The sequence below is a fragment of the Vicia villosa genome, unplaced genomic scaffold, assembly GCF_029867415.1.
Source record: "Vicia villosa cultivar HV-30 ecotype Madison, WI unplaced genomic scaffold, Vvil1.0 ctg.000141F_1_1_1, whole genome shotgun sequence".
Taxonomy (NCBI): Eukaryota; Viridiplantae; Streptophyta; class Magnoliopsida; order Fabales; family Fabaceae; genus Vicia; species Vicia villosa.
Genome location: NW_026705032.1, coordinates 301512 through 445690, shown reverse-complemented (window position 1 = coordinate 445690; position 144179 = coordinate 301512). Strand labels below are relative to the sequence as shown.

Genomic DNA, 144179 nt, shown 5'->3' with positions numbered 1-144179 from the left:
CTCCATAAGTGACAAAACCCTTGGCCTTTAACCTTAGATCTGAAAATTGGTTTAAGTCACCCGTCATATGCTTTGAACAACCACTATCTAGATACCATAGGTTTGAAGTGGTCTTCAAGCATACCTACAAAACAAATTAAGTTTTGTTAGGTACCCAAATGGCTTTGGGTCCATCATAGTTAGTTCCTTTCTTTACCCATACATAATGTCCACTAGGAACACTAAAGTTCCTTACATAACAAGCATTGGGTGTGTGACCAATAATACCACAATAAAAACAAGTAGGTTCAAAGTTACTTCTATATCTAGGAGGATAAGATTTCTTCTTAACAAAGTTCTTCCTTTTAGGATAATGTTGCATTACTTTAGGCTTGATCACTTTCTCTTGAATTGGTTGGTTACTAGCCTTGACAAAGATAGTCTTGTTGGATGTTGGTTTATCAAATTTAGAGAAACCAAGTCCGCTCTTATCATTGGAGTATCTTTGTGTGCTAAGAACATTTTCCAATCCAATTTGCCCTTTTTCATATCTTTCTAAAACACGTTTTAATTGGACAATTTGGAAGGAAAGTGATTCACAATTCTTGCATGCAACATTATCTTCTTGAACACTAATCATTTTTTCTTTGTCATCTTTATGTTCTACTTCAATTATCTTAACCTTCTCTTCTAATGATGATATTATTTTCTTTTGAGATGAGATAGTTTTATAGAGAATTTTGCATTCTTTTAATAATTCTTCTATTGCACCTTGTGCACCATTATCAAAAAGAGAATCATCATAACTAACCTCGCCTTCTTCATCGTCGGAGTGGTGTGATGCCATTAGTGCTAGGTTTGCACTTTCGTCACTATCGGAGTCCGATGAGGAACTTACTTCATTATCTTCCCATGCTATGTAGGCCTTTTTATTTTTGAACTCCCTTTTGCCTTTGAATACATTCTTCTTTGAAAGCTTTGGACATTCCGGCTTTATGTGTCCTTGTTTTCCACATTCATAGCATGTAACTTCTTGTGATGAAGTGGATGCTTCTTTATCTTTATGCTTTGAGAATTTCTTTCTTTTGACATAGTTAGTATTATCAATATTATTTTTATTACCAAAAAATTTGCCTAACCTTTTTACAAGAAGCAAGAAGTTTTCATCTTCATCCGATGCATCTTTCATTTTGCTTTCTATTGAATCTACTTTTAATGCAATGCCTTTGGATTTCTTCTCTAAGTTCTCATGCTTTTCCAATCTTCCAAGTTCTGTCTCATATTCTTGAAGTTTTCCAAATAGTGTTGCGGAAGTAAGTTTTGATAAATTCTTCTTTTCGGATATCGCCGTCACTTTTGGTTGCCACTCCCTTGTCAAAGATCTGAGCACTTTAAGATTAAGTTCTTCGGTAGTAAGAGTCTTACCAAGTGCCTTCAAGTGATTTGTCAAATGTACGAATCGTTTTTGCAAATCGAGAATAGTTTCTCCGGGCTTCATTCTAAACAGTTCGTACTCTTGGCTTAAAGTATTCAACCTTGATCTTTTAACTTCGGCGGTACCTTCATGAGTTTCTACAAGAGTATCCCAAATTTCCTTTGATGTTGTACATGTTGATATTCGGAAGAATTCATCCATACTAAGAGCACCATGAAGAAGACTGATCGCCTTTTTGTCAGCAAGAACCCTTTTTCTATCATTATCATCCCATGACGCTTTAGGTTTCTCCGATCCAACACCATTAACGACCGTTGTAGGAACATGAGGACCTTGTAGGACAGCCTCCCAAACTTCTTCTCCTTGTGCTTCTAGATGAGCCTTCATTTGGATTTTCCAAAAGTCAAAATATTCACCACAAAACAATGGAGGCTTGTTGTTAGAACCACCATCTTTGAAAACCGGTCTTTGATTTGCGGAAGCCATTCTGGATCTTTAGGAACAAGTTACCTATAACTTGCTCTGATGCCAAATGTAAGTATCAGATATGCCTAAGAGGGGGGGTGAATTAGGTTTTCAAAAATTAATCGGTTTTATGAGAATGTCTTTACTAATTTTTGGTTAAGTGTTTGAAGGCTTTTGATGGTTTTTATCTTTTTCTTGGTAATGGTAATGAAAGCGGTAAAAGCGAAAAGATAAAGAACACAACGATATATACTGGTTCCCCTCACAATCCGAGAGTACTCCAGTCCCCTTTCAAACACGAAAGAGATTTCACTATAGTTAGAATTATTGTACAAGCCTATGCCTACTATCTAACCTATAGGGTGATCAAAGGTTCTTAACACCTTTAAGACCAAAACAACACTAATGTGAATGAAGAACAATCCTCTTCAAACACAACACTTACTTCCAACAATCCTGGATAGTAAGGAGAAATAATTTTTTTTGAATGATACAAGAATTTATGAAGATGAATAATATATCAATCTTGGATTGATCTTCCCTTTCAAGCATACAATTCTTTTTAATGATAAACAAGTGTTCAATGGATGTATGATATGAAACTTTGATATTTGAGTGAAAGTTGTATGAACAAAGTTTCAAATAAAAATGAAGTATGGACACTTGAATGATTTTTGTGAAAGATATGGACACTTGAATTGTTTGAATTATTTGAATGAAAGAGGTAAAGAATAAATTCTGAAAAAATCTGAAATATATAGCCTCTAAGACACCTTTACAAATGGTTATTTTGTATGGAAGGATGCAAGAATAAAAGATGAAGAGGTACCTTTTGAAAAATGAAAAGAATTCTGAATTTTCAAAAAAATTCACGTGGGAACCGGTTCCCTTAAAACAGAACCCGGGTTCCCTATATGCAACGTTAAAAAAATTTGAAAATTTGAACTGGGGAACCGGTTCCCAGAATGTGGAACTCGGTTCCTGGACATGATGAAGCGCAAATATGCTGGGCAGTGGGATCTGGGAACCGGTTCCTCCAAACTGGAACTCGGTTCCCACATGTAAAAGATGCCAAAAACTCATTTTTAATGACTTGAATGATTTTCTAATGACTTGCAAATATTATGGAACATGTATGAATGTTTGAGAACACTTGTTTATGCATCAAGAGAGTTTGTATATTATATACCTTAATATCTTTGATCAATGAAGTTTAAACTCTTTTGAAATACTTGAATCTTTATGCTTTCATATGAATTGATCCATTCCTTTTGCAATTGAGATCTTGTCTTCATCAAAACCAAATTGTAGAAAAAATTGTCTTCACATTCTCCCCCTTTTTGATGATGACAAAATACTTGAAATTGGTAGAATGGTGATGTTTCTTTAACATTTGGATCTTCTCCCCCTAAAACAAAGCTCCCCCTTAATATGATAATTGATGCTTTGCTTGAGTCCATTCTTTTATTGAAGATTTGCATATGATAATTGATGCTTTGCTTGAGTCCATTTTTTATTGAAGATTTGCTTGCTACAAATTGTTAGAGAAACATACAAACATACATGTGCACATATATAGTATATATATAATTCTTCTCCCCCTTTGTCATTAGCAAAAAGGAATGGGAAAGAAGATGAAAGATAGAAAATATCATGTATGATAATAGAAATAAAAGTTAACACATAGAAATAATGATTAAAAGAACACACCATAAGTCTTACAATATAGAAATTGAAACTTAATAAAACACAACATAGAAAATTAAACCATAGTACAAACTAGAAATGCATAAACGAAATAGGACATTAAACGGAAAATACATATAAATTGAAAGAAAACAAATTAGACACATAATGCTCATTCATCATCCATGCCATCAATCCCTTCATCATCTTGGCCTTGACCACCATTATCCTCTTGATTGGGTTGGTTATGGTATTGGAGGATTTGAGCAAATTGTTGGCGAAAGAAGGCATTTTCCGCTTGTTGTTCTTGATAGTGATTAGCAATGGTGGTTTCAATAGAACACAATTTGTTGAAGACTATATCCAAAGTAGCTCCTCCTTCCGGAATGGGTGGTGGAACATCATCATCCTTGTAAACAAAAGTTCCGTCCAAGGCTAAGACAATACCGGTATTCTTGAGAGCGGTTTTGTCATTGATCTCACATTCCCTTGGAGTCATAGGTAAAGAAGGTTGATTCTTAAGGTTCACACCGGCAGCTTTCATGATATGTGTAATGGGTCTACTATAAGGTAAACCACCACTCAAATGTTGAAGCCTATGCATGTGGAGCAACATTGTGACAGCCCAATTGATTTGAATGTTATTCTTGACACCATAAAGCACTTGAAGTTCTACCTCATTGACACGGGAGTGATTAGAATGTTTTGGGAGCAAAACATAGGCAATGATGAAGTGAAGCATTCTCTCATTAACCGGAAAGTTTGATCCAAACATATTAAACTTTGAGGATAGAGGGTTTTGTTGTGTTACGGAAGCGGTTTGGGATGGTCGGATCATATCTAAAAAGCTTTGTGTTTTGCTAAAGCCTTCCCACTCGGGTGTATAACCGGCAACCAAAACTTGGCCGGTAGTAGGGAGACCTAAGCAATTACCAAAAGAAGCAACATCCATCCTAATAGTTTTGTTACGAACCGAAGAAGTGAGCTTAATTTCTTCTAGGTTAGATAGATCATTACCAAACACAATAGTCAAATTATCATAGAACTCCTTAACCAAATCCGGATATATTTTTCCATAATCACTTACAAAATCATAAACCCCTTGATATCTTAGTTTTTCCGGAAATATAAAGCTATGAGAAGGAAAGGATTCAAGGTTACCATATTTTGAGATCAAGAGAGGCCTATTCCGAATGTTAAGCTTTGGATTCTTTGGAAGAGGTTGTTCATCGAAATCATTCCTTGCCTTTTTCTTTCCCTTTGATGCTCTTGATGAAGAAGCCATGGATGAAGCTTTTTGAAAGTTAGGGTTTGAGAAGGGGATTTTCGGATTTGAGTTTATGGAAAGTTTTGTGATATGAGTTTTGGATATGTGAGAGTATATATAGGAGATTGGATGAGTGGGTTTTAATTTTGGTGGAGTAAAGGCTTGATTTAGTGGGTTTTAATGGTAGTGGAGGAAGGTTGAAGAAGATGAGTAGTGTAGTCAAGAGTGAGATGAATGAGTTTGAATGAGTTTGAATGTGAAATAAAGTAGGTCAAAGTTAGGTTGAATGGAGTGAATGAGAATGAGTTATGAGAAAGAGTGAAATAAATTCAAAATAGGAGACAAGTTATGATACATAGAGAGAAGAGAAGGGGACAAGTTATGACATAGGAATAAAGACAAGGGAACATAAAAGAAAAGAGAATATGTCATATAGAAAGAAGAGAGAGTTATCACATGTAGCAAAAAAAAAGCAAAAAATAATAAAAAAGTTACGCAGGAACCGGTTCCCCCTTTTGGGAACCCGGGTTCCAGCCTTTAAGCATGCGTAAAAAACTGGCAGACTAGACTAGGAACCGGTTCCCCCTTTTGGGAACCCGGGTTCCTTAACTAAAAAAGCTAAAAAATGCATAGAAAGAAGCATTTTACACATAGAAAACCATAGACATTATTGCTAGTATATATATATAGATAAAATATTAATCATATGTGTACCTTTATTTTTACCAAATGAAGAATCATATATCTTTTTCATCTAAAATTCCAAGTTCTCGCCGAATTTTGTAAAAAGGTTCTTTTGCGAGTGGTTTGGTGAAGATATCCGCAAGTTGGTTATGAGTATCCACAAATGTTACTTCGACATCTCCTTGAAGGACATGGTCTCGGAGAAAATGATGTCGAATGTCTATGTGTTTGGTTCTAGAATGCATGACCGGATTTTTTGTAATATTAATTGCACTTGTGTTGTCGCATCGAAGAGGAATGCATCCGAGATCAAGTCCGTAGTCACGAAGTTGTTGCTTAAGCCAAAGAATTTGTGCACAACAACTACCCGCTGCTATGTATTCCGCTTCGGCCGTGCTAAGAGTAACACATGCTTGCTTTTTACAAGCCCATGATACTAATGCATTTCCAAGAATGTGACAGGTACCACTTGTGCTTTTACGATCAGTTTTACAACCTGCATAATCCGCGTCAGAATAACCAATTAAATTGCAAACACTACCTTTAGGATACCATAAGCCAACGTTGGTCGTTCCTTTGAGATACTTCATGATTCTTTTAACCGCCATAAGATGTGATTCCTTTGGATTTGCTTGAAAGCGAGCACAAAGACAAACACTAAACATTATGTCAGGACGGCTTGCCGTCAAATATAATAAAGAACCAATCATACCTCGATACTTGGTAATATCAATTGGAGTACCGGATTCATCTTGATCAACATATGTACCGGAGCCCATTGGAGTATTCATTGCTTTACAATTGTCCATATCAAACTTCTTCAATAGTTCTTTACAATATTTGGATTGATTGATAAAGATTCCATCTTTGAATTGCTTAATTTGTAGTCCAAGAAAGTAGTTCATCTTTCCCATCATAGACATCTCGAATTCTCCTTGCATCATCAATGAGAATTCCTCACACATTTCTTTGTTAGTCGATCCAAAAATGATATCATCAACATAGACTTGAACCAATAAAGTGTTACTCTTGATTTTTTTAGTGAACAAAGTTTTATCAACCTTACCCTTTTCGAAACCCTTTTCACACAAAAAATTGCTAAGTCTATCATACCATGCTCTAGGTGCTTGCTTTAATCCATAAAGAGCCTTTCTCAACTTAAAGACATGTGAAGGATTCTTGAAGTCTTCAAATCCCGGGGGTTGTTTGACATAGACTTCTTCATTGATGTAGCCATTTAAGAATGCGCTCTTGACGTCCATTTGATAAAGCTGAAAATTTAATGAACATGCATAAGCAAGTAAAAGACGAATAGCTTCTAACCTTGCAACCGGAGCAAATGTTTCTTCAAAGTCGATTCCTTCTTCTTGATTGTAACCTTGGGCCACCAATCTTGCTTTGTTTCGAACAATTATACCATTCTCATCAAGTTTGTTCTTAAACACCCATCGAGTACCTATGATATGTTTATTACTTGGTCTAGGAACAAGTTCCCAAACTTGATTTCTCTCGAATTGATTTAATTCTTCTTGCATTGCATTTATCCATTGATCGTCTCCTAAGGCTTCATCAACTTTGGAAGGTTCAATTTGAGAAACAAAAGCCATGTGTAAGCAAGCATCTTTGAGATTTAATCTTGTTGCAACTCCTTGACTAATATCACCAATAACTTTATCAATAGGATGATCTCTATGAGTTCTCCATTCTTTTGGTAGATCATTGGTGTTTGATTCTTGTTGTACACTTTCTTGTTGAACACTTTCTTGTTGTACTTCCGGTGCCTTCACAATTATATCATTTGAAGGTTCTTCCGGTGCCTTCTCAATTGTATCATTTGAAGGTTCTTCCGGGGGTAAATCTAAAGGATCATCATCATCACAAACAACTATTTCCTCTTTGGAAGTGTTAGTCTCATCAAAAGATACATGCATGGATTCTTCGATAGTTAAAGTTCTTTTATTATAAATTCTATATGCTTTACTAGAAAGAGAATAACCAAGAAATATACCTTCGTCGGATTTCTCATCAAACTTACCAAGATTGTCTTTGTCATTGTTGAGAACAAAGCACTTGCATCCAAAAATGTGAAAGTGAGCAATGTTTGGCTTTCTTCCTTTGAAGAGTTCATATGGAGTCTTCTTTAAGATAGGTCTAATGATTACTCGATTTCCAACATAACATGCCGTACTAACCGCATCCGCCCAAAAATATTTAGGAAGATTTGCATCACTAAGCATTGTTCTTGCAAGTTCCACTAGAAACCTATTTTTCCTTTCAACTACTCCATTTTGTTGTGGAGTTCTTGGTGCTGAAAAATTATGAGAGATACCATGTTCTTCACAAAATTCTTCAAACGATGCATTTTGAAACTCTCCACCATGATCACTTCTTATGGATACAATCTTTAATGATTTTTCATTTTGGATTTGTTTTGCATACTTCTTAAAGGCTCTAAAAGCATCACTTTTCTGCACAAGAAACAAAGTCCAAGAATATCTAGAATAATCATCAACAATAACTAAAGCGTATACATTACCTCCGAAGCTTCTTGTCCTTGATGGACCAAATAAATCCATATGCAACAATTGAAGTGGTCTTGTTGTAGTCACCACATTCTTTGGTTTGAAAGACGATTTGGTTTGCTTTCCCTTTTGACAAGCATCACATAGTTTATCTTTGACAAACTTTATCTTAGGTAAGCCAATAACAAGATCATGTTTGGTTAACTTATTTAAATGATCCATATGAATATGGGCTGCTCTTTTATGCCATAACCATGATTCATTATTGTTTACCAAAAGACATTTTACTTTCAAAGATAAATCATTTAAAGAAATCATAAAAATGTTATTAATTCTTGTACCTTTGAGTTTTACCTCATTGGTGACTTCATCGATGATCAAGCATTCTTCCTTAGTGAATTTGATCTTGAAGCCTTTGTCACAAAGTTGGCTAATGCTTAGAAGATTATGCTTTAGTCCTTCAACATAAAGAACATCTTCAATGGATGTGAAAGGTGGTGCACCAACTTTGCCTTTGCCAAGAATTCTTCCCTTATTGTTGTCTCCATAAGTGACAAAACCCTTGGCCTTTAACCTTAGATCTGAAAATTGGTTTAAGTCACCCGTCATATGCTTTGAACAACCACTATCTAGATACCATAGGTTTGAAGTGGTCTTCAAGCATACCTACAAAACAAATTAAGTTTTGTTAGGTACCCAAATGGCTTTGGGTCCATCATAGTTAGTTCCTTTCTTTACCCATACATAATGTCCACTAGGAACACTAAAGTTCCTTACATAACAAGCATTGGGTGTGTGACCAATAATACCACAATAAAAACAAGTAGGTTCAAAGTTACTTCTATATCTAGGAGGATAAGATTTCTTCTTAACAAAGTTCTTCCTTTTAGGATAATGTTGCATTACTTTAGGCTTGATCACTTTCTCTTGAATTGGTTGGTTACTAGCCTTGACAAAGATAGTCTTGTTGGATGTTGGTTTATCAAATTTAGAGAAACCAAGTCCGCTCTTATCATTGGAGTATCTTTGTGTGCTAAGAACATTTTCCAATCCAATTTGCCCTTTTTCATATCTTTCTAAAACACGTTTTAATTGGACAATTTGGAAGGAAAGTGATTCACAATTCTTGCATGCAACATTATCTTCTTGAACACTAATCATTTTTTCTTTGTCATCTTTATGTTCTACTTCAATTATCTTAACCTTCTCTTCTAATGATGATATTATTTTCTTTTGAGATGAGATAGTTTTATAGAGAATTTTGCATTCTTTTAATAATTCTTCTATTGCACCTTGTGCACCATTATCAAAAAGAGAATCATCATAACTAACCTCGCCTTCTTCATCGTCGGAGTGGTGTGATGCCATTAGTGCTAGGTTTGCACTTTCGTCACTATCGGAGTCCGATGAGGAACTTACTTCATTATCTTCCCATGCTATGTAGGCCTTTTTATTTTTGAACTCCCTTTTGCCTTTGAATACATTCTTCTTTGAAAGCTTTGGACATTCCGGCTTTATGTGTCCTTGTTTTCCACATTCATAGCATGTAACTTCTTGTGATGAAGTGGATGCTTCTTTATCTTTATGCTTTGAGAATTTCTTTCTTTTGACATAGTTAGTATTATCAATATTATTTTTATTACCAAAAAATTTGCCTAACCTTTTTACAAGAAGCAAGAAGTTTTCATCTTCATCCGATGCATCTTTCATTTTGCTTTCTATTGAATCTACTTTTAATGCAATGCCTTTGGATTTCTTCTCTAAGTTCTCATGCTTTTCCAATCTTCCAAGTTCTGTCTCATATTCTTGAAGTTTTCCAAATAGTGTTGCGGAAGTAAGTTTTGATAAATTCTTCTTTTCGGATATCGCCGTCACTTTTGGTTGCCACTCCCTTGTCAAAGATCTGAGCACTTTAAGATTAAGTTCTTCGGTAGTAAGAGTCTTACCAAGTGCCTTCAAGTGATTTGTCAAATGTACGAATCGTTTTTGCAAATCGAGAATAGTTTCTCCGGGCTTCATTCTAAACAGTTCGTACTCTTGGCTTAAAGTATTCAACCTTGATCTTTTAACTTCGGCGGTACCTTCATGAGTTTCTACAAGAGTATCCCAAATTTCCTTTGATGTTGTACATGTTGATATTCGGAAGAATTCATCCATACTAAGAGCACCATGAAGAAGACTGATCGCCTTTTTGTCAGCAAGAACCCTTTTTCTATCATTATCATCCCATGACGCTTTAGGTTTCTCCGATCCAACACCATTAACGACCGTTGTAGGAACATGAGGACCTTGTAGGACAGCCTCCCAAACTTCTTCTCCTTGTGCTTCTAGATGAGCCTTCATTTGGATTTTCCAAAAGTCAAAATATTCACCACAAAACAATGGAGGCTTGTTGTTAGAACCACCATCTTTGAAAACCGGTCTTTGATTTGCGGAAGCCATTCTGGATCTTTAGGAACAAGTTACCTATAACTTGCTCTGATGCCAAATGTAAGTATCAGATATGCCTAAGAGGGGGGGTGAATTAGGTTTTCAAAAATTAATCGGTTTTATGAGAATGTCTTTACTAATTTTTGGTTAAGTGTTTGAAGGCTTTTGATGGTTTTTATCTTTTTCTTGGTAATGGTAATGAAAGCGGTAAAAGCGAAAAGATAAAGAACACAACGATATATACTGGTTCCCCTCACAATCCGAGAGTACTCCAGTCCCCTTTCAAACACGAAAGAGATTTCACTATAGTTAGAATTATTGTACAAGCCTATGCCTACTATCTAACCTATAGGGTGATCAAAGGTTCTTAACACCTTTAAGACCAAAACAACACTAATGTGAATGAAGAACAATCCTCTTCAAACACAACACTTACTTCCAACAATCCTGGATAGTAAGGAGAAATAATTTTTTTTGAATGATACAAGAATTTATGAAGATGAATAATATATCAATCTTGGATTGATCTTCCCTTTCAAGCATACAATTCTTTTTAATGATAAACAAGTGTTCAATGGATGTATGATATGAAACTTTGATATTTGAGTGAAAGTTGTATGAACAAAGTTTCAAATAAAAATGAAGTATGGACACTTGAATGATTTTTGTGAAAGATATGGACACTTGAATTGTTTGAATTATTTGAATGAAAGAGGTAAAGAATAAATTCTGAAAAAATCTGAAATATATAGCCTCTAAGACACCTTTACAAATGGTTATTTTGTATGGAAGGATGCAAGAATAAAAGATGAAGAGGTACCTTTTGAAAAATGAAAAGAATTCTGAATTTTCAAAAAAATTCACGTGGGAACCGGTTCCCTTAAAACAGAACCCGGGTTCCCTATATGCAACGTTAAAAAAATTTGAAAATTTGAACTGGGGAACCGGTTCCCAGAATGTGGAACTCGGTTCCTGGACATGATGAAGCGCAAATATGCTGGGCAGTGGGATCTGGGAACCGGTTCCTCCAAACTGGAACTCGGTTCCCACATGTAAAAGATGCCAAAAACTCATTTTTAATGACTTGAATGATTTTCTAATGACTTGCAAATATTATGGAACATGTATGAATGTTTGAGAACACTTGTTTATGCATCAAGAGAGTTTGTATATTATATACCTTAATATCTTTGATCAATGAAGTTTAAACTCTTTTGAAATACTTGAATCTTTATGCTTTCATATGAATTGATCCATTCCTTTTGCAATTGAGATCTTGTCTTCATCAAAACCAAATTGTAGAAAAAATTGTCTTCACATATACTTTCTGGGATTCCGAATCTGTATATAATGTGTCTTTGAATAAACTCAATCACAGCCTCCTGATCCACATTTGCAAGTGGTATCGCTTCGACCCATTTTGTGAAGTAGTCTATTCCTACCAAGATATATCTCTGACCTTTAGAAGACTTGGGGTGAATTTCCCCAATTAAGTTTAGTGCCCAACCTCTAAAAGGCCATGGTTTTATTATTGAACTTAATTCATTTGCAGGAGCATGTTGAATACCTGCATGTTCTTGACATTCTTGACATCCTTTTGCAAATTCTATGCAATCTTTTAACATAGAGGGCCAATACATTCCATATCGAAACAAAAGCCATTTCATTTTGTGCCCCGCTTGGTGTGCACCGCATGCTCCGCTATGTACATTTGAGAGAGCCAAATATGCTTCCGCTTCACCCAGACACTTTAGCAAAACTCCTTCAGGAGTTTTCTTAAACAATTTGTTTCCTATCAGGAAGTATGATAAGGCTCGATCTTTACCTTTATATCCGTGTCTGTCGAAGGATCTTTTAAATAGTTCACAATTGGACTCCTCCAATCTGTGTCTGCTAAAGAGTCTATATTCAAAACTTCAAACTCCTTTTTGTTAGCGAAACCTAGTTGTGAGTTCTCTAGATCGCTTGGGGAAAGCTTGGTGGCCATTGCTTTGCCTCTTACTTCGATCAGTTCCTCTAGTTTTTCTTTTGATACCCTGTATCCTGAGGCTAACTGTGCCAAATCATTCGCTTCTTGATTATTCAACCTTGAAACGTGATTTAAATCCACGTACTCGAATTTTTTAAGCAGCCTATTTGCTATGACAAAATACATGATCAAATTTTCTTTGATACATTTGTATTATTTCGTCAGTTGCTTAATCACTAGTTGGGAGTTTCCTTTAATTTCGACTTTGGTTGCCCCCAATTCTAACAAAGCTTCAAGTTCAGCGATCAGTGCTTTGTATTCAGCTTCATTGTTGGAGCATAAGGGACCTTCAATCTTGTACTTGAGCTTTGTTGGAATTCTATCAGGAGAAATTATTAGTATTCCAACGCCGGTTCCTTCTTTATGGGTTGAACCATCGAAGTATAGCTTCCAATGCTTCAATTCTACATATTGTTGAGGGTTCTCAACCACTGCATGGTCCACAATGAAGTCTGATACGATCTGACCTTTCATTGCTTTAAGGGGTTGAAATATCAAAGAGTACTCAGTAAGGGCCAAAGCCCACTTGCCAATTCGACTATGCAATATTGGTTTTGATAGCATATGTTTAATAACATCGCAATGAGACGAAACATAAACTAGCTTTATATAATACTTGAGTTTGATACAAGAGAAATATAAACAAAGGCAGAGTTTTTCTATTGCGCTATACCTAGTCTCTGCATCATTGAGTACTCTACTTAAGTAATAAATGGCTCTTTCGATGCCATCGTCGTCTTCTTGAGCTAACATGCTACCTATTGTATTATCTGACGCCGAAATATACAGGCGCATGTGTTTCTTCCCATTTGGGGGAGATAATATTGGTGGATGCATCAAGTATTGCTTGATCTTTTCGAAAGCTTCCTGATGTTCCGCATGCCATTCAAACCTTCCTTGCTTGAGTCGAAGTAAGGGAGAAAAAGCTTGCGTGCGTCCACTCAAGTTAGAGATGAATCTTCTCAAGAAATTTATTTTTCCTAGTAAGTGTTGCACCCCAAAATTTGCCCACTTATTTATACCCAATTGGCTTTCATATCACATTCATGTGCATACCTCATGTAGGTCATTCATCTAATACATTCATCCATATCATAGTTACTGTTCAAGAAAATTGATAAGAAAAGAGCTTCTGCAGAAGAAATTCCTGATCAAAATGAGAGAAGATTTGAAGTCTGATTGCATGGCCTCATTTCCATTGACATACTCCTAAAATCAGGGTTTTATTCTCTCCGAGTCAAAGCTCAGGTTAAAAGATACAAATCTCATATTCATCGGGGCTTTCAAATTAGGGTTTTGGACCAAAGTCAACCCTGTTGACTTTCTGGTCAAGATTTAATCAGGAAATGATTGTGGACGCGAAATATGGCTGTCTTGAAGAAATATCATTCACTGGAGTTTATTTGGTTGGAAATTGATTGAGAATTGGTTTCGAAACGGAATAGTCGGGAAATTCATCTGGAATCAGAAAAATCAGAAAAGTCGACTTTTTGGCCAAAGTCAAAGTCAATTGTCGAATATTGACTTTTGGTGGAAGATTAGGCAAGAAAAGTCAAAGGAAACAAATAAAATCAGGAAATATTCAAAGTTGCCAAATATGGAAAGTTAGTTGAAATGTGAAGCTTCCATGAATGGAAAGTTCTATACTTAGAGAAATTTTTGAAGTTTTGGGAATGGTTGAGTAGCTCACTTCAGGTCTAGATTACATGTGTCAATTGGCAAAATTTTGAAACGAGTTCAACATGAAAGTTGTTAATCTCTTGGAGGCTAATAACTTTGTAGTTCGAATTTTTTTCAAAGGATGCCTAGATCAAAAGATATGGAGGTCCAAAGTCGGAAGATTATCACTGAGTCAGATCAAGTTTCCAGGCAGTTTTTTTGCTAGCGCAAGCAAATGATCGAACACGTGGCGCGCTGTTTTCAAATTGAGTTTCAGGGAATTACAAGGATCTTTTGAAGGCAAACCTAAGGCCTTTCTATTCTTTGACGTCTCCTCTATCCATTGATACCAAAAACAAGCCATTGGGATGCGCATGGAAGCAGTTACGAAGCATTAGAGTCGTACCCTAGTCAAGTTGTTACTGCGTGGCGAATCGGGCCAGATTCTTAGGGCACACGCGTGCATTGTGTCAAACACTTGGTGGGCCGATTTTGAAGTCAATGCTAGGGAATTTTGGAGAGTATTTTGAGCTGATCCTAAGGTGAATATGTTCTACTCCACGGCTTCTTTTGTTTGACACTAATTTCATAACTTTTGATGAGGTGGGGATTGAGATGTAGAACGTTAAAGTAGGTCGCTCGAAAAGGCACCTGAGCTAGACATAAGAGCAGACCAGTATGCGCGTACGATCAATGGGTCAAGGCCTCTTTTTCGGGGACATTTTTGAATGAGTTCCAGGCGGTATTTCTTGATAGTTCCAATATCAATTCTTCTCTATTACATGCCTCCTTCGCACTGACTACAAGCTTGAACCAATTAATGGTTTGAAAACGAAGTTATACATGCATGAAGTTGGTATCACAGTTGTTCCATGTGGCACGAGGTATTAATGTGTAAAGCTCTGCAACATGAGGCATGCACGAAAAAACTCACACGAGCTTTCCATATTAAGCCATGCATGTTGGCTACCCGTGAAAGTGAGTTGAGAAACTTGCCAGAAACGCATCTGCTTGTGCATTAAGTTTGTGGAAAGGATAGTGTGCAGCATACCACATCTTAACTTGCCACACACCCACCATATGTAAAAAAGAAAACTCTTCCCTACACACACATATTTTCTTCCGCTTCACTCACTCTCAAAAAGTTCTCTCTTTTCTCTCATCACTCTTCTCACTCACTCACTCTCATTCCCAACCATTTTCTCTCTCATCTTCACCAAACCATAACAAACCTTCACTCTTTCAACTCTCATCTTCAACAAATTCCACCATCAATCATCACTTTCCGCCTTCTTATTCAACAATCCAGAGCATCTTTCATAGACTTTCATCATCAAGATCATACACCTCAAGATCCATAATCACAATCATCATCCATGGATGTTTTGAGCAAGATCAGAATCCTTCTTCAACATGTGAGATACTGAGTTTATTTCTCATCCAATGCAGTGATTCTATGAAGCTTTTCATCATCACCATCATCATCACAAGCTCGGGTTAATAATACTCTCTTGCTCCTATCTTCGATTCAAGATCAAACAAGTAAGTGATCTCTTTTTCCTTTGCATTAGAAGCATGTATAAGTCTGGAGCTCCCATCATCAGGGAGTTGGGTTAGGACAATTAGAACCACCATGTTTTCGTCGTACGTGTTGCATTCTATGTAAAAGTTCTGGATCTTGAAGTTGTGATTTCTGTTTGTGCGAAATGATGCTGGTTTGAACGTTTAATCCATATATTTGAAGTCTACGCTTGACAATGATTGAATTGGTATGCACTTTGTTGATTTTGGTGAAGATAGCAAATGTTAGGGTTTTAGAAATGCCTTCGGTTTGCATGATAGAGATAAGATTAATAAAATCTAATGCCGGATCTGTAATCAGTGTGAAATTCCGAGGAGAAAGGCGTCAACTTTTTGCGTTTCTGGAAATTTTTATGAACCTCCACCGCGGGAGCCGCCGGAGAAGACGATCGGAGGTCTCTCCGGCACCGGCGTCTGTTTCCTTTTTGTTTTCATTCCATTTGCTTACGTGGCGATGAGTGGTTGGTCCGTTGTCCCAACTTTTAGTCCATTTTGTACTTATTTCAATCATTGGGTGTTGAAGTGTAGGCATGTGATTGGCCTCTGTGTTTTTTTTGTCCTATATGACTTAAATAAAACTTGCCCCATTGATATGAGTATCAGGTCACGTTTAACATAAAAACCATGTATACATAAAAACCATGCAGTATAAAAGTGAAATAAAAATGGAATAATAAAACAGTCTGGGCCACGTTTTGGGACAGGGCCTTACGCCACTTCTGATTCTCGCACCCCCTCTTAATTAGGCCCATATGCCATTTGTAAAGAATGCAGTTTATTGTTGTTTTGCTTTTACACCCCCAGTCAGGCAGATTTTGTTCTTTATTTCATTTTGTTTTACTCCTAAATTTGTCTCCTTAATTCCTTTTTTAAATGAAATAAAAAATCAATAAAAATTTGTTTTAGATAGTTTTATGTGTGTAAATAATTTTGGTATTTTTGGTAGATTTTTACAAATTGTTTTGCTATTTTTTAATAAATCACTTCCTCACATGTGTTCATTTTGCTTTTATGTTTAGTATGTTTTACAAAATAATTCGGTTGAAGGTCTTAGGAATAGAATCTAATTGTCATTTTCTGTGTGATATTAGTAGACTCATATACCATATTGTGTGTAAAAAAATAAAAGTCTAATTCTATGTTTTGGTTAGGTTTTCATTAGGTTTTCTATACCCGATTAATATGCGTTTCTAAAAGGATAATCATGTGAATTTGACCTATAATTTGCTTTGAATTTATGCAATAGCCTTAGATCCTTTATGTTCATATAATTAGGGATGTTTAGAGGTCCTAAGACCTGGAATTAGATTTTTAAATCGTTTCCTCTTATTTTACTTGAATTTCCTTTCTTACATGTAAATAACTTGCCTTTGGTTAACGATTGTATCAAAACTGGTTTAAATGACCTATAAGTTTGTATGAGACTTCTTGACATGATTTTATGGTAGTTTAGAAACATCTTAGAGGCCGTTCACTACTGACTTCTATTATATGTTCACATTTTTCTAACTTCATTCACAATTTGAAATCGTTTAGTTAGTTTGACCTAGTTTTGCCTAGTTTTTGTTAGAACTTTGTGTTACTTCAAGCTAATTGACTAACAAGGATTGGTGTAAGGTCTTAGACCTATAAATGCAATGATATGCTACTGACTTCAAGCTTAGGCCATGTGTTCATTTACTTTTTGTTTTGACTAATTGATGTTTGCTTGTTAATTGTTAGGTAACGATGCATGCGATACTTTGGTAACTTCTTGTGAATATTTTTGTGAGATGTTATGATGCTTTTGTGTTTGATTTAGGACACTCACTTCCTTGGTTTGATACTGCCCTAGGGCTTTCTTCTCCCATTCTCATGCTTTGCCTCTTCCTTCATACTTTGATTGTTGTTAGTTTGAGAGGCGACGATTGTTTGTTTTTCCTCCAAATTTTGTGGATTGTTTTCTCTTGGGATTCATTGTGTGTAGTCTCTCTTAGGAGTAGACATGGTTAGGGACTTCATTAAGTCACCTACTTTGCTTGTTGCTTTTGCTTATCTCTTACTATATGCTTACCATGTTCCCTTAGGGCGGTGACTTCAATCTTCATTAAGATTAGTCACATAGAACAACTTAGGTTGTAATCTATGCATGATAACATAGGTAGAGATCCCTTATCCTTGACCTTAGGGCCATTCTTATATGTTAGCATTAGGTTAGAAATGTATGTTCCCCTTTTGCATAACAAACAAAAATCAGTAAAACACCGTAAAACATTAATAAAGGTTGAAAAGTAATAAAATGGAATGGAAGCTCTTGTCCCTCTTGTTTAAGGGGGTCACTTGAGTGGAGATTCTTAAACTTAAAAAATACAAACCAAGAGTTTATTGAGTCTTCCTTGATTAAGGTTCACTCGAAACGCTCGACATACTTTTCTTTTGCTTTTAAGAGCATGTTACTTCCATTCCAATCCCAGCGTGAGTCTCCAAAGGTCGAGCGGCGGAGTGTGATGTAACTGTTCACTAAAAAATACCAACAAATAATAAAAAACATAGAAAATCTTGAGCAGAACTACGGTGCTCTGATTCTTCTTAAGAGGATACGTAGGCATAGAGGCAACTCTAGCGAGCACAATAATTATTAAAAAACTTTAGGTTTAATCATGCATTGCATTAGTGATATATACACCCTTTAGATAGAAACAAACATAGGTGGATACCATCGAGTATGATGGGCGTGAGGGGTGCTAGCACCTTCCCCTTGCGTAACCGACTCCCGTGCCCTTTTCTCTGGTCGTGAGACCGTTGTTTTGTTTTGTGGTTTGCTGGCATTCCCTTCCTTTTCAGGATAAATATGTTAGTGGCGACTCTGTTAATTTTTCGCGGTAGCGACAGTAAGAACTGTAGTTCTTTCTTCGTGGATGGAGGCTTTGTTTCCATAATAGCCTTTGTTTTATTCTGATTAATTTCTATTCCCTTTTTGTGGACTACGAAGCCCAGGAAATCTCCAGCCTGCACAAAGAAAGCACATTAAAGGGGATTCATCTTTAAGCCATGTTTTCTCATTCTCTCGAATGATTGGCTCAGATGGTCAAGATGATTGTAATCTGAAACAGACTTTACAACAATGTCATCTATGTATACTTGCATGAAAGTTTCTATAAAATCATGGAATATAGAATTCATTGCCCTTTGATAAGTTGCCCCAGCATTTTTCAGACCAAAAGGCATTACAACCCATTCGTAGGTGTCTATTGCCCCTGGGCAACGAAAAGCTGTTTTGGACACATCTTCTTCTGCAATGAAGATCTGGTTATACCCAGAATATCCATCCAACATACTTAGATATTCGAAGCCTGCGACTTAATCTACTAGCATTTCTGCCACAGGCATGGGATATTCATCCTTAGGCGTTGCTGCATTCAGATCACGACAGTCTATGCATACTCTTAATGAACCGTTCTTTTTAATAACCGATACAATATTAGCAATCCATTCAACAAACCTTGTAGTTCTGATGAACTTGCATCGTAGAAGTCTCTCGACCTCTGCTTTGATCTTCGAATGAATTTCTAGTGCGAACCTCCTAGGAGTTTGCTTGATGGGCTTTTTTCCTTCCTTTATGGGCAGTTTTAATTCGACCAAATCTCGCCCTAAACCAGGCATCTCATCGTAATCCCATGCAAAGCAATCTTTGTTTTCTTTTAATAACGTGATGACTCTTGATTTCAACATTGGCTATAATTTTGCACTGGCGTATGTTACCCTCTTCTGATCTCCGTCTCCAAGATTTACTTCTTCGAGTGGATCTTGGGCTAACATTTTTATATTTTCCGCCATTGGGTCTTTCTCGAATCCCAATGGTTCTTCATCGTAGATTGCGTCCAGCCTTTGACTCAACTCTTCACCTGAGATCTTTCCGGCTTGAACTGTATCTTCAAGGAATTGAGGCATCGAATGTGTCCCAGAATTCGTCGTTTCTTCCTTTCTTGGAATTGCATCAACAATCATGTTTGATAATTCGGCTTCGAGAGCCGTCTTTCTTTTGTTCTCGGCTACGTAAGCCAAAATCTTTTTGAAGAAGGAGGACTCAGACATCATCAACTTCGTCATCCCAGCCTGTTGGCTGTATTGTTGGGAAATGGTCTGCTGGTGTGGTATCTTCTGGACCGTCCATTATTTCTCTATTCCATTGGAATCCATTTGGGTGTAAAGACAAATAGTATAAAGCATTCTTGTTTGGAGTGTATATATCTTCAGCAGCATGGCAAGGTCCTATGTTCGCCAAGTTCCTGTCGAAACTAGTCTTATTGACTTGATTAACTTCGGCCATGTAGTAACTCTGATCCCCTTCAATATTCTCTACTATACCATCTTCCCTCCAAATTGTTAATCTTTGATGCATTGTCGAAGGCACTACAGCAACTCCATGGATCCACTCTCTTCCTAGCAAAAGATTGTAATCCGCCTTTGCTGGTATTACCATGAACATCGTTGGCCTTGTGACCGAACCCACAGTTAGATTCACTTGAATGACTCCTAAAGTTTGCCCTATTTTGCCTTCATAGTTAGACAAAACCATGTTATGTGGCCTTATATCAATATCGAACATATCAACTCTCTTCAACATGTATTGGGGCATTAGGTTCACCGCTGCCCCCCCATCTACTAGGACTTTGTTAATGCCAACATTTTCAATCTTGGCCCTTATGTAGAGTGGTTTTAGATGGTTTCTCATACCTTCATCAGGCCTTTCGAATAAAGCATTCTGCTCTTTGACTGCCCCATTGTTTAGCACATAATAACATACAGGTTTGTGTCTCGCCATCTCTTCCTCATCAGCTTCCTCACAATCTTCAGCTTCTGTTTCTTGATTAAACTCATGAGGGAGCACTGACACAATATTGCAATTGAGGTTTATAGACGATACTCCATCTGAGTCAAAATCATTTGTCATCCTATCGTCTTCTTTCCAAGGGCTGGAATGCATCTTTTCTTCTTCTTTCTCATTTTCAGAATCGAACAACTTGCGTTCCACTGGAGGTTTACTTGTCCTTGCCCCCTGCGTTGGGACTTGGTTGCTACTAGACTCTCCAATCTCCCTTGGTTTGTATTCCCTTTGGGCCTTCTTCATCCTCTGGTGCCTTCTCCATTGGGATCTAGACATAGGATTTTTGCCTTTGTAATTCTCCAACCTGTACATCTCTCGATTTGAGGTCTGAAATTGCTTCCTATATGCCATTGTAGTTCTTCCCCCTTGGTCCCAACTTCGCCATTTGTTGGTTCTCGCACCAGCTTGCATCCATCTATCCCTGGGTATGTCTGTAGGGACTTTGAATGTGACCCTTCAAGCTCTAGGGTGCGGGCTGTCAGACCTCTTCGATGGGGTCCAGTTATCGAACACATACATGTTGGGACGAAGTTCCTGAGTTTCTCGACCCATGTAGAAATATACCCTTTCGAATGATCGTGCTAGTAGTTCGTCATAGACTGCTCCACATCTGGGGCACAATGCAACCTCAGTGTTTTCTTTGTGGCATCTTACCAAGAATCCTACTAAAATTTCTTCAGTCCTTAGGTATACCTTTAGCAATAGGTTTCCTCCTCTCCAGGGTTGCTCCATTCTTTCTCGTAGGGCCCTTTCAAAATTAGCTTGAACCCTTCGATTCAGCATAATTGAACACCTTGGGCACATCAGCATTTTTCCACCATTTTTCTCATGACAATTCCAGAGATAATCTTTCAAATTTTCCCCTCTTGATGGGATTTCAATGTTTCCTTTCTCCCTTATCAGCCATTTTTCTAGTTCTTCTATTTCCGACAAAGGCCGCCTGACATTGACCATGTTAACAACTGCCGGAGGAGCTTCAGAAATCTGTATCTGCTGAAGTTTCGCCCTGAGGTCTTCAGTGGCCTCGCTAGTTTCTCCTTTCAGATCTTCAGTCATCTCTGCATCAAAGGATTCTTCAATATCAGTATTGAAGACTGTGTTGTCATTTAGGCTTTCAGTAGTCTGCTTTCCAGTTGAAATTATCTCCGATTCAGCAACATCGATTTCAGATACTTCCACCATGTTGACGTCAAGTGGTTCACACAGGTTAGTGTCAGCAACATTCAAAGGATCTGTGTCAACCTTCATATGACTCTTGGTTCTATCAGCGAATTTCAGACGTCCGTCCTTGATAGCATTTTGAATTAGATCCCTGAAAAGAAAACATTGTGAGGTTTTATAGCCTAAAAAACAATGATATTTGCAAAAGCCTCGCTTCTTCCGTTGTTCTAACGGAGGAATTTTGGAGTTCGGAGGCACTACCATCTGGCCATCTTTCACTAACAAGTCAAATATTTCGTCACATTTAGTGACGTCAAACGTATAAGTTTTCTTAGGAAATCTATCATTTTTATCATTGTCTACTAGATTTTTTCCATTGGCAGGGGTGAGCAATTTGCAAGAATAAGGCGGCGCTTCTTTTAATTCAGCTAGATCTATTTCGACCTCTTCCACGCTGTATGAATCTTCGAAAGATTCGCTGTCAATGTCTTCAGCCTCAACATATGCTACCCTCTCCTTCTTGTAACTTTTATTTGCTCTAGCCTTTTCTGCTTTTAGTCGTTCGACTTGTCGAACCCTGTCTGCCAATTGAGCCATATCCCTTAGGTATTGGGTATCTAGTTTCTTTCTGATTGAATAATCTAGACCGCCTGCAGCCATTTCGACTAATTCGTGTTCTGGGACAATCGTGAAGCATCTTGATTTCATCAAACGGAACCTGTTTAAGTAATCATCTATAGGCTCTGTGAATTTCCTCTTGATGCTAGCCAATTCTTTCAGACTTATCTTGGTTTGACCCATATAGAACTGTTCATGGAATAATCTCTCCAAGTGTGCCCATGCGTCTATTGAATTTGGGGGTAAGGTAGTGAACCAAACCAAAACATTTTTTGTTAGCAAACTAGGGAAGTATTTAATTCTTAAATCCTCGTTCCCCGCTAGATCCCCTGCTTCCATCAAATACCTGGCTATATGTTCCACCGTTGATTCACTAGTGTCCCCTGAAAACTTCGTAAATTTGGGAACCTTGGTACCTCTTGGTAATTCTGTTTGCATAATATATTCGGGTATGGGGGACGTGTAGTTTGGACGTCGAAGTCCAGTGTTAAGGCCATTGTTAGCCATTATTCTCTCTATCATGGCAGTGAGATTGTTTTCTGTTGCCAAATTGTCTCTCCTAACCCTATGCACAACTTCGTCAGGATGTTCGTCTCTTCCCACTACAACTACTCTAGGCTGTTGCTGGGGAATTTCTTGTCGAACAACGTTAGTCGTCTGATTTTGAGTTTCTAAATCTACCCCTTGATTTCATTCGACTGGCGTTGGCCTAGGTGGCGGAACTGCATTTCGAATTTGTTCTAAAACTGGGTCCCCTTCTTGATAGGTTGATTGGTTGTTTCTTCGCCTATTTTGTGGGACTCCTAAGAAATCCGCCATTCGCCCTATTTGTGACGATATTTTTTTATATGTTTCCACATTGTCTTGGTTAGTCCTGGCAATGTTTGTTACTAATGGATTAAAAATTGACCCCAATTCTCTAGCGAGGACGCCTAACATATCATGGTTACTTGCATCCATTTCCTGTCGAAATGCGGCTTGACTATTTGTGGTTAAAGGAGGTATTTGGGGCAGAGAAACCAGTGTTTTGTGCGCTTCGACCTATCGAACCGACATTAGGCGAAAACGCCGTTGGGTTAGTTATAGTGTATGTAGGCCCTGCTCCTCGTAATCCTGCCATGTATGTATATGGCATTCCATATGGATTGTTGGGTCTCCAACCATCGAACGCGGATGATGGTCCTGGGGTAAATAATTGACTTGCAGCGTTTGTCAAGAAAGGTGGTATCTCGCTTGCGTTTGTAAGTGGAGGCACGGTAGTCGAACTCGAGACTGGAACAGTCCCTGTTGTCCCTGAAGTATTCTCGGGTATAGCCTGGGAACTACTTAGGGGTCCAGATCCTGTCGAACCCGGTATATCCTGCGCCTCTTGAGTAGAAGTCGACTAAATTGATCCTAGGACATAGTCAAACAATTGTCTCTCGATATGATTTGATTCATGTTTGTTTGTTCTGACTTCAAGAAAACTTGTGATGTGATCGTATGAATATTCACTTAACAACAACACTTGTTATACATGTTAATATGACTTTCGACAAAGGAAACGTAAATAAAAGCGTGTAAACTGCAGGAATGTAAAGTGCAGAAATATAACGTACAATAATGTAAAATGCAGAAATGTAAAGTGCTTCGAAATGAAAGTTAAACGAAAAGGATAAAGGAATTGAAAAGATACTTGAATAAAGAAAGATACAAATGTATTTAAAATGGTGTTGGTGCCATACGTACATTTCTCAGCGAACTCGTTCTCCAAACACTTGATACTTGAGGGATTTGTGAGTGATTTGTACAAAATGAACACACGGAATCCTATCATTAAGACCCTTATTTATACTAATTTCGGCCCTAACGGTCCTACACTAATCTGACGCCACGTTGCCCACAAGAATCCATGGGATGCCATCTGTCCTTGTGCAGTTACACAGTCTACTTCGAAATTCAAATCCTCCCGCCTGAATCCTCTTTCGACGCATGGCAACGTGATCAGAACCGAGAATGTCACGAAAACACGTTAAGCCTCAGTACCTTACGTATTTCGCAAAACGTTTAAGTCTCAAAGATAATTCACTTCGAATTAGCTCCGATTCTAACCATCTTCACTCCAACTCAAACAACATTCTCGAAACATGGCCATCAGTAGCCATTTTTAATCTCCGAAATGGTCATCAGCAACCATCTGTCTTCGAATTCTAACTCTTCAAAGAATCTTCTTCCTAAACGAAATCTTCAGCCAACAGCGTTGCCAATGACTAAGTTAACAAGGAAAGGACAAGTATTTGTATGGGATTCAGAATGTGAAAAGGGTTTTCAAGAATTGAAGAAGAGATTGACAAGTGCTCAGATCTTAATTTTGTCTAATCCAGCGAAGTCTTTTAATGTGTACTATGATGCTTCACTGATGGGTTTAGGTGGTGTTTTAATGCAAGATAAGCAGGTAGTGGGTTATTCTTCAAGACAGTTTAAAATTCATGAAAGGAATTATCCGACTCATGATTTGGAATTGGCGGCTGTGGTATTTGTGTTGAAGTTATGGAGACATTATCTTTATGGTTCTCGATTTGAGGTATTCAGCGATCATAAGAGTCTGAAATATCTCTTCGATCAGAAAGAGCTTAATATGAGGCAGAGAAGATGGTTAGAATTTCTGAAGGACTATGATTTCGGTTTGAATTACCATCCTGGTAAAGCAAATGTTGTTGCTGGTGCATTGAGTAGGAAATACTTACATATGTCTATGCTAATGGTGCGAAAATTGGATTTAATTGAGCAATTCCGAGATTTGAGTTTAGTATGTGAAAGTACTTCTAATAGTGTTAAGTTGGGAATGCTGAGGTTGACTAATAGTATCCTTGAGGAAATTAGAAACGGACAGAAATTTGACGCTGGCTTGGTAGATAAGTTGACATTGATTAACCAAAGTCAAGGAGGTGAATTCCGAATTGACGAGAATGGCGTTATGAGGTTTGGAGACCGAGTGTGTGTACCCGATGTTGCTAAGATCATAAAGAGTATTCTGGAAGAAGGACACCGAAGTGGATTGAGTATTCATCCTGGTGCTACCAAGATGTATCATGATTTGAAGAAGTTGTTTTGGTGGCCTAGAATGAAGAAGGAAATTAACGAGTTTGTTTATGCTTGCTTAATTTGTCAAAAGTCGAAAATTGAGCATCAGAAACCATCTGGATTGATGGAACCGTTGTTTGTTCCGGATTGGAAGTGGGATGGAATTTCTATGGACTTTGTGTCTGGTTTACCTAGGACGGCCAAGAATTGTGATTCTGTCTGGGTTATTGTGGACATGTTTCCATTCTCCTTACTAACAACCTAGTACAACTTTCTAACCTCCACGTAACCAACTTTCAAACTTACCCTAACTAACTTTTCTTAAGTTTTTTCACTATAAGAATAACTAACAGCTCTATTACCAACTAACTTCTAACAACCTACTAACCAATCACCAACTGAATCCTATAACAGAAAAAAAAAAACATCCATAACTAACTTTGTAAACTTTTCCTAACCATAACTAATTCCTAACTGATCTGCAACCTATAACTAACTTCAAAACAGCATAACAGAAAAAGGGAAAAGAGTGGTAACTAACCTTGAAGCTCAGATTCTCAAACCTCCATCTCTATATAACTGATCCATCACATTCAGATTCACTCTCCACCATTCATTCTCAATCATCATCACTATTCATCTTCATCATCCTTCAGACCCCTTCTCTTTCTCCACGGTGAATCACTTCGTCACCTTCAATCATCTTCAACTCCCTCTGCAATCTCCACACTCTCATCACAAGCTTCTTCCTCCAAAATCTTCAACAGAACCTTTAAGCATCACTCTTCATTCAATCTTCATCATCTATCGTCAAGGATTCGGAAGCATCTCACAAACCTTCAAAACCAATTTCAACTCTCCACGAATTCGGTTCATTCATCACCGCAACAACAATCTTCATCGCGTTCCTACAACAACATCAGCAAGAACAGTCATCAGCATCGCATCACGTCCATCATCTTTGCGCATCGCAATCTCGCAACGCAATCGTACAAAAAGGAAATCGAAAGTCTAAAGAAAGAAGGACGAGAAGGAGTGAAGAGACAAATTCACGAAGCATTACCTGGAATGAGCGCTCGGAGATGGAGATTTCCTCCGGCGCTGATGACAATTAGCCGCGCCGTCGTAAGAGAGTCTCGTCGGAGAAGATTTCATCATAGGCGAAAGAAATTCGAGGGATTGAGATGAAGGAAGAGATCGTTTCGATCTTGGCTCACTGTGAAGATCGATGGAAGTTCGCCGGAGGGAGAGAGTGGCCGTCGTCGCCGTTCACGCAGATGAAGAGAAGGGAGATTCTGACTCCAAGACTCCAAAGGTCACAAATTGGTAACCCTAATTCCTCTTCTCGTTTTTTAATTTTCTTAGTTTTAATTTTTTTTATTTTTTTTATTGAAATAAAATCTGAAAGTGTTCATGATCATTGCATTGGGCCTGTTACAAAATGACTACCTCACCCACCCTCTAGGTCCATTATACCGTTATTTTTGGCCTAAACAGAATTGTTACAAAAAACCTCCCTTGGGCTATTGATTGGATCTGTGCCCAGAATTGCTGTATGCACTACTAATTTCAGTTTAACACCCCCCGACTCACACTTAATTGATAGATTTTAGGTCTTCTTACATAGTTTTTTACCATATTTTTAGATGATAAAAAGCATGTAAAAAAAATATAGTTTTGTTCTAATATTTTAGATAATAACAATACTTAGAATCATAATCTTTGTTTGATTTCTAGGTAATATAAAAATGACATAGAAAATAATCAATAAAAATGTTAGTTTAGGCTAATTCTTTTTGGTTAATTAGAATTCAATTTCCTTCATAAAAAACCATAAAAAATAGTAGATTTTTAGGTTAATTTTGACATTTAATTTCCTTCATAAAAAGGTCATAAAAGATAGTAGTTTTCTAGTTTAATTGGGCATTGATGCTTGAATTATTTTTGTGCTAGTTCCATGTTATTTTTGTATGATGCTTGTGTGATTTTATTGCTTGTATTTTTGGCCTTATTTTAGGCCTATTTCGTTTGTGCCATTTTTAGGTTCCTTTTGTACATAGATAGGAATTAGAACAACTTAGATTAGAATTTAGGATTAGTTCCCTATTTCATTCTTTTTTCTTTCGACTTTTTAAAATACTTAATAAAAGGAAGATGCGAATCACATTAAGAAAGTGATAGAGAAATGAGTGGGATTCATTCCCTAATCTATTTCTCAATCGCTTAGTGGCATAGAAACGAGTGGGATTCATTCCCTAATCTGTTTCTCGGTCACTACTTAATGGGAGAGAAATGAGTGGGATTCATTCCCTAATCTGTTTCTCAAACATTAATTAATGGGAGAGAAATGAGTGGGATTCATTCCCTAATCTGTTTCTCAAACATTACATAATGGGATGGAAGTGAGTAGGATTCATTCCTTAATCTGCTTCTCGATCATTATACATTTTATGTGATTCAAATCGCAAACAAACTCCCCTTAAAAAATACACAACCAAAAATACTTAAAACACCTAATAATGGTTCAAATTCAAAACAAAGTAGAGAAAGTGGTGAGTGGCCCGGTATTGGGAACTGTTCATCACTCATCTACCCTAAAAGACACAAACCAATCATCTCTTTTTCTTTTGCCTCGTGGGCACCTAAGGGCAATGTTATTTCTGCTCGTACGCGTCGTAGGTCGATCCCTTATGCAAGAGCGTGAACGTTAACTTCGCCCAACTAAAAAACACAAAAAAAACAAACAGAAAATCTTTAGCCGAGCTACGGTAACTCTGATTCCTGAAAAGGATACGTAGGCAGCGGGGTATGGCCCGTGCGAGTACAATTCTTTATTTTCCCTACATTTTGCATTCATTTCGCATTTAGTTTAGACATAGTTAGACACCCTTTAGATAGAAACAAACATAGGTGGATACCATCGAGTACGATGGGCGCGAGGGGTGCTAGCACCTTCCCTTCGCGTAACTGGCTCCCGTACCTAGATTCTCTGGTCGCAAGACCCTGTTCCTTCCTTTGTTAGGTTTTCTGATATTCCTTTCCCTTATGGGATAAATATATTGGTGGCAACTCTATTCATTTTTCGCGAGCGTGCGACAATCATGTATTCATGCGAGTTACTCCGATGACTGGCATTGGGAGAGCCTTGAAGTCGAAGAAGTTAATTTCGCGTTTCATTGGTCCATTGCAGATTACTAAGAAAATTGGGAAGGTTTGCTTATCAGATTGCTTTACTGGAGGCACTCACTAATTTGCATGATGTATTTCATGTATCCCAGTTGAGGAAATACATTGCAGACCCGTCTCATGAGATTCAGGTAGATGATATACAAGTGCGAGATAATCTGACTGTAGAGACATTACCTATGAGGGTTGAAGATCGTAAAGTGAAGCAGTTGCGAGGTAAAGAGATAGCAACGATGAAAGTGGTTTGGGGAGGACCAGCCGGTGGAAATGTTACATGGGAGTTAGAGATCCTGATGAAGGACTCTTACTCGGAACTTTTCGTCTAAGGTATGTTTTCGGGGACGAAAACTCTTTTAGTGGGGGAGAGTTGTAACACCCGTATTTTTAAATTATTAGATAAATTGAATTTTAGTTAATTATTTAATTAAAATTTAGTTTTATGAATATTTTTGAAAGTAATGGAATAAATGAATAAGAAGAGAAGATTGGACTTTTGGGGGTGTGAGGTGTAATTAGTGGGTGTATGGAGTAAAAAGCTCTACACTTAGTCCTAATTATATTATTATTTTATTATTGAGAAAAATAGAAAAGAGAGGAGCAAGAGAAGAGTTGGGAGAAAAAATTTTATCGTAGAAGTGAGAAGAGCAAAGGAAGGAGGAAAAACCCCAAAGTTCAAGGATCAATTCAAGAACCTCCATCAAGGTAAGGAGAGACTTTTCCTTTTAGTATCTCTTATGTGATCTTAAGTGATAGGTAGATTGATGTATGGTTTGGTTCAATTAGATATTGGGATTGTTAGGTTAGGGTGTTATAATTTAGATTGAATTAATGAAACTTGCATGAACTATTGGTTAATAATGAGTTTAATCGATGTTTGATGGTGTATGATTGGATGTATGATGATTGTATGTCTGTATCTAATGTCTGGAACTAATATGGGTTGATGGATGTGTGAAATCGCAGGTCTGTCGCAGACCTGAGATTCTGATAAATCGCGCGTCCGCTAAGCGGATCTAGGCTCGCTAAGCGGAGGCTGTGTGCGTTATTCACGCTCTCTAAGCGAAGCTAGTCCGCTAAGAGGCGGTCCAAGGTAGTTAGCTACTGGAATTTGCGCTAGAGGGTCGCTCAGCGGACCCTGTTATACAAAAATTTTCAAAATTTTGAAAAATCATAACTTTTGAACCGTGTATCCTTTCTTAGTGCCGTTTTGGGCGTTGTAAAGGTAATTAAATGTTTTATATGATGAAAGATGAATATGGGCAGTGGCCCGACTTTATTTTTAAAAAAAATCGATTTAATTACTTGGTGAGAATTAAGCATTGTGTGCATATGAAATAGGTGTGACAATGTATTTGATGTGGTTATGAAATGGATGTGATTATTATTATGATTGTGATGAATGCATGACTATTTGAATGATGTTGAAAACATGTATATACTTATTCGATGATGTGGTGTTGAGATGAGTTGTTCATCATGATCGGTGATGTTTTTAAGTATGTTATATGTGTTCATTCATTCATATTGATTCGGTGATGGATCCCGGTGATGTTTGGATCGATGGTGGACATAATTCCCATTGTGTGGAATTTGTGTCAGTGGGGCCGTATCTCGATGAGGTGTAGATCGGTCAGGTGGATTAATTCCCCAGTTTATTGGTAACACATGCATAGTGTCAGTTGAGTCATATGCATTTTGTCATAACGTGATTGAATGGATTTCAGTGTTATGTGGTGTAATCTATTGTTGTATGAATTGATGAATAATAGTTATGAATCTGAATATGTATGATTGGGTGAACAATATATTATGATGCTTGTTGCTTATGAATTGCATAATATTTACTAACTGAGAATTAGACTCACCCTTACATGTTTTCATTTTCAGATTGAGGACAGCGGCCTTACGACTTGGTGAGGATTACCTCATGAGTCAGTGTGTCTAGTTTAGCGTCAGGCGTCATGCTGTGATATTGTAACGCTGGGGACGCGAGTTTTGATCGTTCATGTCTTATGACTTTATTGCTTTATTTTGAGTTTTGATGGATATAGTTTCGAAGGTGTTGGACTCTTCCGTATAATTGTTTTTCCGTTGTGTTAACATGAGTTACTATGAATTATGATGAAACTCCTTAGTGTTTGCATGACAATGACCTATGATGTTTGTTTTAAAATTTGAAATTGTGACACCCTTGTTCCATGTTACTCTGATATAATTATTTAAATTGTCGCGGAGTTTAGAAGGGTGTTACACACTACCTTATTCTATCACCGATCATCTCTAGTTTTGATCTAGAATAATGGCGCCATTTCTGGAAATAAACCCCTAATTTCTACAAATTTCCACACTCAGATCCATCTAATTGAAGTCACGATTGTTATAACAATCTGCTAAGATGACGAAAGAAACTCTTAATCTTGCTTCCCTGAGTACTTTTTGTCTTTCTAAAGTCAATTTGTCTCCGATATTCATCTTCAATTCGGTTGGACAAAGGCTACTTAGAGAGAAAGAACCTTTTTCATAGAGGAGTATGCAGACCGAGACGTGACAAAAAGATAGACCAATGTCAGGGTTCCGAGTCCACACGGAGGTGGACGGAACTCCTAACGCAACACTTTTGCTAGTCATAATTATTCCCATAACCAATCTGTAATACGGTGGGAGAACTGACTTTTTTGAAATGTCGCGGTAAGCAAGAGTCGCCACCGACTTTTATTTTATCCAATTTATAGAAAGGCTAAAAGAACAGAAAAAAACCTTTTTAAAAGACTTTGAGTTCGGGGAGTAAGTTATACAAAGGGAAGGTGTAATCACCCTTTATATCCATGGTTATCCATGGGCTCTTAATTGCTTAGCTCATTTTTGTTTTCAAAATGTTTGAAGAGTGTCGTGTGTGAATAGTAAAGGCTTTGAAGAAGAACTTTAGCTTGTAAATAAGCGTAGTCTCTTGAATTTGATTTTGAAAAAGAGTGGGAAAAGATTTTGAATTTAGAGCAAGCAATTAGTATCAACTACCCTAAGTTTTAAATTTTGTTCTTTTAGCTTTTCAGGGCTATCCATACCATCGGAGGGTAGGAAGTCCTTTTATTGGATGTAAAGGGTCATCGGAGTTATTGTTCGCCATAAGAATGTCCCTGCCATAAAGAGGGCAGGTAGTCTAAGGGAAGGATATAATAGTCATTTAATCTTTTAGGCAGCAGGCGAGGATACCTTAGCAATTGGGACAATCATCGTGTTTTTCTGAGGCAGCATCGAGGGACTAGATCTCATATGATGATTTCAATAACTTTAAAGGCAACCTTTGCTTTAGGAATCCTCGGAATCGAGGGACTTGACTTTTTTCACAAATAAAGGCAACAGGCAACAAGAAGGGTTACCCTAAAGGTGTGTGAGTGCACAATCATGTGATTCAGTTCAGATATTTTATCTTGTAAAATAAAAAAACAAGATAAAAGGCAGAAAAATAAAATCCTACGCTATTACAATAAACACCTGTGGGCGAAAAATAAAAAGGCAGAATAAAAAAAGAATTAAAATAATCAGATGGCTTGAGTCTCCATCGATTCTTGGCAAACCCTGACAATTTAAGAATGAAGAAGAGAAAGGTTAGTGCATTAAAGATCTACAACCCTAATTTATCGGGGTAAATCAGGGTTAACAATTGGCTTAAAAATATGAAAAGTTAATATTTAAATATTTAAATAACCATTAAAGGATGAAAAAAATCGAAAGTTCGATAAAATGTAATAATTAAATAATTATTGGATTAAATCCTAATTATTTAATTGATTAAAAAGTATATATGGAAATTTAAATTTTAATATTTTAAAAAAACAATTATTGATAGAATTATGAAAAATCGAGTTTTCGATAAAAAATAAATAGTTATAAAATTATTACATAAAACTAATTTGTTAAAATAAGTAAAAACAAAAAAAAAAGAAGAGATTATAGTAAAAGAAAAAAAGAAAATAAATAAAAGGTATTCATGTAATTAAAAATAAATAAAAAATTGAAAAAAACTTAGCTCTGGATCCAATGTGGGCGCCTCCTGAAGGTGTTTCATAGGCATGCGCTTCCTGGGCTCTTGGATCAGGATACTGTGAAGATCTGATGGCTGGATATGAAGGCGTCTCGTGAACCTCCATGAGCTAGCAGCGTGGGACCTGTAAACGAATGGAAACAAAAAAATTGGTAAAATATATTGCATGACAGTGGGATCGAACCCAGGTCGTCATGTCACCAACACAAATCCCTTGCCACTGCGCCACTTCAAATTTGCTGATATCAATCCCAAAGAAAAAAACAAATATCGTATTTAAATGTTAATTGGGAAAAGTCAAATAAACTGAATTTGGGGCCCACTGCTGCAGACGCGGACCAATGGAAACTGGAGAGAGGGAAGAGTCTTGTTGACCAACGAATAGGAGGGGCACACGCGTGGTCAAGCTTTCAACCCTACTGTTCACTTTCTTCTTCAATTAACGTTCAGAATTGGCTACGGTTTTGCTTCATAGTTTGCTGCGATTTTGCCACAATTCTTCGTAGCTAATTCTGAAAAAAATAAAACTACATAATACACGTTAGAAAAACATGAAGAGAGCTCAGATCCACCATATCGAGCCTTCTGAGTCCGATGGTTGCATCGGTTTGGCCTGTAAATGACCGTAGCTATGGATACGAAGATGGAGCTTCGTTATGCCCTAACAATGGCATAACTCGTTCCAGACTCCAAAGCTTCGTGTAACCGGTTCATAGCTTCCCCAAATATCATCACAAACATGTTAACAATATCAAATCACAACAACATTCAATAATAAATGAGATACAAATTTTAAAAGTGAATGAATAGGATGATTATGATGCGTGAGTTTCAGGATGCTTTGGCCATGGCTATTGATCAATACTTACCCTCTTTTACCTCAGGAAGAGAGTGGAGTGATTAGTTTGGATTGATGAGGGCTGCAACTTGGAAAACGAAAGTTAGCACTTTTTTAGGAAAAGTTTGGAAACTAGAGGGGTGCTTCCGGCTAGGGTTTTTTCGTCCCCTTCTTTGTACATGGCATATAGTATTTATAAGGAAGTGATTAGGTCAAAGTTTGGGCTTGAATCTTCCTTGAATCAAAGATTGAAAATTTGATTGAAATTGATTTGTAAATATTTCCAAATTTGCTCAATCTCAATCTCTATCTTTCCACTCTTCTTTGCTGTCGCTACCGCGAAAATTAACAGAGTCGCCACTAACATATTTATCCTGAAAAGGAAGGGAATGCCAGCAAACCACAAAACAAAACAACGGTCTCACGACCAGAGAAAAAGGGTAAGGGAGTCGGTTACGCGAGGGGAAGGTGTTAGCACCCCTCGCGCCCATCGTACTCGATGGTATCCACGCTTATGTCTAAACCTATGGGTGTGTAAGCAAAATGCGCTAATCTGGACTAAAATGAATGCAGAATGTAGGGAAAAGAAAGGATTATGCTCGCACGGGCCCTACCCCGCTGCCTACGTATCTGTTTTGCAGAATCAGAGCTACCGTAGCTCGGCTAACTAATTTCTGTTTGTTTTGTATTTTTTAGGTGAACAGGTTACATTCACACTCCGCTGCTCGACCTTTGGAGACTTATGCTTGGGAATGGAGCGGAAATAACAAGCTCTTAAGAAAAGAAAATCAAAGAGTGTGGTTTGTGTTTTAAAGAATGCATGAGGAAGACCTAAGCTAAGGGGGAAAGCTTGCTACCTAATGTTATCATACAAAGGGTATCAGTCTAAACTAAACTAATCAACCTACGGGGAAAAAAGGGAAGCACACAATAAGCACACAAACGAGCATCCGCTCGTAAAGCAAACAAAACCAACGGTACTGACCGAATGGTAGAAAAGCGGTCCCGCCATAGCCAAGGGGAGCAGCTCAACCCAAGTCAACCAAGCATTAGACCTCGTGAAAATGATCGGGCCATAGACAAGAGGGCGGACCCCTCTCAGCAACCAAGCCGTCACGGATCGTAAAGGAAAACGGTGCGTGCGTACACCGAGCATCAACGTCGAGCGACGCGAGCTATAGGAAAGGCGGGGGTCCGGCTACATGAACCCTTTTCCTGACATACTCGATAACAAGATCTTGTGCAGGTTCAGAAGCGAGCAACGCGTAGCGTGCGCTTACTGAACAGACTCGATGAGACTAGGCGGGGGTTGATTGCTAACCCTTTCCGCATGCCTTCCATGAGGACTTAACGGAGTGCCATATAGGACTTATTACACCGTGACTCCCTGCCGCAAAGCACAAATGTAAACACACCAACAAAAACAGAGCCTCTTTCGAGGACTTGGCCAGATGCATGTCTAAGTCCTACTTCTCATGTTAAAGGATGATGCGAGAAAGCGATAAAGTGCAAGAGAACTAAAATGAAACGGGAGACAATACCGAACGGATAGCAAATCCGCAATGAGCTAGCAAGCGTAAGCAGAGAAGAAACTTCACGTAATCTAACATCCATCAAAGCCAGGAGTCCAGCATAAGCGTCAAAGCGATGCGGTGTGAAAATAAATCACAACCGCTATGTAGTGCGTATCAAACACAACCACATAAGCAACCTGCAAGAGAAACACAATCCAGACAATACAGGAATATACATCTCAATGAATGAGAGATCAGGTGACTCGCACTGGAAATAGGTTCGTGTCCCACAAATAAAGTGGAACACGACGCAAATCAATCGCACCGGAAGCGAACTCGTATCCCACAAGTAAAGTGGAACACGAAGCAAGTCGAATCGCAATCAAAGGCTCTCTCGAAGTACCTCGCACATCTCAACACCCAAATCAGTAATAACAAGGAGGCATGCACCCGCCATAGAAAATAATAGAAATTAAATTCTAAGTAAATTCTAAAACAAAATCTAAAAAGAGAAAATTGTTTTTATGGCGTTTTATCAAAGAATAAGAACAAAACTATGTAAAAAAGCAATTAAATTCTAACAAGAAAAATACATGTTTTTGATTATCTTTTTTATCATCTAAAACAAATATAGAAAACAAAATTATTTCTAACAAGAAAAAAACATGTTTTTATTCATATTTATCATGCAAAAATATAATAAAAAAAAATCAATTATTTTTATACATTTTCTTACCTAAAAGAAATAAGAAACAAACTAGTGAAAACGATTAAATCTAATATGAAAAAAATGCACACGGGGGGGGGTTAATGCTGAAAAACCATGGTGCAGTCAATAAATGGGGCGCAGGGCCCAACCAGAGTTAGTCCAAATGTGTTTTTGTACAGATTTTTGAATTAGCACCAAACACATGGGATGCATTGGGCTCAAAGGGAGGTGTAGCATGCAGCAATTAATTTCGTGTGGCCCAGCAGAGGTTGTTTTTGTTACATTCTAGCTTCAATAAAAAAACTAAGGTGCGTGGGCCTCCAATGGGGGTATACACATGAATCTTGCTGAAGGCCCAAGAGTATTGTTCAGATTCTCAGATTTTGTTCTCATCTTTTATCTAGATTAAACTTTAATCTCATTCAATTTTATTATTAAGTCTAATCAACATCCATTAATCAAATTAATACACACAAAGAGGAAATTAGGGCAAAATCAAATGTGGATAATGACCTGAATCGGACCTCTCTCCCTCACGAGTACAAACGGCGCGGTGAAGTTCTTCTCCGATCAACCCTCGGAGCACCCCGTGAACAAGAACGAAACAAACAGATCTCATCTCTCCGGCCAAGCTCTCTTCTCACGAACGCACATCTTTCTCGATCTCATCATCGTCCGTTTCGACCTCTCTCCAATCGATGGTAGACGCGGTGAATCAAACTTATGAAGAACAGTCACGTACATACCGCTTCGGATTCTGATGAAACAAAGAAACGGATCCGAGAGAAGGTTCAAGGATTTAGGTAATTATTCAGTGCGTTTCTGAATTGCGTTCATCTTCTTCCTCTACCTTTTCGTTGTTTCTTCTTGATTTTTACGTCTCTGACCCGGCGTTGCGATGATGAAGCTTTGCGATGTGTTGAACGTTATTGTTACGTTGAAATTGTGGCAAGTGTAATGTGTTTATCTGTGCTGATTATCTGTTGTCGTTGCAGTTGAAAGTGATGAAGATAAAGGTTCGGTGTTGATGCGATGAAGACGTTGTTGTAGGTTTGTTGAAGGTTAAGGTGATGAAGATTTTCTGGAGATTTTTCAAAGAAGGTAGTTGAAGATGAAGGTTGGAGAAGAGCAAGGTTACTGAATTGGAGAAGATGGATGGAGGACTTGAATCGATGAAGGTTCTTGGAGAAGGTTGAAGAATGTTCAGAATCGATCGAGGGAGAATAAAAGTCTGTTACGATTCAGTTATCCATTTTTTTTTCGATTTTTGCTGTTCTGAGTTTTTGTTATCTGTTGAAGATTGAATCCCTCCTTTTCTGTTGTTATATTTTTCTGGTTTTGTGGAACAAGTGCGGGGTTGTATTTGCGAAGGACCGGTTTTCTTCTACATGATTATGCGGGTGGATGTTGTAGATGAACCACGAGAACCGGTTGGGTTTATTTGTTAGCTACAAGTTACTACTGAGTTTTCTGATGCCAAAGTTAGTGAGTTCTCTTACCAATTCCCGCTTGAACCTCTTTCTTTTTCTCTGAATGGACCCCTTTTTCTTTTGAATCGGTTTATTTGCGGTTTTTATGATGCAGGGCTGAACCAAACTTGATTTAGAGGAGGTTCTGGATGTTAACGTGCAGCTCCCAGGGTGTAATGGTTTTGTAATAGGATCCTCTTGTAAAGATTTTTTTTGTATATTTATGATGTAATGGGCTTTGGACTTTAGGAATGGACATCTTGGAGAATTATATTTGTGATATTTTGATTTTGAATTTTGTAAAAATGTGCTTGTATGTTGAAATTGAACGTGAAATGAACAAACTTCCGGGAATGTAATATCTCTTTTTTTTAAGAAACGAGAGTTTCTCCTTTTCCTCCAACATATCTCAACCTTGAATATCTTGAATTCAACTGATAATTGCAACCACAATGATGAACTCCTAGCTTTAGTCTCAAATTACCTCACATCATAAGCAACAAGTCATAAACGACAGAGAGAACAAACAATTGTCTTGATCGCTACTTTATTTCTTTATGCCATGATTTGCATTTGAACTTCAATCCAACATAACAATAATGCCTTAAGGAATCCTTGAAGTAAAGAAGAGTTGAAACACTTAAGAACCTCTTAACATGAAATCCAATGAAACTCAGATAATAAACTCTTTATTATTTTTCTTTGATTTTTGAACGACGAAATAAACGCCATCCATAACTTATAGCACGGAGAAAGAGGGCAAATTTTGGGGTGCAACAGCTGCCCCTATTCAAACTTCTTTGAACTTGACGAGCGAGAAACGACAGTTTCGAACCGTTGAGGTGAAAGGAGATTGAATACCAGAATGAACTCGAAAATTTGCACTCTTGATCAATAGAAGATTCCATCTTGCAATAAGAAGGAATGTACCACCCCGCAGGCAGGGGGAAAAAACTTCAATTGACCTGGATAATAAATAAGCTCCAACTTGTAAAAAAGGAGGAACAGGCACCCACCGGCAGGGGAAACACTTCAAATGATCTGGTTATCAAGAGAAGGAACATCTCGAATGATCTGGGCATCAGACGTAGCAGATGTCTCCGAACTTGCATCGGGATAGATGTCTTAAGTCGATCTGGGAATCGAGGGAGATACATCGGTTGATCTGGACATCAACGGGTAATAGGTATCTCTGATCTGGGAATCATGATCTGGGAATCTGGGCAGACATCTCTTCTGATGCAATTAAATCATCAGGTAGATATTCCTACTAATCTGGGAATTAGCGGCTAGCTCCTTCGTAAGACCACGGGGATCCGGAGGCGGTTCCTTCAACTGAACTGGAAATTAGGATAGGAACAATATCTCTTCCGAACTGTGTACGCCGGGGAAACAATGCCTTTAAACTGATATGGACATGATGCCAGAAAATAAGTAGGACAATCTTCATCTGAATGAAAAAGTCAATCAGGCAAACATCTCCATCTGATCTGATGATATCAGTGGCTTGCTCCTTCGTAAGACCTTGGGAGATCCGGAGGCGGTTCCTTCAACTAATCTGAAACTGGATATTAGGATAGGAACAGATATCTCTTCCGAACTGTGTACGCCGGGTAAAGAAAGCGTCTTCAACTGATGGTTAGGCATCAGGACTGGGCAGGCGAGTTTCTTCTTCTGAACGAACTAAATCGTCAGGGAGTAGATATTTCCAACTGATCTGATGTATTAGAGGGCTTGCTCCTTCGGAAGATCTTGGGAGATCCGGAGGCGGTTCCTTCAACTGAGTTGGATATCAGGATAGGAACAAATATCTTCCACCGATCTGGGGGCATCGGGAATAGGAATGTCTTTGAACTGATCTGAGCTGCGTCAGAAAATAAGTAGAACAATCCTCTTCTGATTCAAAACATCAGGATAAGCGCCTATAATGACTAGGCGAATATTGCTCTCTAGGGAGCATTTGAATCTTCATAACTTTTCTGCAGAAAGAAACAGATATGATATGATTTATGCATGATGCATGTATGAATGTGTATGGAATAACGTTTCCGAGAAGGAAGACGCTACACGCTTAGAGAATGCAATGCGAATGATGCATGATTCGAATATTGCTTAGGGAAACAACGGATGAGCACTGAATTGCTGAAGAAGTCCTGGAGAGAGTATAGAACTCTGTGGGGAGGACAAGATGAGTGACTAGAAGTCACAAACTGCGAGTTGGCAAAGATGGATCAGAAATCTGCTGGAGACGATCAAATCTGGATGCCAGCTCTGTTTGGGGAATAAATCCTGCTTGGGGATACCCGGGCAACCTCATTGGAGAAGCAAGTTCTCAACACCCTGGGGATGTGAAGATAAGGGCAAGTCATGAAGACAACTCTGACGGGGAGTGACCACTTGCCGGTGTATGATGCATTCCGCTAGGGAAGTCCTTGAAGGGAATAGATCCTGCTGAGGATGCAAATGAATCTCTGTTGAGGAAAGAAGCTCAGTGGGGAAGATGAATACTTCTGCAAAGCGAGCGGCTGAGGAGATGAGAGATCCGCTGGGGATAAGGAACTTAGCATAAGAATCTTTTGTTAAGATCACTCCACTGGGGAATAAGATGACTCTCTTGGGGAAAACAGGTCAATCTGTTGGGGAGAGAAAGCCCTCTACTGGGGAAAATGAGGCATTCAGGCAAGGAACCTCATTAAGAGCTTGCTGGGGAATCGGATACCATTTTATCATGACTCAACTGGGGAGAAAGAATTCCGCCGGGAATAAGACTTCTGAAGCACGGGAATTGCATCGAAATATGCTTTACTAAGGATATGAGAATCTTGGAACAAAGAAAATCTCATCTGAATGTACTCAGCTGGGGAATGAGAATCTCTCACTCGGCTAGATCCGCCAATGTGTTGATATGATGCGCTCAAAAGGATGTACCCACAACGGGAAAATGCAAGAGCAAACAGATTGTCAGCCATCTTGGCTTTGAAACTTTCCATACAGGCAATGGATTCAATGAGCTGATAGGCAAGCCATGATTAGAACACCAAACAAGTATCGGCCAGAGCATCAAACAGGCATTAGTTCTTCAAGGGAACGCCACCAAGAAGTGGGGTTAATGGGTCAAGCAAGTGTTGACTTCAAAGGGACCAAACAGGCATTGGCTTTCATAGTGTTCTGCATATTCGTATTGATTTTAAAGATGCCAATCAAGTAATGGACTTTCAGTTTCTGACTGTTGAGGATGACGACCCTGACGGTTCTCAAGCTCATAACTTGTTTAGCTCACACCCGAACTTTAAACTGAACACCTCCTGATGAGGATAAAATGCCGATGCATAGTGTCTTGCCCCAGTATCATGAATTTTGGAACCATGCCCCTGATTGACCAGAGTTGTAGGTAGCTTCAAATGCATTTGGATGAATGCCCCTGATTGCTTAGCACTTAGAGAGATTCTTCGAATCTTGACCTGATTGCCTCAGATTGATTGAAAACTTACTCGATAGAGTAATCAAACGCTTTTGTGCCCCTGAGGGGATCAGACTTTGAAATATTCTTGCTTCAACTCAACGGAGTTCTGAAGACAACTTGTCCTTCGGGAGGAATAAACTTTTCATCTGAAGTTCATGATGGAAACTTTCTTGATGTTAAGCACTTGTTCATATGCAAAGAATGTTTATTATGAGAAATATAATTCTAATGCAAAGAGTATGTTTGTCTCGAAGTTTAAAGAAACTTTATGAAAGGATGTCGTAACATCGATTTTTTATGAAAGAAAGAAAAGATGGTGTGATACCAACTCAAGCGTTTAGCGGATCTCCTAGGAGTCAGCTTACCGTATTCTCGTGTATAAGCTGCTTTCGAATTAACCCATGCTTCAGTTAGGACTTTTAAGGGTTGTAACGTGGCCGGGTTCACGGTTTGAGAAAAAAGGATTTTTAGGCTCAAATTATTTGGTGCCCACCCCCTTCGTGATGTTCTCCAGTCCTAAGTTCAGTTAACTTGACATGAGCATTCGGCTTTCAAGAGGAGTTTGGAAATGACTGAGGAGTCAAAGAGGTCTTCTGGACACGGCCGTCACTTTACCTTTTGTTTTTGGTGTCTGATCACACGACTTTGTTCTTTTGATAAGGATTCTTATTTGTAATCCTTGTTTTTCGCTTTTGCTTTGTCTCTTTTTTTTTGTTTCCCTAACTTTTGCCTGGACAAATTCTTTTGAATTTTGAGTTGGATGTCCAGCGGGATGCCCTAACTTTTGCCTAAGTCACATGTTTTCAAGTTGTTGACTTAGCGGGCTCTTTTTCCTTTTTTCTTTTCTTTTTGATTGATTTTTTTTTGAACAAGTCGTGTGATCCTGAGTCTCTGATTTGTTGGAAGTGATTGTGACTGCTTGAGTCCTTGATTACTGAAGAACTACCATTGGGGTATCGCCATATCTTGACCTCCTGATGTGAGGGATAAACCACAATGGCTTTGATGTTGATCTCGACCTCCTGATGTGAGGGATAAAGCACAGCGGTTTGGACGTTGGTCTCGACCTCCTGATGTGAGGGATATATTTGATGTCTCGACCTCCTGAGGTGAGGGATAAATTTGATGTCTCGACCTCCTGAGGTGAGGGATTATCGTTGTGGATTTGGCTTTCCTCACTCTGTTGAAAGATAGCCATTGTTTTATCTTTAGATGTGTGCTCCTGATGAATTTTGAATGCTCGATCAGGTCAACTGAATACTACCCGCCCCTGGGTTGAATGTTAGGTTTTTTTTTATTTTGAGAAAAGAAACTCCTACTTCGAAGGCTCAGAGGGGTTAACAAGGGTTTCACTCCCTTATATCTCCAGTGTTTGGGAATTTGAAACAATGCATGTACATCATCAACAGGGTTTTACTCAAAAGCATACCATTTGAGGTTTTTAGTATTATGTTCATCATCCTCCCTTCGGAGTTATCATGCTTTATTAACAAGAGTTGAGTATAAAAAAAAACATAGAAAAACATATAAGAGCAAAAGCGAATAGATTTTTTCAAGACAAACATATCCAATGCATTATGATTATAGTTCAAAAACAAACAAGTTCTGCATACAAACAGTATTGAACAAAGCAAGAAAGCTTAAACATGAACATGCATGATGATTCAGCAGTTGCCAATGTTGAGGAGATCCTCTCCGTATGGACTTATTGCTTCAAAAGATCCGTTGAGTCAAAGGAGAACTTCAATTCTAGCCTTCAGGTGCAAATGTGATAGCCTTTGAGTCAATCAGGTTTTGAATCTTGTCTTTGAATGACTTACAGCCTTCAATCAGATAACCAAGTGCCTCTAGAGTGGAAAGCACACCCAGCACTACGTCAGAACACTTTAGATCACTTCCTAGAAGAAGAATTTGGCGAGGCCATATGAAAGTTGTAAGCGCTCAACTTTAGGGATTTAAGATGTGCCAGTGGTGCACAAACTCAAGATACAAGGCGTCTTGCTTATCCCTCGGTCGGGAGCCCCAAATATAGCGACTGGAGTTTGTAGAATTCTTTAGGGATTTGAGTTGCCAACGATGCGAACTCAAGAACACGGAGTCTTGTTTATCCCTCGGTCGGGAGCCCTAAATGTAGCTGCTGAAGCAGAGAACACCATCATGAATGGAGAAACATCGTATTTCTATTGGTGAACAACCATAACCTCTGCCGTCTAGCCATCAAAGTCGTTACTTGGAACACACAATGGTTGTTGGGAAGGAAGCCTCTGGAAGTATGGGTTTCAAGTGATTCTCACTAGTTACTCCTTGAGGAGAATAAACATTCTACTTGCAGCAGATGAAATGGGATTGACCAATAGAAACCATAAACTCAAACATCTATGTATAGAGCAAGTTCTGGACTCTTTGTACTTCAACACCTTGTAAGGCTTGACATTATGATCAGGTTCCCCCATAATGGAAAACACCAAGTATTGTCATCGAAATCAGGAGAGCTATCTGTGATGAGAAACACCCGAAGCATAAATCTTAACCAACTGAAATTCACGAATCTTAACCAACTGAGATTCCAACAAGCAGTGAAACAACTTGACATAAGGGCATGGGGATTACATCAACTTGCTTCTTACTCTTTCTGTCTCTCTGCTGACAAGCAAAGGTTGCTGAAAAGGAAACTCCATGAGGAGGAAGTGACTCTGGATATGAAACAGAACCTTGAGAATGAGAGGCGTCTATGTGAGCCACTTTGATTACGGTCTGGCAGAAAATTCTGGCGAAGTCACACGGAATTGGTAAGTGCTTTAGGGATTCGAGCAATGCAAATGGTGCAATACTCAAGATAGACAATGTCTTGCTTATCCCTCGTGCGGGAGCCCCAAGAAACTTCAAATACTTGCAAATACTAACATCATAACCAGGTGCCCCAAGATAGAACCCACACCTAGTGTCATCGTCATCAAGCAGAGAATTTGTAGACAACACCGTACGGAACTTAAACAGTTGCAAATAAAGCAAGCATGGAAGCAAATAGCAAATGAGCATAAGACACGTCTTCATAGATAACTCCAACCGAGCTTTCCTCTTGGTATAATCCCCACAAAGTTATTCCATGAATAATCTTTGATCCCACAATAAGAACAAATCAAGTTTTTGAGTCTGGTGAGAGTACCAAGTCTGAATAAGAGACCCTCGATCTTGAATACCTGTTATGCATGGAATGTATGAGATGCATGATATGAATGCAATGCCATGTTCATTCGATTTCCAAGGAATCCTCGTGTTTTGATTTTTGATAAGCAAGAGATGGAAAAGCTCGACACGAGACTTAAAGATATGATTCCTTGGAAATGGAAGGAACATGTATGCTAGTTATTTTTTGTACGTCATTTTTTGGAAAGTAAATATGCAATGATGCAAAGTGGTGGGAACCACAATACTGGATATATCTGATGATGCCGAGAAATCACACGGCACAAGTTCAAAGGTTCGGCACCAATTCGGAACTCCCCATAGATCACGGGACATAATCAATAGAAACAGAATTATAGTCACCATCACATGAACAAAACCACTCGAACAAGAACCAAAGTAACCCTCGAACAAGAACCACGGTAACCCTCGAACGAGGATAGCGGTAACCCACGAACGAGAACAGCGGTAACCCACGAACAAGAACAGCGGTAACCCACGAACAAGATCCGAAGTCACCATCAATGTACCTGTTAAGCAATGATTGATTCCCGCCCCACTCACGGGTAAATCTAGGCCAAGGTAGGTCAAAAAGCCAACAGAGGATCGAATGTAGGCGCTATCATACGATATTGCCTCATTCCACCAAGCTCTGCCCGTGGATACGTGATCAGATCAATCAGGCATACGCCTTCTGTCCGTCACGGCCACTCTAGTCCTAGTTCCTATGGTATCACTCATAGCCTGGGTATTGGGCCTTTTACCTCTTGAAACACCCACCCACAGATAGAAATCCAGACAGTCCAGAATATGATGCAGAAAAGTAAAAGCGCACATAGAATGCAATGCAAACAGATAATATGCAAAGCAGTAAAAACACCCAAAGATAAACACACAAGCGCTAGGATCGACTCGCTAAGTCCGGACCCGCAATAGGTCGAGACGTCCCCAGCAGAGTCGCCAGCTGTCGCTACCGCGAAAATTAACAGAGTCGCCACTAACATATTTATCCTGAAAAGGAAGGGAATGCCAGCAAACCACAAAACAAAACAACGGTCTCACGACCAGAGAAAAAGGGTAAGGGAGTCGGTTACGTGAGGGGAAGGTGTTAGCACCCCTCGCGCCCATCGTACTCGATGGTATCCACGCTTATGTCTAAACCTATGGGTGTGTAAGCAAAATGCGCTAATCTGGACTAAAATGAATGCAGAATGTAGGGAAAAGAAAGGATTATGCTCGCACGGGCCCTACCCCGCTGCCTACGTATCTGTTTTGCAGAATCAGAGCTACCGTAGCTCGGCTAACTAATTTCTGTTTGTTTTGTATTTTTTAGGTGAACAGGTTACATTCACACTCCGCTGCTCGACCTTTGGAGACTTATGCTTGGGAATGGAGCGGAAATAACAAGCTCTTAAGAAAAGAAAATCAAAGAGTGTGGTTTGTGTTTTAAAGAATGCATGAGGAAGACCTAAGCTAAGGGGGAAAGCTTGCTACCTAATGTTATCATACAAAGGGTATCAGTCTAAACTAAACTAATCAACCTACGGGGAAAAAAGGGAAGCACACAATAAGCACACAAACGAGCATCCGCTCGTAAAGCAAACAAAACCAACGGTACTGACCGAATGGTAGAAAAGCGGTCCCGCCATAGCCAAGGGGAGCAGCTCAACCCAAGTCAACCAAGCATTAGACCTCGTGAAAATGATCGGGCCATAGACAAGAGGGCGGACCCCTCTCAGCAACCAAGCCGTCACGGATCGTAAAGGAAAATGGTGCGTGCGTACACCGAGCATCAACGTCGAGCGACGCGAGCTATAGGAAAGGCGGGGGTCCGGCTACATGAACCCTTTTCCTGACATACTCGATAACAAGATCTTGTGCAGGTTCAGAAGCGAGCAACGCGTAGCGTGCGCTTACTGAACAGACTCGATGAGACTAGGCGGGGGTTGATTGCTAACCCTTTCCGCATGCCTTCCATGAGGACTTAACGGAGTGCCATATAGGACTTATTACACCGTGACTCCCTGCCGCAAAGCACAAATGTAAACACACCAACAAAAACAGAGCCTCTTTCGAGGACTTGGCCAGATGCATGTCTAAGTCCTACTTCTCATGTTAAAGGATGATGCGAGAAAGCGATAAAGTGCAAGAGAACTAAAATGAAACGGGAGACAATACCGAACGGATAGCAAATCCGCAATGAGCTAGCAAGCGTAAGCAGAGAAGAAACTTCACGTAATCTAACATCCATCAAAGCCAGGAGTCCAGCATAAGCGTCAAAGCGATGCGGTGTGAAAATAAATCACAACCGCTATGTAGTGCGTATCAAACACAACCACATAAGCAACCTGCAAGAGAAACACAATCCAGACAATACAGGAATATACATCTCAATGAATGAGAGATCAGGTGACTCGCACTGGAAATAGGTTCGTGTCCCACAAATAAAGTGGAACACGACGCAAATCAATCGCACCGGAAGCGAACTCGTATCCCACAAGTAAAGTGGAACACGAAGCAAGTCGAATCGCAATCAAAGGCTCTCTCGAAGTACCTCGCACATCTCAACACCCAAATCAGTAATAACAAGGAGGCATGCACCCGCCATAGAAAATAATAGAAATTAAATTCTAAGTAAATTCTAAAACAAAATCTAAAAAGAGAAAATTGTTTTTATGGCGTTTTATCAAAGAATAAGAACAAAACTATGTAAAAAAGCAATTAAATTCTAACAAGAAAAATACATGTTTTTGATTATCTTTTTTATCATCTAAAACAAATATAGAAAACAAAATTATTTCTAACAAGAAAAAAACATGTTTTTATTCATATTTATCATGCAAAAATCTAATAAAAAAAATCAATTATTTTTATACATTTTCTTACCTAAAAGAAATAAGAAACAAACTAGTGAAAACGATTAAATCTAATATGAAAAAAATGCACACGGGGGGGTTAATGCTGAAAAACCATGGTGCAGTCAATAAATGGGGCGCAGGGCCCAACCAGAGTTAGTCCAAATGTGTTTTTGTACAGATTTTTGAATTAGCACCAAACACATGGGATGCATTGGGCTCAAAGGGAGGTGTAGCATGCATTAATTAATTTCGTGTGGCCCAGCAGAGGTTGTTTTTGTTACATTCTAGCTTCAATAAAAAAAACTAAGGTGCGTGGGCCTCCAATGGGGGTATACATATGAATCTTGCTGAAGGCCCAAGAGTATTGTTCAGATTCTCAGATTTTGTTCTCATCTTTTATCTAGATTAAACTTTAATCTCATTCAATTTTATTATTAAGTCTAATCAACATCCATTAATCAAATTAATACAGACAAAGAGGAAATTAGGGCAAAATCAAATGTGGATAATGACCTGAATCGGACCTCTCTCCCTCACGAGTACAAACGGCGCGGTGAAGTTCTTCTCCGATCAACCCTCGGAGCACCCCGTGAACAAGAACGAAAGAAACAGATCTCATCTCTCCGGCCAAGCTCTCTTCTCACGAACGCACATCTTTCTCGATCTCATCATCGTCCGTTTCGACCTCTCTCCAATCGACGGTAGACGCGGTGAATCAAACTTATGAAGAACAGTCACGTACATACCGCTTCGGATTCTGATGAAACAAAGAAACGGATCCGAGAGAAGGTTCAAGGATTTAGGTAATTATTCAATGCGTTTCTGAATTGCGTTCTTCTTCTTCCTCTACCTTTTCGTTGTTTCTTCTTGATTTTTACGTCTCTGACCCGGCGTTGCGATGATGAAGCTTTGCGATGTGTTGAACGTTATTGTTACGTTGAAATTGTGGCAAGTGTAATGTGTTTATCTGTGCTGATTATCTGTTGTCGTTGCAGTTGAAAGTGATGAAGATAAAGGTTCGGTGTTGATGCGATGAAGACGTTGTTGTAGGTTTGTTGAAGGTTAAGGTGATGAAGATTTTCTGGAGATTTTTCAAAGAAGGTAGTTGAAGATGAAGGTTGGAGAAGAGCAAGGTTACTGAATTGGAGAAGATGGATGGAGGACTTGAATCGATGAAGGTTCTTGGAGAAGGTTGAAGAATGTTCAGAATCGATCGAGGGAGAATAAAAGTCTGTTACGATTCAGTTATCCATTTTTTTTTCGATTTTTGCTGTTCTGAGTTTTTGTTATCTGTTGAAGATTGAATCCCTCCTTTTCTGTTGTTATATTTTTCTGGTTTTGTGGAACAAGTGCGGGGTTGTATTTGCGAAGGACCGGTTTTCTTCTACATGATTATGCGGGTGGATGTTGTAGATGAACCACGAGAACCGGTTGGGTTTATTTGTTAGCTACAAGTTACTACTGAGTTTTCTGATGCCAAAGTTAGTGAGTTCTCTTACCAATTCCCGCTTGAACCTCTTTCTTTTTCTCTGAATGGACCCCTTTTTCTTTTGAATCGGTTTATTTGCGGTTTTTATGATGCAGGGCTGAACCAAACTTGATTTAGAGGAGGTTCTGGATGTTAACGTGCAGCTCCCAGGGTGTAATGGTTTTGTAATAGGATCCTCTTGTAAAGATTTTTTTTGTATATTTATGATGTAATGGGCTTTGGACTTTAGGAATGGACATCTTGGAGAATTATATTTGTGATATTTTGATTTTGAATTTTGTAAAAATGTGCTTGTATGTTGAAATTGAACGTGAAATGAACAAACTTCCGGGAATGTAATATCTCTTTTTTTTAAGAAACGAGAGTTTCTCCTTTTCCTCCAACATATCTCAACCTTGAATATCTTGAATTCAACTGATAATTGCAACCACAATGATGAACTCCTAGCTTTAGTCTCAAATTACCTCACATCATAAGCAACAAGTCATAAACGACAGAGAGAACAAACAATTGTCTTGATCGCTACTTTATTTCTTTATGCCATGATTTGCATTTGAACTTCAATCCAACATAACAATAATGCCTTAAGGAATCCTTGAAGTAAAGAAGAGTTGAAACACTTAAGAACCTCTTAACATGAAATCCAATGAAACTCAGATAATAAACTCTTTATTATTTTTCTTTGATTTTTGAACGACGAAATAAACGCCATCCATAACTTATAGCACGGAGAAAGAGGGCAAATTTTGGGGTGCAACATTTGCCACGAAATTTGGAGTATTTTGATGTTTGGAATTGACTGGAAGCCAAAGCAAAACAAATCTTTTGTATTTTCTCTTAATTATTTGATTTAAATTGAATTTTAAATGAATAAAACTCAATATAAAATCAAATGATCATCAAAAATTCGTGGCCTTTGGATTGGATCTCCTTAATGACTTGAGGAACAAGATTGGACTACAAAAGATTGGGCCTCTTTGCAAAAAAAATCCAATTTGAACCTCATTTGCTTCACACTTTTCACCCAAAATTGTCCAACTTTGACAAGGAATATCTCCCTCAATTTTTAAGATATGGAAGATTTTTAGGACTTTTTGGAAATTCCAAGATGTCTTCTATAATCCACTTTGGAACATATTTTTCATTTGGAGATTTTATCTTGATGATATGGGCTTTGACAAAAAACTGCTTTTGGTTGACTTTCAAAAAGGACCTATAATCTTTTGGTCCATACCTCTCAAATGAAGCATTTCTAGCCTTGGCATGTGAGAGACAAAGTTGTAAGGAATTCAATTTCCTTCAAAATGAGCTTTGATTGGGAAATCTTATGATATTCCATGTGAAAGTTATGGCTGGTCAAAGTTCAGTTGACTTTAGGTCAAAAAACCCTAATTTAGAAACTTTGAGCTTTGTTGATTTCTGAGCTTTTCTTGATGAATCATGATCAACCCTTGATCAAATGATGAATGTTACTTCAAAATAAGGATGTTGACCAAAAATCAGGAATTTTGACTGTACTTTGACCACAGTTGACTTTTAGTCAAATTAGTCGACTGTTGACCATTTGAGTTGTTTTGTGAATCAAAGCTTGAAATATAGTGGGCAAATTTTGGGGTATGACACAATCATTCACTGAAAGAGATGCTCAATGATAACATAAGCTATTGCTACCTCATGTATCTTAGAATCTTTAAGAGGTTAGGGTTACACATGCAAGATCTTAAGTCATGCAACGACAAAAGCCTCTTAGCATTCAACATCTCCTCAACCTGACCACGTGGAACACTAGATCTACCGATCCTTGAAGGTGCCAGACAACAGTGTGCATTCTAGGGTCTCAGTTGCTTAAATGATGGCTATTTATGTTTTGGTTTAGGGAACACATTCATAAGGATCATTATATTCACATGGAGGTTTAAATCCATCACGGATAAATGATTCCCATATCTCGTATGAGAGTGGTTAGGGATCCATCGTTTGCATCTCATATGGGGGATTGGGCTCTTATTAGTGTTGTCTGATATTGTGGACATTGTCCTCCAGTGTCTGAATTTAACGATGTAGTCTGCCTATGGTAGTGCACATATCCACCAGAGCGATGGCATCAATGCTACCACTGGTATCCTATGGCGTAGGTGTGGTGTCATTTTTTTACCTCCCCGTTTCACTTGGGAGGACGGCACGCTAGACCCTTCACGCGAAATTTGGAAGGAGAATACGCCCGTGGCGGGATGAATTTTGTTTCAGTTCTTCCTACGATATCACACGAACTTTTTAATTGTCCTAACGAGTAGGAGAGGGGAAAAAGATCTCAAATTAACCCTAGGAGTTTGCAAAGTGTGGGGATTCACCTAGACTAGAAATTCTGGAGTCCGGGGGGTCGGTTATCCATAGGGAAGAGTTTAAGCACCCTACATATCCGTAGTACTCTACGAGAACCTTCTCTGTGTCAATGTGATTGTGTTTGTTGCTTATTATTGGGAAAGTTTCTCCTTTGTGTTAGGAGAGAGAATTTGAATTGATTTTAAAAGACAGACAGACAGACAAACTGACTATTTTTGGTATTTTATTAGCTCGCTGAGATTCCTTGTGAACCTCGTGCCTACATATCCCTAATGGAAGTCAGAGCTTAATGTAGTTCGGGGAACTAATTAGGGATTTTAAAGATTTTTGGTGCCTTGCTTGAAGCTCAAGGTTGAAGCTTTAAATTAAATCTCTGTTTATGGTAAAGAGACATGAAATCATCTTTACAGAGAGGTATTTCTACTATTCCAACACAAACATTCTTAAAGTGACAGAAAAGCTAAAAAAAAGATGTTTCATTAAGAGGGGAGTCTACTTGGTTGATCAAGTATGACAGCCATCGTGCCTCTTAAATGAAAGATTCTCAACCAAATTAGGGAAAGGGTCGTACAAGTCTGGGTGTGTTGCCAGAGCATGCCTTTCACGAGTCCTAAATGGGAGAATGTTTGAAATGATGATTTGTTTGAAATGATTGTTTGAAGTGATTGTTTGTTTGTGGTGAGATAAGAGAAATATCTACCTATGAAGATGAGCTATGTCTATCTATTGTTTGAAAGATTTGATTTTTTAGCTGGCTTGAATGAGGCCCAAGCTTGAGGCTTTTGATTGATTTATTGTTTTGTTGAAAGATAACTCTACTGAGGAGAATTAAACTAAGGGGTTTTTGTGTTCTGTACAAAGCCCAGAATTGAGGCTGACTCTAGTTGGAGAGTGTTTATTTTATGGGTTTTATTTGGTGTTCTGTACAAAGCCCAGAATTGTGGCTGACTCTACTTAGGGAGACTCTATTTTTTGCCTTGTATGAAGCCCAAGGTTGTGGCTAACTGCTGAGGATACTGAATTTTGAAGACTATGGATGACTCTATTTGTGCCTTGTACAAAGCCCAAGGCTGTGGCTGACTTTTAACTAGGGAAGTTATTAATTTGTGCCTTGTATGAAGCCCAAGGTTGTGGCTACTCTGGCTAGGGAAAACATTATTTTCTGCCTTGTATAAAGCCCAAGGTTGTGGCGGACTCTTAAAGAAACTGAGTATGGATGACCCTATGGGGGAAAAGATCCTAGAGATTAGGAATCTTTGACACAGGAAATATGGTTTATCTGCCTTGTACAAAGCCCAAGGTTGTGGCTACTGAATAGTGAAGGACTCACTGGGAATTTTATTTTGCTAGAGGATTTATCTATTAAAAGACTGATTTTTTATGTTTTTGGAAGCTAACCCTTTCCAGGGGTTTTGACTCTTTTTATTGACTGTGATTTGGAGGCTGACCCTTTCCAGGGGTTTTTGTTAAAAATGAAGGAATGATTTTGAAGGCTAACCCTTTCCAGGGGTTTTTGTTAAAATGAAGGAATGAATTTTGAGGCTAACCCTTTCCAAGGGTTTTGGATTTAAAGGAGTGATTTTGGAGGCTAACCCTTTCCAGGGGTTTTTAAAGATGGCAGAAAGATTATCTAATTGAGACCTCTTGTTTTAAAGCCAAAGATTAAGGCTGACTCTTGCTGAGGATAAGCAAATATGGATCCTAGACTCTGCTAAGGAAGATTGATGAAGATAAGGGTGACAAAGACTGTCCATGTGTCTCATTCCAAAAGGTGTGCTCAATATGAGATTGAGACAAATTTAGCTTGTTTAAAGTCTGGTTTAAAGTGAAAGAAGCTCACCAGGATAGGCTAAAAGGTAACTAAAGACCTGTTCCTATGTTTATAAGAAACCTGATGGGTCCTTGTATACAAGCTCAAGAGGAAGCTGGAAATGCTTTTAAGAAGCCTGTGGGTCCTTGTACAAAGCCCAAGAGGAGGCTATTCGAGGGTCATCGAGGGTCCTTGTTATAGCACAAGAGAAAGCTATGTGGTTTTGAACTTATTTTGGCTCTAAGCAAATGGGTAAGAGGTTTCACCGGGAATAATTTCTCTTTGGGTGGATGTGTCCTAGTTTTTGTTCTAAGGCTTTTTTCAAGATGTTTCACCGGGAATAATTCATCATGAGGGTTTTAACTAAAGATTTCTAATTAGGAAAGAGCCTTCACCGGGAAGACATTCTCAATCCTAGGCCATATTCCTATAATATATATATATAGTTTAACTGTCCTAGGGTTTACACTCAAACGTAGTTCTAAACAATATATAAACAGTTCTATATTTGACAGTAATTTAAATAAAGACTGTAAATTGAAAGCTTGTAAAGCCTAACCTGGATGGAGTGGAGGCCTTTGAAGAAGTATGTACAAAGCCTTACCAGCAATTTTATTGATGACAGTTGAATATTTATGATAAACAGTTAAAGGTTTTTGAAAACAGAAGAAGTGAAGGTGGACAAAGGTCACATAGGTATCTGAAGAGTTTCACCGGGAATAATGCCCTTCAAATACCAGAAGAATGTTTTGAAAACAGAAAGAAGATTTTGTAAATACAGTTTTGAAAACAAACTAAGAAAAGAAAAAGGTGCTGGGACTTACACTCTAATAGAGGCCCGGTACTTTACAGTACTGGTTGACGGTTATGAAAACAGTTTAAATTATTTGACAAAAGTCAACTTAATTGAGATAATGACAAAGTCTATATCTAATTAAGACCTAAATGATTAGGGTTTTATCACTAAAAATATTTATGAGAAATTCAGTTTTGAAAATCAAAAGAAAGCTATTTTTAAAGTATTTTAAAATACTTAAAAAGTATGTTATTTTAAACCTAAAAAAATGTCAAGTAAATAATATTTTTTTGATTAATCATAAAATAGATATATTAAATGATAAGTGTGTGAAAAATGAAGTGAAAATGATTTAGTTTAATAGGTGAAATAATTGTGTGAAATTGTGAAGAAAATGAGTGAGAAAAGTGATAAAAATAAGGATTTGTCTCTACCAAGGCTTGAACACACGCCCTTTATGTTACCAGCCCAAAACAACACCACTGAGCCAACGCGCGCTTGGTGACAAGGTAATGGTTCCATTGCAATACATATGTTATTCAAGTGCATAGAAGCAAAAAAAAGAAATAAAATCAAAAGGTCTGGGGCGAGGGGGATTCGAACCCCAGACCTTGGGCACGCGCAACACACAAACACTCTTTACCACTGGGCTATAACGATTTAGTCGTTTATAAAACAACCATCATTCAAAATAAAATAAACTTCCACCCTAAATTTGAACTTTTGCGCGCCACCACCATTGTCATCTTCAACCTCAAGCTCTTATATTTTTGAAATTCTGAACTCTCTCAATTCTCAACCATTTGCAAATATGTAAATACCAAACTTGCTCTAAATTCTCTCACGATTTCAAATATGTAACTAACATGAATTTATATTAACTACATCTACTGAATTATCTAAAATACGTGAAGAACCCTAAAATTTGAATTTTAAATTAAATGGCCATACTGAAGTATAAATGACTGATGATAGAGGGTTTTTAATCCTCTGATGATGCTGAATGAAATGGTATCGAGCTTTAACCAAAAAGGTACACGAATTAAAGAGGTGGAGTTGAGAAACTTACCTCTGAAAATGGAGGTCGTGAGGACGATAGAGAACACCTGGGCTTGTATGAATGATCCTAAAAGCTTCCTTGGGACTCAGTGATTCTAACTGAATACTTATTGTGACTTGAATACCTCAGAATTACTCCACCCGACCCCTTCGATTTGAGCTTCAAGTGAACATGGAGGTTGATGAATTTGCAGTTACAGATGAGCTGCAACCATCTGGATAGCTTCACCACACCCTAAGGAACGTGTTTGAACACTTAGATTCGCTTGACACCTTCTGAATTACTCCATGGACCTCCAACTGCATAAGCTCCAAAACGAGAGCAACAATGGTGCTCCTCCACTTACAGAAGTGATCCAGGTGCTTGGATCACCTCAAATGAACCCCTTTGAGATGTTAGAATGCTTACTTTTCAAAGAAGAGCTCTGGTTTGAAGAAAGTGATTCTTCTTGCCAAAGAACTTTGAAAAACCATAAGCATGAGGGAGAGAAAGAGAAAGCAAGAATTGGAGTTTCTTTGGTGTCTAATACTGAGGAATGCACTTGTATTTATAGGCAAATGGATGCAGAGCAATTGGATGTAGTGAGCTTGCTTAATGAGGTTAACTTGGTACCTTAAGCATGAAGAAATTTCAAAGAATATCCAAGTGTGATCATTGCATTTTCGAGCTAGCTCCCTATCCATTGATTCCATCTGATCTTAGGGGACATTTCTGATGCAGAATGAGCTCTAATTGGTTGATGGGAAGATTCCTTTGATGATTCATCAATTTGCCATAAATTCCCAAATGTAATCATTACATAATCACATGTTCTTGTTTTGGGAATCTTCTTCAATCTTCATGCTATGGTGAAAGTGAATGCATGGCATGTTTGCAGATGTGTTATGGGTCGTGTAGCATCCATAAGTGAGGCTATATGCACAAAATTGCAAAGTTCCAAAATGATGCATGACCTAGAATTTTACTTCATGAGGCCAACTTTGAACAAGCATAAATCCTAGCTCAAAATGAATTTGGAGAAGGTTGAGCACAATTTGGAAAGCCCTAAACATCTACTTCAAATCATTAGTTTGGGGTTTCTTCAGAATACTTTGGGAAATTTGTGAAAAATGAGGCTAAAGTTGGAAGAAAACTAGGTCAAAACACTTAGAAAATTTTCTAAGTTTTTATGACCTAAAACTTCAAAATTCCCAAATCTCTTAAATGATTGATTTCTTGAAAAAAGTTGTTATGTAAGATGTTGTTTTATTTTGCAAGACCTACAAATTTCATGTTGGAAGTTTTTTGAGTTGTGTAGGTGAAATTTTGAGTTCCCACAATGCCCTTAAAAACCCTAATTCCCGACTTTTTGATCCTTGGTGAATTTTCTTGAATTTCTTTGGTCAAATGACTTTAATAATCATATATTGATGATATTGATCCTTAAAAGTCATGGTTTGACCAAAAACCTTAAAAGTCAAAGGTGGTCCTGTACAGTTGACTTTTTTCAGATGAAGTGGGATTTTGGACTTTTGTGATGAACCAAGTCCTCCTCCTCAAATGAATGATATGAATGGACTATGTTGAGGTAATAGAAGTTCTTGAACCATGTTTTGAGTTTTGGGTTCATGTCCTGATTAAAAGTCAACTATCCAGGTGAATTAGGTCAAAAACCCTAATTGTCGACCAGATGAAATTGATGAATGTGGTTCTTGAATTGAGGTGTAATGCCCAATGGATGTTGTTATATGGATCATTTGAGGATGATTGAAGCCTTTAATTGATGCCCTTGAGCTTTTTAGGGTTTCCCAAATGTGATCCCTTATTTTAGTCCTTGATGGGCTCAAAACCCTAGACTGGTGAAGTAAGCAACCCTGAGTCCAGGTGATGGGTATCTAATCAATCACAGGTGAATAGAATGAAGCTTTTGAGTCCCATGGTTGTGTTAGAAACCATCCATTTTACTGATTGATCCTTTGCCTGAGCTCTTTTGTTCCTGAACACCCCCGACTAAGTACCAGATGAATAAGTGACTGCTCTAAGTATCTGTTTTGACTTTGATGAAAAGTTTAAAGATATGACATCTCAGGGGGGGTCAAAATTAGGGTATGACAGTAGGGGATGAAGCTCTTCTGTTAACCATGACTGAGAAAGGCTAGGTATATGAGTGGAGGGTAATAGTGAGCATGGTGACTGTGACGAAGAAGGTGTGGCCCATGTTTATTTTATTTGGAGCCCACGGTGAGCGCCACTATACTGGTCAAAAATAATAAGTGTTCATGGTATCCTTACAAAGGTAGAGGATACCCAAAGGCCTTAATAGGTTTATAACAATTTTGAGTGGTTCGGGATTTCTTGCGGGGGTGAGAAGCCATGTAGGGTAGTTTTACAGTGGTTTTAGAGAACCTACTTACATGGAGTGAGAGGCTCTGTATATCAGCATTATGCTTTAGGTATTATGCGTCAATTATTATTTGTACTTTATCCCATTATAGGAGAAGTATATAGAGGGGATCTTTTGGCCTAAGGTTTAACAATTCTTCGAGGCAGTAACAACTTCCCCTTGACTATGAGAAATTGTTGACTACCTACTTTCCAAGGAGTCGTGGTATGACTTATTCTCATATGGATAATGGGAAGATAACAATACTATACATGTCACTTGTCCCAATGGCGAGCCCTTAAGTTCTGTGAAGATGTCTCTCAGGCGCTGTCACGCTAGGCGAGGACATTTGTGTCACCCTTGTTTGAGACTATCACAAATATAACACTACATATTCTCACAGACGACACCAACGTTCCGTTTAAGAAATAGAGATATGGGGTGAAGTGATGGAATGAAGTTCAGATATGATGGGCTAGTCTTCTGATGGGGTGGATCAAACTTTTGGTGTGGTGGAAAGGTGGTGGATCTACAAGGTTAGCACTACAAGTCCAAGTTAATGAATGAGCAAAAATTAGATTTATAGTGAGAATAGATTGAATACCTGAAATGACACAATTTGAGCTTTAAAGTATGGATGGTTAAAATCGTCGTCAGTGTGTGATTCAACAAGTTGTGCATGTTATCGTTCGATTAGATCCAATTGTGAGAGATGCGATGGTGAGAAAAATTGCGTGTGCTCATTAAAGATGAAAATGCACATGTTTTGCGCGTCTTTTTTCTCAATACTTGTTATTGATTTTTTTGTGGGCCTTGCGAGTAGTCCAAAACCATAACAGTTACCTATAATAGATTGGTGGTACAAACAAAAAAATTAGTCTCAGTCATTGTAGGGATAAGTAGGGGTGGCGAAACGGACCCGACCCATTAGACATGTTCATTTTGCATGCACTTTTTTTGCAACGCGGTTGAAAGATTTAAGCCAGCATCCTCTAATGTGTCAGCCGCGTCCACCCTATTTTTTTGCAAGCTTTTGCGGGCGCGAACATTAACATAAATTTTTGTATTTGTAGACTTAAAACATTCATTGCCCACGGGCTCAACCCCCACCCTAATTTTTTGTGTGGAACAAGGTTTTAAACTCGCACTTGTCTGCTCATCTCTCTTTTTTTGTCGGTTTTTAATATATTGTTTAAAATTTTAATCTTTAATTTAAAATTATAGATAAATTAATAAAAATTAAATATAATTAAATTATTAAACTAATTTTATTTTAAAATCTTATTAATAACATCTCATAAAAATATAAATTATTTAAAATGAATTTAATTGAAATACATCAATAATAAATTATAGACGTTAAACTTGTTTTAATCACATACTAGTAACAAACCCGTGCGTATGCACGGGTTCTGTTCGGTTACGCGAATTTGGATACATCATTGATTTAAAAAAAAAATGTTAAAAAAAAATTAGATTAATAATTGATTATTTCATATATAAAAATATTTAGATCAATAATATATTTTTTCCCGTATACCATTTTTGGATTAAAAATATTTAATCATAAATACCATTTCTCGTATATAAAAATATTTAAATCAATAATAGATTTTTTTCCCGTATAGAATTCATTTTTGTTTAGGTATCATTCACAAAAATATTTGGATCAATAGTAAATTTCGTATATAAGATTATTTAGATCAATAATAAATTTTTTCCCGTATACCATTTTAAAAAAAAAAATATTTAGATCAATAAGATATTTTTCGTATATTAAAATATTTAGATCAATAATATATTTTTTCCCGTATACCATTTTTTATCAAAAATATTTGATCATAAATACAATTTCTCGTATATAAAAATATTTAGGTCAATAATAGATTTTTTCCCGTATACAGACTTCATTTTTGTTTAGGTATCATTAACAAAAATAAGGGTATTTTGGACTTTTCTACAACCATTAATTTTCTTATATTATAGATTGATAGATTTTTTTTGGAAGAAAGAAATGAGAAAGTGATGAAAGAGAAAAAAAATAGAGAATAGAGAGAGATTTGATAAGTTTGATAAAATATAAAAGTTGTATTATTTTAATAATAAAATTAAGAACTTTATGGTACAAAGACAAAAAAACCACAATTTTAATGTGGTGGCAAAAAATCAAATAAGGGTATTTTGGACTTTTCCACAACAATTAATTTTCTTATTTTATAGATTGATAGATTTTTTTTGGAAGAAAGAAGTGAGAAAGTGATGAAAGAGAAAAAAAATAGAGAATAGAGAGAGATTTGATAAGTTTGATCGAATATAAGAGTTTTATTATTTTAATAATAAAATTAATAACTTTATGGTACAAAGACAAAAAACCACAATTTTAATGTGGTGGCAAAAAATCAAATAAAGATATTTTAGACTTTTCCACAACCATTAATTTTCTTATACTATAGAATGATAGAATTTTTTTGGAATAAAGAAGTGAGAAAGTGATGAAAGAGAAAAAAAAATAGAGAATAGAGAGATATTTGATAAGTTTGATAATATATAAGAGTTGTATTATTTTAATAATAAAATTAAGAACTTTATGGTACAAAGACCAAAAAACCACAATTTTAATGTGGTGGTAAATAATAAAATAAGGGTATTTTGAACATTTCTACAACCATTAATTTTCTTATATTATAGATTGATAGATTTTTTTTGGAAGAAAGAAGTGAGAAAGTGATGAAAGAGAAAAAAAATAGAGAATAGAGAGAGATTTGATAAGTTTGATAAAATATAAGAGTTGTATTATTTTAATAATAAAATTAAGAACTTTATGGTACAAAGACCAAAAAACCACAATTTTAATGTGGTGGCCAAAAATCGAATAAGGGTATTTTAGACTTTTTCACAACCATTAATTTTCTTATATTATAGATTAGAGATTGATAGTTTTTTTATTAGAAGAAAGAAGTGAGAAATTGATGAAAGAGAAAAAAATAGAGAATAGAGAGAGATTTGATAAGTTTGATAAAATATAAGAGTTGTATTATTTTAATAATAAAATTAAGAACTTTATGGTACAAAGACCAAAAAACCACAATTTTAATGTGGTGACAAAAAATCAAATAAGGGTATTTTAGACTTTTCCACAACCATTAATTTTCTTATATTATAGATTAGAGATTGATAGTTTTTTTTTTGGAAGAAAGAAGTGAGGAATTGATGAAAGAGAAAAAAAATAGAGAATAGAGAAAGATTTGATAAGTTTGATAAAATATAAGAGTTGTATTATTTTAATAATAAAATTAAGACCTTTATGGTACAAAGACCAAAAAACCACAATTTTAATGTGGTGGCAAAAAATCAAATAAGGGTATTTTAGACTTTTCCACAACCATTAATTTTCTTATATTATAGATTATATTATAGATTGATAGATTTTTTTTTGGAAAAAAGATGTGAGAAAGTGATGAAAGAGAAAAAAATAGAGAATAGAGAGAGATTTGATAAGTTTGATAAAATTAAGAACTTTATGGTACAAAGACCAAAAAACCACAATTTTAATGTGGTGACAAAAAATCAAATAAGGATATTTTAGACTTTTCCACAACCATTAATTTTCTTATATTATAGATTAGAGATTGATAGTTTTTTTTTGGAAGAAAGAAGTGAGAAAGTGATGAAAGAGAAAAAATAGAGAATAGAGAGAGATTTGATAAGTTTGATAAAATATAATAGTTGTATTATTTTAATAATAAAATTAAGAACTTTATGATACAAAGACCAAAAAACCACAATTTTAATGTGGTGGCAAAAAATCAAATAAGGGTATTTTAGACTTTTCCACAACCATTAATTTTCTTATATTATAGATTAGAGATTGATAGTTTTTTTTTTGGAAGAAAGAAGTGAGAAAGTGATGAAAGAGAAAAAATAGAGAATAGAGAAAGATTTGATAAGTTTGATAAAATATAAGAGTTGTATTATTTTAATAATAAAATTAAGAACTTTATGGTACAAAGACCAAAAAACCACAATTTTAATGTGGTGGCAAAAAATCAAATAAGGGTATTTTTGACTTTTGCACAACCATTAATTTTCTTATATTATAGATTGATAGTTTTTTTTTTTTGGAAAAAATAAGTGAGAAAGTGATGAAAGAGAAAAAAATAGAGAATAGAGAGAGATTTGATAAGTTTGATAAAATATAAGAGTTGTATTATTTTAATAATAAAAATAAGAACATTATGGTACAAAGACCAAAAAACCACAATTTTAATGTGGTGGCAAAAAATCAAATAAGGGTATTTTGGACTTTTCCACAACCATTAGTTTTCTTATATTATAGATTGATAGATTTTTTTTTGGAAGAAAGAAATGAGAAAGTGATGAAAGAGAGAAAAATAGAGAATAGAGAGAGATTTGATAAGTTTGATAAAATATAAGAGTTGTATTAATTTAAAATAAAATTAAGAACTTTATGGTACAAAGGCCAAAAAACCACAATTTTAATGTGGTGGCAAAAAATCAAATAAGGGTATTTTAGACTTTTCCACAACCATTAATTTTCTTATATTATAGATTAGAGATTGATAGTTTTTTTTTTGGAAGAAAGAAGTGAGAAAGTGATGAAAGAGAAAAAATAGAGAATAGAGAGAGATTTGATAAGTTTGATAAAATATAAGAGTTGTATTATTTTAATAATAAAATTAAGAACTTTATGGTACAAAGACCAAAAAACCACAATTTTAATGTGGTGGCAAAAAATCAAATAAGGGTATTTTAGACTTTTCCACAACCATTAATTTTCTTATATTATAGATATTATAATTTTTTTAAAGCTAAAACAAACTGACCCGTAATGATTGAATACCTAACAATTATTCTTATATCAAATATACAACCCAAACTTATTTAAAAAAAAAAAAAAAGAGAGATATTAAAAGTGGGTAGCAGAAAATTTATTGAACTAAAGTTTAAAACTGAGTTTGGTATTTAAAAAGAAAAAAAAAAACTAGTTTAGTTTCAGAGTTTTCTCCAAACCGAACGACACACAAATTCGCAATGGCCAGAGACAGTTGCCTCGCTCGTGTCGCAGCCGGTGCTGCCGTGGGAGGCGCTGTTGGCGGTGCCGTCGGTCAGTTACCCACTCCTTTTATAATCATTTTATTATTTGATTTTAGGGTCTTTCTTATTATTATTTGATTCTAACTGCATTTTGCGATATCAATTATTGTATTTCAAGTTCTAACTGCTATATAATGATGCTGTTATTCAAATGGAATCAATAGGGTTTATATTGAAATTGTCCACACTTTGTAAATTGAGTTAGGGTTTATTTGATTTTAGAAAACCCTTTTATTTTTTTTAATTTCAATTTCTTGTTTATAATTTTAAATCCAAAACTGCTGCATTGTAATAACCTAATATATTGGTGTATTTCCAGGTGCTGTTTATGGAACATATGAGGCTGTTAGATATAAGGTATGTCATATGTTCTTGTTTTAAACTTCAATAATGTGATTGTATAAACAAATTAATGGCTTTTGTAGAATATATTGTGAAATTTTGTAAGTATCTATAAATTAAGTGATTTGAGGAAAAACTAGTAGTATGTTTTATTGTTGGATTTGGTTAACATTTATGTAGTACCGACACACCTGAAGAAAGGTGCATATGTGTCAGTGTCGGTATCTGAAACCGACACCGTTACTTGTGATTTCTTTTAATTTAAACTTCAATAATGAGATTGTTTAAACAAATTAATGGCTTTTGTATAATATTGTAAAATTTTGTAAGTATCTATACATTGAGTGCTCCTAAAAAAGGTGCATTTGTCACTGTTGGTGACCGAAACCGATATTGACATTTGTGATTTCATTTAATTTATCCATTTTTTCAAATTATTATCGGTGTTGATGTGTCAGTGTCGTGTTTCTAGTGTCCGTGCCTCATAGATTAACATGGAAAAACAACAGCTCATAGTAAGATATAACAAATGGAAAATAAAAAAATGAAATACTCTTATCTACAAAATATAAGTTGCAAGTGCAGTGCTTTGTTTCTACAGAGACGGTGCAAGAATCTAGTTGCAGTGTCACTTACTAGACAAACTTTGGGGTTATTAATTCATGAACTCATCATAGATTTGTTCTCTAGTTAGATTTTTGAACCCGTGGTTGTTGTCAAATAGCGGCTATAGTGCAACAGAATGTGAACAAATTGTTATTTTTTCACAATACTCTAGTGTTGTCGAATAATGGCTATGGCATTGTAATGCAGCGGAATTGGAACAAACTGGTATTTTCTATACTCATGATTGGCAACATTGGTTAGAGACTTGAAGTAGTGGTGTCAAAGATTATCTATGAAGCATGGACACCAGACACGACACTGACATGTCAACACCGGCAATACTTTGAAAAAATTAATAAATTGAACGTCACAAGTGTCTGTGTCGTGTTAACACAGACATGTCTTTTTTCAGAGGTATCGGTGCTAAAGGGAAGTTTATTGATCTAACATGAATGTAGATTCTGTAACATTTTGAATTTTATGCATTGGAAGTAAACAAAATGAATGTATTATGTTAGAAATATTTAAGTCTTTCTATAGCAACCAGATACTGAAAATTTCTTGTTATTTCTCTATGTATGTAAAACAACAGTTTTAGCAGTTCAAAACTTGTTCATTTTCTATTCATAGACAAGTCCCCCTTAGTTTGTTCTGACAATCTATCCGTGGACTTTGAGTTCCATTATCTGGTTTACTATGCCTCTGTGATCGATTTGCTCATAATAATATTTTATATTGAAAAGCCATCAATCCCCATATGGAATGGTCTGTTATAAACAAGCATATAAGTAACTATATATGGATTTGTGGTTGAGAACTTACTATTGATTTTCTTACTGCATGTTTGTATTGGATGTGAATTTGGCATAATATCGGCATGTCACTGTTTTTTATTTGTAAAAACTACATTTTGGGCTTCAATAAAATCACAGTGCTGCCGTGACTGTAATCTCTTAGTTATGGATTTGCAAAATCTTGTCCGCAATTGACCACAGCACTTATCCACCTCGGCCAAAAATAAGAGATAATATTTACCGGCACTGTAAAAAAAAACACCATAAATAGTTTAAATTGATACTGAGTCATGTCATGTAATGTAATGTTAGATGTCAAAATGTTTTAATTCTGTCAGAGATTATATGTTGCAGCATTTAAATCAATTGATTCATTGAGATGCAGGTACCTGGACTTTTGAAAATTAGGCATATTGGACAAACTACACTTGGAAGTGCTGCTATTTTTGGTATATTCTTGGGTGCTGGAAGCTTGATTCACTGTGGGAAGTCATACTGAACTCATAATGATTTTTTATTTTCCTACTTGCAGAGGTTTTGCTTGCCGCCCTTGTAAATTAGAGAATGAATTTACCTTTTTTTTATAGAAATATTTTAAAAGTTTTCTGGATTTTTGAAATGGTTTGGTGGAAGTAGCTGTAGCACTGCTCTTTGTATGACATTTCTCATTTATTTATCCGTGGACAGTGGACAATACTGTTGAATCCATGCTGAAAAACCATTAAGGAGACATTTTTACTCTTAATGCATTAAGGAGAGGTAAAATTCATTTAATACATGCTTAAAAACCAAAGATTAAGGAAAGAGGTATTACTTATGTGTGTAACCAAAAAAACAAATATTATTATTGTATATCGGTCTCTTGGTATGTACTCGTTGAACTTTTTTTTTTTTACCGAAAGAAATTCAATTCATATCATTAATCAATAAAGTAGTAATACAAGGAGGAATCATATTAAACCAACTACGCCTAGTCCAAGAATCGGCCACTTTTGCTATAGAATGAGCAACCGAATTCGCTTGGTGTTTGACAAACTTAACCTCAAAGTTTGGAAAATTATTCAACAAAGTGCGGATAGAAGAAATTATAAAACTAAATTTGGACAAACCGGGTTGATATGAAAGAATCGCCTGGATAGTTCTTTGGGAATCACTTTCGAAGGAAACATTCTCCATATTTGAGTCTATAGCGCTAAGGATAGCCTCTTTGATTGCCAAAGCTTCCGCTTCAATAATTGAGAAGGATCCAAAATCCCAAGCTGCTCCTCCGTACAAAAAATTCCCCAAATGGTCTCTCATGCACCAACCCCTATTCGTAGTACCTCTAATAGTGTTAAAGCCTGCATCAACATTACATTTCAATCTCCCTTCCACCGGGGGACACCATCTAGTGATAGTTAGGGGGTATGCTCCCTAACTATGTGTGTTTGAGCCTTGAACCAATCTTGCCAATTACAAAGAGCATGAATGCCGAGAATAGTGTAAGCCTCATTTTCGTTATTCCAAATCATGTTATTACGATTTTTCCACATAGTATCAATCATAACCGCAACTCTCCCCGCCACCAATGTATCTTCCTTACAGCAAATATCAAAAATCAACGATCTGGCATCATGGAAATTATGCTTACGAGGATCCATAATATGGGCCAACCCTGCACTTTGCCAGCACCTATTCGTAACATCACAACCGAAGAACACATGCCACGAATCCTCCATATATAACTCACAAAACGGACAAATAGTCGGGCAAGGCACATGAAATTGTTGCAGCCTAACTCTTGTGGGGAGACAATCCATACAAATCCTCCAGAGAAGATGCTTCACTCTAAGTGGAGCCTTAATATTCCAAAGGCTACTCCAATCTCCAACCACCCCCGAAAAGGCGACCCTACCTCCTTTCTCCATAACCTGTATCCAGACCGGACACTATAACACCCAGTTTGCTCCTCTTTCCAATTCCACTTATCTTTAATCACATCATCAATTAAAGGAACTTGGAGAATAGCATTCCCAACGTCATAATCAAACAGCTCCCTGATTAAAGGGACATTCCAACATTTTCCAACAGGAGATAAGAGATCACTAACAGAAAGGCCATAAACATTTTGACGTTGAGGCCCATTCAACATACCCTCGATACGGCCCCGAAGCCAAGGAGAACCCATCACTGGAATATGCCTCCCATCACCAATACTCCACCTACAACCAAGAGAAAGAATCCTCCTAGCCTGCCAAATGCTACGCCAGACAAAACTAGGATTATTACCCAGGTTAGCCTCAAAAAAAGAAGAACGAGGAAAATACCTTGCTGTATAAATTCTTGCCACAAGAGAATGCGGCTTAGACAACAAATGCCAACCTCTCTTAGCGACCATGGCCAGATTAAACGACTTGAGGTCTCGGAATCCAAGCCCCCCTCATTCTTAGAACCTGTTAACTTATCCCACGCCATCCACTTAATACAACTTTGGTTACTACTACCTCCCCACCAGAATGCATTAAGCATTTTTTCAATATCATGAATAATGCCATCAGGAAGAACAAACAGACTCATAACATAAGATGGAATAGACTGCAGCACCGACTTTATCATCACTTCCTTTCCTGCTTTAGAAACCGGCCTGCCCCTCCACGAGTTGATCTTCTTCCAAATTTTGTCCTTCACATACCCAAAAATGACCTTCTTATTGCGACCAATAAGGGATGGGAGCCCCAGATAGGTTCCAGTGCCAAGAACATGACGCACTCCCATGATGTTAGCCAGATCCTTCTGAGCAGATATACTGATATTCCTGCTAAAGAACACCTCAGATTTGGACAAATTAATTTCTTGACCCGCGACATCAGCATATAATTTAAGGATCTCCATAATGTTATGAACCTCCGTGAGATTTGCCCTGCAAAAAAGAAAACAATCGTCAGCAAAAAGCAGATGAGACACACTAGGTGCCCCTCTGCAAATCTGAACCCCGTGGAGGTCCCCACGAGCCACCGCTCCTTTAACTAGAGTCGAAAGAGCCTCAGTAACAAGAATAAAGAGATAGGGGGAGAGAGGGTCCCCCTGTCTCAACCCTCTCCCTGGTTGAATAGGTCCAACACTATCCGTATTCACAAGCACAGAGTAATTCACTGACGAAACACACATCATCATCCACTGCACCCACCTCTCCGCAAAACCCAACCGATACAACATGCCCCTCAAAAAACCCCAATCCACACGGTCATACGCCTTACTAATATCAATCTTTAGATCCAGCTGGGCATTATTCCCCAAGGTCCTTCTTTTAAGAGCGTGAATGACTTCAAAGGCAATCATGGCATTATCAAGGATCGATCTTCCTTCAACGAAAGCTGACTGCTCCTCCCCAATACACTTGTCCAAGAACTTTTTTAATCTGTTGGCGAGGAGTTTAGAAAGAATTTTGTACACCACATTGCATAACGAAATCGGGCGCAAATCTGTCATACTAGAGGGATTCCCGTTTTTCGGAATAAGATAAATATTAGTGTTATTAATATCAGAAGGGAAAAAACCTCTTTCAAGCCAAAGCTTAGCTTCAGTAAAAATGTCATCACCACATATGTCCCAGAAGTTCTGATAAAAAGCCGGGTTAAACCCATCAGGGCCCGGAGACTTGTCGGGGTGCATCTGAGATAAAGCCATATAAAGTTCATCCTTAGATAAAGGTGCAGTGAGAGAATCATTATCTCTATTAGTAATAACAGGATGAATCAATGCCAACACCGGCTCATATGTTCCCGGCTTCGCTTTGAACAGATCCTCAAAATAACTTTTAGCAACCCCACATAACCCTTCTTGATCCCGAATCTCAACTTGCTCTTCATTCCGAAGCATACTAATTTGTTGGAAGCTCCGACGTACTGAGGCTGTACGATGAAAGAACTTAGTGTTTCGATCACTGTCCCGAAACCAATGCGTCTTGGCCCTTTGTTTCCAATAAGTATCCTCTCGAATAAGGACCTTGCTATAATCTTGCTGAGCCACCATATAATGAGAAGCATTAACCGGGTCCGTACTACCCCTATATATGTCCAGCTTAGCACGAAGAACATCTTTCTCCTCATTATTCTGCCGAACCCGCACCTTCTGCCACTGCTCCAAATCTAAAGCACACCTTGAGATCTTCTCCACGGCAGAATTGTGCGTTTCTGCCATCCAACTCTCCTTCACTACATCCAAGAGACCCTCCTCTTCTAGCCACCAATTTTCAAACCTAAACCTTCTTCTGCTATGCCGCTTTTGGATCGGATCACAACTCAGCAGGATCGGACTATGGTCCGAGTGTGAAGCTACAAGATTAGTTAGCTTAGCATAAGGAAAAGACTGCAACCAACTCACAGAACCCAGGGCCATATCCAACCTCTCCTCGATCATATGCGGTGCACCTCTGCTCTTTATCCAAGTAAACGGGTAACCTACGAGAGGGATATCCATGAGGTTGCAATCACCAATAACTTCTTGAAAACCTGAGCATAACCAATCGGGATGGGGGTGCAAACCGCGTTTATCATTTTGAGAGAGAAGATCATTAAAATCACCAATGATACACCACGGGAGCGTCGAGATATCATGGAGCTCACGAATCAAAGCCCAAGCTTGCCTTCGTCTAGCCCGTTCCGGATACCCGTAGTAACACGTAAGACGCCAATCCCCTTTCACTCCGTCTTGCACCAAAATATTAATGAAGTTTCTGTTAAAGTTGAGAACACTACACTTATTACTGTTATTCCAAAGTACTGCAATGCCACCACTCCTCCCTTCCACATCCACCGATAAACACGCATCGAATTTTAAGGTTACACGGATACTTTCCAACTTCCAAGAATTAGAGAGGGTCTCAGACAGAAACAAAATATCTGGGTGGTACCTTCGAGCAAGCGTGCGCAAGTTGGGAATCGCTCTCGGGTTGCTCAAGCCCCGACAATTCCAGCTAAGAATCTTCATTAGTCCCGGCAGTCTTGGCTGCCAGGACTTGCCGATAAAAAATTCTTTTGTTCCTCACATGGTGCAACCAACTTCACAATGTCGTCATCTCTTCTCCGTTTCTTTTCCAACTGTGACAGTTCTGGGGAGGTAATATTGCTGGAGTCAGAAGAGCAAGAAGAAATAGATAAACTGGGGGGAATAACAGGTTTGGTTCCGGACACATTTGGTTTAGAAAATTTGGTGGTAGATTTTTTGGCTTTTGAAATACTGGTTTTAATCTTTCCTAATAGCGGGTTGATGGGAACAGTATGACGTTTTGACTCAATATGAGAGAACGTTGGGGGCATTTGAGGTAATGTAATGGGACTATTTATGTTGGGTAGGTGGTTAATGAAAGATGCTGACACTGCTTGGTTTTGTTGAGACACCAGGTTTTTGAGAGAATGTTTATTTGTAGCATTTATGAGGAATTTCCTAGGGGACAGGGGTGGCTCACCTTGGATTTGGGATATTGGTTGTAATAAAGGTTGAGACACACTAGAGGAGAGAATGACGTTATCCACTGAAGCAGCACTGAAAACAACATTCGGGCCCACCTGAAGAGAGCTACCAGGCAAAGTAACATGTGGCAAAGGCAGAGGGCGTGATTGTTGGTCAGCATGGTAAGGGACTGGTAATTATGAGGAGAAGATTGCACATAAATGCCGACATTCTCTGAGTTAATAGCCAATGATTGCGCATTAAAATTCGAAACAGTCCTGTCCCTAGCATGGACAGTGGGAGGGTCCCGCACTGACTCCGCATGAATTTCACTCTCCTCTTGTGACACTTGATTCTCACGCGCCTGGGAGGAAGAACCTGTAGCAGAACGTTGGACACTCCTCCCTTCTTCTTCTCTTAACCACCGAGAATTCCCCCTCCAAATCTTCTAATTTCTGCCCTGATGTCTGTTGACCAATCCCTATGACCCGTATCATCTTCCATTGCGAAACGGACGTCGCATCGATGCTCAGAGTGTCCTAGGATACCACAGAAAAAACAGAAAGACCCAATTTTTCATATTTAAAGTTCACAGTGCACCACTCACCACCTTTGTTCTTCACTTTAGTATTCTTCTTTAACGGCACCCGCACATCAATTTTAATCCTCACCCGTATATATTGTCTCCAAAAGCTAGAATTGTTGTTCTTATCATATTCCACAAAAGACCCAATAAAATTAGCTATTGTCTTTCCTACTTTCTCGAGCATAAAACCTGTCGGCAAATTATGAATTTTTACCCAAAAATCCACGTGGTAAAGTGAGATATTTTCGATCTGAACCCCCAGCTGCACTTTCTCAAGGATCAGCAGATGGCTATCATACGTCCAAGGCCCACCCTTCAACGCCGCCTCCATATCCAACCGGTGGTTAAATTGGAACAAAAATCTGCCATCCGTAGCCTCCTTAATCATGACTTGTTTAACGGGCCTCCAAATGTCCGCCATACGAGCTTTCATAGATTTCACATGAATCGGTCTATCACTCAAAAATCTTCCTACGAGGCAGTATTGCAAATTTTCTCCACTTCCGCCGTCTCCACCTACGTCAAAACAAAACCCTTCGCCAATATCTTCGTCGTGAATCGACATGCCTTCAAACGTAGGACCAGTCGCAGATCCCGCCATATCAGTGAATACTCTGAACCAATGAAACCAGAGATAGTTGGACAAAATCAACCAGGAAAAGAGAATCAGGCTTCTCAAAAAGAGAAGAAAAACAAACCCTAGCAGAGCCTAGGGAAAAACTAGAGAGAGAGATTTCACGTAAATACATGTACTCGTTGAACTTGGTCGCACAAGTATTCACTAAATTTTTGGAGGTTGTGTTTGAGATGACTTTTATTATCTAAATATCAAATTTATTGGTTATTATTGGACTATGATAAAATTGTTTATTTCGACCTGTACTCTTAATACATGATTCGTACTCAATTTGGGGGATTGTTTCTCTTTCTCCCATCCTAACCGGTGAAGAATCACCGTAAAGAAATTCGAAAATGTTTTTTAGAAATTAGAATTTTAAAATCTTAACCCATGTTTTACCAATTTCTCTTCTGTGATAGTGTTTTATCGCGCAATCATTTCGGTTGTGAGAAAAAAAATTTAATCTCCAACTTTGCCAAGACAGAAAAATGATGAATTTTTCTTTACCCACCTCCCTATGGGGGAAACCCCCAGCGAAATCCCAAAACTGCCCCTGCTTCGGAGATGCATCTCCGAAGTTATTTTTTTTTTGTTTTTTTTTTTAGTTCGGAAATGAATCTCCGAAAACATCAAAAATTTGATGTTTTCGAAGATTCATTTCCGAACTAAAAAAAATTCAAAATCCGTGCATATTTTCGGAAGTTCATTTCCGAAACTGTTGCTGCATATACAAATTTCCCTCCTTCACTTTTTCATCATTTTTCTCCAAAAACTTATCAAAACCCTCTCTAAACCCTATCAATCTCCATCAATTTTTCGCCCTAAAAGCAAGTTTCAAACCGTTGATCACGTTAAAGGGGGCATAGAAAGCTACAATTTCAGGTAAACATCTCTCATTTCATCCCCTATTTCACTACATTGATTCAACAAATTTATGCTGAAAACTGATATGGTTCGGAAGTTCATTTCCGAAATATATTACCTAACAAATTTCGGAAATGAACTTCCGAAACATGCCCTGGCAGTTTAAAAAAAAACAGTTTTGGCCAATTTTGCTAATTTTTGCATTTGCTAGGTATGGTGCATCCGGACAACATTGTGCAAGACGATGGAGTATTAAATCCGGAAATTGTCAACGTTAATAACGATCCGGTTATTGACGCTACTCCTATGATCAATGCGGTCGATGTTAGGCAACATTTTACAAATGATCGGAGCTTCGTTAGTCGAGAACAATTGATTGATTGGGTTCGAAACGAAGCTAGTAAACTTGGATTTGGAATTGTCATTTTAAGGTCGGACAACGGAAATAGTAGGCGGAAAGCTTTCGTTGTTTTGAATTGCGAACGTGGTGGTAGTTATGTGCAATCAAACCGTGTGCTAAAACACGAGGACACGGGATCGAGAAAGTGCGGGTGTCCGTTTAAGTTGCGTGCCACTCGGAGGGTTGATGATTTGTGGCGGTTAACCGTAATTTGTGGAATGCATAATCATGCCTTGGATGTCAAGTTACACGGGCATCCAATGGCGTGTCGTTTGTCCCGCGAAGAGAGGAATGTGATATCGGACCTAACGATAGTCAAAGTGGCGCCTCGCAACATACTTGCCGATTTGAAGCGTAAGAAACCGGATAGCGTTTCAAATATCAAGCAAGTTTACAATGAACGGCACAATCTCAAGGTTTTGAATATGGGCCCTCGGTCGGAAATGCAACAACTTTTGAAACTTCTAGGCGATAACAATTACGTTTCAAGCTTCCGAACCTCTGAGGACAAAGTTACCGTGCGTGATATTTTTTGGACTCATCCCGAAAGTATCAAATTGTTCAACACATTTCCAACCGTTCTAGTCATGGATTCGACGTACAAGACAAACAAGTATAGGCTTCCTCTTCTAGAGATCGTCGGTGTGACCTCGACGGACAAGACTTATTCGGTGGGGTTTGCTTTTTTGGAGTGTGAAAAAGAAGAAAACTTTACGTGGGCCTTGGGAATTTGCAAGTCTTTGTTAGTTGATCAAGAGGTTATGCCAAACGTCGTTGTCACCGATCGGGACAATGCTTTGATGAATGCGGTCGATACCGTCTTCCCGACATCTACCGCTTTACTTTGCCGGTATCACATAACTTGCAACGTGAGAAGCAAGTTGAAACCCGCGGTTGGGACAAAAGATAGGTTGGATGAAAATGGTAAATTTGTCAAAGCCGGTGTTGTGGTTGATAGGATAATGGCGGCATGGAGGGGAATTTTGGATGCATACTCCGAAGAGGATTATACCGAGAAATTGGTACACTTTAGGTCTTTGTGTGGTTCCATTAGGACATTTTGTCATTACGTCGAATCCACCATTCTTGACAAAGTTAGAGAAAAAGTCGTGTGCGCTTGGACAAATCGGGTTAGACATCTTGGTTGCACCACGACTAACCGAGTTGAATCCGCACATGCGGTCTTCAAGAGGTGGTTGGGTGATAGTAAGGGAGATTTGTGTCGCGGGTGGGACACCGTGAATCAAATGCTTGAAAATCAACACAATGAAATTCAAACATCGTTCGGTCGGAGCAAGACGGTCATGGAACACCGGTATAAGGGCCAAATTCTATTCTCCCAATTGATTTACAACATATCTCGAACGGGTTTGAATTTTTTGTTTCATGAAGCTAAGCGGTCGGAGACCACGGGGGCGGATAGTTCTTTATGTGGGTGCACCATTAGAACTACATACGGCCTTCCGTGTGCTTGTATAATTTCAAAAAAGAAGGAGTTGAATTCACCAATACGCATGGATGAGGTAGCCGACCATTGGAAGAAACTCCGTTTTGATGATTTTGACCCGCCGAAGGAAAATGACTCCAAAATCACCATCTCCGACGAGTTGGAAGTGATAATGGAGAAGTTTGCTAAGGCGGACGACACAACAAAATTGCACATAAAAGAACAATTGCGAAAGATCGCGTTTCCGGAGACCACCGATTTGAAACCGCCATCTCAACCGGTTAAGACGAAAGGTGCACCGAAAAAGTCAAAAATTACACAAGATGACAATTCAACAAAACGATCTCCTTCCTACTTCGAACATGTTGATTCATCGTTGCCGGAAATTCAAGAGACACTGAAGTCCACGTGTAGTGGTAACAAAGGAGCCCGTATTTCGAAGCCACCTCGCACACCGCCGATCAAAAAATCATCGATTGTCTACATTGATGAGATGCCACTTTTCATGCACAAATATATCGATAACATCGTTGATGTTGGAGGCGACGGTAATTGTGGATATCGGGCCGTTGCGGGTTTGCTCGGTAAAGGGGAAAATAATCACACTTTAGTCCGACGGGAGCTCATTGCGGAGTTGACTTCGTATCGGGATATCTACGGCCGACTATATGAAAATCAAGAAAAGTTTGCAAAAATTCATGATGCACTTGTTCCATCACTTACCGGTATCGCTCCGGTTTCGAAGTGGATGTCATTCCCCGAGATGGGTCATCTAATAGCAAGTGCATATGATATGGTGTTCGTCGATTTGACGAGGTTCGGATTATGTGAGACTTTCTTTCCACTTCATAGTCGACCGCCGTTGGACGCGTCGGGCCGCGTCATATGCATCGGGTATCTACGATCGCGGCACTTCGTTCAAGTGTTTTTGAAACCGGGTTGTCCTATACCGGCTACTTCTTGTCAATGGACGGCACATCGTTCAAATGAGGCGGAGACTTGGCCGGATCCGTTCGTTGCGAGGATGGCGGAGTTTGAAGAAATGATGAGCAAGGAGCGCGAGCAAAATAGAGAGCGTTCGAAGAACGTGCCTATTTTGGACTTAGGATCCACCGATTGGTTCGATGAATTTTAGTTCGTTCCGGATCGTTTTTTGTTTGTAACGATCATTTTTTGTATGTATTGTTGTTTATCATGTAAAATCGGACCGATTCAATACATATATAATATAAGTATGTTTTATGTCATCAATGTCTAATTTATGTCTATTTTGAATTCCTTTGGTATTGTTTACACAAAACACTAAGCAATCAACAAAATGCAAAATTTAAGTCTGTTTTCTGCATAATTCGGAAATGAACTTCCGAAATATACATGTCTGGAGCCTATTTTCGGAAGTTCATTTCCGAAATGTCCCCTGAGGCAGGATAAGGTTTGTTGGGGCATCAATGCTCCAATAAGTCTATAAATACCACACACTCTTCTTCATCCTCTTCACACCACAAAACACAAATGACACAAACCTACCCTCACCTAGCATTCGTCTACTTTGAAACCGGCTACCCGATGCCGTTCCAATTTCGCTTCTCGCGCGACACGCCGTTTGCGGAATTGATACCGTCGCTCAACACGCTTTTGCGCTATCCCGAGAATCGAAAGGTTGTCAAGCTCGAGTACCGCTCTCCATCGCTTAACGACGAGGGAGACATTAAGTTCACACCTTTTGAGATCAAGAACGACGAAGACTTAGCGGTTATGTGGACAACGTTCGACCGATTTTCTTCGAAAGGCCCGATCGAGTTGGACGCCAAACTTCAAAGATCGGCGGACGACGTTATCAAAATGTTGACTCATCCCCACCTACCCGTGTTCAACAATATGTAACTTTGATTTTCAGTAATATTATCGTTGTAATCTTCACCCGATTAAATAAAGCGAATCGTTGTTATTTTTCATTTTGCTACTGTCCAGACATAACTTCGGAAGTGCATTTCCGAATTCCATCATGGGGGGTGCGCTCGGAGATGAACTTCCGAAACACCACATTTTCTGAAAATTTAACTTTATTTCGGAGATGCATCTCCGAAATCAATTTTTTATATTAAAAAAAACACTTTTTCGGAAGTTCATTTCCGAAAACACCTTTTTTGCAAAAAAAAGTACCTTTTCGGAAATGAACTTCCGAAACAAGGGGTAGTGTGGTAAATTCACTAGGGGTGGGCAAGAAGGTTAGGAGGTGGCTAAAGAAATTCTCAAAATGATTTGCTTTCTAAATCTTTCAATATTTTTCCTGACTTATTGACCTCCAAATTGTCCAATATCTTAAAACTACACAAATTTAATATATAATCAATGACACTTTGGATTCTTCTTCTTCTGAAAATGGACATTCCCAAAATTCAGCAAGCTCATTTAAATAAAATTGAGGCTTCATTTTCATTTCTTCATATTTTAAAAACATCACCTTCTTTGACTTTTCCAAGCTTTCTTTCCAATATCCCAAAACATGTTCTCAAAAGGGTCCATAAGGACTCACTCCTCTACAAAAACTATCAAAAGCCTCTTGCAGTTGAAGTGTTTCTCTATTTTTTCCTCTTTGCTTATCTGAGAAATGCAGTGTCTTTAGGATCTCTACATAGATACACCACCTTGCAAGTTGACTCTTTCATTGATTTTGAGAATGATTCATAAGAAAGATGTGTAAAGAAGAGTCTTGAAGGGGATAATCTTTTCAAATCAGGAACAAAATCTTTGTCATAATAAAGATCACACTCCATAAAGGGAATAAGAGTAAGAGAGTTGGTAGTGAGCAAAGGATGCATGTTATCATGATCAATATTCTAATATTTGTTGCGGTTTAACAAAGCAAAAGTCAATGCTTTGAGCAAAGTGGTGCCTGATTTATGAGTGGTAATTATGAAAATATCAGTATCAATGGCTTGGAAGTTCTTATGAAAAGATAATGTACCTTGGACAATCTCTTTGGAAAGCCAAAATCCTTGATATTGATGCAAATGAGGTCTAATCCAACCTTTTTCTAATGGCAAGGTGGATATCAACTCCTTGAATTCTTGATCTAATTCAGTTTCTTGAAGGTATATTGGCACAAGAGTGTTTTCAGTGTCACTTGATTTAGCAATAGTGTATATGGGTATAGCTCAAGGCTTAATATGGAGGAAGGTTGATTAAGATCCTTGAAGTTGATTCACATTTATAGTAATATATAAGTATATAATCTAATTTTGGGATGAGCTGTAGCTGTAATTCATAGTGGACTTTCAGATGCCATTTTTTCTTGTGCAATGCAACTTGATGTTTGTTTAACAATCCCAGTCCCACCCACAGACCAATCACTACAATTTATATTCATATTAATTATAAACACTTTATTAATACTGAACCAAACCAATCTGAATCTCTTGTAATTATAATTATACACTTCAAAGATGGAATCATTTAATGTTGTAATGTATTGAGATTTGAAATTATTTATTTATGCAGACTCAGACAGATAGAGGGGGATGGGTGTAACACGATGCATATTAATAATTAGTAACAAATCTGTGCGTACGCACGGGTTCTGGTACGGGACGCGTATTTTGTGCAAATATACATTTAAATTAATAAATATAATTTTGTCTAATAAAAATAATTAAAATAAATATAATTTTTCATATATGACTTATTGAGAAATTTTTTTATAATAAGGAGAATTGATATTTATAAAATTGTGTAGAAAATAAATGTATTAATTTAATGGATGGGCCATTGAAATTTGGGCCCAAATTATAACATTGCAGCATAAAGAAGCAAAACGTGAAGGCCCAATGTCATCTAACATTGTTGTCTTAAGAAGCATAACTTGAAGGCCCAATGGCATAATGTGAAGGCCCAATGTCATTAAGTAAAAGGAAGTAATTGAAGAGGCGTTTTATGTTTACTCCATAAACGATCAGGACCAGAAAATTATAAGCTACGTTTACTTCTCCGGATACCTAAGTGTTTGTTATCTTACAGAAGTCGAACGGTGTAGCAAATATTTACAAAAACTTCAAAGCTTGGGAAACATGTCAAACGATAAGGATTCAACATCTCCAGTCAAAAGGTGTGTTTGTTTTTGACATATTTGATATTTTAGGGTTTCGTTCTTCCATTTTCGGTAGCAACAAATGTACACCTGATATCACGGTTTATTTACTTTCTGCAGTTTCAAAGCCCAGATGGATCGAGAAGCAGCATGGAGAAGGATGAGGCTAGATCAGGTCTATTCGCAGTACGAGGAATTGCGTCAATCATCTCCTCTTCTGGAGAAAAAGAGTGTAACAGAAAAATGCGGCCCTTCTGCAAAATCCCAATTGCATGGAGATCTTGGCAAGGTTAAGGAGGAAAAGGGAAAAGGCGTAGCTGCTGAAGGTGCTCATGGTCGCGAGGAACATATGTTTGTGTCTGATCGGGATAGAAAGCGTCCCCTCGTTGTGCTATCTTCCGACAGTGAAAGGTAACTATTACATTGTTGCATGTGTTGATAGTTATATTTGATATTGTTTATTACAATCATTTGGTTTAGTGATATTTAAATCTCAGAGGTGTTATATGGTTTTGATATAAAATTGGTCTTTCAGTTCTGATACATATGACGATGAAGAAGAAGAGGTGGTCCAATACGATGAAGTCATAGAGGAAGATGATGGAATTTATGGAACTGTCTTTACTTGGAGAAGGAAGATGTCTGGGAGAGTTGTACAGAGAAATGTATTTGTAAGTTATTTGGTTTAGGTGACCGTTTTCGCACAAAGTTGTTCACATCCAATATGTCATCTGTTCGAACCAAACTTTAGCATTTTAAAACAGCATGTTTGTCATACTATTTTATTTTCCCCTAATGGTTTGAATAATCTGAAGTTTGTTTTGTGAACACAAAGTATGCACCACAAGATAATTCACTCCATTTTATATGTCTGCAACACATAAGCTCACACAATCTATTTCAAGCTCTATTTCAAGCATGCTTAGTTGCTGATAGTTGATAAGATTGTGTTAATAGAGTTTGATCATGATCCCAATTTAGTGTCCTTTTTATTTTTTATATTCTGAAAATTATTTATTCTGATAATTATTTATATAAAAGAGTTTGATCGCTCCATGTTAATAGAGTGATCATATTAATTTAGTATTTAGCATTTTAAATCAGCATGTTTGTCATACTATTTTATTTTTCCCTAATGGTTTGAATAATCTGAAGTTTGTTTTGTGAACACAAAGTATGCACCACAAGATAATTCACTCCATTTTATATGTCTGCAACATATAAGCACACACAATCTATTTCAAGCTCTATTTCAAGCATGCTTAGTTGCTGATAGTTGATAAGATTGTGTTAATAGAGTTTGATCATGATCCCAATTTAGTGTCCTTTAACATGTTGATAGAGTATGCTATTAAAATAAAGAACTATTTTGAAAATATATAAGTTTGGATAACATGATATATTCAAGAGATAGGTTAGACACCAAAGTTGTCCGTAAAGATCTAAGATGCATGCTTGAATTTGATAACCTGCTCCACATAAAACTTTTTTGATGTGGATATTTTGCACTTTGTTATTCACAAACAATTTGGATCACTTGGACTACACATCACTGCCTTTAAAACATCCACATCATATGATGTATACTAACTCCATAACTGTTAACATGTTATTTGCAACAACTTCCCCAGAAAGTCATTAAGAAGTGTTTAATGACTGGTCATGAACGGATTCAAATAGCCGACTCTGATACTGGGATAGATTATGACTGTGTGTTGCACCGGGCGGTGAGACGATATGGTGTGGAGAGGTTTATTGGGCAAGGTTGGTACAATTTTGCAAAGAGTATGGACATTAAGAGAGGAGACAGGGTTGGATTCCTTTTAAGGGTGCCTCTGGCAGAAAAAATTGTCGTCAGTATATTGAACCGGTAAGAATGCATAACAAACATGGTCCTTTGAAGTAGTTGCTGAAGAAAGTAATGCGAGTTTGATGGTGATGGATGTTTATGTGAGTTTGATGGTGATGGATGGTTATCTACAATATTGTATTGATGTTTTATGTGTTTATTTTGTTAGTTTTATTAATGTTAGGTTTAACTTTAGTTTGTTTGCTACCATTGAATCAAAATGCTGTGAATTGTATCTGAGCAAGTGCTTAGGGCATGATTTAGATTGACATATCCAGCCAGTTTAAATGTTTTTAAAACAATGTAACAGAAGTATTTCTGAAGTTGAAACTCCTAATATTATGGTACATGTAATATTATGGTATATGTTTTAATTTAGACTGCAGTTATATTGTATTTAATACATGTTTTATCTACTATAACATTATGGTTTATATTGTAATTGATTGAAGAAAGTTGGTAGAAAACATGTGTTGATTGGGATGTATTGACATTCAAGTAATTTGTACTTTTACTTCTATAACAAAACTCAATTTTCATGAGTGTACATGCATGACTTGCATGGAGCCACGTTGTTGGTTTAAACAATGAAAATTTTGTAGAATGCTAAATATTATAATAGGATATTGCATTGACATGTGCTTTTGTTTCATTTAAAAATATAGATTAAAAGGTGGACCCATTTCCAAAAAGTAAAGACCACAAGTGGTTGAAAAATTGTCCATATATGTTCTATAATAAATGTGCATACTTGAAAGAGCATTGATTTTGATTAGAAGAACATATTCCTTTTTAGAGTACAAGCCAAATGTAAAAAAAAGCAAAAGTTTATTCAATTGAGGACATATCACATGTTGATATTAACGGTGGACCCCTTTCCGAAAATTGGAAGCAAAAGTGGTTGAAAAATTGTTTTGTGGAAGCTATTATTGTGCACATGTGAAAAAGAATGGAAAGTACTTCTACAACCATATTCCTTTTTACACTATAAGACAAATGCATAAGAAATGAAAAGTTTATTAAAATGAGGAGATATCACATGTTCATGTCAAAAGCAATTAAGACATACTGTTCACACGTGAATCAACTTTCATTTGGTGTAAAAAATTGGTAATAAATAGAAGCTCTCCCACAAGATGTTTTTCAAAGCAAGCAGGAAAACTTTTTATTAAACAGCTTGTTTGGAGGAAACTACAACATGGATCTGTGTGGAGTTCTTATGCATTCATAAATGATTGACTATTTGGTAATTGCAAAAGTTGCCTCATAGGTTCATAAATTATTTTGGTTATTTTTAATATTTTCTAACATTATTTTCGCTTCAACTTTATATTAGAATGTTGATAATTGTGAGTATGCAATATATTTGTAGTTGTATCCATAAATTGACCTAGCATTTGTTCAAAGGAAAGGAGATGAAATATCTAAAAGTTGGACAATCTTGAATAGACAAGGTGTTCACCACGAACTGATATATAACCAAAAGTCTTTTCACCCAATCATTATTAGTGGCTGGCCTTGTCTCCAATGTTATTACAATCTACCTGCTGAAGTTGTTTTGACAGTGGGTTATTATGGTAACAACAACTATGGTCTTTTATCAATTAAGGAGGCAGTGAGACAACAGGATTTACCACGATTTCACAGTAGATATGTTATTCACAAGGATATACATGTGTTTGACGTCATCTTGCCTCCGTTCAGCGTAGATCTGCCAAAATTTGTTGAGTAAAAGTTTTGCTAACCTGTTTTAATTTTTTTTAGACATAAGATATAATAGAATTTCAACAACTAATTAATCATTGGATTATAGAAATTGCAGGAGAATTTTGCAACCACACTAATAGAGCATGTATATGAATATATTGTGTTGTATGGTGACAACGGGATGCCTTGTTCGATGTCGGTGTTAAATTTTGGAGCACCTCTGCGCATGAAGTTAGGCAATGGATGGGATGAGTTCTACAAGGCCAATAACTTCAAAGACGGCGATAGACTTCAATTTAGATTTGATGTTACTTCTTTGAACCGAAGGTGTTATGTATATTTATACCCATACACTTAAGAAATATATAGGTGTATGTCATGGCAACCTAAATTCTGTAACTTCAATTTCGTCTATGTTTAAATGAAGATAAAACAGTTGGTGATATTCAGGTTTTTCAATATTACAGTGTACAGGATTTGCAGACATTGAAACAGACATAAAAAAACAAAATTAAGACCAATAGAACTAAATGGCTGGAATGTAAACTACAACAGCACGGGTCTGCATTATCCACCAATAGAACTTGATTCTGCGGGTTGCCTTTTAATATCATGAATAAGAGCACTTATTAAACCAACCTGAAATGCATAACAGCAAAGTTGATCATTAAAAAAAATGAACATATTTATAAATGCAGGGTTTTAGGTGTGTAGTTACAATAGTGACTGCAAATCCAATATGTAAATTCTACATACCGTTAAACCTATATGGACATGGAATTGTAAGTATTGTATAATAAATTGGGCGGAGACGTAAAAAAAGTGTTACCTGAAACCATGGGCTTGCATTTAGATATTGTTGAAAACCTCTTTGTAAACAACATTGGTAGTTGTCGACTTGAACTTGTCATTTTCATCGTATACCAATATTTTTATTCCTTGTTTTGTTGTGACCCTTGATATTGCAACATATATTTGCCCATGAGTGAATACGTCTCTTGGCAAGTAAAGTCCCACTGTATCTAGAGACTGTCCTTGAGACTTGTTGATCGTCATTGCATACGAGACCACTATTGGAAATTGACGCCGTTGGAGTTTGAAAGGCCAATGGGATTGTGAGGGTGACATATCCATTCGAGGGATGTACACCAAGTTTCCATAACCTTTTCCGACCATTACTCTCGCTTCGATGACATGGTTGGCCATCTTAGTTATCATTACTCGAGTGCCGTTACACAAACCCTCCGATTGATCGATGTTTTGCATAAGCATAACAGGTGTTCCAACCTTCAACTTAATGTGATGGTTAGGTAACCCCGAAGTACTTAGTGAACTGAGAAACTCAGGTGTGAGGATATCGACTACATTGGTGTCATGAATCTCGGACTTATCAACAATATTTGAGCTGTAATAATCTTTTATCTCCCCTACACAAAAAATAATGGTCTGTTAGTGAATTTAATTAATATAAAAGAGACTTTGAAGGCATGGGAAGAGTATGACAACCTGGCATCAAATCAAGGACATGATTGTTTATCTGATCAACAACTTCTAATGTAGAAGCAAGTATCGCGCGACTTTTGAGGTAGTCGTTAGTCTGGTAATGAAGGATAAAATCGGGGTATGTACTACTGACAATGGCAACAACGGGGTCGTCATAATCTGTAATTAATAGTTCCGGTGGAAATGCAATGTCAGCGAATCCATCATTTGGCTCAGAAAGTTTTCCTTCACCTATTTGCAACAGCCATTTTGAGAATTCTGCAATTTCTTTCTTTTCATATTCATTTGGCCCGGACTGAAGTCGCATATTTTGCGTTAAGGTAAACACTTGAACATCACGCCATATGTAAGAAGCATTAATGGCAGAATGTACGATATCTGAGCGACTCCCTTTGGGCACAACGGGCAAAATCTGTCTAAAATCACCGCCGAACATAACTACCTTGCCACCAAACACGTCCTTTGCATTATCCAGAATGATTAGAATCAAATGCATAAGTAGTTAAAATATTTGAAACAACTTAAGATTTGCTTGGTAGGCAAACATACCTTCGAGATGCGAATCAACTAAAGGTTCATTATCAAGTTCTTCATCACCAGAACTACTACACAAGTTCAAATCATCTTCAGAATTAGAATTTGCATCGTCTGAATAATGAGCTGTTGTGGTTAAATTAGAGGTCACAGTATGATAGTTAATAGGTGCGTTAGAAGTAGATGCCTCGTTGGTGTTGCAAGAAGGTGGAACAGTTTGGTTGAAACTGGCAAGTAAGTTATTTCCAGAATTCAAATGTAACCTGGGTTTTTTATGAGATATAGGTTGACGTACATGTCTCTGGGACGGGGCTGTGTTCATGAAGTTAGATGGATTAGCAGTTAGTGGTAAACGCTGAGCGGATGTCGGTGTTTGAGTTATGGTTAAAACAGATTGTCCGGTTTGGGATATATTTTCCTTGTTTGCATTATTAGGTGTATTCCTTTTGTTAGACAAGATTATCCTCCTCTTCTTTCTAACCATTAAAGGGTCAACAGAATTTTCCAAGCACTGATAGTTAGAGGATGCAAGGGTTCCATTTGAAGGATTGTGTGCAGACATAGAATGAATAACATCATCTACATAAGATAAGTTTGGAATCGTACTTAAACTCGGCTGTACCGGGATGATAGGCCGTTGAGTGTGTATACCTTGACGTGAGCGTCTCTGTGCCGACAGTATAAGTCTTCTCCTACGTCTGGCAACATAATAAGGATCAACGGTGTTTGCTATATAATCGGACTCCATTATTGACAGGAACTGGTTCAGCATATATCTGCGAAACAAAAATTGAATTATTGAAAATCGTAACAACAATGTGAATGTGGTATGAGCTTCTATAAAAGGTTTCATCAAAAGAAACTGCATATATTCAGAAGAACAATGGATTTGCATGTCTATCCGGTACTTACTGTTCATGTTTGTGTTGGAAGATAATATCATTTTATTAGCTCAACTGCTATGGACTGAAGATGTAGTCCAAAAAATAGAGGGTAAGTTTGAAAATTTGTATTTTCCCGCTACTTGAAGCCACAACGAAAAAGTATCATTATATGAAAATTTGAAAATATGGAAATAATAAACTACAAATATACAAATGCACTCAATCTTTTAATGCTCACTGAACATCCAATGTTAATCCAGCTATGACTCAAAATTTTTATTGGGAAATGGGAGGAGTGTAAAGTATGTTGTTGCTTGCAATCTTAAAAAGTGATTGTAAATGGGAGATGATGTGCAGTCAGCCTATTGCAGGTACCTAGGTGGCTTAAACATCATAGAAATAAGAAAGTTGGGGTGTGGTATATGTTTTTGGATTGGGAAAACCAAAGAATCATTTGCTGAATAAATGTAGTATCTCTTCGTGGTGATTGCCTGCCATATTTATCATGTTACATTTGTTACTGTTTGTGTTATATCTGCCAATCTTTCACAAATATAGTATATAGTCAATAGTGGTCCATTATAGTTTTTAATAAAATAATAGAGAGCACATTGGTTGGATATAAATGCAGCTCAAATATATTGAAAGGTATGAAAAGAAATATATACTTATTAATTTGTTTTATTATGCATGGGGTGTGTGGCAACCACACGATTGCGTGTGGCCAAAAGAATCTACTTATCCTTACAATGATGCATGTATCTTCAGACAACAATAGCAACAGGTTTGTAACAAAGGACTCTGAATTTGGTTTATATGCTTCATGGTTCTCCATTGATGTTAGATACATCAATTTAGAATCCCTGCACGCTCTCATTGCTGCAGAAGTTATATTCTTCCTGTATTAAAAAAACATGTCGACAAAACCAATAGGAAACAAACAAAACAAACAAAAAGCAAAGGCAAAATCGAAAAGACAATGAAACATGAATGGAGTCACAAAGAATACTTTGGCTTTATATGACATCATATTCATGAATTGTTGATGTTGAATAATTTTTGAAAACATGATGATGTAATATGTTTTATAAACACACAAGTAATATGTAATTTGCTGTAAGTTGCTTTAATATAGACAGAAGGATTACTTAATAAATAAAAATAGACTTGTCTTGTGGATTCCAGGTGGTTTACAATGATTTAAAAGTACATATCAAAAGATGCATCCAAAATATTACAAAGCAAAATGTCAAAGACAGCACAACATGAAAATTCTTCAAATATTCTTCTCCAATTTGATGATCTTTTTAAGTTTTGTTGATGACAGCTCTCCGTCACACAGACCGGCCACGGTAGTTGAATCGTTGGAGCCATCATGTATCTGCCTTTTTGCAGTAGGTGTGACCGGATCAGGATTATGCTTGGATGTTATTTCTACATCCTGTAAAAACACAATCGCAAGTGTTATTTTCAATTTCTTCATTGTTCTTTTGCATACACGTTAAGGAAGTTTTTCGAAGGATACCGTAACAATTCCACACTCTTCTGCAGCATCGGTTTTTGCTTCATCGACGCTCTCTTTAACCTGCATAACAAAAATCCAATTTTTTGGTCACATAAGCAAACAAAATAGAAAGCGCATTACGCCGATGGCTAAATGAAATTATTACTAAGTCGTGATAATACCTGCTCTGCTAACGGTGTTCCGGAGGGTTGAGAAGTGGACACCTTGTGTCAATAACATATTAGAGATCAGCATGATTGTGAGGATTGTAAATCAAAGTTAAATGTGATAAGTTGGTTACGTAATACCTGTGTATGTTCCCACGGAGCCTTTAATTGTTTGACGAAGGGTTTATCTTTAATGAGCATAACAACCGAGCAAGAGTCCCAGTTGGGCTTCCATTTAACTCTAAAAGCCAGCTCCAAGTCCAACATGGCATCAAGAGCTAATGGGAACTCTAATGGATCCGTGATTCCAGCCTTCGTAACAGAATAGTATTTTTGGTTAAGCAAGTGTTGAATATTAAGCAAGGGTTGAATAGAATGATTTAAGTAATTAACCTGAATCATTGTATCCCGCATTTGAGCAGCAGATATTTCCAAGATATCCGTACATTCCCGGTCCCAGAATATGAATTTGCAAGATATGCCTAAATGCACAACTTCTATTTCGATTTTATACCTGAAATATGGATGAAAATCAACGTTAACAAAGAGAGATGTATGAGAGGTAGTGAACATAAATTAGACAGTTACAAAAATATCGATACCTATATATTTCCGCCTTAGTTTTATGTTTGTTATCGCATATGAAAGGAGGTTGATCACCACGAGCAGCTTTAGGACATGCATGGCATGCTCGGTAATACCAGCCAAAGGAAGACGCGATAAGTTTTCTGGTTTCAGCAACGGTAGCGCAGAAAGAGACCTGCATTCAAAAAATTTGAAAAACACCGTAACGTATTACGTGGCAGTGTCGTTGGAAAACATATAATCTCCATGAAGAGTAATTCAAACCTCTTTCAGTTTTTTGATTTCACTGAGAGGCAGAGCCACAACACCAGACAACAATCTCTGGATTGGAGTTTGTCTAGAATTGTCAAAATTCGTGGTGCGGGAGAGACTCTGTGATTTTATGCTAAGTTGGCTAGAGACCGTGTTCAAAGAGTCCTTAGGTATACGGCAAGACAAACTTAAATGTAAAAAAAGAGGATTCATAAACTATGATTTAGGAGACTGCACAAATGATTTAGGATACCTTTCAACGAAATTTTTGACTCCCGGCAATTCTGCATTGATATGTAGTTTCGTAACATGGAAGGTGTTTGTAACCGAAAGTGGATACTGCCCTACATTTTACAAAGAAGGTTATAAATTAGTATACTACATACAGAACAACACACAAGAGGATTAAAATTCCAACCTTCTTCTTTAACTTTTGCATATTGAAGCAAAAGAACAGTTGGCACAGACGTATTAACCCGTTCTTCGTCAAACTTGATGAATTGAGCGGCATAGGTCTCCCAAAGGGTGCGATTAATTGTATTGTTGCTGGGCATAGTAAAATATAGTGGTTAGTAAATTGCATATACATAAATAGACAGGAAGACAATTCTTGAAGGTGGAAAGACGTACGTTGCATCCCTAAGGACCAAATTAACCCGTAGTTTCTTGCTTCCGCTATGTTTTCTGGGCATATCCGATACTCTCGACGATACCAATAATGTCTAAGTGGCATATATAAATATGAAACATAAGACAATAAAACATTATTACCGATAAGCATATCAACAAAACATATCAGAGAAACATTATTAGCATATATATTTTATTACCGATAAGCATATTTTTCTGAAACTTGTCGGTTATAATATCAGCAAAACGCGTAAATCTGTGTTGCTTGGGCTGTATCTCATGTTTGTTAACATTAGAAACGGCTGTTCCTCCCGTAAAGTTCACCAGAAACCTGTGGCTAGATGGTTTAAACACCAACTTATTTGGCTCAACTTTGAAGTTCGACACAGTATAGGTCTGGTCCAATGCAAATCTGTCATTGTATGCAGCCGTATACGTCGTTGGAACAACAACATGGATATCACACCCCTGTCAAAGGTAGGAAATGAGTCAGTATATTATACATATATCCAAGAACTTGTTGCAACAATCTCAAACTAAAAATGCAAGACTTAATGCAATCATATTTATACACAACATAACAAACTGAGGTATAAACATTTTCAAATATAAAACGTTAAAACCTTTTGTTAGATGACTCGTATCACTTACATGTTTGTCAACGAAAATCATTTCAAAGTGTTCTTCGTTGTTGGAAATAACACTCCATTTATGCTCCACACGAACCGCCACCTTCCACAAATCTTTTGTGTCATTGATGTCGGAGATTCTTTCGAATGGTCTGGCCATGGTAGAGAGACGGAGGGAGATTTTCGGTGGAGGAGAAAAGGAAGATGAGTGCAGAAGGTAAGGAGTAGTTGGGGGGGGGGGAGAGAGAGAGAGAGAGAGAGAGAGAGAGAGAGAGAGAGAGAGAGAGAGAGAGAGAGAGAGAGAAAGAGAGAGAGAGAGAGAGAGAGAGAGAGAGAGAGAGTAGCTTTAGTTGTATGGAAAGAACAAATGGTTTGTATGGAAGCAAGGAAAACAAAAAATGCAAGTAAAGTAGGTAGATAGTCAGTCTGCTAGGTAGTCATTTGATGAGAAAGGATGGGAAAAAGATTTGCTGTTTTCGATAAAAAAAGGAAAAGAAAAAGTAGTTTTGCAAAAAGGTATAGAACCATAGAAAAAGTAGGAATGCAAAAGTAAAATTTTGGAAGCCCGTTGAAGAGGCTAGCCACGTGGCTAGTTAAATTGCAAAGAAGGGCAAAATTGATTTTTTAAGAACAATGGATTTTCTTATATGATAGATACTGGCAAGTTGTACATTAGCTGGAATTTAACAAAGGCGTAGTAATATTTACACATTATTAAGCAGAAATGTAATATAGAGTAAATACAAATTACAAGGTGTTCCGGTCGAACTCAGTTCGGCCAACTGCAGCTATTACATGAGGAAATTCGACCCAGTAATTGAGTTGCTTTGAAACCAATTGCAATGAAATTTGGATACAGGGGGACCCTGTGAAGAAGGGGTACACAATACTAATGGAAGGAAATTGTAATATAAGGAATGACTCATTGTTTTTCACTTCTTCTATTCAATGCTAAATAAATAGCACCAGTTTGTTACACAGAGCGAGCCTAAAAACCTTTCTACTACTCTGTCACATCAAGAAAGGCAACCGAGTGAAAACTTTTACTTAAAGTAAAATTACCTTCTAACACCAATGGAAAAACATGCTGTGTTAAAGTTTTTGGTTATAATGGTTCATATACCATGTTGGAATTATAAAATATTGGAATTATAAATTTGTATTTAGGAGTCAATACATGTACCTAGAAGTCTATGCCTAGAAAATTACATACATGTATCTAGGAACTAGCAACATCCTTGAAAATCTTATCTTGTATTTACTCTCTATTGTGTATATAATCAAATTACTTGAGTGCATTAGAAACTCAAGCATTTCACCAAATATTCACTTCTCTACATGGTATCAGAGCTCTCGATCCTGAGAGACTTGTTTCCGCATAAACCCTAGCCGTCTTCATTTCGGTAAATCCCAAGTCACCTTCATCGTGACAATTTTTCTGCCTTTATTGCAGCCTTGTTACCCTTCATTGCAAGTTTTTTTTTCTGCCTTCACTGCAGCCTTGTTACCCTTCATTGCAGCCTTGGTACCCTGTCCAGAAACACCTCACACAAACCCCTCTTTATTCCTTTCATCTGTCAACCGTTCATTGCTGTCTTTTAGATCCCTCTTGAGGAATATTTCATCTTCTTGTTGTTATTTTTATTTTTAGCTTGCTACAAATGGCTAAAAAAAAATTATGTTGATTACTCTTTATCATTCACCGAGGATGAGGTGAATCGTTTAAAGGTTATACTTGACTCTGTCGGTAAGCCTTTTGGAAGTTGTTCTCTACCGACGACCGGCTTGAGCGTATGCTCTCAATCCTTTAGTGTTTGCGATAAAATACCTAAGAAAGCTTGGATTTTGGACTCTGGTGCCACCGATCATATGACATTCAATCCCAGTTGGATTTCATCTTACACCTCCTCTGAGAAGAACCGTTATGTTACGGTTGCTAATGGTTCTTATGCTCGTATTGATGGCTCTGGGAGAGTTAACTTGCAACCTTCACTTCAATTACAGGATGTGCTACATGTTCCCACACTCTCTCATAACCTAATATCTGTTCGTAAACTCACCCGTGATCAGAATTGTAAAGTAATATTTTTCACTTCTTATTGTGTTTTTCAGGATCTTACCACGGGGAAGACAATTGGAGTTGCTAAGGAAAAGGGAGGGTTGTACTACCTATCTAATGAACCAAATTGTTCGAAGGTGTTGGCTTCCTACTTGCAGACTGAGTCTTCCGTGTCCTCTTCTCATTCCGCCGCACAAATTTGGCTTCAGCACAAACGTCTTGGTCATCCACCATTCTCTTTAGTTAAGTCTATGTTTCCTTCTTTATTTTTACATCATTCAGTTGAGTCTTTTAAATGTGACGTTTGTGAGTTAGCTAAACATCGTCGTGTCTCTTTTACTCCTAGTTCCAATAGAAGTGCTGAACCTTTTGATCTCATACATTCTGATGTATGGGGACCTGCACCTATTTCTAATATTTCGGGTGCTAAATGGTTTGTATCATTTATTGATGATTGTACTCGAGCAACTTGGATTTTCTTGATGAAGGATAAATCAGAAGCACCAGAATTGTTTATTAGTTTTTTAAATATGGTACAAACACAATTTGGCAAGGGGATTAAAAGAATCCGCTCTGACAATGGCAAAGAGTATGCCAATCACATCCTTTCAAATTTTACCAGTCAACGGGGAATAGTTCATGAATTTACATGTGTCGACACCCCACAACAAAATGGTGTTGCAGAAAGAAAGAATCGTCATTTACTTGAAGTTGCTCGAGCCATTCTCTTCCAAATGGCAGTTCCTAACTCATATTGGGGAGAAGCCGTTCTGACAGCTGCCTACTTGATTAATCGGGTTCCATCTCGCATGTTAGGTAATGTCAGTCCTGTTCAGTTTATGACTTCACGGTTTCCTTCTGTTTCTATTTTGCAGAGTCTCGAGTCTCGAGTATTTGGTTGTGTTGCCTTTGTCCATATCCATAAACAACACCGAAGTAAGTTGGACCCCCGCGCAGCCAGATGCATCTTTGTTGGCTATCCCCCAAACAAGAGAGGATATAAATGTTATCATCCTCCTAGTCGTAAGTACTTTGTCTCTAAAGATGTCACGTTTCATGAGAATTTAGCCTACTTCACTCGTCCTCAGCTTCAGGGGGAGAGCATTCAGAATGTAGAATCTGATTCCGAATTTTTAGTCCTACCTGAGTTGCCCATGACTCCTCTTATAAGTCCTATTACCGGTCCTACAATTGATTCTCCCGAGTCGACTGTGAATCCTGTGTCAAGTCCTATTACTGATCCTCCTATTATTGATCATGCTTCTCCAAATACAGAATCTGAGTCGCCTGCTTCTATTTTTGTCCCTCCTTTGTCGTTTGTTTTGCAGGAACCATCATCCTCCATACCAACAAAAACTAAGGCTGGTGAGCCAACCTTGGTGTATCAAAGAAGAAGTAAGCCCGACCTGCTCCAAACACAACTCCAATTGCCAGAACCGGAGGTAAGTGTTGAAACTCATAATCCTATTAGTGATTCCCATAGCTCTGACACTTGCGATACTAATACAGATGATTTGCCTATTGCTTTAAGGAAAGGGAAAAGGTCATGTGCCAAATACCCTATATCTCAATTTGTCTCCTCTAAAAATCTTTCCTTGCAGCATCAAAGTTTTATTTCTGCAGTTGACTCTATGGTCATCCCATCATCTGTTCAAGAGGCATTGAAAGATAGAAATTGGGTCCAAGCCATGGATGAGGAAATGAAAGCTCTTGAAAAAAATGGAACTTGGGAGATTGTTGATAGACGGGAAGGCAAGAAACCCGTTGGTTGCAGGTGGATCTATACAGTCAAACACAAATCAGATGGTACTCTTGATCGTTACAAAGCCAGACTAGTGGAAAAAGGATACACACAGACATATGGCATAGATTATGGGGAAACCTTTGCTCCAGTTGCGAAAATGAACACTGTTCGAATCTTATTAGCTCTTGCTGCTCACTCCGGATGGGAATTACAACAGTTTGATGTCAAAAAATGCATTTTTGCATGGAAACTTAGAAGAAGAGGTGTACATGGAGATCCCGCCGGGATTTGGCCCTTCATGTGGATCCAACAAAGTGTGTCGATTGAGGAAAGCCTTATATGGGCTAAAACAATCTCCTAGAGCATGGTTTGGAAGATTCACAAAAGCAATGGTGTACTTAGGCTACAAGCAGAGTCAAGGAGATCACACTCTTTTCTTTAAGCACTCGCATGCAGGAAAACTGACTATACTTCTTGTTTATGTTGATGATATTATTATTACAGGAGATGATCAGGCAGAGAAACAATTGCTAAAGGAAAAACTATCGGCAGAATTCGAGATGAAGGACCTTGGACAACTCAAGTATTTTTTGGGAATTGAGGTTGCTTACTCAAACCAAGGCATTTTCATATCTCAAAGGAAGTATATACTCGATCTCTTGCAAGAAACTGGGAAACTGGGATGCAAACCATCAAGTGTTCCCATAGATCAAAACCACAAGTTAAGCCTCGAAGAAGAAAGTGCCAAAGTTGACAGAGTCCAATATCAGAGGTTGGTAGGAAAGTTGATTTACCTGGCACACACTAGGCCTGACTTGGCTTATGCAGTCAGTGTAGTGAGCCAATTTATGCATGACCCGAGAATGCGACACTTACAATCTGTTGATCGCATCTTGCAATACCTCAAGGCTACTCCAGGAAGAGGACTATTGTTCAAAAGTGGTGGAAGCTTAACTATAGAAGCCTACACCGATGCTGACTATGCAGGATCAATTAGTGATAGAAGATCCACTTCGGGATTTTGCACCCTCTTGTGTGGGAACCTTGTCACATGGAGAAGTAAGAAACAAAATGTAGTGGCTCGATCAAGCGCTGAGGCAGAATTTCGAGCTTTGGCTCAAGGAATCTGTGAGTTACTTTGGATGAGGATCATTCTAAATGATCTGAAAATACAATGTGAAGGGCCTATGAAGTTGTTCTGTGATAACAAGTCAACAATCAGTATTGCTCATAATCCTGTTCAGCATGACAGGACCAAACACATTGAGATTGACCGCCATTTCATCAAGGAAAAACTAGACAGTGGTTTAATAGCTACATCCTACATTCCTTCTAGGCATCAACTAGCAGATGTGTTAACAAAAGGCTTGCCACCTGATCGTTTCAATCAATTGACTTGCAAGCTGGGAATGATTGATATCCATTCACCAGCTTGAGGGGGAGTGTTGGAATTATAAAATATTGGAATTATAAATTTGTATTTAGGAGTCAATACATGTACCTAGAAGTCTATGCCTAGAAAATTACATACATGTATCTAGGAACTAGCAACATCCTTGAAAATCTTATCTTGTATTTACTCTCTATTGTGTATATAATCAAATTACTTGAGTGCATTAGAAACTCAAGCATTTCACCAAATATTCACTTCTCTACATACCAACTAACAAGGTCACCCTAATGAAAAGATGTAGTGCACATCAACTTGACATTTGACTTTAGCTAGAAAAGATAAGTTAATTCCAAACTAAAATTGTTAGTAGAACTCTGCTTCAGCTTAACAAGCTATGCTGTGCTGAAACTAAGAATTGGTAATTTAGTATTGATAAAATCGTGTGAATAAACAAAACAAAAAAACTATGTTGGTCATTTTTCTTAGTGTTACACTAGCTTTAACTTCTTACTAGGTATGTAACTAATGTGGTTGTATAATTTGTTTTCTCACCAAAGTAGCACATTTGATTATATTATCACCAATAATCTCTGCATGAACACCGTCCTTCCTTAAAGCAATGAAACCGATGAGTATCTCTAACAGTGATTTCCCTACCAGAAATGGCTGATATAAGTTTGATAGCATTGTGGCAATCACTGCAGATTCTTAGGTTTTTCACAACAAGTATGGGGACACCTTCTTCAGTGGAGATCAAACCAAAAGCAATTGCCAACTTCTCACTGTGATGCCATAATCTTCTTTCTTTCTCTACTGCGTCTACCTCTTCATCTTTCACCAATGCCAATCTTATATCTGCTACATACCCTGCTTGCTTCAATTTCCTTAACAACTCCCCCATGTACTCATGAATCTCTTTTATCCTTGGATGTGAAGTATCTTCAGCTACAAAGACGTGCACCTTCTTATCTATCTCGATCCAACTACAACCTGGTTTTTTCTTCACTCCTCTTTCGCGCATCAGCCGTTTCAGTGTTGCAGCCTCTTCCCATCTGCCGCCACTCGCATACATATTTGAAAGCATTACATACGGAGCCGCATTACACGGTTCCAGCTCGAGAAACTTATTGGCTGCTTTCACTGCTAGCTCCATATTTCCGTGCTTCCTACATGCACCAAGCAAAGTAGCCCATTCGATAGAACCGGGATTAAATGGCATTGTCTCTATAATTCTCTCAGCTTTCTCGAGTTTCCCTGCCCTACCCAAAAGATCTATCATGCATGAATAATGTTCTGATTCTGGTTCAATCCCAAACTTTTCTTTCATCATATCGAAATACTTCTCACCCTCCTCGACTTTCCCAGTGTGTGCACATGCAGAAAGAACAGATATGAAGGTTATGTTATTGGGTACTATTTTCTCTCTCAGCATTAGTTCAAAGAGCCGGAGCGATTCAACCTCAACACCATGCTGTGCATAGCCAGCAATCATTGAATTCAGTGATACCGTGTTATGTTCCGGCATTGTATCAAATATCCTTCTTGCATCATGAAGATTCCCACACTTGGAGTACATTGTAACAAGAGCATTGTTAACCGAAAGGCGATTACATGGGATGTCAGATTTGATTGCCAATGCATGAACCTGTTTACCCACAGAGGGAGACGACAAATTAGAGCATGCACTAATTACGCACACAAAACTACAATCATCCGGACAAAAACCAATACGCTGCATCTCCCGGAAAGTCGAAAGAGCATCCTCAGATAAATCCTCGTGTTGGGAAAATCCAGAAATCATAGTGTTCCAAAGAACCAAATCTGGTTTAGGGATTTCTCCAAACACCTTCATACATTCCAACATTCCACGAGGAGAACACTTGGAGTACAAGTCAATCAATCCACTCCCAACATGAGAGTTCCTATGAAATCCACTCTTGATCATCTTCCCATGAAACTGCATTCCCCCGGCCAAATCCTTAAGGCAAGTGAATGCAGTCAAAACACTAGCCATGGTGAACATGTCAACCTCCAAATCCATCCTCTCCATCTCCCCAAACAACCTCAGCGCTTCCAATCCCTCCCGATGCTGTCCACATGCCACAATCATTGCATTCCACGAAACCATATCTCTATAACCCTCCCCCATTTCTCGAAAAACCCGTCGCGCCTCCTGCAACCGTCCCAGTCTACCGTAACAAGCAAGAACCGCATTGCACACCGAAGCATAACAACCATATCCACACACCAAGGAAAAACAATGCAATTGCCTGACAAGACCAACATCCTCAAAACACGCCGAAACCACGCCAGAAAGCGTGAATCCATCAAGCTCCAACCCAACCTCCCTAACTTCCTTAAACACCCTCAACGCCGGGCCACACTCGCCTCTACGAGCATATGCTGCAATGAGGGTGTTATAAGAAATAAGATCAGGTTGGGGAATTTGATCGAACAGTTGGCGGGCAAGGTGGAGGAGAGAGTGTTTAGCACAAGCATGGATGATGGTGTTATAGGAAAAGACGTTAGGGTAGTTGGTGAGGTTGAAGGAGGATAGAGCATTGGGAAAAGTGCCGAATTTGGAGTAAAGGAGTGTGAAATGATTGGAGAGGTATGTTGAATGTGGAATGAAGGACTTGATGTAGAAAGCGTGGAGGGATTTTCCGGTTAAGAAATCTCTTTGGGCTATGCATTGTTTGAGAAGGGTTCGGAAAGTTTGAAGTTGAAGTGGGAATGTGCATGGGAATTGGTTCATCTAATGAAGAACAGAGTGTTGAATCACAACCGTGCCGCCATCAAATCCAGTTCCGGCTATGTGTCCCGTTTATTCAAACCTCTATTTTCCCCACCTCTTTTCCATTCAAATTATTTTTGTTTCTGCTTGCAAAAACTAAAATATTTGTGCCGGATAAATTTATTTAATATTGTATAAAATATATTTAAATACACATAAATTTAAAACAAATAATTTAATTTTAAATTAACAATGATAATATAAATTTAATTATATTAAATAATTATATATATATATATATATATATATATATATATATATATATATATATATATATATATATATATATATATATATATATATATATATATATATATATATATATATATATATATATATGACTCATGAGATGGAGAAAAAAAATAAAAAATTTAACATTTGAAAATAAAAATTTTCTTTTAAATAAAGGTAGTTATTGATTAAAATAAAATAGATATTGAACTGATAATGACCTGTGAGATAAAAATTTATTTGATGCGATATAAAATGTATTTAGATACAAATGCAGAACTTGAAATGATTTACTTAATGAAAAAATGAAAAGAAAAAAATATTTAAAAATAAGGATTTTGTCTCTCAAATTAAGACAATATAAAATATATATTGTGTTGATAGTGACCCGTGAGATAAATAATTTTTTAATTTTATTAAAATAAAAAATACATTATTAGTATTTTTAGTGATAATAAATAAATTGGAAAAAAATTAAAATGAAAGTGATAAAATGTGAGAAAAAGAAATGTGTGAGAGATTTGAAAATGAGTGAAATGCAAAAGAGATATAAGATAAAAGTTTAGATGTTTCTCTCTCTTGAATAAAAAGTTATAAAAAGTGTCATTTGTCATTGCTAGAATACTTGGTAGGCTGAATTAATTTGTACATTTTACTCATGAGTCCTTTATGTAGTGTAACTATTTTGAATAGAAAGGGTAAAATAGGAGGAGCATGCAATTGTTTTTTATAGATAGATAGTTGATTTCTCGAACTAATGTTTAGATCAATAATTTTGCCTTTTTGTACTCAATCAACTTGGTGCTTAAAATTGCAACCATCGATAACTTTGGATATAGTAAAATAACATAACGGAATGGAGCAGAATATAATAAAGATGTAAAGTGATATAATGGGGTGAAATGCATTTCATCCGATTATGCTCTATTCCATCTGTTTTTAAACAATTCAAACAATTGAACATAAATTTATATCATTTCGTTTCGTTCCATTCCACTTTCTTCCATCAATCCCAAGATACCCTTAGTTTTTCAAGCACCCCAATACTCTTATAATCGGGGAACTTAACCTCCACACGCACCAAAATGTAACCAAAATTAAGTTTCATGCCCAAGTCATTGATAAGAGTATCTGAAAGTTAAGTTCCGCAATTTTTTCCAAAGTTAACTTTCAAAACCCTCTCTATTATCCCACACCAGACACAATTGCAAAAATGAAAAAAAATAAATAAATTAATATAAATATTTGTTAACACATACATAAAATGCATAATATTACATACATTTTCGTTAACGTAAATCTAACATTACATTTTATTATCAAGAGATGGTTGAAGACGTTCAGCGTCTTTAGAATATTGTCAGTCGATCTCGCAATTGTTGCACCCACCTCGGCCAGACCATTTGTCTCGTAACGGTGAAATGTACTCCACATAACCATTAAATTTTCTTTAGTCTTCAACTTAAACTTGTTGAATTGTATCTTCCCTTAGTTGTCAATTGAGGGTGAACAATAATGGAGCTTCACAACTTCTCGATTATCTAGCAATCGCAAGAGATTCTTTAGTGTAGATTTCAGATTGACAAGACGAGTGATCTCTATGAACCAAAATTTATGAGGGGGTTTCTGTTTACCGTGAAAATTGGTAAACAAGCGCTAGTCCTCAAAAAACAAGGTTCTTGGTTACTCACAGGATTGACTAAATTGATCCTAGAACATGTAATTTTTACTTTAAATTTTATTCCTTAGAATGAAGAACACTTCGAAAATGTTCATAATGATGTTTGTTTCGATTTAAGTGAATCTTTAAAGTAATCTCATGAAACTTGTAAAGAAAGTACGATAAAGACAATTGAAAGTAAATTGTTGTAAATAAATTCTGGAATGATAAATTATAAACTGTAAAAGTAAAGATGGTGTTTACACGTACATTCTTAAGAGACTCTTTTCTCAATAACGCATATACTTTGAGTTTATGAGAGATTTTGTACAAATGGATGAACACCCTTAATCCTAACATTAAGACTCCTATATATACCAAATCGAAATAACCTTATTTCAACGGCCTTTCGCTCAGAATGCGACATGTTTCGCTCGACATGCTTTCTTTTCATCCCTAAGCTCCACGCGTCTTCTGTTGAAATCAGATAAGGACAAAAATCAGTTATTCCTTATTCAAATTCAAACTTCCGTTGAATGTCATATTCGTCGAATTCACATAAAAACTTAGAAAATATTTCTAAGTCACATTCAATGTTTTCCCTCTTGCATAAGGGTGACTTCGACATCTTTAGCAGAAATGTGACTTCTCGTCGAAACTTGCAATATCTCTAAAGATATTTTTCCTCGTTCCAAGATAATATGGCGTCGAAAATCTCAATTAACAAATTGCCCCCAAAAATGTCATTTTCGACATACTGAAGAAAAGGAAATTTTTTTAACATTCATTTTGATGCCAAACTCTTCAGTTCTAATGACGTCGTAGTCATTATGACACCTTTTGCAAAACGTCTTTTCAAGCCTCATGCGCGAATCTTTTTCAATCATGATACGCCTAGTTCCTAGGAGATCGTGGGTAGCCATAATTGCCACCGCTTCCCTATGACTCATCTAACGAACACGTGTCCCACGTAAAGAATCCATTTTTAGTACACTCCACGGAACCGTTTCAGTCTTCAGCCTATAAATAGCTTCTATAACCCATTTCAAACAAGCGTTCTCGCTCTAGATCTTTTTTTACAATTTTTTGCTATTTAGTCTTCATCTTCTTTATTGCTCCATATTCTTTCAAGCACACTTCCTCCACAACAATGGCGTCCTCCACTACCGCTAGCAAGGATTCAAATAAAAACCAAGAGACCAATAAGTCTTTCGGTATACCTCTCGTCCATAAACTTCAGGGGCCTCAAGTTGTTAGAAATCAACAATATGTGTCTGAACTGTTCACTGAAGAACAAAGGAATATATACCAATCCCATGTATTACTGCAAAACCCCATGCCATGTTAAGACCCATAACAGACTCAACAGCTGACCCTGAGAAACTTAAACAATTCTTTCCAACTTATGATTGGTACAAACCCATAGCCAATGTTAGAAAACCTAGGGAAAAGGATAAGGTTCATACTGAGAAAAATCCTTCGACGGATGAACCTATCAAGTTAGATTATATGAATAATTGGTTTAGGATTTTTCGATCTGCTCCTTTGTGTAAGGATTCTAAGGATTACTTAGCCCGGTTAACCAAGGTAGAAAAGAAAAAAATCCCAAGTCTGGAAAGACATGGGTATTTTTGACCTAATCGAATTGTAAAATATAAGACATGCTTATTGCTCAAGCATGTTAGTTGCTTCCCTATATTTCTAGGATAGCACCCATCATACCTTTCATCTTCCTTGTGGAATGATGATTCCAACCTGTCATACCCCAATTTTTGACCCTAAGATCATACATCATTTGCATTTCAATCATCAATCAAGATCACAATCTTGAGGTATCATTTTGTCTTTGAGGGGAATCATCAAGCACTTTTAGCTTTTTATTTGTTTTATACTAACCAAAATCCAAAAATATGCATTTTTTTCCCTTTGTTTGTGTTTTGCAGGAAAAAGATCGGACAGAAATCAAAACAGTGCAAGAAAATAGATTTTTGAAGATTTCACTATGGAAATCGATTTACCCATGAGGGAAATCGATTTCCCTGGGGAGAAATTCAAAAAATATAAGGAGGGAAGCATGACATCATTTTGGCACCAATTTTCTTTGATCATTTTTGTCATTTTTACCAATTTTCCACCTCATCAAAATTAATTCCCTTCATTAAACCTTTTTTAACCCCATTTTACCATTTTTACCATTTAAACACCAATTAAACACAAGTTAATTACCAAATTCAAAAAGACAAAATTGCCACTACTCTTGTTCCCATCCTATAAATAGAGGTCTTTACTCCCTCGTTTCTCAATCTTGGAGAGCCAAAAAATTGCTTGCAAATTCATTTCTCACCCTTTCCAAAACCCTCACCCAAAGTTCATTTTCATAGAATTAGTGAGATTCACATTGAATCTTACTAATTTTGAACTAAACCTTCTACATTTCTCTCTTTTATTTGGTTGTTCATCTCCAATTGTGAAAGATCTACACACTTTGTGCTTGTTCTTGAAGCTACTTCAACATTTTGATTCAAGAATTGGTAAATTCTTAAACTCTAAGATGTAGATCTTTGTTGCTTGTGTTCAATGCATCTTTGATGCTATATTGGTCCTATTTGATGGTGATTTGATGGAAAATTCGTGTTCCAATTGATATGTGATCATAAGGTGTTTGTATGTTTGCTTAAGTCAAGTTTTATGCTTCTTAATGCTGATTTTTTTGAAAACTGCACTGAGGAAATCGATTTCCTCCTTAGGGAAATCGATTTCCATTCCGTTTCTGCGCCAGATTTGAAAACCTGCACTAAGGAAATCGATTTCCCCTGGGACAGAATGTGTTTTTTGCCTTTTTTATGCTTGTTTTGGCTTCCTTCTTCCTCCACTTCATTAATATCATTGGATCTAGGATGTTGATAGGTTTGAAATGACCAAATCCATAATATTAGATGAATGATATTAATGATAGTGTGAGTTGATTATCTTTTATGCATTTTATTCTTCTTCTCCTTCTTTTTTCTTTTGATCGATGAAAGTCTTAACACCTTGAGAATTCTATGGATTCTTGGTAAAGACTAGATCGCTACCTTTTTTATTTTCGTGCGACATTGCTTTCGGAGAGTGATCTACATATCGCTTCTCCCGCATGCATTAGCACATAAAGTTTTGACCGGCCTCGTTGTAGGGTGATTTCTACATAAATCACTTGGCGATCTGCTTAACATAGCGCAATATTTCGTGTCCCGAATCAAAAAAGATCAAATATGGAAGAGAATTGTATGCGGTTGATTTAAGACTTATCGAGGTTTATCGTGTAGTCGCTATGATTTTATCAAGCTTCTGATAAATGTCCATTGAATTTAAATCCGAGAACATCCTTCACTCACCATCGATCTTTCTTACTAACTTTGATAACATACTTGACAAGTTTCAAGATGGTTATCTTTAACATCTAACAATTGACTTTAATTTCCGCAATTTATTATACCGCTCTTTATTTTTTGCTTTATGCTTTACTTTATCATTTCATCACGTTTATATTCCGCTATTTTCTCTTTTGTCCATTTGGACACTATGTTTATGTTTCCGCTATTTTCTTTTTGTCCACTTGGACCATACTTTACTTTTATGTTAAAACACTAATAAACAACAAAAATCTAAAAAATGCTTAAGGCTCTCTTTAGGACTATTGGTTACTATCCCGAGCATTATGGAGATTCGGACTTATGGACTTAGTGCCTTTGGACCCTTATTCCGTTATTACTCTGCTGTTATTCTGTCTGTCTGGCATTGGATTGTTGTCTGTTTGTACATGCAGGTATTTCCTTGAAAGTCCTTGATGGCTAATTCCAAGGCATTGATATAAGGATTTTACCCGAAAACAGCCGTTACTCTGCCCGATTTCCGTCAGAATTTTAATGTGCTTAATACAAAGTGGTGCTAAAGATAATAAGTTCATATGGATTCCCAAGTGATAATGTGTTGGTTTAGTGTCGATATTCCAAAGGATGGGAAATCTACCTTGACTCATAATGTCAAGTGTTGGCTTCTTCTTCGGTTAGACCGTTTCTTTCCTTAGCTTTTATTTTACGCAATAGGATAGCCTCTTCATCTCCTCCCCTTCTTCAAATTTCAAAATCTTCTCCCTTTTTACAAAACCTTCTTATGTTTGCAACCTTTTCAAAACCTTTCTCTAAAAATATCTTTTGCCTTTAGTGGCCTTTTCTTCAAAAAGTTTAGACACGATTAATTGTCGAACCGAGTGGCAATACCCCACGATTTTGAAATTGATTGATATAATGAGATCTTTTCCGCGTGAGAGAGCTAGTGGCATACTCGTTGATTTCTATCCGAGTTGGAGCCCTTCTTTCATTTGCGATGCAAAGAACTCGTTTGTTCTCATGCTCAATATCAATGGCTGAGTATTTCTCTCCGACGATGATAAAGTGTTTATTCGTTTTTAAAATGTTTTCCCTTTAAGCGGAACTACATTAGCTCTACCTTCTCCATTGCACCGAGGAGGTATGTAGGCACAAGGCGTAACGTCTTGCCGAGCTTATTTTAAAAATAAAACAAACTCTTTTTTTAGCACACACGACACAGATTTTCAAAAAGGTTCCTGTGGAGTACCACAGATATGAGGGGTGCTTAAAACCTTCCCCTTGTATAATCAACACTCGTATTTAAGATCTCTTTTTGTTTTAAAAACAAACTTTGGGTTTTTTTTCGTTCTTTTCCCATTTCCTTTGGAAACAATAAAGCGCGGTGGTGACTTTCACTGAAATATTGAGTCGAGTCAATCCTATGGCTTCGATCTCAGATTTTCCCCGCTACACAACCCTTTTTCGACATAGCTGTTGGAAACACTTTCGATCCATCCTATATGGCTGAAGACACCATTGACTTTGATGTTTCCAGGGCAGCCTATAACACTCACATCGAACACTATCATGACAAACAATCTAACGAAGTGTTTGATCAAGAGCATATTGAATTCCTTGCTCTCTGGCTATGTCGTTATGTCTTTTGCTCGAGATCCATTCAAGTGGCGAAGAAGTTTATTATCATAGCAAACCAACTACATGTTGGCCACTACCTTTGCCTGAGCGAAATGATTTTGGCTCAACTTTATGAATCACTTGGAGAAGGAGTTACTGATCTTAAGAACCCCAAGAAGAAAGGAAGTTTGCTGCTCGTTGGTCCCTTCTGGTTGCTTCAACTATGGTTGAATGCTTCCTTTGAAGCTTTATACTGTACCTTAACCCCATCGACACAGAGTCTGATGAAATAAAAGATAGGAAAGTCAAAGTGTCTTACCCCAAATTTGTCCGTCTTTATATATATTGCAATGTCATTTTATATCAAATAAATAAAGTAGTGCAAATGGCAAAGCATGTGTAAGGATTTGTGAGTATGTAATGTCACGGGTTCGGATCTCACCTCCCTATACATTGTGTTTGTTTTTCCCATTTCTGTCGTATTTTTTAGCATTAGTTTTTATTATTAATTACTAATTTTATTTTCTTATTTGTGTTTTAGAGGTTAGGTTTCTATATTTTAGATTTGTTATTAAAGTATGTTCAGGTATTTAGATAGATCCTAATTTTATATTAAAGTATTAACATTAGAATATTTTGTTTATAGTAATAATATTGGATGTATTATTGTCATTCTCATTTGCTTTTATGAGAAGAGTTATATCATATTTCGATTTTACTTTTAGAAATATTAGTATATATTTATTATTATAAGTGGTAGGAAATAAACATTTTTTTTAATCTTAGTCATTATATTTTGTTTTTTAACTTTAGTTTAATTAATTTGAGATTTGTTACAATAACTAAATCAGGAGAAACTTTTTTGTTAATTATTTTCTTATCAATTTTAAAAAAAATCATTTTTAGATAATTGTCATTATAATTAGTTTTATTGTTGTTATTATTATCTAAAACAAAAAATCAAAAAGTCATTATCTGGAAATTAGGAAGTGCCTGTCACGGTTATACTCCCTCCATGGGCCATCAATATCTTTCCTAAAACTGCACCAAATAATCATTCTAAAAAGAATCAACATAAATATTCATTCAATTCCCAATCATTCTAAAACTCTCACACAAATCTAACTTTAATTGAAAACTGCACGATATCAAAGCAAGAATCAGATCAATGGAGAAACAATTAAAACTTTCCAATACATTCCTAATCTTCCCAGACCAAATCATCAAAAACAGAAACAAGTTTAAATTAAAATAACTTTCATCAATAAGGAACAAAGTAACGTAATGGCAAATCAGAATCAAATTTCAAATATTCCCAAATTACACAAAGCTAAGTGAATTCTTAGATTTTTGTTCACCTATAAAAGCAGAAGAGAAGTTTCAGAAAAAAGGAGGAGAAAATTATAAACCGAAAAATAATTAGAAAAAAAGGAGTAGAAGGAGAGATTTGTTGTGAAATCCTCAATCCAATTTCTGTTCATCTTGAAAAACAATTAGGGTTTCAAATCTGAAACCCTAATCCCTCCATCACCGACGATCCCACCACCGCGACCACTCGCGCTCCTCTGCAGCAACCGCACAAGCTGCAATGTTGCCCTCACGACCAGCCACCACAGAAACAACCGCTTCGAGCACCCTGCACCGTACCTTCAGCTGGAGTCAACACCGCCGAGAATCTGTGAGTGTTTTCCGTAAATTTATATCTTACTTTGATGTTGGATCTTGAAGTATTCTGATTTTGTTCTTCTTTTTGTAAGTGAAATGTGAAGAAACATAGAGAATATGTGATACTTTCCTTTTCATCCATATACAGTACTCCCTCCGTCTCACAATAGGTGTCCTCTTTGAGATTTTCACAAGAAAATGATTAATTATGTTGATTTCAATGATAAAATGAAGATCATTTACTGAAATAACCTCATTAATAATAGGTAGTGGAGTACTTAAATGTATTAAAATACAATAAATAAGGGTAAGTTAGTGGAAAGAAATAATAAATATCACATTGGTATTCTAAATGGACAAAGAATTTGAGACAAATAAAAATAGGAAAGAGGACACCTATTGTGAGACGGAGAGAGTATGTATCATGTTTTTTTCTTTTTTAGTTTTAATTGTCATTAACACGTAGTCAAAATTCTTTACTTGATTTAAGGAGATGAACCCCACGTTTTTATTTCATCATGTTTTGTGTTTCCATTAATTATTGGCTCTTGGTTGAATCATTACAGTAAAATATGTTTCACTATTTTATAATTTAAACTAGTTAGTGTAATCTAATATTTAGGATAATTATTTCAATAAATTAGAAATTCAAATAATCCTCATTACTTTGTTTTAGGTCTTTCTTTTTAATTAGTCTTAGTGATTTATTTAGTTAATCTTAGAAACAATAATAATAAAAAAACAACAACTTCTCCTAGTTTTAATTAGATAATTAGGATTAATTTAATTATTAAGTTATTAATTTACTTTAGGCTTCTAATTGTTTAAAAAAACATCTAACCAATTTAAAAAAAAACATTTTTTTCACTAACATAATAAAATTTAACACATTAAAATTCAAGACATTTTCAGAAAAGGATTAAATAGCATTACTTTTAAATCGAGACTAAATTGCGTCTACCATCACTCAATTTTCAAACTCAGACAAAGTTTAAAAAATTAATTCGAAAGCAATTCTAGGTAATCATATAAAAAACACCAACCAAAAAACGAACTACGGTACTCTGACTTCCTCATTGCACTAGAGGATGCGTAGGCATAGGGTTTCGAAACCCTAACGAGTATAACCATAAAAAATACTGTAGCAACCTGCCTTAAAATTAAAGGTTTAGAGTCGCCACCTATTCTGAAGGGCGAATAGGAAACCCTACGCAGTTTAGAGATCGGGGTAAGTTATTATAATCAGGTTGAGGGAAGGTGTTAGGCACCCTCAACCCTTTCCTATTGACTTTGAATCTAGGGTAACAGTTTTATGGCTAAAATATTGAGGTTTAATAGCTAAGGAAGTGAATAGGGGAAAAATTGAAATTTTAGGGAGGGGGACTCGCCTTGGTTATCCAAGTGCCTACGTATCTCCTTAGGGAGAATCAGAGTCAACGTAGTTCGGGCACAAGGTTGTACGCCTTAGAATTGATTATGGAGGTGTTTGAAGGCTTTTTGAATGGCCTATCGTAGTTTTGAATTTGAATTGAAAGGCATTTTGAATTGCCTAATTGAAAAGGATGAAAATCCGTAGTATTGTGGTTTAGTGTGTTTTGAATGTTTTGGGCGTACAACCCTGATTTGATATGACACCGTTAGATGCAATGACCAATAGATTTGGTCAGTATAGCTAACGGATTAATGGGGCATTGCTGGTTACTCAGATCGATAGGTTGATCGTCGCGGGCAGCAAATTAAATATGTTTTAAATTTTATGTATTTTTTATCTCTCGTCTAATGCGACTAATAGGTTTAGTCGGGTTGAGGAGAGAATTAATTTAGAATTAATAGGATTATAAATTAATTAATTAAAAAATTATTTCTCGTCTAATGCGACTAATGGATTTAGTCGGTTCGAGGAGAAAATTAAATTAAATTATCAAAATAAGCAAAACAATCAAACAAATTATTAAAATTATAGAAATTTAATTAATTAGTTTTATTTTATTTTTCACATGGGGGTGTATGTTGTTAAGAGATAATAATTATGGGGTGTGTGGTTAGTAAGGAGTTAGGCCCAATTAGGTTGTGGTCCGTTGGATTGGGTGTGGTAAAGCGTATGTGGCTATGATGAGGGTTCGAACATGCAGCCGTTAGATCTAGAGCTAAGCTGATCGTATGGTTGGCATGTGAAGTTTGAGTGAAGGTTCATGATAAGATTACTAGAAGTGGCTTGAAATCGGACCAATCATGTGGCCGATAGGTGGCCACATGTCACGCGGCGAATGGATGTGAGGAGATTACCTTATCTCTCCTTTTCCCCCAAAAACCTTTTCCTCTTCCCCCATGCACCTCGGTTTCCTCACTCCTCTCTTGTCCTCTTATTTATCTCCACTCTCTTATCACTTATCTCTCTCTTTCTCAAACAGCATAAACAAAAAAAGAAAAAAAAATAAAGAAACAAAGAAGGTACACAGCCAAGCACACCACAGCGGTATACAAGAACAACGGCGAACGCGTGGCGGCCGGAACGGCGCCTCCACCTCCGTGTCTTAAAAAAAACGAGAAAACAGCCACAAAAGCTAAGTGATTACGTTTACCTCTTGCGCGATTCTCTCTGTTTTTCCTCCCCGATCTGATCTTCCTCTTCTTCGTTTCAGGTTCTCACCAATGGGCGCGGCAAGCTTCACGATCTCCCTCTTCGATTCTCTTTTTCATCGCCGATTTCTTGTTTGCTCTCAATCCTCCGTCCCCCTTTCATCTAACTTTCTCATTCTATTTATACTTAGGGTTTAGATTAGATTTAGGAAAAAATAGATTGATTGTTGTTTGTAAATTCGTCAGATTTGATCTGTTTTAGGATTTTGATTTAGGAAAGTTTTGATTTTGTGTTAAAGTACTCTTGATCCGATTGAATTTAGAGTTTTTCTTGCTCATTATTTTGATTTGATTTTAATGAATTTCACTTGTATGTATCTGGACTTGTTTATATGTCTGATTCTCGATTTATTGTAAGGATTTGATTCTTGTGGATCTGGGCTTTGATGCGAATTAGGGTTTGGTTGTTGTTGGAGATGGTGGCTGCGGCGGCTGGAACTTGAGGAAGATGAACAGGGCCCTTTTTTGTTTGTACCCTAGTTGACTTGGTTGACTCGGCCAACTTAATTAGTAAATCAAATAATTAATATAAACCCTTAATTAAGAAAAGCCAAATAATTATTATAATTGAAGCATAAAACAATACTTAATTATCAATGAATAATGATGTTTAATTAATAATAATTTTTATAATTTTATATTTTAACAAAATCACCAACTCAGATAATGGTGTTGTAGTAAATAATTAACACTTAATATCGGTATTTTGCAATATATATATACACATTTTTGCAACATAATTATATATGTAAAACAAAATTCTATATGTAAAATAATTAACACTTAATATCAGTATTTTGCAATATATATATATATATATATATATATATATATATATATATATATATATATATATATATATATATATATATATATATATATATATATATATATATATATATATATATATACACACATTTTTGCAACATAATTATATATGTAAAACAAAATTCTTTCTCTTCTCCTTCTTTTATTTTAAAATGGGCTTACATCTTAATTGGGCTCACCACACCCCCTATTTTTGAATACACCCCCCTCTTTAAAAGTTAATGATCTTTAGTAACAATTCAAATAATCATAAAATAATGGTAGTGTAATATCCACAAGGATGATAAAAGAGAAATCCCTAGAACGAGATATGTGGGCTATCAATTGGGCCTAGGTACCTGCTAAATACACACCTAAACTTGATCAAAGGTTTCATAAGAGGTTGGGTTTAACAATAGATATGTTAAACCCCATGACTCTTAATTTCAATACCCTTAAACAAATTAAAAGATGTGAATTATATCGGGTAAATTTTGGGGTATGACAGCTGCCCCTATTTAATTATCTTGGATTGAATGGCGTGAGAATACGTAGGTCTCACGCTTTTCAGATCAAAGAGTTATTAAATAATGGAAGACCCCTAAATTTACCTTATGCTTGAGTATGAGAAAGAGAATCGTCCTGCTAAAGCCTGAGATAGCGAGGACTCGCGGTTAGTTGTGTAGAAGATTGTTTTTGTAAATGCATATGTATCATGTGCATGCATACGATCCGTATGATGTAGAAGTATGAATGTTTACATATGTAAATGTTGCGTGTATGCCAATGAGTATGTGTGTAGGATAACTCCCATATCTTATCTCCTTGTCACCCACTGAATTTGTTTAGCCCTTTTGAGATGTTTGTGAATCCTAGTTCGGATTGTATTTGAGGAGAGATAAAGTAGTGTCTTACATAAGACTACCTGAAGAGGTTCTTGAGCAGGGTAGATCATTGACAGGTGTGAAGGAGGTTAGGCTTCAAACGAAGCTTGGGAAGGATTGTCTTAGAGAAGACTGACTGAGGAGACTCTTTGAAAGAGCAGGATGTGTCTTTTAGAAAAGATTGGAAGAATCTTACCTAAAGAAGTTGAGATATGTTCTAAACAAGATTACCTAGAAAAGCTTCTAAAAAGGATATGAAATGTTTTAAGCAAGATTACCTAGAGAGGCTCCTAAAAAAGATATGAAACGTCTTAAACAAGATTACCTAGAAAGGCTCCTAAAAAGGATATAAACGTCTTAAACAAGATTACCTAGAAAGGCTCCTAAAAAGGATATGAAACGTCTTAAAAAAGATTACCTAGAAAGGCTCCTAAAAAAGATAGGAAACGTCTTGCACAAGACTGGCCTAAAAAGATTCCTAGAAAGGATATGATACGTCTTAAACAAGACTACAAGGTTAACCTAGACACGTCTCAAACAAGACTGACCTGGAAAGGCTCTTAGACGGGAGATAACATGTCTTAAACAAGACCAACCTAGAGAGGTTCCTTGAAAGGATATGAAATGTCTTAAACAAAACTAACCTAGAAAGGTTCCTAGAAAGGATACGAAATGTCTTAAACAAGACTACAAGGTTAACCTAGAGATGTTCTAAACAAGACTGACATAGAAAGACTCCTAGAGAGAATAAGAAAGGTCTTAGCGAAGACTACCTAGAAAGGTTGATAAGCGTCTTGGAAAAGACTACCTTGAAAGGTAATAAATTCTTTGATTGTTTCTGAATTGCCTTTGAAGAAAGGCTCGGAATGAAGCATCAAAATTGTTAAGATTAAATCGTTGAAACGATCGTATTTGCACCGTATTTGGATGATGATATCCTTTTGACTTTGGAGTGACCTGAAAAGGCAAATGTTGATTTCATGCAATGTTATGATGCATGTGTCATGTAATGAGATTCTCAAAATAAATGAGAATTATGTATGTACGATGCTCCTACATTGTAGGTCGTAAATAATACATGCGTAGGAAGGCCAATTATGCAGCCATGCTCCTTGTGTGATATTAGCGTGATTTCCCTAATACCAGAAATTTTGAGAGACGTATCATTTAACCTGAAGGAAGTATCCTTAGAGGGAACTTGAATATTACCACGTCATGCCACGAACTTGATATGCACTGCCCCAGTATTTGAATTCTTGAAAGATATGCCCCAGTCAATAGGATCATTGATTGTATGCCCCTATAATCCTCGATATTTTGCCCCTGTTTAGGAGAACCCCCTAGATGTGGTTCCCCCGGTTCAGGGATCTTTATTAGCAATGATCGTTTTTTATTACACCAATCTCCCTGATGCTAGGTATTGATTTGAATGTGAAGCAGATGCTTTTCAGAATTAGTCATGTGTCTTGGTCGTGTCCGATGGACAAAATTTTTGCTGAATACTCAGAATGAGATGATGTCTTCTAGGATATTACCTGAAGAGGTTTCGGGAAAGGACATGAGATTGTCTTGAACAAGACTGTGCTTTAAACAAAGCTCGGGGAGGCACGTTTGTAAAGAGGGTCAAAGAATCCCATAGAGGATAAAGACTATTTTGAGGAATGTGATGTTTTAAACAAAACTCAGGAAAAGACATTTTGAAGAAGATTACCCTAGAAAGGATAAGAGACCGTCCTAAAGAAGACTGTACTTTAAACAAAGTTTGACACAGTTCTTGGAGGCATAGGAGAAGTTTGAACATGTCTGAAAAGATTGACGGGTGTCTTTAAAGAAGATTACCTAGAAAGGTTCCTGGAAAGGACAAGGGATATTTTAGAGAATATTACCTGGAAAGGGTAAGGAATATCTTAAAGAAGACTACCTGAAAAAGTTAAGAGATGTCTTACAGAAGACTACCTAGAAAAGGTTCTTAGAAAGGAATATGTCTTAGAGAAGACTATCTAAAAAAATTTCTGAAAATGACGAGAGACACCTGGAAAGGCTGGTAGAAAGAACGAGAGGATGTGTCTTAAAGAAGACTATCTGAAAAGGGCTCCTAGAAAGGATCGTAGATGTTTGAGCATGTCTTAAAGAAGACTGCCTTAAAGGATTAAGAGACGTCTTAAAGAAAACTACCTAGAAAAGGTTCCTGAAAAGAGTGTGAGTGTGGTATTAACAACATTTGACACTGAGTGACCTTTTGCAACGTGCCCCCCAGTAATGGACTTGCCCCATGGGCTATTCAGAGTCCTTGAGAGATCCCATGGATCTTGATTAGATTGCCCCATATAAATAGGATGATAACGGGCTATGCCTTGTGTATACACTAGCCATCCGAGTCAGGCGTAAGAGAAATTTCTTCTTTGATATGCTTTTAAAGCTACTTCGCCAGTCGGTGGGATTTTTAGCCATTAGCCATGCCCCATGCAACTTCTCCCTGATGTTAAAACATTTGAATCTATATAGACAAATGCGCTTTATAATGAAAATCATAAGATGCGAATGCATACGTCTGTCTTGAAAGTTTAAAAACATTTTTGAGTAAAACAAAGTTTTTTTTCTGTAAGAATGTGATATCAACTCAAGAGTTATAGTAGACCTTAAGGAGTCGGGATACCTTTTTGTAACGGTATGCTTTCGAACTAACCATGCTTCAGTTAGGACTTTTAAGGGTTGTAACGCGGCCTGGTTCACGGTTTTAAGAAACAAAGGATAATGGCTCAAAGTTTATTTGTACCCATCCCAATCTTCGTGATGTTCTCCAGTCCTATGCTCAGTTAACTGTGCATTTAAACTCCAAAAGACTTTGGGTATTGTAATACTGACATTCATGATGGTTCAAAAACCAAAGGTTTATCTGCAATGGCAGTCATCCTCCTTTTTGTAATATCTTCCTTTTGTCGAGGGTATGTAGTGACCTCTTTTTTTTTACTTTATTATCCCTAATTTTTTCCTGCACTGTTTATTTAAAACTACAGTCAGCGGGATGCCCCAATTCTGCCTAAGTCTCCTTAATAGGTGTTGACTTAGGCCTTGCATTGTTTTTTTTCATTTTCTTTTTATGCGGACATTGACTGCCAGACTTAATGATGACGGGGAACCATCGGCGATTATGTTCAAAGGAACAATTTGGAATAGTTAAGTTAGCTGAACATCTACCCTACCCCAGGTTATATTTTGAGGGTTTTTATTTTGTACGTGAAAGAAAACTCCTACTTCTTAGGCTCAAAGGGGTTGTCGAGGGATTAACATCCTTATATCTCCACTGTATTGGAATTGAAACAATGCTTATACATCGTCAACACGGTCTATTCGAAAGCGTACTGTATGAGATTGTGGTATCATTTTCGTCATTCTCCCTCTAAAGGTACACATCTTTGAACGAAAGTTGAATATCATGAATAAGAAAACCAAGTAAAAAAGCTGTTTTAAATATAGTGAAAACACTAGGAATAAATCAAGACAAACGTAAGCAATGCATTAATGATTATTGTAAAGTACATAGCGTATACCGCAAACCAATGTTTAAACAAACTGAAAGGAAATTGCGAATGAAAACAAAACTAATGATCTAAGAAACCCTCCTTCTAGCCACTTATAGCATTAGACTTGCGAGGCTGTTCGAACTCTATGAGCCCTTCTTCAATTAAATCTTGGATCTTGTGCTTCAACGACCCACAATCCTCTGTATCATGACCAGAACTATCTGAATGATAAGCGCATCTAGCATGTTGCTTGTACCCAGGAACGGGGTTAGCTGGAGCTGAGTATGGAGGCAGCAGAGTTATCAAGTTCTGACTGAGCAGATGTTGCAAAGCTTGAGATAGTGGCATGTGCAACGGGGTGAATGATCGTTTTGGCTTTGACCTCCAGGTGCGTTGGCCACCCTGTTGTTTTTGCTGATCCTTCTGTTGTAGTGCCGGGGTTTGATTAACCAGGATTGCCCCCACAGTGTTGGGTTCCTTTTTCCCATCATATGACTTCTTTGCGTGATAGGAACCTGAAGGTGCCCCTTGTATCTTCCCATTTTTTATCCCATTTTCAATCCTTTCCCCAATGACTACCAAGTCCGAGAACCCTGAAGATATGCTTCCAACCATCTTATCGTAGTATGGTCCTTACAAAGTGCTCATAAATATGTCCACCAGTTCTTTTTCCATCAATGGAGGTTGGACTCGAGAAGCCATTTCCCTCCACCTTTGGGCATACTCCTTGAATGACTCATCCTTCTTCTGTGACATATTTTGTAATTGCATCCGGTTGGGTGCCATGTCCAAGTTGTACTTGTATTGCTTCAAGAATGTGTTAGCAAGATCATTCCAGCTTCGGATATAGGATTTCTCCAATTGCATATACCAGTCAACAGATGCTCCGCTTAAGCTATCTTGGAAGAAATGTATCATCAGCTTTTTATCGTGGGGATAAGCAGCCATTTTTCGCACATACATGCGCAAGTGGTTCCTCGGACATGTGAGTCCTTTGTATTTCTCAAAGTCAGGAATCTTGAATTTATGTGGGATAGTCAAGTCTGAGACCAAACTCATTTCGAAAGCATCCACATCAAAAGCACCGTACCCTTCTACTACTTTTAGTCTCTCCTCTAGTGCCTTGATTTGTTCATTGTCTTTGGAGTCTTCCCTAGAGTTAGGAATAGATTGTTGTATCTGAGGTGCTTGGTCTGTGTTGTCCACCTCTTGTACCCCGTATTGTAGATCCAAGTAATCATCATCCTTAAGGACATTGTGAGCAGGAATGCGAACTGTGCGGGTTGTCCCTTTTGTTTGTAGAGTGGGGACAAACCCTTCTTGAGAGGTCTCTCCTTTCTCTTGGAATTGGATAGCTCTCCTAACAGATCGGAACTGAGATTTGTCCTTAGGGCCAAAACCTGCCACAAATCCTGGCAGCGGGTTTTCGTCGTTGGGGATCTCATCTTGAACCAGGGTATCCCCAGACTGAACCTCTTTTGCCTTTTCTTGTTTATCTAGGAGGGCCTTCATGAATCCTAGCATCTGAGTCATACCTCCTTTAACTTCTTCCATGCTAACCTTTAGTTGATCCACCTCCTCACGAAGAGCGGCTTGATTCTGTTCTAGCTGATCCATTGATTTCTTTTGCTGAAATCTTGTCCGATAAGACGGTCGGGATGTTAGATTATCCTTCCTAATGGTCTCTTTCTCTGAAGGTAAAAGAGAAATCTTATTTCAATGCCATGAAAATGATATGCATGCCATGAATGATATGCTTTATTCGTGTTTATGCCTTATCCACATCCATTGATTAAATGTAATAACTCCTTCTTTTTCATTATTTTTTTTGGATAAGACACGATGCAAGAATGCACATGATGCATGATGAATGCCACAATTATATGAGATATATATAAGAAATAATGAAAGCGTACAGTTAAACACATAAGCACATAAGCCCTAGGTTCATGGGTTCGGCATGACGGCTTAGGGGGTCTACCCTTCCCATTGGTATGTTCTAGAAGGTCTCATGGGATCGTTCGTAGCCGCCGAGACTTTTTGTCTCTTTTGATTTTGGAACAACTCATTGGTCCATGAGGTTCGAGTTTTAGGGGTAGGTTCCCAAAGAGATCAGCTAAATACCCAGTCCAGCCCTCAACAAGGTCAAGCCTCGTATCAGACATTTCCGGATATTCAACCCATTCTGAGTGGAATTATAATAAGACTCGTAGGCGATGTAGTTCCCCTCTGGTCTTAAATACAATTCCCACGCTTAGGTTTAACAACAGTTTTATAATCCCAACAGTGCAAATATATTAATATAACATTTAAACATTTAATGCAAATATATTAACATAAACAATTAACATTTAGGCAAATAATAATAAAAATTAAATAAATAAATAAAACAGAAATTAAATATTTTTTTAAAAAAAAAAACATAACCCTAAACCAAACCCTAAAAGTGGCGAATTAGCCAAACCCTAAAAATTTCGCCTAAAACTAAACCGTTTATCAAACCTAAACCCTGCCAAGCCTTAGGAGCATAATAATTCACCATTGATGATTTTTCCCCAGCAGAGTCGCCAGCTGTAGCAACCTGCCTTAAAATTGAAGGTTTAGAGTCGCCACCTATTCTGAAGGGCGAATAGGAAACCCTACGCAGTTTAGAGATCGGGGTAAGTTATTGTAATCAATTTGAAAAAAAGGTGTTAGGCACCCTCAACCCTTTCCTATTGACTTTGAATCTAGGGTAACAGTTTTATGGCTAAAATATTGAGGTTTAATAGCTAAGGAAGTGAATAGGGGGAAAATTGAGATTTTAGGGAGGGGGACTCGCCTTGGTTATCCAAGTGCCTACGTATCTCCTTAGGGAGAATCAGAGTCAACATAGTTCGGGCACAAGGTTGTACACCTTAGAATTGATTATGAAGGTGTTTGAAGTCTTTTTGAATGGCCTATCGTAGTTTTGAATTTGATTTGAAAGGCATTTTGAATTGCCTAATTGAAAAGGATGAAAATCCGTAGTATTGTGGTTTAGTGTGTTTTGAATGTTTTGGGCGTACAACCCTGATTTGATATGGCACCATTAGATGCGATGACCAATAGATTTGGTCAGTATAGCTAACGGATTAATGGGCATTGCTGGTTACTCAGATCGATAGGTTGATCGTCGCGGGCAGCAAATTAAATATGTTTTAAATTTTATGTATTTTTTATCTCTCGTCTAATGCGACTAATAGGTTTAGTCGGGTTGAGGAGAGAATTAATTTAGAATTAATAGGATTATAAATTAATTAATTAAAAAATTATTTCTAGTCTAATGCGACTAATGAATTTAGTCGGTTCGAGGAGAAAATTAAATTAAATTATCAAAAGAAGCAAAACAATCAAACAAATTATTAAAATTATAGAAATTTAATTAATTAGTTTTATTTTATTTTTCACATGGGGGTGTATGTTGTTAAGAGATAATAATTATGGGGTGTGTGGTTAGTAAGGAGTTAGGCCCAATTAGGTTGTGGTCCGTTGGATTGGGTGTGGTAAAGCGTATGTGGCTATGATGAGGGTTCGAACATGCAGCCGTTAGATCTAGAGCTAAGCTGATCGTATGGTTGGCATGTGAAGTTTGAGTGAAGGTTCATGATAAGATTACTAGAAGTGGCTTGAAATCAAACCAATCATGTGGCCGATAGGTGGCCACATGTCACGCGGCAAATGGATGTGAGGAGATTACCTTATCTCCCCTTTTCCCCCAAAAACCTTTTCCTCTTCCCCCATGCACCTCGGTTTCCTCACTCCTCTCTTGTCCTCTTATTTATCTCCACTCTCTTATCACTTATCTCTCTCTTTCTCAAACAGCATAAACAAAAAAAGAAAAAGAAATAAAGAAACAAAGAAGGTACACAGCCAAGCACACCACAGCGGTATACAAGAACAACGGCGAACGCGTGGCGGCCGGAACGGCGGCGCCACCTCCGTGTCTTCAAAAAAAACGAGAAAACAGCCACAAAAGCTAAGTGATTACATTTACCTCTTGCGCGAATCTCTCTGTTTTTCCTCCCCGATCTGATCTTCCTGTTCTTCGTTTCAGGTTCTCACCAATGGGCGCGACAAGCTTCACGATCTCCCTCTCCGATGCTCTTTTTCGTCGCCGATTTCTTGTTTGCTCTCAATCCTCCGTCCCCCTTTCATCTAACTTTCTCATTCTATTTATACTTAGGGTTTAGATTAGATTTAGGAAAAAAATAGATTGATTGTTGTTTGTAAATTCGTCAGATTTGATCTGTTTTAGGATTTTGATTTAGGAAAGTTTTGATTTTGTGTTAAAGTACTCTTGATCCGATTGAATTTAAAGTTTTTCTTGCTCATTATTTTGATTTGATTTTAATGAATTTCACTTGTATGTATCTGGACTTGTTTATATGTGTGATTCTCGATTTATTGTAAGGATTTGATTCTTGTGGATCTGGGCTTTGATGCGAATTAGGGTTTGGTTGTTGTTGGAGATGGTGGCCGTGGCGGCTGGAACTTGAGGAAGATGAACAGGGCCCTTTTTTGTTTGTACCCTAGTTGACTTGGTTGACTCGGTCAACTTAATTAGTAAATCAAATAATTAATATAAACCCTTAATTAAGAAAAGCCAAATAATTATTATAATTGAAGCATAAAACAATACTTAATTATCAATGAATAATGATGTTTAATTAATAATAATTTTTATAATTTTATATTTTAACAAAATCACCAACTCAGATAATGGTGTTGTAGTAAATAATTAACACTTAATATCAGTATTTTGCAATATATATACACATTTTTGCAACACAATTATATATGTAAAACAAAATTCTTTCTCTTCTCCTTCTTTTATTTTAAAATGGGCTTACATCTTAATTGGGCTCACCACACCCCCTATTTTTGAATACACCCCCCTCTTTAAAAGTTAATGATCTTTAGTAACAATTCAAATAATCATAAAATAATGGTAGTGTAATATCCACAAGGATGATAAAAGAGAAATCCCTAGAACGAGATATGTGGGCTATCAATTGGGCCTAGGTACCTGCTAAATACACACCTAAACTTGATCAAAGGTTTCATAAGAGGTTGGTTTTAACAATAGATAAGTTAAACCCCATGACTCTTAATTTCAATACCCTTAAACAAATTAAAAGATGTGAATTATATCGGGTAAATTTTGGGGTATGACAAATACTACCAATTTTCTTTTTATCAACCTAACTATTTTTAAGATATGGGTAGATGTACGTTTACCGTATCTCAAGTTTAAACTTATGAAAACCTAAACCTAAAAGGGGTCCCCTTGAATACAAGGGAGACGAAGGGTGTCTAACACCTTCCCTCTGTTTAATCGACTCACGAATAAAGAATCTCTGACCATAGGGTAATTCGTTTAATTCCCTTCCTTTAGGATAAAAATAAATGGTGGCGACTCTTTTCCTTAAAATTTACAGTCGGTTGCTACAGTTGGCGACTCTGCTGGGGACCCTTAAACTTAGAGTCGACCCTACTTTTAGGTTTAGGTTTTTTGGGGATTTTATTATATTGGTTAATTTTATTGTTTATCAATATTTATTTATTTTTTATATTATTATTCTTCTTTCAACTTACATATTTTATGGAAATAATGTGTTGTGGATTTTTTTACTATTATCAAGTGTTATGTCTTATGAATGAATTTGATTAGATATTATATTATGTATTTCATCATATTTAAGTGTTAGAAATAAGTGTATTGTATTGAATTGTGTTACAACTTTTTTAAACTGAAAACATTATCAAAAAAATATTTTTTATTTGAAACACAACTCGCGAATCCATCCCAACCTAACTCGACTCATAAATGAACAGGTCGGTTTAGTTTAATTTTGACCGTGAAATTGTTGGTTGGACGATGAACTCAATCCATTGAAGTTTGAACGGGTTGGGTAACAAGTTAGGTTAAAGATGAACCAACCTAACTCATGTACACCCCTAAGGGCACCCATTTTTATAGAAGTTTTAGATCAATAATAATCTATGAAACTCACTCTTGTCTTAGAGGATATTTCAGAACTTAAATTCTAGAATAACTCGTTTACTATTAGAAAAATACAAGAAAAAGGGTTTGTCCGAAACTTAAATTCGGAATTTATCTCTATTAGCAGTTGTTTTGCATAAATTGTTTTCGCATAAAGTATTATTCACAAACATACATTTTTTTCATTAGCATAAAATTTTTTACAACTAATGTTTATATAATTAATGTTGGATATACATTAAAAAATATCAAAATATATTTATATTACATAGTTGTCAATAACAATCCAACATTACATACAAAAAATTATGTTTGAATCTAAATACGTTGTTAGATAAAAATTAAAAAGCATCAAAACATGTGTCACCGCCTAGATCTATGTTTATTAGTGGTTTCACATTTGACTTTTACTTATATGATTCTCTTTTAGTCTCGCTCAACCCTAAACCATAAACCCTAATTCTCCCATCTTATCCAAAAAGTTATCCAGCCAAGTTTCATTTTCCTTTGTAGAATGAGTTGTCCACTCCGGTGATGTCTATGGTATAGGATACTCCGGTTTTAAATAAACTTGAACAAAATATAGTGATTTTGAAAGTCACCCAACACACATAATGCGCCTGTTTGGATTTTGAAGTCGGGTACTCCAAAATGGAAAATGTTTCTGGTAGGCCATATCTTGTCAAATCAACACACACCCTATTATATGCATTGGCTATAAGATGGTGTATTTCAGGAAAGCGTGTGTTTGATTTTTGATAAAACTGGTGAATGAGATGGTTTGCTAATTAGAGCACCTTTGAAAAAACTTTTTGAGATTTTGAAGTTAGAATCTGGAAAATATGTGTCAACATGTTGGAAATAGAAAGGAGACATTATTTGCATCAGATCCTTTGATTTAGATCCTTTAATTGAGGTCTTATTCTCTAAGAATTATACATATGTAACCTTTAGTTCTACTTATGACACATGTTTAGTATACCTCAAGGATATGTCTTCTCACTCATTCACATCAAATGACTCCATTCTTAGATATGGGTATAGATATTTTTGATTTGGATGTTTATTCTTATGATAAAAATGACCAAATATGTTTAGGAATGTGATACGAGCGAGTTAAAATTATGCTATGCTCACAAGTTGAATAAATACTTTAGTAAAAAATTTGCATATAAGACGAACCCTAAATGAGTAGGTAAATTTTTTTCCCTGGTGGAAACTACTAAGGTCTTTGAGAAGGTTCTCATAGAACTAAAATTATGGTCAAAAAGATCAGATTCTCTCTGACATGATATGCCTTCCTAAATAACTCCATTTTAGAGGAAGAAGAGTATAAATATTACGGGATTCCTCCTTCTATCCCTTCCCCAATATTGAAGACCTTCCATAGGAAAATGAGGAGGTTGATGTGAATCCACTAATCGCCACCGTGCTCTCCCTTAATACCATCACAGTTTGTACTCGGTAGTAGTGTGACACCCTAAATTTCAAAACAATATATTTGATATTTATAGATATTAACAAGGACAAGGGTAAATTCTACTCATAAGCAACGACAAACTAAATGGTATCTCCCATCACACCTAGTTAGGTTTCAATAAGGGCCAGACTCTTTTTTATTATCTTGGTTGGTCGATTTTTTAGAGGTAAAGCAAAATAGATTTACTTCCAACCTTTATCACATAGAAACAAATTAGAAACTTGGAATGAAATTTTTCTAACTATGATGGGAATAAATCAATTGATAAAATTTATCATACATGATATGATGGTTTATTCCTTTCATATTTAAGTGTGGCCCAAAAAGGTACTAGCTTAACTAGATACTTGATTCATAAATTTTATTTGAAACAATGACATAATGAGTAAGAAGGTATGTACAATGGCGTGAAAAACAGTTGGTAAATTTTTTGAAAAATAAGGACCAGAATATATCAACAAAACAACTTAATGAAGTATCAATTATTCACCTAGGTTGGAAGATGATAACATCACGTGAAACTTTGACTAGAATTCATTAGGTTGTATATATCACCAAAGATAAACCTAGAAACTACAACATAAATCTTTAATTTGGTCGAGAATCAAACCTCACTACAACAAAGTAATAGACAACAATAGATGGATACTTGACACAAGGGAGAATATAAATTATTGAAATAATAATTGTTTGGATAAACCACTCAATGATATGTTAAACATACCTAATCATGCAAAACAAAGATTGGGGAACTTACCATTTACTGAAAGAACATCCTTAGTGGTTGGATTGATAATCTTACCAAAAGTACCAATACCAATGATATTTCCTTTGTTGTTGTCATCATAAGATACATATCCTCCTTTTATAGGAGTAAAGGAAAAGAATATAGATTCATCTCCAGCCACATGCTTTAAACAACCGCTATAACGGTATCACTTACCATTTGATACTATATAACATTTCTGCATCATAAAGCTTAGATCTTAACTTTAGGTGCCCAAATCATTTTGGATCCTCTATTGGTAGTGTGATAAATATTTATTCTAGATTTCACATGAGAATCATAATTACATAAATAATTATTAGTGTAATAAATATTTTTTCTAATTTCACCTGAGGATCAAAATTACATTAATGTACTGAAGCAAACAAATTTCTTACTTGGCCATCATGGTATTCTTTATAAAAATGTGAAGGAGGATAATCATGTTTACTTTCACGACTTTTCTTATTAAAGCAAAATAGAGCAGCATAACAACTTTTATTGAAGTTTTTAATGTTATTCTTAGGTTCATAACTTAAACCAGCTATATTATATGAGGCTCTTTGATTTATTAAAAGAATATTCAAGTTGTATCTTCCTTTAGTAAACTTATCGAGTATGTTTTGAAGATCACCAATATTATTTTTCAAAACATCGCATTATTCACACTTGATAGGTTAAACTAAAACTTCATGAAAAGAGGAAGCACTTTGAATTATAATACTTTGTCTCCCTTTAAGACTTTCTATTTCTTCCAATAAATTTTTAATTTTTATTTCAAGGGAGGAAATATTAGTTTTAGAGGCAAAGACAATGTGTTTTACTTTACTTGATTCTTTATTTATTTTCTTACATATAAGAAATAATTCATCATAAGAAAAGTAAGAAATTACATCATACTCTTCATGATTCGCCATGAGACATATGTTTGCTTCTTCCTCATTTTAGGAATTCATGTCATTGTCATCCCAATCAATATAAGCTTTCTTAGCTTCTTTTAGTTTTCTTGAACTTTATTTTATTTTGGTTCCTTCTTTGATTCTGGTTTTGATGGTAGATTGGTTTTATGTGTCATTTCTTCCTAAATTGATAGCACGTAGGAACGAGTGAGGATCTTCCTTTGTTTTTATTTCAATCATCTTGTTGTTTTTCACGTTTCATAAATATTTTTATGTTTTAAACAAGAAATGTCATATCTTCATAAGAGTTAGAATCTTTGTCCTCCTCGACCTTGAGAGTTAGACTTTTCTTCTTCTTGTAACATTTTTCATCATTTTTTAGTCTTTTCAACTTCATCTCGTGTTCTTGCAATTTAGCAAATAAATGAGTCAAATCCATGGAAGACACGTTCAAAAATTCATAAATTGCAATGACTTTAGGTTTCCATCTACATTTTAAGAATCTAAGGACTTTTACAACCAAATCCTCATTTTGAAATACTTTCTATAGAGTTCTCATGTGATTAACAATGTGAATGAATTGTGTTAGCATATCAAAAAATGTTTTCTTCAAGTTTCATTCAGAAGAATTCATACTCATGGTTTTATGTGTTCATCTTAAACCTTTCATCTCATATGTTCTTTCATGGGTAACTTGAAGGGTGTCCCACATTTCTATTCTAGTCTTGCAATGAGAAACGTGCAAAAACTCATCAAGACAAAAAGTGATAGTGATAATAGTTTTAGCTTTCAAAATGATATGCACTTTTTCTTTCTCTTCTTTGGTCCAATCATCTATACCTTTGTTTACGACAACATCATTAACTTGATGTGTGGGAACAAAAAGACGGGGGCCTAAAGATTCTCATATTCTCTTTTCACAAAGCATAACATTCACCCTTAAAGGATGGGGGCCTATTTAGTTACTCATTTCAAGTCATTCATACTTCTAATGACGATTATTCTTATAACAAGAGTTAAACTCTAATACTAATTGTTAACCAAGTGACTTCAAACACAGGAGGGTCGGGGGAAGGGATGAATTGTGATATTCAAAATTTGTGGTTAATTTAAAAATATTTTATTTTCAAAAACATTTATGTTATAGGATATGAATAAAATAGAAGACAGATGGAGATGAAGAGAGATGCAAAGTGGAACTAAAATAATCAACAGAAAAATAAAGAGATAACAATTTGAGATTGTGCACCATAAATTTATACAAGTTAGGTTTAACCACTTGGCCTACTCGAGTCCCAAAGAGTTTCTTCTTGAAAGTTCCCTAAAATTAAATTTAGCTTTTACCTGTTTAGCCCACAAACCTTCAACAATCAAACAAAGCTTTTACACAAACTTAGCTTAAAAACCTTCACCAAGCTTTTTCAGATTTAACTTGCAACCTTTTAGTCACTTACAAATACATTCCACAAGAGAATCACACTTTTGAATAAATAAATTTGATCACAATATCATTTACAACAAAACTATCACAAAGGCTTTTTAGTATTTCAGGGTTATAGTAATTCTCATGAAAAAGAAAATTAAAAAAATAAAGAGAGTAAAAGAAAGATAGATATATTTTTATTCATAATTTTGGGGAAAATGAAATGAGGAGAAGCCTCGTTTAAATAGGATAATTTTTTAATCAAAAGGAAATGATCCATGGGTCATTTTAATGTTTTAATTGGTTAACCTTAGTTGGTAATCATTAATCAAGTAATCAATCCACATAGGGACGTTTTTGAATCCCACCATCATTGATTGATTAAGAGCTACTTTAATCGACTTGGAGGCGTTAAGAATGAGTTAATTGATGAAAAAGAATGTGGTAATTGTAACACCCTGGATTTCCGCTTACCCCGCAGGGCTTCCGGCCTACCAAGCATGTCACCAACTTAATCAATAATCCCCCTAGGTCCGCTTATCGGCTGCCCAGGAAATATTGTTTTTGCCTCCCGCAGGAATCGAACCATGTACCTAGGGGTTAAGTACGTATTCATAGCAATTCCTGCTACCAATTGACCATATGGTCAAGTGGTAGCAGGAATTGCTATGAATACGTACTTAACCCCTAGGTACATGGTTCGATTCCTGCGGGAGGCAAAAACAATATTTCCTGGGCAGCCGATAAGCGGACCTAGGGGGGATTATTGATTAAGCCGGTGACATGCTTGGTAGGCCGGAAGCCCTGCGGGGTAAGCGGAAATCCAGGGTAAGCGGAAATCCAGGGTGTTACAGTAATTGATAAATTTATGTAAAAAGTCTTCCTAATTAATTAATCAAGCTAGTAATCAATTAAGTACGTGTGTATAAACATTTTCAGGTGTTATGTCGAATGATTATAGAAGTTTTGAAAGAATTTATGTGCATGTGTGTGTGTGTGTGAGAGAGAGAGAGTCTGCCTTAGTACTTCAAGACTTACTCTTTACCTTTTATAATTTAACTAATCAATCTAAGATGCTAAGCGCATGATCGGAAGTTCTCACACTTTCTCTCTTTCAGACTTCAAGATCCTTTACTTGATTCAACAACTTGATTTGCACTTAAAATGGATTTGTGAATTGTCTAATTGTAGAGCCTTGAGATATCCTCTTGATCAGGTGCCATCATTAAGAGTTTTACTTGAAAGTTGAAAATAACTCGCATGTCACATAATTCTCAACATCCAAAAGTTGTTTGACTTATGGAGTTGTCATTTTGAAAAATTGCTTCCCCAATTGGTATCATAAAAATGAACTGATGGTTATACTTGTAAGTACATGGATTCCAATTTCATACTCAATATCAACACTAAATTCATAAATCCCCCTTACAACAAGGAGAAAGTTAGGCATATATTCTAATAACTTAAGATCTAATAAAATTGTTGTGCAATACCAAAATTTCGTATTTATAGTTAATTCATCTAAGGCAAGTGGGAGTCCAATACCTCTTGCAATCGAAAATAGAATTTATAGTATCCAATATTCAAGAGGAAAACCATGTACTTTAACCCAACACTTTACATTGTTATTTTTAACAAAATTCAAATTTAAGTATGGAATGTAGGTGATTAAGCGAAGGATATTGGGATACGAAGACCTCGAACCTCTTGCAAAAATAATTCTAAGATCATCAATATATGAAAAATGAAAAAAATATAAAACTCTTACTAATAGGTGAGAGATCATTTTCCGAAATCATTCTAAAGCACTTTTAGCTTTCCTTGGAATGCCTTAATTGTTGGAAAAGATTCCATGTTCTTCAATATTATACTTCCATGAAAGAAATTTTTGTATCTATCAAGATCATCAACAGAGTCGTCTTCCTAAATATTTATGGATACTGCACCCCATTTGAAAAAAGGTGTTTGTAGTTGCCTTATGTCACAAATGTAGTTCAAAATTTTCTTGAATGTCTTTAGAACTGAATCGTAAATCTTAACCAAAGTTGAATTGGAAATATCATTATGAGTTTGCAAGGGAAGACCAAAGGAAGTGTTGACTTACACTTTCCGTTAAACGTGATAACTCATGTTGCACCACAACTAAAACAAAATTGAAAGGTTTTTCAAAAAGTGGCGAGTTGTAAAAACCATACGCAATCATATGTCAATTATATGAGAGTGTTGTGATAATCATTGCAGTAATAATTCAATTGTTAATGACTAAAGGAAAAATTACGACGTATTCTGCTTTAGTAGTGAATAACACAACACTTACTTATTTCTTTCTATTCTCAAAGACAAACGAGTTCACTAGAAAATTACATGTACCACTGGTACTTTTCTAATCCAATTTGCAACCAGCAAAATCAAAATATGAGTATCCAACTAAAGTATAATCAGTCCCTTTAACGTACCTTAAACTCATAAGTGGTGTTCTAGTGATACATCTCATCATGCTTTTAACCTCATTGAGGTGTGATTCTTTACGGTTTTCTTGAAAGCATGCACACATACAAATAGAGAATATAAATTAGAACAAGATGCAGTAAAATAAAGAAGGGATCTGATCATACATGGATATTTTCTTTCTTCAACGATTTTTTCCTCTCATCGTTTTCTAGACTACCCAAGGTGCTCATGGGAGTTGATATAGGTTTTGATTTTTTTTATTCCAAATCATTTTAAAAACTCTTTATAATGCTTAGCTTGATTGATGAAGGTGTCTTCCTTTGATTGGTAAATTTACAAATCAAGAAAGTATTGAAACTCCCCATCATAGACATTTTGAATTCATTTTTCATCTTGAGTTACTTTTATGACTTTTCTCATATGGAAGAGGTGAATAAGAAACATAACTCATTTTAATTGTACTTGTTAAAAGCACAAGTGCGTGACAACTCCTTTGTGATTAGGGTTACTAAAAATTTTAAGATAATTGTGAGATTGAAAACTTTTTTTATTTGTTTTAAAATTTTTATCTTAACTATTACTAATTTATTAATTTATAACAAATTGCTAAAATCTATTTTTTTTCAGGTTTAGTAGACCGGTCCGCCACGGGCCGACACCCATTTTGACGGGTCTAGTTGTGTTGTGATGCATTTTAATTTGGATAATATGATTGATTATCAAATCGAATCAAATAAAAAATTGATAAATTTAATAGCTTTAAATTTTATTTAATTTTAATTTCATTTAAATAATGTTTAATTTATTTTCACCCTTTTTGAATAAAATCCCTAAATCTCTCTCCGCTCTCTTTTCTGCACTTCCCTACTCACATCCAACCCACTGAATCTCTCTTCAACAGGGCAAGGCAGCCGCACAGAAGTCTCGGTAAGCTGCTGTTTCCACCGTTACAGAATTTCCATTTTCCTCTACCTTGTGTTTTCGCGTTTGCCCACTAATTAGCAAAACCCTAGAGATGAAGGGTGAAAGCGACGAACGAAGGAGTGAACGTAAGGTAGACGAGTCGTCAGAGGAAGAGGGGCAGTTTGTCAGATATCGGGAAGAGAAAGAAGAAGGCAGAAAACGTGGTGGCCGCCGTGGAAGTGACGAGGAAGATCGGCATCGCCGCAGAGAGAAAGATCGTGGTGAAGATTTAGATTTAGAGCACGAAGATGACAGGAAGAGGATTAGGGATAGGGATAGGGTTAAGAGACATAGAGAGGGTGACAAGGAGAAAGAGAAGGATAGCCGTCGTAGGCACAAGGAGGATTCAGATGATGGGAAGAGAATTAGGGATAGGGAAAGGAGGCATAGAGTTGATAGAGATAATGATAATGAAAAGGAGAGGGGGAGAGGTCGTCGGAGTCGTTATGAGGAAGATTCAGATGAGGAGCATGATAGGAAGCGGAATTCGGATAGGGAAAGGAGGCATAGGGTTGATAGAGATAATGATAATGAAAAGGAGAGGGATCGGCGCGGTGACGATGATAGAAGGAGGAACGGGGAGAGGAGTCATCGAGTTGAAAAGAATGGTGACAATGAGAGAGAAGAGAGTAGGAAGAAAGAGGAAGAACGTGCGGTGATACCGGAACTCAATGGTGATTCATCTAAGTTGGGGAAAAGTGGCGGTGTTTACATTCCACCTTTTAAGTTAGCAAGGATGATGAAAGAAGTTGATGATAAAAGTAGTCCGGAGTATCAACGGCTGACTTGGGATGCTCTGAGGAAGAGTATAAATGGATTGGTAAACAAGGTCAATGCTGCCAACATTAAGAATATAATTCCGGAATTGTTTGCTGAGAACTTGATTCGCGGAAGAGGGCTTTTCTGTAGGTCCTGTATGAAGTCTCAGATGGCATCTCCTGGGTTTACCGATGTATTTTCCGCATTGGTTGCTGTTGTCAACACGAAATTTCCTGAAGTGGGGGATCTTTTGCTCAGAAGGATTGTTCTGCAGCTAAAAAGAGCGTATAAGCGGAATGACAAGGTATGTGTGTGTGTAATTAAGCACCAATATATAGTTTCCCATGCTGATATCAATGTTACCGTTCCAATTTTACTTTTATTTTTGGCTTCTAATTGGGTTTTTTATTGTCATATGTAGCCTCAATTGCTTGCTGCTGTTAAGTTTGTAGCACATCTGGTGAATCAGCAGGTGGCTCATGAAATCATTGCGTTAGAGCTACTCACGGTTTTGCTCGAGAAGCCAACCGATGATAGTGTTGAAGTAGCTGTTGGTTTTGTCACAGAATGTGGTTCAATACTGCAGGATCTCTCACCTAGAGGACTTCATGGTGGGTATTCCTTTAACTATATGGTTATAGACTCACGATTTGATAGAATATAATGGTGTCGTTTGATTCATGTAGCCGGCACCATTTAGTGGGATAATACTTGGTTGTTGTTGTATTTGGTTATAGGCTTATAGTGGGCTTAGCTTTTGTAGATATGATCAGCATGATTCTTAAGATTGATTTGAGTCTCCCATATATCTTATAAAGTTAAATTTATAATTTTGTAGGCATCTTTGAGCGTTTCCGTGGAATTCTTCATGAAGGAGAAATTGACAAACGTGTTCAATTTCTAATTGAAGGCTTATTTGCAATAAGAAGGGCAAAGTTTCAGGTACACTATTCTAGTGTTTGGGACATAAACAACACATTAACACTGACACTGAAAATCAACTCTTTTTTAAAGCATTTTATAGGCATAGTTTGAAATTGAAATGTTTGATGATTATTGTATTGCATTTACAGGGTTATCCAGCTGTTCGGCCTGAATTAGACCTCGTGGAGCAGGAAGATCAGTTAACTCATGAAGTTTCCTTGGATGAGGAAATAGATCCCGAGACTTCCCTCGGTACATATTCTTTTCTTAAGTTTGTATTTATATATACTTATATTAACTTGTGTTCTTAATTCATTGTGTCTTGTTTGTTTTCTGTTCTATTCTCTCAGATATATTCAGAGCTGACCCCAATTATATGGAGAATGAAAAACGTTATGAAGAGTTGAAGAAATCCCTGCTAGGTGAGGAAGAGGAATCAGAGGGAGATGATGAAGGCTCTGATGCCGAATCAGATGAAGATGATGAATCTGATGAAGAGAATGAGGAAAGCATGCAGATAACAGATGAAACAGAAACCAATCTTGTTAATTTGCGGAGAACTATCTATCTAACAATCATGTCTAGTGTAGATTTTGAGGAAGCTGGTCATAAGCTTCTCAAAATTCACCTCGAGCCAGGTCAAGAGGTAAGCATTGAATTGAATCTTTGCTGGAAATTTATTGTTCTGTTGCTAACACTATCTACTTGCCAAAATGTTATTTAAATAAATTGTGTCATTGATGTAGATGGAATTGTGCACTATGCTTTTGGAATGTTGCAGCCAAGAAAGAACTTACCTCCGATATTACGGTCTTCTGGGCCAGCGGTTCTGCATGATTAACAAAGTACATCAAGAAAATTTTGAGACATGCTTTGTGAAACAATATTCCATGATCCATCGACTTGAAACAAACAAATTGCGAAATGTGGCAAAATTTTTTGCTCATTTGCTTGGGACATTTGCTCTGCCTTGGCACGTCTTATCATACATTCGCTTGACTGAAGAGGACACGACTTCTTCTTCGCGTATATTTATTAAGATTCTATTCCAGGTACTTGAATCAAACTCAAATATTCATTTTTTGTGTGCTTCCATTGCATTATCACTTCAATTTTTCCCAGTGTTAAACATATATATTCTAGATTGCTTAAGATGTGATATAGGGATTTTGAATCTGTAAATGTAATGCATTTTTTTTTATAACATAGAAAATCTGATGTGATATAGGAATTTTGACTCAATTACCTCTAGTACCTGGAAGAGAATCTTAAGATGTGATATAGTGATTTTGACTCAATTACCTCTAACTATTAGGCTAATGGGTTTTCTATGGCTTTCTGCACTCATGCCCAAAACAGCTAAGGCATTTTTTAGTCTACTATCTTTTCCACAACATCTCAACCTTCTCTTTAACATTCTGCTTCCTAAGTGTATCATGTCTTGTGTGGCCATTCATCCATTGTAATATCCTAAGTGTAACATGTGTACGGATGCTTGTCAATAAGCTGTCTTGTCATACTGCCATAGCACTTCCATTTTTGATGACAATAACATGGATCTGTGTTATAGGCAGCCTCACCATACATTTTACAGAGGCTGATTTCTGAACTTCTGATATCCTAGTCACATAGCAGAAGTTCCAACTTTTGCATCAATACTCCCATTCAAAAACACCCTAGACCAAATTCTATGTATGCTATGTGATTCACTTGCAATTAGTATAATTATAGAATAAGCAAACTAGATGACCATATGTTATTTAAGATGAGCGCACTAGATGCTCTAGGGCCGATATGTTGCAGCCAAGCAATGGCTGCCACTGGTTTTCCATGGCAACATGTTTTTCTGTTTCGCATACTGAGGCTGCTATTGAGGCTGTTTATAGTATGAAATGTTGCCACTGCGGCTTCTTCCCTGCATGCACAAGTTCAAAAATCGAGTTTTGCCCATCCTTTTTTAAAATTTCTCATCCTTCTCTCTAGGAAGTATTGTGATTGTCTGTCCATTTTGCATCCAAAGTATTTTAGATTCAGGTGACGCATAGCCATTCGATGAAAACCCACTTCCCACATTTTCCCCAACTTCTTGTACCCCAGTGGTTTTTTTGGCTAGGCTTCTTTGTTTGCCTGCTGTTATGTATCTTGCATGCCTATTCAAGCAAGTCCATGATTTTTTAGCAGGCCATTGTTTTTGTCACCGTCTTACTCAGTGCAAGCCAACTCTGAATAGCACCTCAGCTTCATCCTCTTGTTCACCGGTAAAACCGACGTGTGAATGTCTTTAATATTTAGTATGTGTTTTATTAGAAAATAAAAATTTGATTTGTTTCCTCTATCATGGTATAGCAGCCACAATGCAATTTGTTACACTGCCATAGTAGTTTGGATATTAGTTGTTCTACACCAAGATGGTGTTTTTTGCGGACGTTGCATGGAAATATTGTTAGTGATCCATGATTGATGTGAAAAATGGTAGCATGGTGTGATAGCTTCATCTGGCCTTGTGCCTGTACTTATTTTTAACCCTTCTTGCAGCATGCTTTATAGATGTATATATCTTATGCAAGGTTGTTACTTGTGGGAAATTTGTTCTATTTGTTCTTATATATAATCTGTTTGATGTAATGTACTGTGCTTATGATTTAATCATGTCTCTCTGTATGGAAGATATTGATTTCATTTTTCAATGCTACAGGAATTGTCAGAGCATCTTGGCATCCGGCTGTTAAATGAGCGGTTAAATGATCCTACAATGCAGGACTCTTTTGAATCCATATTTCCTAAAGATAATCCTAAAAACACACGATTCTGCATTAACTTCTTCACATCCATTGGACTTGGTGGTCTTACTGAGAATCTACGTGAATATTTGAAAAATATGCCACGTCTGATCATGCAACAACAGAAGCAAGTTCCGGATTCAGATTCAGATAATGAATCTGCAAGCTCCGGTTCATCAGATTCGGGATCCAGTTCCGAGTCAGAGTCTGACTCAGCAAGTTCTGATGAAAGTGATAGAAAAAGAAGTAAACGTAGAAGAAAGTAAAGCATTGTATGCTATTGTCAAAACCCCTTGCATAAACAAACCCGTGGTTGGAGAATCCATGGTTTCGCAATCTTTCATGTCAGTGAATGAACTTGCCTTTTTAAATGTTTTCTAGAAGGGAGAATGGGCTCTGCTGGTTTAAAGGGATGTGAAGTTTGTTTACTGGATAGTTTTTCTGCTTGGAGATGATTACCTATCTAATGTGGATTTATTGCTTTTTTCCTAAGATCATACTTTTTAGTTTAAACTCTGGCTTTGAATTTTTGTATCAAAACCTTCAGATTAGAACCTTTAAGCTGTGGAAACTGTAGATCAAATGGTAATTGAGATGCTCCATGGTGGGTTTTTTAAAATATTTGAATTGAATTTTGTTAGTTATTTATTATCCGAGTGATTCATTGCTCAGTAACATTAGCTACCTATGCAGACTTGTTACAGTTAGATTTTGTATTTGGGTTGTATTTCTTGACTTTTCATGTCACAGTCTTGTCAAATTGTGTTGTCTGAATAATTCACATGCCTTTATTACATTACAATAAGAATTTGAATCCTGTAGTATTATTGGATTTTGATATGAAGGGTTTGCGATGAACTGGGTTTCTTTATTTTCGGGTTTTTATATTCTAATCCAATTTCTTGTCATCGAAATTCACTTACATATATTTTTTTATTACATTGTGGGTTGTATTGAGTTTTCCTGCTGATATTAAGATAAGATCTGTAGTAATCATATCTCTGGCCTTAGGGTCCCACCCTAAGTTGCGGAGATGAATAAGATCTTGAGGCGATTATGGCAAGGTTGAAATTGGTAGCTTTCTAGCGACTTTCTTCTAAATTCTAACTGAAAGGGGCAATCAAAAATATGTGTGCAGACGTCTCGGCTTCTTCCAAATTCTTCCTGAAAGGGGCAATAAAAAATATATGTGTAGACGTCTCGGCTTGTGCATTGCATAGCGTGAGTAATGGTTTGCAACAATTCAAACGTTGAAGACACGTGGAAGCAATTAAAAGAGTGAAGTCCATGTAAGGGAATACGTATTGAGTCCTAGAGAGATAATCGTCATTAACAGTTAACATTGTGATAGTATATAAGTTGAGTTCAGTTTATGTAATAAATGTCCCAACTTTCATTTATTCTCTATAGAATAAAGTATCCAAGTCACAGAGAGAAACAATTTGTGAGAAGATGTATGAATTTGCGTCCTTCCTTAAGTCTTTTAAATTCAAGCATTTACTTAATGACATTTATTATGTTTTTTCGTTTATTTTCTTCTTTCAAAATAATTTTGCATTGTTTCGATCATAGTTTCTATCCAAACTCTTAATATCCAAACATCTAAATTTCAAGCACATACACTTTTTGTGATACCATTCTGCACAAAATTGTCCTAAGAGTGTGTTTGGATGAGGTAATTGGAAATTTTAAAGGAATTTAAAATTCAAAGTAATTCAAATGATTCAATTGAAATCCATTCATTTTTAAATTATTTTGTTTGGATGAAATATTAAGTTAATTCATTGTTAGATTTTTGAGGTCATTTTTTATAAAATTTAAATTTTTTGGACCAAATTAAAAAATTGAAAAGTAGGGACTAATTTGTAATTTTTGAAAATTTGAAGGACCAAATTGTAAATTTCAAAAATTATTAGGGACCAATTTGCAATTTTTTGAAAATTTTTGGGGTGAATTTTGGAAAATATGAGGACCAATTTGCAAAATTTAAAGAAATAATAGTAACAAATACATTCTATAGAGTATGAGAGGAATTTCAAATTCTTTGGTTTTTGGTGTCATTTTAAAATGATTAAATTTAACTTAGATAAAATACTCCATAAATTTCCATCATTTTAACAATTCTTCATTTTTTGTATCCAAACAATAAATTTTGTCCAAATCATTTTAAATTCCCTCAAAACATTACATTACCTCATTAAAATGCTTTATCCAAACACACTCTTAGGGTTTTTTCAAGTTTAATCCCTTAAGCAAACTAAAACTTGTGATTTGATGTACTAAAAATATCAGTAAATAAATTGGCACGCATAGTGAGACCCTTTTGTGCAAGAAATTTTAACTTCTGCAGAAAAGTGTTGTGTCTTTTACTGTTTATTTTTGTTCTTCATGCATGAAATGTCTTAAATTGTTGAGTGTTTATGCATTTGATGAGTGGTGAAACTCTTGCTGAAATGACTTGTCCAACTTTAAAAAATCCTCCCTTTTCCTAAAATAATGCTCCAATCATAGAAGAACAGGTTGAATCGATAGTTGGTAATGCAGGAAGGGACTTTAACAACCATTGGAGTGATTGCTCATGTCATAAGCCAAACGTCAGTATCGACTATATTACCATAAATGGTGGTTTCCCTACCAGGTATTCCAACTACCCCCAGGGTCACACGAGCAATCATAGGAGACAATAGGCCTTTTTCTCCCAAGCTTTACCCTACCCCTGATAGTAAGGAATATCCTTATGGCATGCCAACTACAATGATGGTAGGCCTACAAACCAATACATCGATATATATAGATAATGCAATGTATCACATCTTAATACATACTTAGCGTCAGGATCTGCTATAAGCAATCACAATCGAATGTCACAACCACAACGAGAGGGTTAGGATATATCCCTAAAGTTATTTCATCACTAATTACTAGTTCCCTCTTATCTGTGAGACAACAAAGGGAAGAAAGTAATTATAACATGGTTAATGTGCTTACACAAAAAATTGGCCCTATGTTCAACCCTTTTATTCAAAAAATAATCACAATTACCAACAATTGGCTCAACAGATGGGTCGAATTGCTCATTTCTTTAGTGCTCCTCAAGCGCCTATTCGACCAATCCCTCAAATTAAAATGTTAGGCCAGTTCAAAATCTAAGATGTCAAACAATGAATGTATTCCTAATGGTCGAGGGCGACAGGTTATGCCCTAACAAGTCGAACAACCCATACCTAGGGTAGTCGAGGATGATTAAGGTCGAGATGGCCCAGAGGTAGTGTTAGTTAATAGAAATCAGGATGGAGATCAAGTAGTTAGAAATTTCCAACAAAATAAATTTGGGGGAAAAATAACATAGTTATCCTTGAGAAATATTGCGAGTGCAAATGTTATTGTAACTCTCAGCAAGATAGCGAAGACCGCGTTACTGACGCAGACCCCTCACTTGGATAACACGCTCAAAGTGCAATTGGCACACCACACTCTTAAGAACTAGCCACTCCAATATCGTAGGCGGTGGAGCCCTGAAGACATCCACCTGAACCTAGACAAACCTGGGGGGCAGGGAAAAGAACCACACCTTTGGCTGAGAACAATTCCTAATGACGTTGGAGATAACATTAACTTTTCCCAATTTGAGCTAGTAACGACCAAACTCAATTGTCATTCTAATTCGCACCGGTGGAAACCATAGAGTTCTGCGAACACGTCAAATGCCATCAACAAGCGACAAGTAGGGGTTGTTACTGGGCTCCGAACTAGCATAGGTTTATGCCCTTGCCATGCTCGAACCACATTGTTTCTGCAAGCGGGGGTTTTTCCCATTCGTGCTATCCTCTCAGAATCTCGGCAAGTAGGATGGTTGGAAGCTTGATAAGAGAAGTGGTCGACCCAAAACTACCACCCCTGGATAGTTGAGCCCGTTTGGGCAAATCTTAATCCATGAGAGGACTTTGATCTTGGTCTCTTTCCCTTTTGTATTAGCTGGAGGGGACCGAGTTTGATCCTCAATATTTACAACAGTACTTGAAGATGAAGGTTGGCCTGGTTCCGAAGCGATTGGAGAAGCCTCAGTAGTGGTAGACATGAAAAGATTAGTGGTAAGAAGAGTCACAGTTCGGGTTGGAAGAGCCATTTTAACACCACGAGTCGCTCGCTCTGCTGCTATAATATAAACCTTTTGCAAAGAATCCCTTTTATCTGCAAATATAAACACCCAAATTAAAAAAAATAATAAATAAAATTGTATGACTCCACCCTCACTAAAAATATCTTTTCTCTTTAGACGACCGACCACATTCACAATAGGGAGAGTATCAATGGACCACTTGCTTTGCAGAGAATTCTTCACCACACCAGGGAAAAACCACTTCTCATAGTCGAGACCTAGTAAAGAGTCTCTAAATCTCTCTTCATCATAACTTCTTCGAAAGTAAGAGAGACCAATTTCACACCATACAAATGAGGTTCACGGTGGAAGTGAACCCAGGCCCAGTATTTCTGACACCTATCCATACAAGGGCGGGAAAATTTGATAGGGCTAGAGTAGAGTGCAGAGTGAGCTTCCAGAGTACGGAACCTCACCATCATGAAGTGCCCCCGGAAGTCACCCTATTTTTTAGAAAGGGGTTGAACAAAGGAACATGATAGTTCTCTGATCCCGGATACTATACATGTAGATTACAACAAAGAGATGGAAAAATAGTCGATAGGAAGGTTCCCAAGACCTATACTCGTCCCAAAATTGGAACACCTTCATAAAAGCTCAGACACCATGATTCAGTTGTGAAGGGGAAATCTTCAAAAACTTCTACATACCCATCTCAAACTCGGACAGGGGAATTCGAAAGTTTATTGGGTGAACAGACACACATAAAAGGGAATGGTCCACCCCTCAAAAGTGTTGCATATCCTCTTCTCTGATTCCATAGGAAGAACTGACCAGTCAAAAGGGCGACCCAAGTGCATTTGTTCGCATTTGCCGACTCCACTAACACGACTCCTTTCAATGATATCTCATCGGCCTTGAAGATCCCGAAGGGATTGAGCCAGCTGATTGAGCCAGCTTACACCATCCCACCGAGTTCCACGTGCCAAGTGATCCTTGATGTCGACATCACTCGGATTTGACCATAGGCTTTTTGGTAAGTCTTAACAAAAATTTTGGTGCCATCCCTACTCAAAATGGTAACCTCCATCTCTAGAGTCAGCAAAACAAGCAAAGTTGAAGTTCGACAATCAACGAACTAGATCAATAGAAACAAGAAGTTACGGACCAACAACTAGATTTCACCTAGGAAATGTAAACAAACTCAAGTGCACTCGAATGTCCTAGGGAGAAGCGCCATACTCAAAAATGATAATCTAAAGTCACGCATCTAAAAAATCTCACGAAATATTTCAGTGATGAAAAAACATTTAATGTCCTTGTCCCCCACTACTTTTGTAATTGATTCAAGACTTTTCTGCCTCTCTCCATGGTCGTACATCATCACTAGAGGCCGGCCACGACTTTGAAAACTTGGCTAGTTCACGCCTAACTAGTCTGGAAGGCAACTATTTTGGGTCAGTCAAAGACCTAATACAAAGGTCCAATCATACACAAAGCCCATCAAAATTATTCAACGTATAAAGTCAACACACATGAGATTCAAGGTACACTTTCTTGATCTCCAGTTTTCACTATATTTATCTTGGACTATCAACTGACTTGAGCATTAGAGTGTTAGCCTTGCAAGTCTACCCCGCACCATCATACCAGAAATCAGCATCGCCAATTTCAGAGTCATACGTCATCAATCAACACCAATTTTAGTTCCACAGCGAAACAAATTGTAATTACATTTGATAGGTATTATCACTATATCAGAATTGACTCCGTAAACCGACTCACATTGTATAAACAAGGATAGCTTCCACCTTAAATGTATCAAAGTCTATCCACTCTATAAATGGACTCTCTAAATGGAGGTTTCACCCCACATGTATGACAATCAATTAACTCATTTGCTACCTGCTAGCATAACGTCTAACTTAAAAATTGAAGTATCATTTATATGTACTCCCTTTCACATCCAAAAGAGTGGGAGAGCTACAAGTAAAAGAGAATATCAACGTTATTCGACCAATATAGTTCACAACCTGCAACTGTTATGCATTATGAAGGAATTCAAAAATGTGCTGCCATGAGAGATAGCAATCGTGTCATAATTCATAAATGTCATTTTACTTCCTTTCTTTAAATGTCAAATTAGCTGATATTCTTTAAATAATGTGGTTAGGTGTTAGCTCGAAATGTTTAAATAATGTTTGGAATTCTTTTACAAGAAAGCAACACTTTCATTTCTTTATCAGCAATTTATATGTAAATAATCAATTCTATACAGCCGACTTAAGACCACTCGATAAAAACCCATAGAACAACACAAATGGTTTTCATCAACTACTCAAAATCTTCTCACCAAATGCTTTACTTTCATAATGAAATTATTCCAAAAACCAATTCCTAAATTTTAATGGAGAAAGTGTACATCAAAAGCTATGTAGCACGGCCTCATCATATTCAAATAACATCTTTTCTAACATTATTATTACCAGTGTCTACGTGCCATAGTCAATATCATATCTTTTGTTGGCGCCCGCCCAGTGCCTCACATATCAAAACACACTATTTTCGGATAAAGCATGTCTTGCCTTCATCCTTCATGATATTCCAAATGCACACCTAGAAAGAATCATCAAAACTAATGTTTAACATATCATTTTCTTTTATTCACTTTCTTTTTTTTTAATCTACTCTCTAAAATTTGGCTGTCATTGATTTCATTCAGCATTGTTGGTACCACTATTGCCTCCTCTCCTGCTTGCTGTGGTGTTCTTCAATATCTGCAAAAACATCAAGAGGTACAATGAGGACGAGACGACGCCATGCATTGGAGATGTAATTGAATGTGCAAATTTAACATACTTGTCTCAGCATTTGATTCTCATTCTGCAAAGTTGAAAGTTTTTCTTTAAGCTCTGAATTCTTCTTCTCCAAGTCATTGACTCTTGTTTCCAAGTCACTCAAGTACGCCTTTTTCCTCTCCCTTGCTTGCTGAGCTGAAACTCTGTTCCTCAGCAGCCTATTACAAAAAATGCAATAATCAATCAAAGGAAAAAGGTTCGAGTTAAAGGTTTATGTAATCAAAGTTTACATACATACCTCTTCAGCCGTTTGCTTTCTTTGTCAGCTGGGCTTCTCCCTCTCTTCTTCTGACCCTCTCCAGTCCCTTGAGCGCGTTCAGGACCAGCAGTTGAACCAGTGCCTTTACGAGGGGCTGAAGTTCCGGCAGATTCACCTCCCATATCTGGCACTCGTCTGATCTCCTCGTCACTCTCGAGACCTGAATTATGCCAAAGTTGTTAACAGTTCAAACCCAAGTAAATTTTCTAGGCCAATCAAGATTTCCATTTTATTTATGTGAGTACCGATTAAACATCGACTCAGACAGACATCTGACACGTCGACAAACGTAATAATATGATATGATACAATACAATCATTTCAAAGCTAACTCTGTACCTGGCTGCTTTGGATCAGCATAGGGACGTGAATGAACGTTTCCGGATTGACCCAAAGGACCTGATGTAGTTTGTGCAGATTGAGTATCAGATGTGGCACATGCAATCTCACCAGACATCTAACAATAAGATGAGAAAAATTAGAATATTATTGCAAAATGAAGCACCAATATTGTTTCATGAAATACATTCTATATTTCACATATAATACTAATTAACGCGAATAAAGAACAAAATAATAAAAAATTACCAGCTGCCCATTAGTGAGATGGGTATTTTGTAATTGAGAATCATGTCCAGAAGACGAAGAGAGGTCAGCATCTTCATCCCATTGCCATCCCGTCTTAGAATTATTTCCTGGACCATACTTGACCTCATTCCGTAGACCATCGACATCCTCTTCATCGTCATCTCCTTTCAATCTAGAACCGTCTGAAATCCACATTCATCTTGTTCATGGCAAATTCCGATGAGGAACAGACGAAAACTAAAAAACCATGTGAGCACAAGCTAACCTTTGTGAGTTTTGTATCTAGTCTTGCAATGTGGACATAATTGGCTCACATTTTTAATTTCGTATTCATAACAAGGATGACAAAGTGGGAAGGCACATTCATGGCAAGCAACGAAAACACCGCCCGTGGCTGCTAATCCAACAGTATCGCCACATATTTGACAAAATTGACCATTCAAATTCGTCACAGGTTTAGACTGCAGAATATACGAATTATACTAAACGTTAGTATCACAACTATACAAACACAATTCAAGCCTACTCACATTGATTTCTCACAACCAAAACAAAAATGGCATGTTGCAACACAACCACATAAATTACAATGGCAAACAAGTTAGATATCGACATAACCATAACCAAGATGCCTTCCAAAATTAGCACTTAAATGTAACAGGATCTGAGAATAAACTACAGTCATTAATCGAACGTCAAACTAAATCAAAGTTCTAAGTCAATGGCCTAACACAAAGGCTTCCACCAAACAACATGATATTATAATCTTCGGATCAGATGATGTTTTGTCTCTCAAAACCGATTTAACTGTAAACTCATCTACTACTTACAGATTCAAATCCACATACTAATTGCAAATCACAAATTTAAACTAAAGAAAGTACAAAATTCCCAACTTAAAGAAGTTCAAACAATGAATAGGAAAACATCAGAATATGCATCAACAATCAAACAGATGAACAACCAACTAAATCATATACCCTATAAAAAAAACTACTCTTGAATACTGAATAATCTACAAAAGGACTAAAACTTGAAAAATTCCATCACCCATTTCCATTGCATGCATAAAAATTCAATCTTTTTAACAAAATTTAATGACCCAGAAAAGAAAAACAAGTCATCATTGAACAACATACTATGATTATGAACTAAAGTATTAAAAATGAGTTTTTTTTGTACGAGAAACACCAACCCCAGAATCAGAACCATGTCTAACTCGAACAAGTTCACTCCTTTCATTCGACCCAGTTGCTAAACCTTCCATCTTGTTCCAAATCTCAGCCAGCTCAATCAAACTCTTCTCATCATTTTTTCTCTCTTCAAGTTGTTGTTCCCGCTACCAAGTTGAGGTTCTATGCAGGATTCTGACCGTTGGATCTTTTAGCATCTGACGGTTTAGAAAGGGTAATCGTGGAACAATGTGAACCATGTGGAATCTGCTGAATCAAAGGTTAATGTCTGAGATCGTGGATGAGTTAGGACCGTTAGATTAGTTTTGAAATCGGACGGATGATGAGAAATGAAAATGGGGACCATGTGTGGTGTGTGGAAAGCTGGATGAAACGTTTCGCTTTTTCTAGATGGGTCTTAAATGCATAGGGATAGATGTACTACCAACTACACTCCATCTAAAATAAAATATACTATCTCAAAAGTTGATATACTTAATTTAAAATTCAAATAAGATTAGATAACTTAATTTAAAATTCAAATAAGATTAGATAAATTAATTTGTTGAAAAGTGATTTTTTTTTATATTATTTAATCTCATGTCTCATTATGTTAGAAGGCTCAGATATGATTACTAGTTGAATGGCTCAAGACTTGTGAGAGTACAACAAACTTTCCTATTTTGGCAGCTAAGTTTAAAAGTTAGGTACAACATTTGGTTATGAATTCATTATTTTTAGTAAGTAGATAGCTTGAGTTTGTTAAAGGGAAATGTTATTGTTACACTTATATTGACACCTATCTCGTTTAATTATTTAATAATTATTTTTTCTTTCTTTCACAAAAACAACACAAAGATATGTAGTATTTTTTACGGGCAATTGATGCCATTTTATAGTGTCAAAATAACAATCCTCTTTGTTAAATGAATTGGGTTTAAAGCAATGATCTAAGTGTCTTTTTACTATTGATTTGAATGAATGAATTTATAGTTTTATTTTCATTTCACGGTGATCTACATCTTCTAACATAATATTATAAGTCTTTTTAATCCAATCAATTTCCTCTCCTTCAATTATCACCTTCTTTAAGCTTTCTTTCATTCATGCCTCATTCCACCGCTCTTATTGATCAACAATTGGATTAAAGAAGTCCTTATTTCGTTCATCCAAACGATGAACCTTTTGCTGTTGTCTGGTTACTCCTACTTTTAATGGCTGCAACTACCATTCACGGGCATGATTAATCACTACTATAAAATATATATTCGGTGATACTATATTACCACAGATATTTAGTTACTGTAGTAATATGTCATTTTTTATGCGCATGATTTTTTTTATTAATTTTTTTTATCACGGTTTCTAAAAACAACTGTGCTCATAAAATTTGGGTGACAAGCTTCGAATCCCAACATCAACATTTTTCCATTTTTTCAATAATAATAAGCGTGTGTCCCTTAATATTTATTGTTATTTAAAAACTGAAAGTATAACAACTATGGTTGATGCTTGCAACTGTTGTGAAATTCTTTCTCACAAAATTTAAACATATTCTGTACTTTATTTTGTTCATAACACACAAGGGTCCCCTAGCGAACGAAACGACAGCGATAGCGAAATCTTCACCATCTTCATTCATTTTTGGAAACGAATATCATTTTTCGAAACAAAATCTTCATCCTCTTCGAATCACAGTATGTTACCATTCTCTCTCTCTCTCTCATGCTTCTGAATGTTTATGTTCTTCGCTAAGGTTACATGTTTATTTTTTTAACACATAAGTGATGCTGACTTTTTTGGCATTTCATGAACGGTGTTAGTCATGTGTATTGCTCATGTTGCCTTATTCATGTTTTATTTAAATTTTATGACTATAGCTTTGTGTAGTTACAAATGAAATTATTGTGTTGGTGATTGATGTCATGAATTGTATCGTGGTTATGCATATGTTTTAGGTTTTGGTGTTGGATATGCATATGCATATAATCATATTAGGATGTTGTGTATGTAGCATTAGTGTGCCATTTACATTAGTATTTTGATATAAATTTCACAATTTGTTATGGATCGTAGTTGGATGAAAGCTGATAGATTAGGTCCGGTGTATGATGTTAAGTATGATGATTTTTCTAGACCAAGACAATTTATAAACAAAAAAGATGTTTATCTAAGTCCATTAATTGAGGATTTAAAACTTTTGTGGGATAAAGGTGTTGATGATGCATATTCTGGTGAAAGGTTTAAGATGCGTGCAATGTTATTTTCCACAATCAACGACTTTCCTGCATATGGTAATTTGGCTGGATACAGTGTCAAAGAACATAAACTGTGTCATATATGTGAATCTAATACCTATTTTTCACCAGCTTAAGTTTGGAAAAAAGACCGTTTACCTTGGGCATCATAAATTTCTAAAACCCAATCATCATTATCGTAGATTGCATAAGGCCTTTAATAAAGAGCAGGAGTTTGAAATTGCTCCTAAACCTTTAACTGGTGATGAAGTTTATCAAAGAGAAGAACACCTTAGTGTTGTCTTTGGAAAGAATAAAGACGGTACCATTGAGAGAAATATTTGGAAAAAGAGATCGGTGTTCTTTGATCTTCCATATTGGTCTAGCCTCAATGTAAGACATTGTCTTGAAGTGATGCATGTGGAGAAAAATATGTTTGATAGTTTGATAAGAACACTTCTTAATATTTCATGCAAGACAAAAGATAATAAGAATTTCCATTTAGATATGGTGGAGATGGTTATACGACAATAATTGGCTCCAGAAGATACAAGAAAAATATATTATTTGCCTCCGGCATATCACATTCTTTCTAAAAAGGAAAAAAAGGTTTTTGCGAGTGTTTGCATGGTATCAAAGTTTCCCAAGGTTACTCTTCAAACATCAAGAAAATTGTATCAATGAAAATTCTCAAGTTAATTGGCTTAAAATCTCATGATTGTCATGTCTTGATGCAACAACTTCTACCAGTGGCTATGTGTGGCATCCTTCCAAAAAATGTAAGAGTAATTATAACCAGATTGTGCTTATTCTTCAATTCTATATGTAATAAGGTGCTTGATTTCAAAAAATTAAATGAACTAGAAGATGAGGCTGCAATAATCTTGTGTTAATTAGAGTTGTATTTTCCTCCATTATTTTTTAACATTATGGTTCACTTGTTCATTTAGTCAGAGGAATTAGATTTTGTGGTCCAGTTTATTTAAGATGGATGTATCCTATAGAGTGATACATTAAGATATTTAAAGGATATACGAAGAATCATCATCATCATATGCAAGCTAGAAATAATTTTTCCACTTGGTTTCTTTGACTCGATCGAACTTCTCCCGATTCACCTACCTAATGAAGCAATCCTTGGTGGTCACGTGTAATATCGTTGGATGTATCCATTTAAAAGTTAAACGAGGTGTAATTTTTATATATTACTTTAATTAAATAACATCTTTTAACCTTTTCAGTCTTAGATTGATGGGAGACTACAAACGTTCAGTGAAAAATAAAGCAAGGGTTGAAGGTTCAATATGCACTGCCTACTTGCATCGTGAAACTAATTATTTTTGCTCTCACTATTTTAAGACTGTTAGTTTGTTGCCATGTACAAGTTTGAGAAAAGGTCCTGGATCATATCATGAGAATGTCCAACCAACACTTTCTATTTTTAACAAATGTGGTCGTCCTAGCGGAAAGCTTCAAGACTATTGGGTGCTTGATAAGGAACGGGAATCTGCTCACATGCACGTCCTAATCAATTGTGATGAGGTTAAACCATACCTCGAGTAAGTACATTTTGTAAAACAACTACGTTGTTCTCAGCCATTGTGTATAAATACTTCATAAATTTTATATTCGGTGTTAGATTGTTCATGCAATATCATCGTATCAATGAGGAAGATGCTTCTGGTCTTATACACGAGCAATTTCCTTCATGGCTAAAGGAATATGTAAGTGTACTTCTCACATTGATGTAGTTTGCCAATGTAATCTCACTAAGATTAGATGTATATTTTTTTTAGGTGAATGATAAGAGAAATGGAACATCTATCCCATACGTGAAGGCATTAGCTCTTGGTCCTAATCCTAAGGCAACATCATGGCACATCTACTTTCTTAATGGGTACAAGTTTCACACTGAAGAACGGAGTCGTGGTAAAAAGACTACAAATTGTGGGGTACATGTTAAAGGAATTACAAATGGAGGAGAGGATAATTTTTACGATATCATCCAATGTATCCTTCAATTAGAATATCATGGCTCTAGCAACAATATTTCCCTATTTTATTATGCTGGGTTTAATCCAACAAATAATAGTGGCACAAGAGTTGATAAGGAGTACAATATTGTTGATATTAAAATGAATAAATGATATCGTCAATATGACCCGTTCATTCTTGCACAATAAGCAAAACATGTGTATTATGTCACATATCCAGATATGTGTAGAAACATGCGTGGATGGTGTGTTGCAATCACCACAAAACCAAGGGGTTATATGGAGATAGATAACACTGTTAGCTGGAAATTTCGACCCTTGATTGAAGAAGATTTAAGAATGTCATATTCTGGATAAACTAGTATGAAATGTGGCTTCATAGAAGCTATTTCTTATTTAGATTCACTCTTGTGAAGACTTAATATGTCGAAGTGAAATACAGCTTCAAGTGCGTAATTGGAATATTTTAGAATATGAAGGAAGTGCGCTTTGACATATGCGTTGGATGATTTCAAAAAGGGCTTCGAGCGGGAAAAGTTTGAAATTTGAACTTGTGTCTGTTCGCCAAGAAACACGTGGTATCATCAGAAGATCTTTTCGTTTGAAATATCGAACGTGGCATTCATCTGTGTAAAGACCGTTAGGGTTGAATTATTATAAATAGGAGTCTTAGATGTTAAGATTTGTGTGTTTTGCATTGTGCACAGAAAATCACTTAAATACTCAAAGTACCGGAGCAAGAGAAAAGAGTATGTTGATTATGTATGTATAAAAACACCATTGTTTCTTTTACTTCAAGTTTTTACAATTTTATCAATTCCTATCAGTTTTTTGCCATTTATTTCTCTTTGCTTTAAACTAGAACCTTTTACATTTCTGTCGAACCTTTACTTTTCTGCACTTTACAATTCTTGCAAACCTTTAAGATTCAACCTTTACATTTTACCCAATATTTTATAGTCGAAGGCTTATTCTTTGCACTTAGGAAATATTTAGTTTCTTTTACAAAGG

At 36.7% G+C, this 144179-nt stretch overlaps 7 protein-coding genes, 2 long non-coding RNA genes and 1 pseudogene across 9 annotated transcripts; 5 read left to right on the top strand and 5 right to left on the bottom strand.

The window, feature by feature from the left end:
• Nucleotides 1-36807: 36807 nt before the first annotated feature.
• Nucleotides 36808-37558, top strand: LOC131624577 (uncharacterized). The gene is made up of 2 exons (XR_009290624.1): nt 36808-36964; nt 37086-37558. It is a non-coding gene; the product is annotated as an uncharacterized LOC131624577 (long non-coding RNA).
• A 10225-nt stretch (nt 37559-47783) lies between these two features.
• LOC131624576 (uncharacterized) lies at nt 47784-48534 on the top strand. The gene is made up of 2 exons (XR_009290623.1): nt 47784-47940; nt 48062-48534. It is a non-coding gene; the product is annotated as an uncharacterized LOC131624576 (long non-coding RNA).
• A 13000-nt stretch (nt 48535-61534) lies between these two features.
• On the top strand, nt 61535-64136 carry LOC131624575 (uncharacterized). The gene is made up of 3 exons (XM_058895522.1): nt 61535-61696; nt 62006-62043; nt 63814-64136. The coding sequence occupies exons 1-3, from the start codon at nt 61624-61626 to the stop codon at nt 63925-63927; spliced, it is 225 nt and encodes a 74-aa protein (XP_058751505.1). The 5' UTR covers nt 61535-61623; the 3' UTR covers nt 63928-64136.
• A 6350-nt stretch (nt 64137-70486) lies between these two features.
• On the bottom strand, nt 70487-76675 carry LOC131624574 (cytosolic sulfotransferase 7-like; annotated as a pseudogene).
• Nucleotides 76676-80984: 4309 nt separating this feature from the next.
• Nucleotides 80985-82416, bottom strand: LOC131624573 (ATP-dependent DNA helicase pfh1-like). The gene is made up of 3 exons (XM_058895521.1): nt 81924-82416; nt 81285-81844; nt 80985-81056 (listed from the first exon to the last, which is right to left on the bottom strand). The coding sequence occupies exons 1-3, from the start codon at nt 82414-82416 to the stop codon at nt 80985-80987; spliced, it is 1125 nt and encodes a 374-aa protein (XP_058751504.1).
• A 2198-nt stretch (nt 82417-84614) lies between these two features.
• Nucleotides 84615-87265, bottom strand: LOC131624572 (uncharacterized). The gene is made up of 10 exons (XM_058895520.1): nt 87128-87265; nt 86677-86944; nt 86100-86190; nt 85859-86033; nt 85711-85769; nt 85403-85523; nt 85151-85321; nt 85025-85066; nt 84864-84923; nt 84615-84779 (listed from the first exon to the last, which is right to left on the bottom strand). Exons 1-10 carry the CDS (start codon nt 87263-87265, stop codon nt 84615-84617), a joined length of 1290 nt encoding a protein of 429 aa, XP_058751503.1.
• Nucleotides 87266-92487: 5222 nt separating this feature from the next.
• LOC131624589 (pentatricopeptide repeat-containing protein At3g49710) lies at nt 92488-95165 on the bottom strand. Its single transcript, XM_058895529.1, has one exon. It carries the CDS (start codon nt 95054-95056, stop codon nt 92879-92881), a length of 2178 nt encoding a protein of 725 aa, XP_058751512.1. The 5' UTR covers nt 95057-95165; the 3' UTR covers nt 92488-92878.
• A 30196-nt stretch (nt 95166-125361) lies between these two features.
• Nucleotides 125362-130632, top strand: LOC131624588 (uncharacterized). Its single transcript, XM_058895528.1, has 7 exons — nt 125362-126561; nt 126679-126868; nt 127096-127199; nt 127331-127433; nt 127532-127827; nt 127928-128233; nt 129877-130632. The coding sequence occupies exons 1-7, from the start codon at nt 125551-125553 to the stop codon at nt 130225-130227; spliced, it is 2361 nt and encodes a 786-aa protein (XP_058751511.1). The 5' UTR covers nt 125362-125550; the 3' UTR covers nt 130228-130632.
• A 5774-nt stretch (nt 130633-136406) lies between these two features.
• On the bottom strand, nt 136407-139119 carry LOC131624587 (cellulose synthase A catalytic subunit 1 [UDP-forming]-like). The gene is made up of 7 exons (XM_058895527.1): nt 138961-139119; nt 138031-138226; nt 137766-137947; nt 137517-137634; nt 137157-137337; nt 136920-137076; nt 136407-136837 (listed from the first exon to the last, which is right to left on the bottom strand). Exons 1-7 carry the CDS (start codon nt 139030-139032, stop codon nt 136775-136777), a joined length of 969 nt encoding a protein of 322 aa, XP_058751510.1. The 5' UTR covers nt 139033-139119; the 3' UTR covers nt 136407-136774.
• Nucleotides 139120-141002: 1883 nt separating this feature from the next.
• LOC131624571 (uncharacterized) lies at nt 141003-143321 on the top strand. The gene is made up of 5 exons (XM_058895518.1): nt 141003-141251; nt 141307-141531; nt 142534-142733; nt 142814-142898; nt 142971-143321. Exons 1-5 carry the CDS (start codon nt 141003-141005, stop codon nt 143319-143321), a joined length of 1110 nt encoding a protein of 369 aa, XP_058751501.1.
• Nucleotides 143322-144179: the final 858 nt, after the last annotated feature.

Excerpts from the sequence above, each read along its gene's own strand:
- LOC131624589 (XM_058895529.1), bottom strand. The coding sequence starts at position 95,056 with ATGAACCAATTCCCATGCACATTCCCACTTCAACTTCAAACTTTCCGA.
- LOC131624571 (XM_058895518.1), top strand. The coding sequence starts at position 141,003 with ATGGATCGTAGTTGGATGAAAGCTGATAGATTAGGTCCGGTGTATGAT. Across the intron at positions 141,252-141,306 it reads GTAATTTGGCTGGATACAGT|CTTAAGTTTGGAAAAAAGAC; the intron begins GTCAAAGAACAT and ends ATTTTTCACCAG. Across the intron at positions 142,899-142,970 it reads CTTCATGGCTAAAGGAATAT|GTGAATGATAAGAGAAATGG; the intron begins GTAAGTGTACTT and ends TATTTTTTTTAG.
- LOC131624575 (XM_058895522.1), top strand. The coding sequence starts at position 61,624 with ATGGCCAGAGACAGTTGCCTCGCTCGTGTCGCAGCCGGTGCTGCCGTG. Across the intron at positions 61,697-62,005 it reads CGCTGTTGGCGGTGCCGTCG|GTGCTGTTTATGGAACATAT; the intron begins GTCAGTTACCCA and ends GTGTATTTCCAG. Across the intron at positions 62,044-63,813 it reads ATGAGGCTGTTAGATATAAG|GTACCTGGACTTTTGAAAAT; the intron begins GTATGTCATATG and ends ATTGAGATGCAG.
- LOC131624588 (XM_058895528.1), top strand. The coding sequence starts at position 125,551 with ATGAAGGGTGAAAGCGACGAACGAAGGAGTGAACGTAAGGTAGACGAG. Across the intron at positions 127,200-127,330 it reads TAAGAAGGGCAAAGTTTCAG|GGTTATCCAGCTGTTCGGCC; the intron begins GTACACTATTCT and ends TTGCATTTACAG. Across the intron at positions 127,434-127,531 it reads AGATCCCGAGACTTCCCTCG|ATATATTCAGAGCTGACCCC; the intron begins GTACATATTCTT and ends CTATTCTCTCAG.
- LOC131624587 (XM_058895527.1), bottom strand. The coding sequence starts at position 139,032 with ATGGAAGGTTTAGCAACTGGGTCGAATGAAAGGAGTGAACTTGTTCGA. Across the intron at positions 138,227-138,960 it reads GACATGGTTCTGATTCTGGG|TCTAAACCTGTGACGAATTT; the intron begins GTTGGTGTTTCT and ends TATATTCTGCAG. Across the intron at positions 136,838-136,919 it reads AGAATCAAATGCTGAGACAA|ATATTGAAGAACACCACAGC; the intron begins GTATGTTAAATT and ends ATGTTTTTGCAG.
- LOC131624572 (XM_058895520.1), bottom strand. The coding sequence starts at position 87,265 with ATGGCCAGACCATTCGAAAGAATCTCCGACATCAATGACACAAAAGAT. Across the intron at positions 86,945-87,127 it reads TGATTTTCGTTGACAAACAT|GGGTGTGATATCCATGTTGT; the intron begins GTAAGTGATACG and ends TACCTTTGACAG. Across the intron at positions 84,780-84,863 it reads AAGAGTGTGGAATTGTTACG|GATGTAGAAATAACATCCAA; the intron begins GTATCCTTCGAA and ends GTGTTTTTACAG.
- LOC131624573 (XM_058895521.1), bottom strand. The coding sequence starts at position 82,416 with ATGCATTTGATTCTAATCATTCTGGATAATGCAAAGGACGTGTTTGGT. Across the intron at positions 81,845-81,923 it reads TGTCCTTGATTTGATGCCAG|GGGAGATAAAAGATTATTAC; the intron begins GTTGTCATACTC and ends TTTTTTGTGTAG. Across the intron at positions 81,057-81,284 it reads CCAATGTTGTTTACAAAGAG|GTTGGTTTAATAAGTGCTCT; the intron begins GTTTTCAACAAT and ends TATGCATTTCAG.